The following is a 144,179-nucleotide window of genomic DNA, read 5'->3' as shown; positions in this document are numbered from 1 at the left end:
TGTCGATGTAGATGAGGTCTTCCTGGCAGAGATCCCACCCGATAGTAGCCTCCGTTTTACTATCGGGCTTGGTCTTTTACCGGACAACGCTGGATGTGATGTTCTTGGCTGCCGCAGTATAAACATAGTCCCAGGGATCTCCGCCTGATCCTCTCCTCCCGGGAGAGCCGAGCTCGCCCCACCTGCATGGGTTCAAGATCTCCCGGTGGGCTGACCGCAACCTCTGAGCGCTGACACTGAGCCTCCGGTCTGTTCGCGAGAACTGCTCTCCCCTCCGTTTGGCGGCTTGATCGAGTCGGTTGTCAACTCTGATGGTGAGATCAATCAGGCTATTGAGAGAAGTGGGGAGCTCGACGGCGCGGATCTCCTGTTGGATGCGGTCAGCCAACCCATGCAGGAAGTGATCCCACTGCGCCTCTTCGTTCCACTTACACTCCGCCGCCAGGGTGCGGAACTCAATCGAGTAATCGGATACGGACCTGTCCTCTTGACGTAGGTCCGTGAGAAGTCTAGCCGCTTCCCTCCCGGCGACGGAGCGGTCGAAGACCCGTCTCATCTCCTCCGAAAGGGCGTGGAACGAGGCACAGCAGCTGTCTTGATTCTCCCACACCGCCGTCCCCCAGAGGGCAGCCCTTCCCGTCAGTAGTGACAAGACGAATGCCACCTTCATTTCCTCGGTGTAGAACGTGCGGGGCTGCATGGCGAAGTGCAGAGAACAATGAGACAGAAATGATCGACAAAACTCTGGCTCACCCGCATATTTCTCAGGGATGGGGAGGCGTGGTTCGGGCTGGGAAATACCCCCGGAGACGATCGGCGGTGTGGGTGGCGTGGGAGGCGCAGCGGGTGGCTGTTGTTGTTGGTGTTGAGTCTGGAGAGCGAGCTCGGACACCTTCGTCACCATTGCTTGGAAGGCTCGACCCATCTCATCTATCGCCTCGTCTTGGCGATCCATACGACCCACGGCTCTCTGCAGAAATTCCTCCAGATGAGATGGGGAGCGATCGCCTGCTGCTTCCATGATGGTCAGATCCTACTGTAACGACAGGTAAAAGAGGAGGAAGCAATTGCAGGCAATCAGATGATGTTTATTAGAAAGAGAGTCCAGAATGTTGGCAATGGCAAGGAAGGTCTACGGTGGCGTGAGAAGAGCTGGATGGTGAAGTCGATGGTGCAGGTGAAGGAGGTCAATGGATGAAACCAGGAACAGACCGGAACACTGACACGAGGACGACAACACGAAACCAATCCAGCACACGAACACGGAAGACGGTAATCCAACTAGGACACGGAGACATGAGAGAGGATCTGACAACAGAGAGAGGGCGAGGTGAGTATAAGTAGCTGAGGTGTGATGAAGATCAGCTGGAGCGAGACAATCAACACCCAGGTGATGACAATCAACTAAACGAGCACATGGAGACAACGTAAGTACAAAAACAACCACAAAACATGACACGGAGGAAACACTGGATTTCCTACCGTGACAGGTATTGCCACATTTTCATTGGAAGTTGGGGTGAGTGGGGTAAATTGACCCACCCCCTGTTTCTTGGAAACTACTTTTGCTGTCGTGTGACCATTTATTTTGGAACCAACAATCATTTCTGCCAAACTGTGATTTGGAGAAACACACGGGAGGGGTGGAAGGCACCCATTAACTTTAAAAACTGTTCTTGGTTTGTCAAAGTTATAACAGATGTAATGGTTGTTACATCAAAGTAAATTTATCCAGGTCTAAAAATAGTTATGATACAAATAGGTGATTTACCAATAAAACCATGCCAGTCATTTAGCTAAATATTAGCCTGAACTGGTAAGCTACAGTACCATTTTCTTTTCTTTTTTTCAAAATGGCATCTATGGGACAAAGTAAGCCAGATGTTGTGGGGTAAATTGAGTTACTATTTTAACTTACCATAAGACACTGTAGTTAAAGGGATAGTTCTCCCAAAAATGAAAATTACTCAACCCGAGGCATCCTAGGTGTATGATGTTCTTCTTTCAGGCAAATCCAGTCGACCTTTGATTTTTCAAGCTTTATCATTGCAGCCAGTGAGTGTTACATTCATTCAGTCCAAAAGAAGTTAAATAAAGCACCCTTCCATGAAAATTCACATTTTGAATATGGATATTTTTTCTTACAAAAATGCATTGAGTCGGTACAGGAGGCCTTTGATACTTTCAATGTACCTCTGCATAATTTTCCCTTATCTCGAGAACCACATAAAGTAAAAAATGGCTAATCTTACCCCACTCTCTCCATTTTAAAAGTATTAGAAGTATTAGACATTTAATTTAATATTTTACATCATAAATCTATATTATAATAATAATAAAAAACTAATTTAGAAAAAAATTCATCTGAGTAGTGCACTTGGCCTAGCCGCTATTTCTGATATTGGCTATTTCGTCATTGGTTCGAATCCAGGGTGGTTGATGTTTGGTTTTGGGGGAAGTTGTGGCCTAGTGGTTAGAGAGTTTGACTTTTAACCCTAGGGTTGTGGGTTCGAGTCTCGGGCCGGCAACAACATGACTTAGGTGCCCTTGAGCAAGGCACCGAACCCCCATCTGTGCCCTGGGTGCCGCAGCATAAATGGCTGCCCACTGCTCCAGGTGTGTGTGTGTGTGTGTGTTCACTGCTCTGTGTGTGTGCACTTTGGATGGGTTAAATGCAGAGCATGAATTCTGAGTATGGGTCACCATACTTGGCTGAATGTCACTTCACTTTATATCATTTTTAAACGATGTATATGCCTACTATTAATATGGTTTTAATAAAATATGTTATAGATTACTTGTATTAAGACACGTGATTATAATGTGAAATATAGCCTACTTAATTACAAGAACTAAAGTGGAACAAACTACTAAATATTCTATATGATGATTTTCTTGCTGGCTTGCTGGAGCTTTGAATTAATATCTGCAATGTTGAACTGCCTTTGGCAGCCTCCCTTCGTTATTTCTCTCAAGTGTGCCAACAACAGAGGATTTTGTGTTATTAATGTTATCTGATCGGGTATAATAATTTGATTAGATATTCGAATTCTAAGAACGTTGATATTTCGTTGTAATCACTTTTTTATTACTTTACCGACAGAAATACAAAACCAAACTACCAAATGACTAATTCAGTGAATTATCCACTAATGTGAATTGTAATGTATCTATCTGATGATGAACAAGCTCCGAGAACTGTGGTCTCTACTCCAGAGAATGGCACACAGGTTGTGAGTGATGCTGCGGAACGGCAGGAAAACACGTAGTGGATTCGCGGAATCAGCAGCTCTTTAGTGTTGCGTTAACAGAATGCTTTGAGCTCAGGTGAGGGTGGGGGGTGGTAAAAGAGGGGCACCTTAGCCGATGAGGGCAAATGGGCTGTTGCTTGAGCCACAGGGCCACCCCCCTGTGCACCGCCCTGGAACTGATAACAGCATATCCTTCAGACATGTCCGACATGTGAAATGTCTGCCAACTGCAAATATGGGAACGGTCAACATCCAATATTACAGTGAAATATAAGCCTACAACCAACTGTAAATACCCACTACTTGTGTAGTTTTAGTGCGTAATCAGATCCATCTGAAATCCATCTGATTCGACACCTGCCCATGATGGGTAACTAGTAGTGTCAACTCTCTATATATTTTACCCTGAAATAATGAACTCAGGAAATCATTAATCATTGTAGGCAACGTCTGCACAGATGAAAACAAAGATAAGGACTAATCTTAATGAGTTTTAGCCATGAGATTTTTAGTTCCAGTGGCATAATATCTTAAACAAAGTGGTTTTTATGTTCCAGTCACCTCTGGCGACACATAACGTTCATTTTAACTGCACCCTATGGACAATGTCTCTTTATTGGGTTTAAAGTTTCAATAAGCAGCCAGGTCAGACGCTCCAACTGGCTGATATTACCCATTGTGATTTCTTTCAAAGAATGGAGACACAATTAAAAAGCGGGGGAAGGAATTAGATGACATTAATTAAAAGGACTGAAATGGAATCGCCACCAGTCTATTCTGTGAGCTGCCAGCAGTGGTACGGTGATTTACATGAATTGTGGACTTAAGCGTTTCTGTAAGAAGCCGGTTGAAAGGTTAATGCAGAGGTCTCTGTCTTCCACTCTCATCCTGCAGAGAGAAGCATGTCTGCCGCTCGGCAGCCTGGGATATTGTTTCTGTGGGTGAACGATAATGGATTAGGTCCAACGAAGGGCCAAGAGAGAATTTTGTGGTGAGATGAATGAGGTAACACAAAGCAGTTCAGGATGCTGGTAAAAATATTTTCTGACTCCGCGCAAGGTGGAGGAGTTGTGCGCAGATTGTTTACACTTTAAAATGGTAGGCTTGGTCATTGTTAAGATTTAATAATAATGTCTTAGTCTCCAACTTCCGTTAAGTGCATGAAAGTAAAAATCTAATGAATCCTGCATGCTCTTTGAGAGCGCTAATAATAAAAGAGCTATATGCTTTGCCTGAGTTTTTATCCCATTTGATGCCGTACTGAAACTGCTAAAATCACATGCCATGTATTGCATTATCATTTCTCACCAAGACACAGATGCTAAGAAAACCTCTTGCGGGGTACATTTTCCCAAACTTCTTCACCAGATACGCAGATGAAACTATGTTTTTGTATAAACTACATTTGTGGAATGTTGCTAAAATGCTTCTTACGAAGAAGGCCATCTTTTCTTGCTTTTGCCATAATAACATTTGATTCCGAGTCAGCACTCTGAGCACTTTAGGGGTGTTCATATCACTTAAGCTCATCTACAATATATTTTTGTGTTCAACATACAGACTCGTGTTCATATGGCTACAAACATGTTCACATCAAAACAAGTGCATGGAAATATTGGAGACAGATTTGAGTAGGAATTGCAAATGTGAACAGCAGGAGCTTGGTGTAATCCAAAATACTTTATTTATTGGAAAGGCCAGCTGGGTATTGGCACTCACACAACAAATTTTCAGCTTTTCAGCATCAACTACATTCAGTCCTCTCTCAGCGTGAGAGCTCAAAACAACAATGAAAAAAGTTAAATTACCTCTGGATGAATTGAACATCTGAAATAATGGCCCAGGACTGCATGCTTGGATCTCCACGTGGACGTGATGGATGTCCCGCTGTAAATCTTCAATCTCTTATGTCTTCACACCTTATCATTATGGTGCAATGTGTTTCACACATAACATGTGACACATCAATCACATTTCTGGCAAAGCATTTAAGCTTGGTTAAAATATGAAAACACATACACACAAACAGATGTGTATAGGTACTCTACACTAGGATGACCATATGAGCCATTTTCCCAGGACACGTCCTTGCCAGGATTTCTATATTGCCTAAAACATCCAAAGTAGTTTGACCTGTAACATGCAGGTATGGTACATAATCGACCAATTGTGGCGTGTGAGAAGGTGAGATCTACAGAGAATGATCAGAGCAATGCAAAAACAAGGACAATATTAGGTGTTTGTTCGTTCATTCAACTTGAAGCGTCGCTGCGCACCGATCATTGTATGACACCAAAGTACCAAGAGAGTGATTTTAATGCATAAGGAGCTGTCTGCTCTGCTCTCTTATGAATGTCATACAATGATCGATCTGCACAGCACAAACAGCCAAAATCTGGATATTTTAGGCAATATAAAAATCCTGGCAAGGATGCATCCTGGGAAAATGGCTCATATGGTCACCCTACTCTACAGATCTGTCGCTAGCAATGCTGTGACACTGTCACACAGGACACGTTTTAACCCGCTCAGTATATGTTAATGATTTTATGTATATTTGAGTTTTAATAGGTTTTCATGCTGTCTTAGCCATTTTATACCTCTTAATCATTTTAATGTGTGCATGTCTTTAAATGAGTCTGGGTCTGCATGTCATGTGACTGATCACATCAGGAGTTACCTTTGTGGACTTATCATTCCAGAACCTCACTTTATTGGATTCTCACCATCTTTGGATAATATATAAACTGGTGGACACTTCTCACTTTCACGTTGGGACAGCGCGCTGGAATTCTTAAGGACTGTTTAATGGTATGAGAAGGAAAGACTCTGTGCTATTAACAGCCTATAGGATTACTAGTTTTATTGTGATCATTGTAAATACATACTTGATTTCACCTTTACTATTGTTGTTTGACAACTTTTTAAACACTCAAATCCCTAACAGAGTTTAATCTGATGCCATTTTAAATTCATGTAATTCAGCCGATAAGGCTGATAATTACGGTGCAAACAGGCATGTGCTGATCCTCCTGAAAAGTGAAAATATCAATAAAACCAAACAAACAGATGGGTTGGAGTTGCAGGGGGTGATTTTTTTTTTATTTTTTTATACACTATACAATTTTATTATATTTCTTTGTTATGAAGGTCATATTAAAACTATTTTGGAAACCTTTCTGTCATTATCTGCATTATTCACTTGAATGCATTTTTTTTTATTCTTGTTCAAAGTAAATAAACTATTGAGAGCTTGAAAAGTGTGTTTTAGGAGAGTTTACTTAAAGTCATCAGGGCCTAAAATGCTCTAAGTTGAAGAAACAACTAGCAACCTAATTTTCTCCCTCACCAATATCAAAGAGGAAAAACAGTATAGCACACTATTAGCATTCTGTGCTAGAGGGCTAATGAGCAAAGTAAAGCATCAATACAACTTTTATCAGTAGAATCCGTATTGAAGTGAAGGATCTTGCTCTAATGAAACCCAGCATTTGTCCCTGGGAGGAGAATAAATCTATAAACCAATGAATTCGAAGGTCACTTCAATCATTTTTAAAAACTTTGAGAAAAGTTATCGGTCTCATTAGCTTATAGGTCTTTGAGGTTCCTCAGGTTTGTTCTAGAAGTTTCTAGGACTCATTTCTCACACTAGATCCTCTCAAGGTTGAGGCTAATTTGTTATAAGGCAATTGGCATTGTGATTTAATTACAGCCTTGTAGTCCCATCAGTGCAGGTTCAATTATCAAGCTTATTTATTACTTTCAATATAAGCTTGACACTTGACATTAAGCACAGTTCTACAATTACTCTTTTTTGTTAGAAATCAACAAGCCAGGGCATGTGTTGGTGCTTAAGCTTGTGTAATGAATGTGATCATAATGGACATGCAGCACTTTGGCGGAGAGGTTCTTTACTGCCCAAGTGACCTCTCCCTTATAGTCCACCTCTATTTTAAATGCCACTTGCAAATGCTTTCCAGGCCAACTTAAAAATCCATTTCCCACTTCACTTCCCCATTCAAAGTCCATTCGTCTTGCTGGTATTCCTGTGTTTTGTGTATCGATTTGCTGCTTTGATCTCGTCTGGCAAGCTACAGGCTGAAGGGGACCCTCAGAGGAGCGGGCCGTATTGGAAATCTCTCCACCCTGTAATGCACTTTGTTTCCAGATTTCCAAAACCACCACCATCATACAGGAAGTATCTACAACACACATTTCTATTCAAAGTTCAAAATTAAACAACAACCTACTGTTTCCTACATTTTTTTTTCTAAAATAAAATAAATATTCAACATTTTAATAAATAATAAAAAACAAATATTGTTTATTTAAAGTGTATTTAAAAATAAAAATTAGCTGTTGACTAAACTAATTAAGCATATTAACAAAATTCTTGAAAAAAAATTCTATTTAATTAATCCATTTGAGCTGGTATGGCATGTTTTTGGTGTGTTAAGAAAGCATTGCTGAAACTAGGCAAAGGATTAACATTTCCCAGCATGCTTTTCATGGAACTGGATTAGGAGAGTAAATTAAGAAATTAAGTGTTTTATACTTTTTTTAGTAAGGTGCGGACATGGGGAGTCCAGCAAAATGTTTAATGTTAACTTTCTACTACACCGAGTGTAGCAGTCACGATCTGTGTTGGAGGGAAGAAACGGAGATTGAACTTGACGTATGTGAGACCAAAGACAGACAGCACAGACTGGGACTTAAATGTATGAGGAAACGAGGACAAATACCAAGACACACCTGAACTAAATTGCATGATTAACACGAGACAGAAACTGGGTCACGCAGAGCACATGGGAAGAAAAACACACACAGACAGTCCATGGACATAATAGCTTTCTTACTGTTAACTGATAAGTATTTTGTAGCTTAGCAGTTTTCAAGGAGCTGAGCATGAATCTAGCATCCAGACATGCTGACCTATGTATTACACCTCATACTGTGAAGATATCGTTTTAAAGATGTCTGTCATATCCATAAGGAAATGCTGATGCCTTGTCACGTATAAGCTCTGAATTCTTGATTCGTTCAGATCAGATAACTGAGCTGACAAAATCTATTTCAGTGCCTCAGCAGGAGCTGAGGAAGGACCATACAGTGAACACAGAGTGAATAAGAGTGATTGGGCAAAGGGTGACATGTCAACCACATAAAGAAAGAAAGCACTCTTGACAGATGCCAGGAGCCCAGAGGATCGATATATCTATGCTCAGTTAACAAGCGGTTATATTTAGCCTCCAGACAAGTGTCAAAGCGTGGCTGTGTGGGCTTCCACCTGCGGAGAAACTACAATTTCTGTTTCTCTGTCATCTCTTTCTCACCTAGCAGGAGAAGGGATAGACCTGTCGGGTGTAGAGTGTTTGGTGGTGAGAAAATACAGGCAATGACACTTTCACTTAGTGAAACTGGCACACTCGATTTCATAGTTATTTGGCTATGTTGCAGACATGGAACATAATGACATTCCTGTTGTTTATGGGACCTACATAATTAAACCCTCTTAAAAATAAAGGTTCCAAAAAGGGAGTTTTGAAGTGGTGCAACAGAAAACAGGTTTTCGTCCCTGCTCCTGGAGAGCCAGCAGTTCCAACCTGCTCCAACAAACCTGCCTGCTATTTTCAAATCATCCTGAAGACCTTTACTGCATCTGAAATTGAATACTCCCGTGCTATATACTATTTATATAAAACACCATGCCAAAAGAGTAGAATTTATGAATTCATAGTATTTGAAAAACAGTAAGGCGAAAAATTCCTAGACGAACTTCTATTACCTCTAAGATTCTGAAATGTGCATTTGATTGTGCACTTAACTATCCCATGATGCCACAGTAAAGGGTCTGTGAATGGCAGTGAAGTGACACAACTAACTGGTAGGTCACATGACAATGACAACATGACGAATGTAGCGCGTATGAATTTCATAGCCCTGCTAGCCATATTCATACTACTGTGAATAGGCCATTCTTTTTCAGTGGTGACAAAAGTGAGTTTAAATTCAAGTACCTACTAAGTGTGTAATTTCTGACACACTGTTTAATTGACCCTTCTCATAGACCCACCCCTTCTCTATGTTGTTATATCCGACAAGCCATCCGTTCTCACACCACACATCTTTTTTTTTTTTGTTTTTTTTTTTTACGTGGTGAAAAATACATTGCATATATATTGGATGTATTGCGGAAGAGAAAACATTACCACAGTATGAAATGAAATTTCAACTCAAATTTTGAAATTTTTTAAAGAATTTGCGTATTGTGCTCATGTACATAATCTGTACTGGAGGTTCAGGTGCATTAGCCTGATTCTTGCAGTAATCATCCCATTTGCACAAAGAGAAGTGAATAATTAGACAGATATCTCTTATTCTCTCATCCGAGGGGAGGATGCTCAGCCTGCCAGTTCTTTCAAAGCATTCTTCTTTATTAGACAGGGAGAATTCAACATAATTATCCTGTTTTAAGCAGTAAAAAGATTTCAGGCTACAAGCAAAGAGGCTTTACTGACACGGTACATTAATTAAGCTGTGTGGATATTTTTTCCTGCTTCAGTTCTGGCAAAACAAGTGCAATCGGTAACAAGAGGCAGTGCACATAAAACATGGTCAGCAAGTGAGACTATTTTGTGCACAACACAAAATCCATTTATGATAAATCCTTATAACTGATAACATCCCTTCCTCAGCTGTATCAGCTGTATTGCATGTTATTGTTATTGAGTGCAACAGTCTTCCTGTCTATGGGTGTGCATGAGAGAGTGACAATGTGTGTGTGTGTGTGTTTGTGTGTGTGTGTGTGTGTGTGTTTGTGTGTGTGTGTATGAAAATAAGCGTATATAATCATTTGGTATTGCTCCAGCTCCTGTGTGCCAGAGGCAGTGCTGGCGTTGTGGTGTGTGACTAACCAGCAAAGGTACGAGGGAAAATATATGTCAGCTGGGCTGTTTTCTTTTTCCTGCTTGGCATGGAATTCGCCCGACTGAAGGTACAGTCTTAAGTCAAAGAAGATGACTTCATGATTCAGCCTAAGCAGTGTGTGTTAATATTAGTGGGATAATTTAACGAACTTAACTATTTAGTCTTTACTAGCAAATAGAGTATGCCTTTAGTTTGTTCCCCATGGCTATTAACTGTTTAGAGATGATATGAGTCATATTTCAGTGATAGAAGCTTTCCCTTATCTTTCTTTCAACTGACTGACTGATTCCTCTGAAAACTGTTAACACTCTAATGCTATCAAATTCACTCTATATGGAATTAGTCCTCCCTATTTGTCTCAGCCTTAAAGTTAAATGCAATAATATTTTATAGGCTATTATTATTTATACTCACACTGAAAAGTGTAAACATTTCACTTTTGTCTGATTAATTTCAGCCAGGGGACACAAGAAAAAATGTAGATTCTCATCTTCAAATTTAAATAGATTAACATTTCTTGTTGTTGTTGTTGTTGTTGTTGTTATTATTATTATTTCGTTCGCACTCTCCCCTGAAATATTTTTCTACTTACATTTCACTGCTGGTCATATGCTTTCCATATAACCATGTATGTGAGAAATAAAAAATCTTGAATCTTGAATCTTATAAACAAATTGCTTGAGTGAATGACTCAATGACTCACTAATAAAGAGAGTAACTTGTTTTGTTCTGTAAAAAAAAAAGAATAATTGTTTTTGAATGAATTGGTCGAATGACTCATTCCGTGACTCATTCATAAAGACAGTTGCTTTTTGCCTCCTATTGGCATAATGATATAATCTGCAAAAAGACTGAAACAGAGACAGCCTACATTGTTTCCCATAAATGTAATTCATGTGTAAATAAAATTAAAATACTTATTCATAATTATTATTAAATACTTTTTCATTTTACAAGAGTTCACCCAAAAACAAAAATTCTGTGATAATTTCCCCACCCTCATGTCATTCTAAATCCATAAGGTTTAGGTTAATCTTTGAAACACAAATTAAGATATTTTTTATGAAACTTAAGAACTTTCTGTCCCTTCACTGAAAGTCCCCAAGATACAAAAAAAAAAAAAAAAATCATAAAGTTGTCATAAAATGAATCCAAATGAGACTTGATAAGAGATTCAGTTTATTTGATGAACCGATTAAAATTTAGCCTTTATTTACATACACCAAACCCTAAACCAAACATCATGAGTGTGAGAAAATGATAACAGAATTTTCATTTTTGAAAATGAATGACCTGATCAGCATATCCCCAAGTTATATTCCCAATCTTTTAAAGTACCTTACATCGGCTAGGACACTGAGATCAGCAGATAAACTGTTACCAACAGTTCCTCACTCCAAAAGTAAGTTTCCAGGTGATAGAGCATTTATGGTTGTGGCTGCCAAATTCATATTCGGCAGGCTCCATCCTTAGAAGTATTTAAGTCTCAGTTGAAAACTCATTAAAATGTGCTTTAGAAATAAATGAAGTTGAAAGTTTAAGTTCTGAATTAACTATTCCTTTAAAAAGTCTGTATATTTGCCTCTTGATTAAATAGACAGGCAAATTTGTCCATAATATAATTGGCCAAAATCACTGCAGGGGATGCAGGAGTGTATCCTGTATGCCAGTGAGATACACAAGATTTTGAGTTCTTCCTTATAATTAAATCAGTTTAATATGCATCCTTGACCAGACTGAATGTGTGCATGATTGCATAGAAACAGCTTATATTTCTGTCTTGCTTGTGTCAGTGAGGAGACTGTATGTGAGTTTGTGTGTACACATGCAGTATGAGCGCCGTAGTGTGAATGTGTCACCGTGCTTCACTGAGAAACTATTGGAATGCCCCATGAACCTAGATGTCAGGGTATGGACCACCTCAGCTCTTCCACGGCCTTGATGATAAATAAAAAAGGAGTTTTTTTTTCACCAAATCAGCATGGGTTTAATTGCATGCGACAGAAATGGATTTCCTGTCACTCCTTGGCTTTATGAAGAGGCTCTGGGAATCCTGTCCAGGTTTTTTTTTTCTTTTTTTTTTCACATCACAACTTGTGCCCCTACACCACTATGAGTCCCTTTGGGCTGCCTGCTCAGACGCTATATGAACCTGATCAATCTCGATGGGCCTTTATAATTATCATCACTAAACAAAGCACAAAACACCCATCTAATCAGTGCAGAGTCACAGTTCCACACACACACACTTGCAGAGGAAGCAAAGTAAACTCAAAGGATGAAATTACACATTGGCAGCATTACACATAAAGTGTCCAATAAAATTTTAATAATAGTTATTCAATAATAATTCTGTTAGCTCTTGTGTGCAGATTGCATACTTGCATGGCATACATGGCCATGTCTGCCAATAGTTTGTTTCCTTTGGATAGACTGTAATGTAATAATTTGCTAAATTAACACACACCTTACCTCAGAGTGTTGATGAGCCGACAATTATTAAGACACATTAAAACATTAGTGAAGTGACCAAGCAAGGCAATGAGAACAAGCAAACATATCAATATGCAACCAATTTTATCCTAAAACCATTAAAACCAGCTACAAGTCAAGAGAAAGTCACAGTATTGTTAGGATGGCTGGTTAGTCGGTTAGGGGTAGTACTACTGACCAACAAACAGGTGGATCTCAAATTACACTAATTTTGATAAATACATTTAAGGTAACATTTCTTCCAAAAGTTATGTTCACAAACTCACAATATTTAGAGGGGTAACACAAAAACTGGCCTGAAATTATATACTGTATACGTGCATCGATTCGCTTCAGAATGCCTTTAACCCTGCGGTGCCATATGGACAACTTTTTTATTGTGGATGGATGTAGTTTATTGGACTTCTTTTGGACTATTGAACATCATTCACTATCCCTTTAAGAAATTACTTATTCACCTTCCTACTCAATAGAGTATATGCAATTTCAGATGCAACAATATAAACAATAATAATAATCCCACTCATGGCTTTTTGAATTTATCCTGACTTGCCCCATCCCCCCCCCCCCCTTCTTCTTAAAACTTAACCCTAAATATGCTCCTGTTACCTCTAGCTTCACGCTGTAACACTATGAAAAAAAAAAACATCCTTTTCAATTATATTTTTCGAACATTCTTGTTGGAAGTGTTTACTGAATCAAGTCTATATAATTAGAGTGCCTGTGATGCAGCAAGAGAATCTTGCTGTGGAATTGCACAGGTAGATGATTTCATTAGTGTGGGAATCATTAGTGGGGGGCTCTGATTGGCGTTTCAGGAAAGGGGAGGCGGTTAAGCTGGAGGAAAGGCGTGTCTGATTGAGCTTATAAACATGGTCTACTGAGTTGTCTGGTTGGTTTGATGATGCCCTGGGCCACAAAGCTGATTCATATGTGTCTATGAATGGGATACTTTGCAGAGGTTTTGATTTCTCATAAAACATCCCTTTGATTCCAGTTGCTAAGATGCTTTTAAAAACATATTGATGCATTTGTTTTGCTTTGTTTTCTACTGCTTGCTGTGAGTTTCTAAAATCACTATCCTACAACTAGCATTACACACACACACACACACACACACACATACACACATATATATATATATATATATATATATATATATATATATATATATATATATATATATATATATATATATATATATATATATGTATGTGTATATATATATATATATATATATATATATATATATATATATATATATATATATATATATATATATATATATTAGTGCTGTCAATCGATTAAAAAAAATTAACTAATTAATCGCACAATTTTTTAAAATTAATCGCGATTAATCGCGATTAATCGCAATTAAAAGACTGAAACTTTTTGGATATGTAAATGTAAAATGTAAATAATTAATGTAAACTCAAGACAAAGAAACTATTTAAATTCAAAATATGATTGTTTATTGGAATTTTTGTTTAACTTGTAACACAGATTTTCTCATGTAAACAACATACCTGCAATAAACCATCAATATCCTCCAAATTAACTGTTGGCTTGAAAGCCATATTTATTACAGAAATAAAAACACAGGCATCATTTGAATTTCAAAACAATCAATGCCAATAAAAAACAAAAATGATTTCCATGTTGAATTCTAAGTGGACTGCAAAAAAATTCCAAAGTATAGTCATTGCCAGTGCTTTAAGTGGGCCAGTACGCACAGGTACTCAGTACCGCCACTTCCAAATATAGCTCTTGAGCATACCGCCACCTCTCCGTGCGCCCAGAACGTGCTTGTAGCGTACCGGTACGCTCATTTGGACATCTGTTTTAATAGAGGTTTTAATCTTTTACCTGCACTGCCGATTTTCAGAGCGCCCTTCACAATGCAAGCTTCCTAATTCATCCCACCCAGAGCAGAAACTACATTACCCATTCACCCTTAAGTTATACAAGTGAATAGCGCATGTGTCGCTTTTCCCACTGTTAAGTGTCAACAACTCAACGTGGCCGGAGAAGGTGTGTGAAACTCGTTGTGAGTTATACTAAAGCAAAATCTTTTATTTAGTATTTATTGTCTGATAAACATTAAAAACTGTCTGCGGAGGTTGAGTCGTCCTGCAGCCCCCGCTGGCTGTTCATTGGCTGCAGCATCTTTTTTCTAAGTTCTAAAAAAATACCGTAGACGGCAAGGCACAAATTTAGATATTCATTTATCTAATTAATCTATAGCCTATGCACAAAGACAATATGATCTTTTTGTCCCCTTTTTGTTTTAAAGCTTGATGAAGAGAGAGAGCGCAAGTTGCTGCAGCTGAGGAGGACAGTGTTGCACGCGCACAGGAGTGATTGACAGTTCGCGGCACTGTGTACAAAAAATACTCCGCTACAGAATTATTTCTTTAAGCTTATTAACGTTAGCGTTACAGAAAGGTCTGATTTACGCACTGTTACAGTCATTGTGTTTTTTAAACAATGACATTTGAGTTCATGATTTTAATGTTGCTGTTTCTTGTGGCAGACTGAATGAAGAGTAATGTTTCTTGTGGCAGACCAACCTGGTCTCACAGAATTCCGTGAAATGTCCACGGGTCCTTAACTCAAAATCCGTGAAGCCATCACGGAATTGCCCCAAATTCCGTGACCCGGCCACGGATATTTCTCCAACGCAAGTCAACGACACTGACCTCCCGTGATCCACACACGGATACCCGTTTCAATGACGGAGTACAGAACTCGCTGAACGGACTTGCTTTCTCATTTGGAAACGCAACATTTGAAGTATTTGTTTATTTTCCAATATCAAATGCCATAATGACATTAACCAGACAGCTGTTGTAGTTATTGCATTGTCCTGTCATCATAAAAATTACGTTTGTTTCAGTTACAAAAGTCCCGTGATGGCACGGACCTCCACAACCTGACCTCACTCACTTGTTTAGGAACTTACAAGCTTTTCGTCGACACTGTTGCAATGGCATGTAATTAACTTGCCATTTTTTCTCGTCCTGTCATCATAAAATCCAGTTTGATGGCGTTTTACACACATTTTGGCTATAGTCAGAACTAAAATCTGTGATAGGAGCACGGAGTGAGTCTGTGCTTAGATCACGGATAACTCTAACGCAAGTCAATGACACTCATCTTCCGTGGTCCGTACACGGATCGTTTCAGTGATGCAGTACAGACCTCACTCAATGGACGTGCTATCTCATCTGGAAACGCAACATTTGAAGTATTTATTTTTTTCAACACCAAATACCATGACCAACCTGACTGTTATTGTAACTATTGCATTGTCCTGCCATCATACAGATTCACTTTGATTCTGTTAGCCTAACTAAAATCTGTGATACGAGCACGGAGTGAGTCTGTGCTTAGATCACGGATAACTCTAACGCAAGTCAATGACACTCTTCTTCCGTGGTCCACACACGGAAACCCAGTCTCACGGCAGTTCGTGATTTTGTCACGTAATTTAATCTATTTATTCGTGGCAGGCACACGTTTATTTCCTTATTTTCATGATTGCAGCACGTTTTTTTTTAAACTAATGCATTTCAACTGGAGGCATCTTTCGTGCATCAGCACAATATTTTCTGATTAATTATTATTATTTAATTTTTCACAGGACAACAGAAGAAACTCACTGAAACTTGAAAAAAAATCGGAGCTTAACTTACTGTACAAAACTGAGCAACATACTGTATTGCTGGTGACAAAAACACATTAAAACTTTTTTAGCTGTAAAATGCGCAATGGTTCTTTTTTTACTTTTTCATTGATTTTTATTTTTTTCATAGGCCTAGATTAATTTTTTTTTTTAATTACAGAATTCAATATCAAGTCCTTGACACATAACTGTAACACATTTTCATATTAAGAAACAATTTAGTTTAAATAAAAAGAACAAGAAATATCTAAAAATAAATAAATTATTTATTAGCGATAGGCCTACAGATTTTTTTTTTTTTTTTTTTAATTTTATTTTTTTTTTTACTTTAGACTCTAAAGTTAAAAGTTTTTATTAAGGCTATTGTAAAGGCTTCTTAAAAATGATGTCGCTGATGAGCCTCTGATCGCTGTCAGATTCTGTGATATGAATGTCCGCTAATGGGTTTAGAATGAGCCCCGCTCGGCCCGTGTTCTGGCTTACTGTAATATTTCACCTGTAATAAGACCGAAATAATATAATTAAAATAAAGAAATGAATGAATACATGATAACATCTAAATACATGTTGATAGATTTAGCGTTATAGTTTTAAAAATATTAATAAACAGCAAATCAACACAGAAAGACCTAAATAATAATAATACATAATTAATAAACAGCGCCGCCCCTCCCACTACGCGCATCACGCGCTGTGCGTCAACCCCAAAGCGTCAAAAACTGAAGCGTGGTCAAGCGCCTCTAGCGTCACTGACATGAGATGTTTATCGCTTTGAAATCACGTTCAAGAAGTCTCATTCAGCACACATCGCGATACTTTCCATCAGTTTGCAAGAGCCGCAGGTTGGGTGAGTTATACAGTCTATGGTGAGTAGTAGTAAATATGCTATTTTAATGCCTGTCCTAAAACGTATTCTGTCTTCTTTATTAATCAGATGAGCGCCTTATGTTTACTCTCTGTATTACATCGGTCATCCGAGGCTGTCTTTGAGTTTCATTGAGTTTAACTAAATGAACACAGCTGCTAACTGGTTAAACTCTATCGGTCACGTGACGTGACGTGCCACAGACCTGGGATCCGTTTTATATTAATTTCAGGTTCAAAGATGTAAGTTGTATTTGTAGTAAAATCATGGTAACCATGACACCTACAAAAGTAGGTAAAACCCAGTAAACAAGACATTTACCATGTTTTTTTTTTGTTTTTGTTTTTTACCACAGTAACTGTAGCTTTACTGTAGTATAGTAATGGCACATTAATCACCAAATTAACTATAGTTGTACCACTGTAATGGTAGTGTTTTAATGTGCTTTTATATGACTTATTTCACAGTAATCACATTTACTGTACCATGCTTGTAATACCTTTTTAATGTAAAAAAAAAAAAAAAAAAAAAACATTTTTCCCATCTTGCAGTTCAATTCATATTTGTTTATATCTTAAATATTTTGCTCACAGATCACTATTAACATTCTGTATATAATTCTGTTTTATTTTCTTTCCCCTTGTATTAATTTTTTAGCTGAAAAGACGTAAAGTAAGCAGTCACCCCAGTGGTGTTTGTGGAGAGGTATTCCTTCAGAAATGGAGAAGACAGAAAGCTGCAGAGGCAGGTTGGTCTGTGATAGTTTGTCCCTTTTATCAAACTATCCTGTTGTTATCATTTGCACAGCATTTTGTTGTTTCTTAAACTGTTGTACGGTCCAAATACCCACACTTGCCATCTTTGCACATTTCCTTTATTTGGCCCAAGTGAGCATGAAGATCACAATGTGTGTCGATCTTAACATGACAAAGTTCGTTTCAACTTTGTATTTTAACAAAATACTATGTATTTTAAGTCCCTAATAATACATTTTAATGCGCTTTTCTAGAACCCAAAGCGCTAAAATTAGCGCCCTATTAACCCTATTAAAGATGACAATTTATTTTGTGGTGCTTCTAATTAAGTGATAAAAAGAAGTTACAAATGATGTACAAAATAAATATACTTTTCTGTGCACCAAGAAAACATGCAACACTTTGTTTTACTACTAAATTAGTCTCAATTTCTAATTATTATAATTAATATTTCACAAACATTGGAAAGTTGCGTGACCTCTTGTTAAACCCCTGCAAAAAGTCTCACATTAATTCCAAAACATGATGCATGATGGGATACACTAAGCGTTGTATAGCGCTCCGGAGCAGTATTGGAGAGGTTTAGTGTGTGTTAAGGACACCGTGCTTTGGCATTATTAAGACCGGGGACAGTCTCATAGTCACGTACACACACTCTCAAGTGAATAAGACCTCAAGTGTGGGTAACTGGAAAGGGGAAAAGTCTTTAAAATGATCCCTAAATACAGTCGCACGTCAAAGTCTTAATAATTCACTAATTCAATTTAACACTTGTATGATATTGTACAAGCCCCTGGACAATCTAATCTGACACTATCACAATATTGGAAAATCAGTTGCCCCACACAGTCAGAAAGTTTATATTGTTCATTGGCTTCTCATTAAATTACTTCAAATAAGCCCCATCAGTTCATGTTCCCACTATACGTGATCTCCATGACTAGATATTGCTATTAATGACTTGCTTTTAATAATGGATGCATTTAACATTTAATTATACAGCATCTTTGCAGATTATGCTCTCATGGTCTAAAAAAAACACAGTAATGTTGCATTTAATTACATAATATTTCTATCCTTTCTGTCTTACAGGATTGTTTCCAGATAACACTGTAGTTCTCCGTCATGCACAAGGACTCACCTCTTTAACTCCCCCCCCCCCCCCCCCCCCCCCCACACACACACACAGAGAAATGGTTCCTGGATCAGTGACTCAAGACTTTGCAGTGGTTTGATTTCTGCAGAAGATGTAACTTTGTTTTAATTAACCTTATAATGAATACATTGTGACCTTCCAGCAACCCATATACTGTACTGTATACAGAACCAGTGATGACAACAATAGTTAAAAAATAGCATTTATAATATTGATAAAGCATTGTGTTCTCTTTGTCAAGCTTCATACAGTAAACTTTACTTCTGGTGCTTTTATCATAAAAAAGCTTCAGTTCTCATCAGGAGTTTTAGTAAAGGACATATTCATGCGCAGCAATCCCCTAGTTCCAGTCATGAAGTGAATGATGTTATTGTTAAAGTTATATTTCTGCATTTTTATGTAGCAGGTGTTTGTTTTCCTGAACACTTTATCTTTCTTCCATTGTTCGGACAATCAGTGTTTACGTGATGTTCTGCTGATTGAGTTTTATAGATGATATTGCACACTTGACATGCATGTCTTCATGATGTTATTTTGTGAGTTTGAAACATTAAGTGTTGTATCACTTTTTGGTCAATAGAATCTTTTAAGAAAATGTATAGTTTTACGGTGTTCTCTGAAAGATATATACCATATTTATAATGTTTTGTTTTTTAATAAAAGAATTTGCACACTGAAAAATGTTAACGTTTACAACATAACTGCCTTTTTTTTCTTCATAGTTTTATTCTTTAAAAACGAGCTTGGTGACAGTGCAGTAATATGCGCACTTTGTCTTTAAATGAGTTTGACATATCTATAAATACTGGATAACTCTTACAAAATTATGTATGTTCATTATGCTTTATTTCAGTTTTTATTCCTAGAGATTAATTGGTAAAGCAAGGCAAATCACAGAAACAAATTTAAATAATTTAATAACTTAATAATTTCACTCTTTACTTTTTATTAGTAAATGCTCTTGTCTTTGGTCAGGAAAAAATTTATCTTTTAAATTGAATGAAATGAATCTATTGGTTAGATAAGATACAACTGTGACTGTGCAGTTCGCATCACGTGTTGTTGTACACACACATGTACACATCGATATTGCCAAATTGTTGTCAAGCTGAATAACAATAATTTCTGTATTTGCATTATTGTTGGAAGAAGGTGTAGACGTTAATAAAACACTATCTAATAGGTGGCAAATTTAATTTATTGTTAACCAATCTATCCCTTTAGCCGAAAAACGGAAAACAGCGTTCATGAATGACAATAAATGGTTAAGGAAGTGTGATGACGCTGCTCAGCTTTGATGTCATTGGCTGTGAATGTCCCTTGTCATCGCAGGACTGTCTGTGGTTGGATTATCTTTTAACCCATATTAAACAGCGGATCATGTTACAAAAGTATGTTTTGCTGCTATTATCACATTAGTTAATATATTAAGTCAACATTGGGTGTTTCTATGTTGAGAAAAATCACCTTTTTACCGAGATCCTAACACTAACCCTAAGAATAACTTCAATGAACTACAAAAAACAGCGCCTAGTATTCCCTTTCCATAGATAGAACGATGGAGGCTTATGGGTAATGTAGTTTAAAAAGTTTTATTAACGAAATGAAATAAATAATATATTGAATGGTAAACTAGACATATAAATATGTTCACTGTGTAAACCACTATGATATATTTGAGAGGCATGGTGAAATTTAGTATTTTAGAGTATGCAATATGTAAAATGCCTTTATGCCACCTTTCCATTCATTTCTGAAAACTGTGCCCAACATTATTTTATCAGCATAGCATAAGTAGTAATCATGCTGATTTTCGCTTTGATATGTTAATTGGACTCTGATTTACAGCCTTTTGAAATGTACAGTTTTTGGCTCTTCCGGGGGGTGCTACTGGGCCCCTGGGGGTAGAAGGGCAGTAAAACCTACATATATGTATTCTCCTCATCATGGACAACAAACTGAGCTGAGTCACATTTATATCTGACAGTTTTCACAGTCCTCTGTTTTCTAATTCTTACATCATTGCTATTATACCTTTTGACAGGACATTGTGAGGCCATCTGATGAAACATGGAAAAATTATAAAGAAATGTTTTGATAATAAAAATAATAGATTATTTATTTGATTTTTGAAGTAAACATCAATAAATATAATGGATGAACCTGCAACAACATGCCATTATCTATTCCCCACTGTTAAGCAGTAATCAAGGACAATGTATACACATTGTGATACTTCACTATTACACAAGGACAAATTCATTCATATATATATATATATATTACTAATAACTAATTAGCAAAAATCAGTGTAAAAATGTCCTCTCACCCCTGTATCTTGCTGCTCAGGTACTGGACATCAGTAATGTGTGTGCTCTTGGTTTTAATGCAGTACAAGATCCACGTTGATCATTCCTGCTACATTCTCAGTTATCCCTCAAGTGTTTGTAACTATAAAGCCCATGGCACCATCTTGTAATGCAAAATAATTAATCTCGTAACTCCCTTTCTTTCACAAAACAATTGGCATTTGTTACTAAATATAAACAATAATAACTTTCTGGTGTACTGATGTCCCAGATGTCATTAATCTGATCAAATATTTTTATGTCTTAAGTAAAAAATAATCCCAATAATGATTATGTAGTTTTTCCAAGTCTAAAATAAACACATATGAGCCTACCTAGTAAAATGATGTATTTACCAAGAATCTTGAGAACACAATATTCATCATATTCATTTTATTGAAGCATAGACTATAAAGATGATAAAGTAGCATCAAGACAAATAAGATTCAAGGAAAATAATTATTCATCATCAAAAATACAGATGAGTGATGAAATGTCCTTAAAAGTCACAGTCCCATTCAGTCAACTGTGATACAGATCATGTGATACATATAAGACATTGGATACTGTTTCAGAAAATAATGATTCCCATCATCACATCTAAACTGGTTTCATCGTGATCTTCTGTCGTGTCTGGAAACAGTTTGTGGTTGATATCCAACACTGATGTGGTGTAGCTTGTTCTCAGCCAGAAGATTAGATTAGATTCAACTTTATTGTCATTATGCAGAGTACAAGTACAGAGCTAATGAAATGCAGTTAGCATCTAACCAGAAGTGCAAGAATATAGTGTTTTATATACATAAAAGTGCAGAGTAAGTAAAGCTATGATATACAGAATTTACAGTGGAGTTGCTATATACAATATTGATCAGAGTATATACAGAATATAAATATGAATTTAATGTAGGGATTGTATGTACATTATGAACAGAGCAAAGAAGAATTATATATACATTATGAATAGCAGGAACTTGAGAACAGTGGTAATAAATACAGTTGAATGAGTGTGCAAAAGTATAGTTTAACTTTTTTATTATATGCAAAATAATAGTAGTGCAATTATATTTATTGTAGAAATAGTTTACTGTACTTGTACAGTAACAGCTTTAGACAGTTTATAGTGTAATGGATTTAACCATGTGCAGTCTGTGCAAAATATGAGTAGTGCAATACATGTATGTAAAGTACTGTGACCAGTGCAGTAAAAGAGCAGGTACTAGTTCGAGAGCGTAGGCTCCTGTAACGCCTGCCGGATGGAAGGAAGGTGAAAAGTCCATGGTTAGGGTGAGAGGCATCCTTGATGATGTTTCTTGCCCTACCCAGACAGCGCTTCTGATAAATGTTCTCTATGGAGGTTAACTGGGTGCAAGTGAGATCTCCCAGTCCTAAGATCCCAGACCTGGTCAAAGTGAAACAAACAATCCAGATGAAGTTGTTTAATGGACATAGAGCTCATCTTATGAGTAACTATGACCCTTGTAGTACTGTACACTTACCATTCTTCAAGCTGTTTTAAGATCTTTTGAGAAGCTTTTTCTCTGAAGACAATTTACCACATCCTCTTCTTTCACTCCTTTCAAGAGCATCACTTGGTCAAAACCCCTCATTTGGTTGATGAGATCATCTGTACAAAGTAAAATTGTTAAAATACTGCAATAAACAATTTCATTATGCAAGAATTTAGAAAAAGTTACAGAGGCAAAGGACTTGCCCATGAGACTCCATTAGCATGTGTACTTCTCAGAGACTCTAGAATTCATCTTTTGTTGCAGTAAATGTGTTTTCTTCCTCTAGAGTCTTTCTCCAGAGCTAATGACTTCTCTCACAAATGTGTTTTAGTCTGTGCAGTGTAAGGCTTTGCTCAAACCAATCAACTATCAATTCACAATTTATAACACAACATTCACAAAACAGTGAGATAATGTCAATTGGTGTTTATATCAATTAAACCACTTTTATGACACTTGTATGCTTTTAAGAATAACAGGTGGTGTTTTTTTTTAAACTTTAGATTAAAAATGTTCCAGTCAAACTTTGCTAACATGCTATAATTATTATAGCTGTATCAAATAAAATAAAATAAATATAAAAACATTGGAAAGAATAATTACGGCTGACATGACCAGTCCTGTGAGAGATCATCATAAAGTCCTGTAACACAGCATTGCTTCAACACACACATACCAGAGGACTTCTGTTTGCTTGAGCACAAGATGACCATCTTCATTTCTCATCCTGAGCAAATCATTTCCTTGGTCTTCCTTCTCTTCTGTGAAACAAGATAATCTTACTCTGTATGCAATAAGCAATATTTCTAATTAAACATATAACTAAGTTAATTTAAAGTAAGATTCAGACCAGAGCATTTGATGAGTAAACAAATGTACCTGGGAAGAGCTGATCGTGGCAAGAGTCGCTGAGACTCAGTAATAGCTCTTTTAGTTTTTAGGAAGGTTTGTGAGGGTTGGCTCCCCAAAAACTTCTGAAAAAGAAGAACAGCATTATCTGCAAACAATCCTGTAAGACAGAAAGAAAGGAAATATTATTTCATTACATGCAACTTATACATTACTATATACTTTAACTTATACATTACTTACATACATTATTTTTTAGACCATGAAAGCATTAGTGAATTATTAAGACTTTGACGTGCGACTGTATTTAGGGATCATTTTAAAGACTTTTCCCCTTTCCAGATACCCACACTTGAGGTCTTATTCACTTGAGAGTGTGTGTACGTGACTATGAGACTGTCCCCGGTCTTAATAATGCCAAAGCACGGTGTCCTTAACACACACTAAACCTCTCCAATACTGCTCCGGAGCGCTATACAACGCTTAGTGTATCCCATCATGCATCATGTTTTGGAATTAATGTGAGACTTTTTGCAGGGGTTTAACAAGAGGTCACGCAACTTTCCAATGTTTGTGAAATATTAATTATAATAATTAGAAATTGAGACTAATTTAGTAGTAAAACAAAGTGTTGCATGTTTTCTTGGTGCACAGAAAAGTATATTTATTTTGTACATCATTTGTAACTCCTTTTTATCACTTAATTAGAAGCACCACAAAATAAATTGTCATCTTTAATAGGGTTAATAGGGCGCTAATTTTAGCGCTTTGGGTTCTAGAAAAGCGCATTAAAATGTATTATTAGGGACTTAAAATACATAGTATTTTGTTAAAATACAAAGTTGAAACGAACTTTGTCATGTTAAGATCGACACACATTGTGATCTTCATGCTCACTTGGGCCAAATAAAGGAAATGTGCAAAGATGGCGAGTGTGGGTATTTGGACCGTACAACAGTTTAAGAAACAACAAAATGCTGTGCAAATGATAACAACAGGAATGTTTGATAAAAGGGACAAACTATCACAGACCAACCTGCCTCTGCAGCTTTCTGTCTTCTCCATTTCTGAAGGAATACCTCTCCACAAACACCACTGGGGTGACTGCTTACTTTACGTCTTTTCAGCTAAAAGATTAATACAAGGGGAAAGAAAATAAAACAGAATTATATAAAGAATGTTAATAGTGATCTGTGAGCAAAATATTTAAGATATAAACAAATATGAATTGAACTGCAAGATGGGAATTTTTTTTTTTTTTTTTTTTTTTACATTAAAAAGGTATTACAAGCATGGTACAGTAAATGTGATTACTGTGAAATAAGTCATATAAAAGCACATTAAAACACTACCATTACAGTGGTACAACTATAGTTAATTTGGTGATTAATGTGCCATTACTATACTACAGTAAAGCTACAGTTACTGTGGTAAAAAAAAAAAAAAAAAAAAAAAAAAAAAAAACATGGTAAATGTCTTGTTTACTGGGTTTTACCTACTTTTGTAGGTGTCATGGTTACCATGATTTTACTACAAATACAACTTACATCTTTGAACCTGAAATTAATATAAAACGGATCCCAGGTCTGTGGCACGTCACGTCACGTGACCGATAGAGTTTAACCAGTTAGCAGCTGTGTTCATTTAGTTAAACACAATGAAACTCAAAGACAGCCTCGGATGACCGATGTAATACAGAGAGTAAACATAAGGCGCTCATCTGATTAATAAAGAAGACAGAATACGTTTTAGGACAGGCATTAAAATAGCATATTTACTACTACTCACCATAGACTGTATAACTCACCCAACCTGCGGCTCTTGCAAACTGATGGAAAGTATCGCGATGTGTGCTGAATGAGACTTCTTGAACGTGATTTCAAAGCGATAAACATCTCATGTCAGTGACGCTAGAGGCGCTTGACCACGCTTCAGTTTTTGACGCTTTGGGGTTGACGCACAGCGCGTGATGCGCGTAGTGGGAGGGGCGGCGCTGTTTATTAATTATGTATTATTATTATTTAGGTCTTTCTGTGTTGATTTGCTGTTTATTAATATTTTTAAAACTATAACGCTAAATCTATCAACATTTATTTAGATGTTATCATATTATCATGTTTCTTTATTTTAATTATATTATTTCGGTCTTATTACAGGTGAAATATTACAGTAAGCCAGAACACGGGCCGAGCGGGGCTCATTCTAAACCCATTAGCGGACATTCATATCACAGAATCTGACAGCGATCAGAGGCTCATCAGCGACATCATTTTAAGAAGCCTTTACAATAGCCTTAATAAAAACTTTTAACTTTAGAGTCTAAAGTAAAAAAATAAAAAATAAATAAAAAAAATAAATCTGTAGGCCTATCGCTAATAAATAATTTATTTATTTTTAGATATTTTTTGTTCTTTTTATTTAAACTAAATTGTTTCTTAATGTGAAAATGTGTTACAGTTATGTGTCAAGGACTTGATATTGAATTCTGTAATAAATTTTTTTTAAATCTAGGCCTATGAAAAAAATAAAAATCAATGAAAAGTAAAAAAAAGAACCATTGCGCATTTTACAGCTAAAAAAGTTTTAATGTGTTTTTGTCACCAGCAATACAGTATGTTGCTCAGTTTTGTACAGTAAGTTAAGCTCCGATTTTTTTTCAAGTTTCAGTGAGTTTCTTCTGTTGTCCTGTGAAAAATTTAATAATAATAATAATAATTAATCAGAAAATATTGTGCTGATGCACGAAAGATGCCTCCAGTTGAAATGCATTAGTTTAAAAAAACGTGCTGCAATCATGAAAATAAGGAAATAAACGTGTGCCTGCCACGAATAAATAGATTAAATTACGTGACAAAATCACGAACTGCCGTGAGACTGGGTTTCCGTGTGTGGACCACGGAAGATGAGTGTCATTGACTTGCGTTAGAGTTATCCGTGATCTCAGCACAGACTCACTCCGTGCTCGTATCACAGATTTTAGTTAGGCTAACAGAATCAAAGTGAATCTGTATGATGGCAGGACAATGCAATAGTTACAATAACAGTCAGGTTGGTCATGGTATTTGGTGTTGAAAAAAATAAATACTTCAAATGTTGCGTTTCCAGATGAGATAGCACGTCCATTGAGTGAGGTCTGTACTGCATCACTGAAACGATCCGTGTACGGACCACGGAAGATGAGTGTCATTGACTTGCGTTAGAGTTATCCGTGATCTAAGCACAGACTCACTCCGTGCTCCTATCACAGATTTTAGTTCTGACTATAGCCAAAATGTGTGTAAAACGCCATCAAACTGGATTTTATGATGACAGGACGAGAAAAAATGCCAAGTTAATTACATTCCATTGCAACAGTGTCGACGAAAAGCTTGTAAGTTCCTAAACAAGTGAGTGAGGTCAGGTTGTGGAGGTCCGTGCCATCATGGGACTTTTGTAACTGAAACAAACGTAATTTTTATGATGACAGGACAATGCAATAACTACAACAGCTGTCTGGTTAATGTCATTATGGCATTTGATATTGGAAAAGAAACAAATACTTCAAATGTTGCGTTTCCAAATGAGAAAGCACGTCCGTTCAGCGAGTTCTGTACTCCGTCATTGAAACGGGTATCCGTGTGTGGATCACGGGAGGTCAGTGTCATTGACTTGCGTTGGAGAAATATCTGTGGCCGGGTCACGGAATTTGGGGCAATTCCGTGATGGCTTCACGGATTTTGAGTTAAGGACCCGTGGACATTTCACGGAATTCTGTGAGACCAGGTTTGGCAGACTGAAGAGTAATCCGGCAGAGTTTTATACTGAAACTTTCCGTCTAAAAGTCCTTCCTTGGTCTTATCCATATTTCTTTGCACGTTGAACACACATAGGCCACAACTGGAAATAAAAAAAACTGCAACCGCGTTAATTGCGTTATTTTTTTTTAACGCGTTAAATATTTCAAATTAATCGAATGCGTTAACGCGCTAATTTTGACAGCACTAATATATATATATATATATATATATATATATATATATATATATATATATATATATATATATATATATATATATATATATATATATATATATATATATATATATATACATAACAGCCAGTTTTCAGTTGTTTTTTCTTCTGCTTCAGTCCTACTTCTCAGATCACAATCCTAAACATTTCCACATCTCACAAAATATGTAGACTGTTTTTTAAGAAATTTCATAAAACATACTTTACTATATGACCATAATTGTCTAATTTATTTTTAACATATTTTGAATAAATATCTCATAAGCATCGACCGAGCAACCTTTAAGCACTAAAATGGTCTTCTGAGTCTGTTACTAGGTTAATACTAGGTTATCTGTGTTACAAATCTAAGTGTACACTTTTCTTTTGACGTCACTCCTTTTTGTTCGCCTCCACAAAGACTCTATAAACATTAATCTTTTATCAGTTTAGAACATCTTGTGGTGAATTATGCAATGTGCAGTCCAATTCTCCCCAGTCGGCTTCACCTTGCCTGAATGGATGACATCTCAAACTGGCCCCACTTGTCATCTGAGAAGCAGAAAACAGTGTGTGTGTGTCAGTATTAACTGATCCAATTCAGTTCAGTTCAGTCCAACTGTTTATTCCACATAAAGCAATATTAATGTTAATATTAATTTTATTGTAGTATTAATAAATTAATATTTAAATATTATCGAAAAAAATAAAATGTACTATAAATTTACTCACTATAAGGCTGTTCAAGATGAATTTGTTTCTTCAACAGAAAAGAAATAGAGAAATTCAACACTACATAATTTGCTCACAACCTCTGACTGTTGACCTCATCAGGATTGATTTGAATGCATTTGTTTTCCTCACTCATAAACCCATTTAACCTGAATCAAACAAAATAAAGAGTTCCAAAGTTTTGGGTTAGTAAGATCATGTTCACCAATTATGCTGTGTGTATTTGCTCAAAAATATAAAATAGTATTACAATTTTAAATAACTTTTCTATTTTAATATATTTTAAAATTGAATAAATTCCTGTGATGACAAAGCTGAATTTTCAGCAGCCATTAATCATTCAGTGTCACATGTTCCTTCAGAAATCATTCTAATATGCTGATTTGGTGTTCAAAAAAAGCATTTCTTATTCTCAATGTTGGAATCATTTGTGCTGCTTAATATTTTTGCATAAACAGTGATACATGCATTTTTTTCTAAATATTTTTGATAAATATAAAAGGTTAACATTTTTAACATTATAAATATTAATAAAATGTAACCATTGTGATTACCATCACCTTTGATCAAATTAATGCACCCCTGCTGAATTAAAACTAAATAAAATAATTATAATTTTCTTTCAAACTGACCACAAATTTTTGAATGGTAGTAAATACAAATAAGGACCAGCAACTTCTTTGGGAAGATTAATTTTTAGAAAACTGCAACTGCAAACAATGGCTACTGTATCTATCACAAATCATTTGTGACTCTGCCTGTGAAAAACAGAAACAGATTTTGTGTGTGTGTGTGTGTGTGTGTGTGTGTGTGTGTGTGTGTGTGTGTGTGTGTGTGAATTACTGTTTTACATAAAATCATCCTTCAAGAACATTTTGTGAAAGTGTAACCTTGATATATTTAATATTGACTGAGATACAGTATACTGTAGGCCTAAAGCAACATGAGATATTTCTGGATGAACTAACCCTTTACAGTCTTTTATATTGCTTAGACCTTTAAAGCGGTACTTGAGGCCCACTCAGTGAAACCATTCATTCATATATAAAACTACAAGCACATTGTGCATTCAAAACGAACCAATCTTTTGTTTCATTTGGGAAACACTGCCATTTACTGTAAATGCCACACTCAGTAACTGATGACCTACAGTACACCCAGTGATTATACCTCATTAGTTATCAAAGCTCAGTGTTTTGAGATATACATAATGAAGTATAATGAAGTGTTTGCTTTTGCAAGATAAGTGTGACATTTTGCATGGTGTGTGTGTGTGTAGAGTCTTGAGAATTGGAGCCATATAATTTCAAATACTTTTTTAAAATAATAATAATTATATGTATACACATTCTTCCTTGATCTTTATCACAATGCCTGCTTCATTTTTCTTTGGGACTGCTGCATTAAAGAACGATGAACCTGATATCATCTATACAATTTCACTCAACTATATCTCAACCCAAATTCTCTCAGTGAACAGACACATTTTCGTTAAGAGCTTTGAGAATTGCAGACCAGCTTCTCATTAGATAAAACATTTACATCCGTAAACCAAAAGTGTAGGTCACAGTCAAATAACCTTACACAGAGACTCAAGAAATTATCAAATTCAGAAAAGCATGAAAAGTTATCTTTTTTTACTGTGTGTCTGTGAGATTGATGTGGATGTGGAAATTTGAAAGGTGCTAAAGCTTTTGTTTTGAAGCCTAAGGAATTGCACAGCAGCAAAATGGCAGTGTCCTGTGAATTAGCTTTGGCTGATTAATCCTGTTTAAGATCTGTTTTTAATTAAAGGTGTGAAAGGGTTCCGTACCAGCCTCTCACTGCATCCATCACTCACCGAACTCCAAGAACAGGAAAGAACAGGGTGAGAAAATCCCTCCTGAAGAGCTAAAGACAGAACAGATCTTTTAAAAGTCTCCTTGTTCTCACGTTCATTGAGCTGTTTAATAGGCAGATGAAACAGTACCACTCTTCTTAATGAATAAAAAGAAGAATCACTAATGAGATATTTTTTATGTTTCACCTAGATGGTAGTGAGCTAAATGGAGACTTACTTAAAGAAATATTTAAGCCAAAAGTGAAAATTCTGACATTGTTCATCTATGTTATTTTAAGCTTGTGTCTAGTAGAACACAATAGCAGAAGTGTAGCAAAAATACTGCATTCATTTATGCTACAATGGGTTAATTCATGTAAACCGAGACAGGTGCTGTTGAAAATGTCAAAGCTCCCAAAATAGGCAAAAACATTTAATAACAAAAAGTCTTAATGACTCGTTAAGCCTCATTAGGTTTTGTTTCAGTAATTATAATAATAATAATGATAATTAGTGTCAGTAAAGACTTTTTCATTATTACAAAAACAGAATATATATATATATATATATATATATATATATATATATATATATATATATATATATATACATATATATTTATGTTTATATATGTATATGTTTATATATGTATGAAATAAATTTTCCAAGGCAAAACAATCAGCAGGTTTTACAGAAAAAGATTAAAAACAAGCTCCAAATCTCCTGCTACAATCATCAAAGGCCAAAGGTACGCAGATGAGGAAAAAATCAATGAAGAAGATTAGAGATATGTAGGAGAAATGAAAGGAGATGAAGTGAACAGAGAGGAAACAATTATTAACATATAACATCAAACACTGTTCCTCCCATCAGATCTGAACGGTAGATGCGTCTACTTGCTGAATTTAGTGCCACCATATGGTTGCCGTTTCAAGTCTGCAAGTTCATCTCATCTGGATTATTTTCATATTCAAAGCTATCAGATTGTTTCATGTGGAACTGATTTGTCGAGTCTGTTGAAATTGCAGGATCTCTTTCATGTGAAATATGCTAGCTTTTGAAGTTTTCGTGTGTGTTGGGAATAGTAGATCAGCAAGATTAATAATATCCAGCCACAAAAAGGTAGTCCGGTGGGTTTAACCATGAGAACCGTCCATATGCATGGTGTGAAAGTGTTTGTTATTTTCAGCTGTGACAGCATATGGCCCGGCTGTTTGTTTATATCTGTGTGTGTGTGTGTGTGTGTAGAGAGAGAGAGAGAGAGAGAGAGAGAGAGAGAGAGAGAGCAAGGATTGTAATGACCTCCAGGCTTTCACAATCACACATGAAATGCTTACTCTGTTTCCACAGCCCTGACCTTTCTAGCCTGAGGTCAAACTGTCTGACACTCATCTGAACCAGGAGATTCTCTTCTCTCGCTCTCTTTGGAGGGAAAACAGTCAGAAAGGGATGCTGAACCAAACAGAGCAGAGCGAGCATTCAGCTGAACGACTAGCACAGCACATTTCAGCACAGGAACAGAGTTACACCCTGCCAAGCTGCATCTGACCCTTCCATTACATGCTGGAAAAGATTTTTTTTCCTCTTTAAAGATTATTTTTCTCTTCTTGTTACATCAAATCAGGGCTGCAGTTATCATTTCTTGGGCCCTGAACAAAACCCCCTAAATATAGCCTCCACCTAAATCAAGTCCTCCAGGCTGAACAAATCAGTTTGTTCAGTCTAATTGCTAAATCACTTTCTGAACCATATAAACCGGTTCAGTGAGTCAGAGTCTTGAACTTTGATTCTTGAACAAATGCATCCGTTCTAGTGAATTGCTCAATCCTGGGTTGTGAACTAGTTCAATGAGCTGGTTCTGATTCTTGAAGAAATCAGCTTGTTCAATTTAACAGTTTGATCCACTTTTTTAACCAAATCATTGCACCAAAATTTGATTCCCGAACGAATGTTGAACTACTTTGTAAACCAAATAAACTGATACACTGAGCCAGTGAGCTGAATTCTTAACAAATCAGTCAGTTCAGTTGAACTGTTCAATCAAATTCACAAATCAACCAATTTATTAGAGAGTGAACAGAACTTTAATTCTTAAACCAATCAGTACATATAACTGAATCATTCAATACAATTTGTGAACCAATTATTTCAGTTGGTAAGCTGAATTATGATTCTTGAACAAATCAGTCCGTTCAATCAAACTGTTCCATCCAACTTGTGGACCGCATCAACTGAATTCATTAAATCAGTAAGGTGAACTTTAATTCCTGAACAAATCAATCCGTTCAAATGGACTTTTCGGTCCAATTTGTAAACCAGTACTCTGTTGAACTATGATTCTTGAACAAATAAATCTGAGTAGTTTAATCCAATTCTTTAACCAGACCAAATAGTTAATTGAGTCGTTGAACTGAACTCTGAGTGAATGCTATTTTGACTTTGGTGTACTTTTATTTGTTAATGTTTTTCTTGTAGCATTACATTTTTGTTTAACTATTCTTTTACCTATTTAACAAGGTGTTTATGTGTGTGTTTGTGACTCTGACTGTACATATACGAGATGTGCATGCAAACACTCACAGGCAGAGGCAGATGGTTGCATTACTCATCTGAGACTCTAAAACTGACACATATTTTCATCCCCCTCTCCTTCTTCCTTTCTCAGCAGAAACGCAGCCCACAGAGCTGTGCGTTCACACGTCCAAACCTCCCCCGTATTCCAGCAAGACGAGATGCATAGATAGAACAGGGACTGCTGTCCTAAAGCCTCACCATCTTTGCAACAGCCATACCAGTGAAAAAAACAAACACCTTGGGTAAAAGACAAACAAACAAACAAACTAGTCAGCAAATCAACAAAAACACTTGCTTCATAAATAAGGCATGATTCAAACACTTTTTTGATAGATACTGAGCCATGCTGTACATGAAACTTTTGGTATGAACATTATGCTGATGGCAACAGATAACAGAGCATTTTGTGTTGCACTTGTATTTTATTCACATTTCTATACAGTATTTATTTATCCCACACTTCTTAATACAGTTTCTATGCACCCTAATCTGAATGCAAATGATTGTAAAACCTCTGGGTATGGCTGAGGGATTTTTACACAAGTATGCCAGCAGACGTGCCTTTAATGTCTACAAGGATTTCTAACAGGAAGGGGCTGTGAAAATTACAAGTTAGATGGTGCTAACAGAGATAAGACATCATTCAAAAGTGATGGCCTTTGTACATTCGTGACTAATCCAGGCCTTAGTTATCTCTCCGCTATAGATTATTGCAGCTCACTCGTTTCTGGTCGGTCTGCATCTGTCATTTGCCCCCTTGAGCACTACCAAAACACTGCATGCTGCCCGACTTGTTTTCAATCTGCCAAAATAGAAAATAAAAAATTCACACGCTATGCCTTTGTGGCATGAATGAGACTCAACACATTTCTGGTCTCCACTGCTGCAGTCTCTTGTTGCCTGTGAGTTGCGATTTACTGAATGTTGCTTTTCTATCTGAGAATGACCTCCCAAAAACAATCAACCGCAAACTCACTTTCAAAAGGTCTGGGCTATCCCTTCTAAGCAAACTGCTGAAAATAACAGTAAATATAATAATCTATGCTGAAGCAGCACATGTTGAGGTTTTTTGATGCTGTTATCCCACCAGGATTCTGTCGTTCAGGATTGTACGTCGTTCAGAGTGAAGAATTACATTTGAATGTATAATTAAAACAAATTGATATTCAAAGAACAGCATATGCAAGAGTTTAAAAAACATTTTGAAAAGAGTATTTAAAAACCTTGAATTAAAGGATAGATAGATAGATAGATAGATAGATAGATAGATAGATAGATAGATAGATAGATAGATAGATAGATAGATAGATAGATAGATAGATAGATAGATACCAAATCATTGAATGTCATCCAACATTAGATCCATTTACAGGCACATCTAAGGCAAACCTTTCCAAAGTGTATGTTTTTCACAGTACACTTCCATTTTTAGCTCAGACTCAATAAGGAGCCACACAATAACTGTCTGAGAAATCTGAGGTGATGCGAGGATGGAGGTTTATTGTGCACTCAAAAAAATGAAATCTGGGTGTTGTTCGATAAAAATAAATAGAGCATTTTGAAACAAATAAAATTAATCAGTTTAAGGGATGTACACAATTATTTTAAATCAGTCTGAACTAAATCCATACAACCTTAAAAGAGCTCAATTCATTTGTGTCGAAACAACAAAAAATAATGATTCGAGTCAAACTACTACTTTTGCGCATGCGCTGATGACAGGAAATCCACGTGACCTCGTCAGTTATCGCGGGCGCCATTACGTGGTGGAGTCCAGTCTATGGTGGAATGCTGTAGAATTGGTAAGTTCAAAAATCTTTTATTTTCTTTGTCTGCATTGTGCTGATAGAGAGTAAAACTATTTAAATCAGTCAGAATTCAACATTAAGCGGATATTTGACCGCTTATTGGAATATTTGAACTACTCTATTAGTCACATGTTCATACTCGATAAAAAAACATAGTAAATCGATATAAACGCCTGCATATATGTACATAATTTAACATTAATGCGGTAGTTGCAAGCGTTATTGTACTAGATTGTTTCAGTTAACTGTTAAGTGATGCTTCTGTACAAGTAAAGACGAGAACACTGCGAATTAATGTTAAAACGAAACGGCAAACAAAGATGTCAATACAATTAACGTTATATGCTTGATGTTAATCAACAAGCAGCCAGGCGGCGTGGAATACAGTATAGAGCACATGCGTACTAGGCATGTGTCATTTGACTATGATCGCACAGGATTAGGGTGCACGCGTTGTTATTTCGCACAGATGAATACTGTGACCGTAAGTGATTCCCTCACTTCTGTTACATGTTCAAATTCGTAGTTGTGATCTTAAACGTGATATTTATACTTTAATCTTATCTCTGTGTGTTGTAATTGCTACTGCACATTATTGTAATACGTTGTATTATTGTTACAGTTGCTGTAATTGAATGAGAATGATTTAAAGACAATTTGATTTTTGTTTGTATGAAATATAATGATCGAAACTTCCCTTCCGGGCAGCATTTACATTTTATATTGATTTCAGTTATAATGCATATTGCATGGGAAAATCAGCCTCGGTTTCGTCGGTAGAGCAGGATCGCCCGTTTTCTTCAGAATGGTTTTGTGTTTGTATATATAATTTTACTGTTGCTGAGCATGTAATAGGTGAAACATCTGTACAGGTAAATACAAGTGTACTGCAAATTTATGTAAACATTGTTTTATTTTACAGGTTTTTACAAGAGCTCATTAAATTGCATCCTATACTTGGGTTATAGTATACTTTTTCACATGGTAAGTTGTATTAAGTATGTTCTTAAATGGGTTTAGAAAAATGGCTCATTATTACTGTAATAAAATAAAGGAAAGTTTAAAGTGTTTTATTAGTGTGTGCTTGGAAATACCTAATGTTTTTATAACCAACATACGAATGGATAATGTAATTTTCTGATTTCATACAATTTGATAGTTATTTTACTATATTGTTTCAGTTATAAAATTAGCCATTTCATTCAGACTACTGCTGCTGAGCAATCTGTAGGAGATTTCTCTGTTCAGGTAAAGATGAGAACACTGCAAATTTATGTAAAAATTATTTTTATATTTTTATTTTACAGGTTTACAAGAGCAATAAACAGCATCCCATGCTTGGGTTTTAGTAAACTTTTTCATGTGGTAAGTTGTATTAGTGATGTTCTTAAAGGGTTAGTTCAGCCAAAAATGAAAATGATGTCATTAATTACTTACCCTCGTGTCGTCCCAAATCCGTAAGACTTTCGTTCATCTTTGGAACACAAATGAAGATCTTTTTGATGATTTCTGAAAGATTTATGTCCTTTCATAAACAGCGACACAACTGAGACTTTGACGTTTTAATAAGTTCGATGTTTGAAAGTATGATGAACAGATTTAATTTAGGCTTTCACTTGCATATAAACATTGATCAGCAAACATCAATGGAAGGTCAACTGAACCTGACTGATGCCCAAAAACAGAAGCTCAGACGTGCTGCGTAACGAGAATGAACCTCATTGGTCAAACAAACATGCTTATGCTTCCGTTCACCACAACTGATGTGCGAGTTGATGAATGTTTATATGTGAATAAAATCCAAATCTAAATCTGTTCATAATATAAAGCGAGTCTTCAGAGAAATGTGACTAAACCGCTCAATTTATATAGATTTGTTTTATGATCTCTTTATGTACTTTTTGAAGTATCAAAGTCTCAGTTGCATAGCTGTTTATGGAGGGACAGAAAACTTTCAGAATTCATAAAAAATTTTTTTATTTGTGATCCAAAGATGAACGAATGTCTTCGAGCATGACACGAGGGTGAGTAATTAATGATAGAATTTTTATTATTGGTTGTCCTGTTATACTTAGTTATCGATATGATATGGTCAAATAATCAATGTTTTTGTGCATTTTTTTTTTTTTTTACAGAACAACAGCGTAGACATGGAAAGAGAATGCATCCTCAAAGAACTGTGTATACTTAAAGGAGGACCATCTACAGCTGTTCAAGGAGTACAATGTAAGCAACTGCTTTTCTCTTCTTCACTTTTATGTTTACGTTATGTTTTGTACACTTGTTACAGTTTTCATATGTTTACTAGGGGTGCAATGGTTCTCTGTAAAAAATCTAACCGTACCATTCTCTATTTACGGTTCGGCACGCACTTGAACCGCGGTCCACCTCTAATGACGATGACTATTCTCACTGGCTGTGTTTTTAATGTTAAATCACACAAGATTTTATTTGAATCTTGATCTATTGTATTTATTTGTAATGTTGCTTGTAGTTTGATTATTTGTTCTTATTAATTGTTCTTAATTTTTATTTTACAGTAGTCCAATTTTCCCTGAATATAGCACATACTGAACCGTACTGTGATACGAACCGAACCATGAGGATTTTGAACCGTTGCACCCCAAATGTTTAATGTCATCAATAAATATTGTTGTTTTACACACTTAACACATTTTATTTGTCTTGCCCAGGATTGCGACTGGATGAATGCTAAAGAAGCAATAGAGCAGATGGAAATGGGGATCTACATCATCCAGTCAGTAGACACCAACCAGGAGATAAACCTGTGGACGTTGGTATCCTGATTGAAGGGACCGAGGTTCTCTGCTCTTTGAAGATCGTGTTGGAGTGGCCATGCTGTTTGGACTTACTTACGCCTTGAACCTCAGCTACCCACGAGAACTCAAGGCTACATTTGAGGTCATCCAGAAAGTGTTCTTTATCTTGGATGGACAAAAACTTTCACTAAAGGTACAAGCCCTCAAGAACAAGATGTTGGAGTAAGTTACCTTACGTGTGTATTCTCAAAAGACTAAATCTTGACTCAAGAAGGTATTAGCTGTGCATATACATTGAAATATAATGTTGTTCATCTTGGATGATATTTTTTTGTATTTTTTCACCTGAAAATTTGCCTTGAAATAAGAATAAAGAGAAACTTGTGACATTCACTTTGAGAACATTTTATTTGTGCAGTAAATTACATTTTGATAGACATGTCAACAATTAAACATTTGTTTGATGTAAATAAAGTTGTACAATTAACTTAACGATAGTAGTTGACACAATATTTCTGGTTTTCTAAATTAAGTGATTAAGATTAATTGGCTCAACAAGATTAAATAGTTTATAGATAAATACGATAATATGATTCAAATGAAAATGATTTGATCTTGTTGGTTCAAAATGAATTTTGCTCTTGGGTTCCATTTGCCTAAATTAAGTTGAGACAACACCATTCAAATGTGTGGAAATAGGTGTCATAATTATATTAAGTTAGACCAACGATTTATTTTTTTGAGTGTGAAGGCATGACATCAGGCATCGCTCATACAAGTGGAGTTTATTTTTCATTTTTCTACAAATCAGAATATGCATGCGAAAGAGAAAGAACCTGACATAAGACGCTGTGTTTTTTGTAAAATATTTTAGAGACAAATTTATGGCATTATGGTGAATAAATCATACCTTATAAGGGTTTACAATGCAGATGCTCTGAGCTGAAAGTGTATATACAGTAGATTTGTGTGGGTTGGGGCAGGGGATTGAAGCTTACATTACAAATGCATGTATTTATCTCTGTTTCATGTGGATATGTGAGAAAATAACTAGAAATTTTACTAATGCTCCTGCTCATATTTTTCTCCTTCAGACTCACATCAAAGCGTTTCCCAGCTGTGATGTCCAAGCCAATGGTGAAACTTAACAAAATAATAAAAGTTATCCGAACATTAAGGCGACACATTTGCACCTGACATCTGAACACATGGTGGAAAAGAATATAGCACTGGTATAGATCTATATCTGAAAGGTAAAGTAGATCAGTGCATCCCAAAGTGATAATTGGATCCAAATGGATCTGGGATTAATATAGAATTACCCACCCAAAAATGAAATTTCTATCAATATTCAACAACCTTCATGTTATTCCAAACCAATGAGACCTTTCATCTGTAAAACACAAAAATAAAAATACTCTAAACTAAGAAAACCTGATGCGTATTTGTATTTTATTACTACGTGAAAAGAATTGGAAACCTTTACTTACGTGTGATCCTCCAAGCTCTTCTTTTCACATCTCACATCAGCTGGGATGTTTGAGCCAAGGCCAAAACTCATATAAATATTAGTTATTGGAATATGAAAACATAACATGTTAATGTGGATGATTGGACAAAACTACCAGTATTGTTTCTTTGGAAACAAACTTGCAAGGTACTTTAGAGCACATGATTTAGAAAAACACACAATTCATAATTTTTATATCACATAACTTTGGTTTTATGGATTATGTTGTAAAGAGTTCACAGTTCCCCATGTTTACATGGCACAGGTTGCCCTGAATGCCAGCTGATCATTTGCGCAACAGGAAAGCTGCGTCTGGTCCCATGACGAATGTTGTTGCGTAATTTACTCTCCCCGCTTCTGTTATATTCTGATCGGTTCCATGAGGAGCAGCTTCAGCATCAGAAGCCTCCCACTCCCTGCCCTCGAGCTGGAGAACCCAGAGTCTCCAGCTCGAGCGCGTGCGGTGAGCAGGTGGCCGCCCACGAGCCAAACGCTGGATAAACCGCGAGCTGCCGAGCCGAAATTTACATGGAAATTGACGTCACATGATGCTGTGTATCACACTTCCACGCTATAATTTCATAGATATCCATACAAATTTTATTTTGTGACACTTTAGTGAGGTAGATTCCGTCTTCTTTAAAATATGTCTCATAGAACCGATGAAAATTATAATTTAATAAAATTATAATTATATTTTTTTTAATCGGCTCTGAATGGGTTAAACGACTGTCTCTGTGAGAGTTCTCTCTCTCTCTCTCTCTCTCTCTCTCTCTCTCTCTCTCTCTCTGTCAGTCTTTCTCCCTGTGCTTAATTTTTACTTTCTCATCGTTGTGTCTCCTTCATTCCGGTGTGACCCACGCACACAGTGCTGTTGCTCCACAAGGGGGGGCTGCAGGATATATGCTTTAGTGCCCAACTGCCTGCCTTCAAACACTGAATCCAGTTTGTGTGGACAGAGCGGGCGAGGAGAGGAAGATTCCCATAGCCTCGACACGCACCGAGAGAACACCCGACCCGAGCCTGGGCTACACTCACCGCACACCTCCCTGGAGCCTTCACACACCACTTAAGGACTTTGTATCCGGAAAACTGGACAACCATTACAACTTGCGGGCTGGATTAAATAATAAACATTTGGGAGGCAGAATAACATCATCAGAAGTGACAGAACAGACACACATTAACAGGATCCCCTGTGAATTTATGGATGCTTGTTGCTTTTTACGTTCCTATGAGCACTTCTTTTCCACTGGAGCACGCATACCTTCTTTTTTGCAATTTTTCCGGCAGTTATATTGCCTGTTGAAAGAATGAATCCACCGAACTTATTCTAAACAAGTTGGAGGAATAGTCGAAGGTTTTTTATGTGCAGACAAACAAATGGGACATGCCAACTTTTTGGAGGTAAACCCTCATTATGATCTATATAGAATGTGATTAGAGACTATTTTCTTCCCATTTCAGCCCCACTCGACATGGTAATTAAATATAATGCTTTTGCTTGCACGTCATAATATATTCATTCATTTAACCATAGTCGCATTTCAATTAAGCCTTGTCATAAATAATTGAGTTAAATCTCCTTCCACGCATGCACTGGTTAGATACTAGGGTCATTCTCATCAACTCTGTTGCATCTTTTGTCTGTTCTTTATAAGTGTTACATCCGAGAATGACACGACAAATCAGCATAATTCAGTTTGTAGGGGATTTTCTCAACTCATATATGCATATATCAGTGCTTTCGCTCTCCAAGGTACCAAACTGCGGTGTTGACCAGTCTAGTGTCCAGTGGACAAAACAGTTTTGACATAAGAACCTGATATCAGAACAAACATATTTGACAGTTTTTGCTTCACTGGAAGCAGGTGTGCTGTTTTTTTCTTAATTTAACATTGGTTAGCCTATGCATTATGCGCAATAGCTGCTGCTCGGATGACCCTTGTGGAATGGGAATATACCTTCCCGTCTCGAGTCTCCTTTCCTTCCCCTGTACAACATAAATGGTCGAACATGCACTAATACTGTTTCCAACATTAACCAGGAGCAAAGTTTTCCTCTATATAAGATTTCTGCGACATAATACAGTTGTTTTTGACAACTTTTGTCTCTTTTTTTAATTCGTTTTGGTCACTTAAATCGATTTACCATAGAACACGTTGCCTGTTTTGCTGTTGCATTCGGTTGTTTTGTTGCGTTTTGAGCATTTTTATGTGATGTAACATATGTGACATATAGTTCATTTTTAATATTATGAAAGAACCTGTCACTTGATATTAAGAGCAAAACATTTGTGATGTAGAGCCCGTGCAGCGTTCTGCAGCACATGGTAAGAAAGAAAAGGTACAGAGCTCGTGTTTGGTCAGTGTTGTCTCGTTTTAATAACGAGAATAAAAGGCAAACTTTCATTTTCTCTCACCCTCTTTCAATTGCAAAGTACTTGATTTGTACGTTCTTACATGCACAACCACCACTGAATACATAAAAAAATATTTAAAAAATAAAAGTAAAAATAAACAAATAATAACAAAGATGCAGCAGTCTTACTAAAATAATACTTGCAATATACAACATAAAACCATGAACAATGACTCCACTTCTGGCTCTCATTTCGACTCTCTCTTTCTCTCTCTCTCTCTCTTTTCACTGCCTTACCATATGCTGCTTGTAAAGTCTAAGCAAGTATGTGCGTCATTATAAACCGACAGTATGGAGACTTCTCGTTTGGTAATAATAGATGTGGTGTGCTGGTGTTTGGCGGAGAGGTACTGATGGTGAGTGAGTAGAAGTTCCGTGTTTGTACAGTAGGGGGGACTGTGCCAGCGCTTAATTCCCTCCGTGGGACTAGGGGAATAAACGGCGATCACGGAGCAGGAGATGCCTCACTGCGCACTTTCAGACTCACCAGAGCCTCTGACCGCAGCACACACGGCCGAACTCCACAACAACAGGTTATGATGCTGCTCGACCTCTGTGCTCTACTCAAAACTATTTTACAAAAACCTACAAAATATATTTTATCAGCATCACCAGCAAAAGGGTTAAAAATGATCACATACACAATAAAAATTAAATAATAATAATAAGTAGGGAAATTATATTAGTGAAACTCGCAGCCAAAATGTCAACATGTGCCTCTCCACAGTACACCAATGGCCCACGGTTCATTGGCCCATGTTAAAAGAGCCCACCTCAGTGTGTCCGTGATATTCTGGTGCAAAGATATGGCTGGTGAACATTGCTGTATGGTTGCTAGGGTGTTCTGTATGGTTGCTAGTGTGTGACTAGGAAGTTTTTATAGTGTGATTTTGAATTGCCTGAGTTAAAAGACCCACCTCTAAGTCTATGTTATTCTGAAGTCTATGTTATTCTGATCTGAAGTCATGTACTCCCTGAGCTCCCTTTTGAGATCTAAGTCTGGGATTCTTCTGATGCCTGATGCTTTCTTCAGTAAGCCAAATGCATCATTTGAGCTAAAATGACACGATTTAAATATAAAACAGCAGCAACAACAACAATAATAAAATAAGCCACATGAGTTGAGCTCTAAACAACATTAATGACTTTAATAAGTAAAAATGATAAAATAATCCATAAGAGTTGAGCTCTCAACAATATAAATAACTGTCATAATAAGAAAAAAATATATAAAATTAGCCATTTGAATTGAGCACTCAATAATATTGATAATTTCAATAATAAAAAACAAAACTCATGATTTAAGCTCTCATACTATGAATAATTGTAATAATAAAATTAGTACATTAATGATTATAAATATATCATATTAATAATTATAAACATTAAAATATGAATACTTTGAATAATAAGACAAATGACAGAAAACATGTCATGGTCCTGACTGATTTCGGTGAAATATGCATGTCACAATCTCGGTTTTAAATCTAAAAGGCACAGTCATATCAGTTCCGGCTGACTTCCAATTTTTAGATACATGTCTGCCGTGAATCTCTGTGGAATTTTGATCTTTAGAGGCAAACATATAACATAGCGCTTGCCCTGTGGCCACAGATATTTGGACGGCTCTGTTTTCTTCGTCTGAGAAAAGGAGTAGGGATGATACATTGAGAATAAAAATAGATCATGCCGGAGTAAGCTGACAGCGTAATACTGAATCATGAGCAGGGGTGAAATTGGGCAAGCTGGCACTGTTGAATTTTTGGAGGGCAGCCATGCATGCCTTTTAACCTAGAGGTCCCCTTTTGTTTTTCACTTTTGTTTGTACATCGTTATTCTGTCATTCACTTCCTCTTTTTTATAGGCTATCCCCTTCTTAGCCACCATTTCTCGTTAAGCCAACATGCATCAAAAGTCATGAGCACATTTTGTTAAGCACAGCCACACCACATTTGTGCATGCATAAGCTTCTCGATTTGGCTGTTTGTGACAGGTTCCTGTTCCCAACATATAGAAACATTTCACACACTCACTGCTTTGGTTTACACATCACCTCGTGTACTGAAAATAGTGTTTGTGGCTTTTCGTATAGAGAGACTTGGAAGGGAATTAATTCAGTTTAAACTAGCTTTTGACCCAATCTGTTCTTTTAATTGTCATGTCTATTTTTAACCTTATTTATTTATTTAATTTTTATCTTTAATATTTTTATTTTTGATGTAAATCACTTTGTGACATTTGCTTTTGAAAGGAAATAAACATTACTTGCTTGATGACAGTCAATAAGAAATGAAAGCATGCAGTCATTACCATCTTCTGATGTATCATTCAATAAATCCTCAATAAACTTTTTTTTAATTCTCTAATGGTCAAAAGTTGTAATTGTTTTTGAACAAGTCTCTTTATTTGACCAGAAATACAGTACAATACAGTAATACTGTAATTTTTTAATAACTTTTTTTTTTTTTTTTTTTGCAATTTAACAACTGTTTTATTTTTGAATATATTTTAACATATTAAAATTATTCCCATTATAGCTGAATTTTTAGCAGTCATTAATGCAGTCATTGTCAAATGATTCTTCAGAAATCCTTCTAATATGCTGATTTGGTGCTCTAGAAACATTTCTTATTATTATCGATGTTGTACAGTTTTGCTGCTTAGTATTTTGAGAAAACCCTGATACAGTACAATTCAAAAGTTTGGTATGAATAAGTAAGAAACATAAATTAATAAATAAACTATGCTATAATAGTATATATTACGGAGCCCCGCACATGACATGCAAGAAAAAATAAATAAATTGTGCACACGATTTACTAATTCGTTCCCTCAATCTACTAAAACGTGCACACGATTACTATTGCATTCCCTCGATTTACTATTCTGTCCCTCGATTTGCTAAATCGCGTGCACAATTTATAAATTGAGTGAACGAAATAGTAAATTGAGGTAACACAATAGTATTCGTGTGCACGTTTTAGTACATTGAGGGAACAAATTAGTAAATCGTGCACACGATTTAGACTAATATTTTTCCTGCATGTCATGTGGGGGGGCTCCGTAATATATACGTACATCAATTTGATTAAATGTGACAGCAAATACATTTCATTTATGTTGTTCATAAAACTTTAAATTCATAAAAGCCACAAAAATATTAAGCAGCAAAAACTTTCACTATTGAAAATAACAAGAACCATTCATATCTTAATAACTTAATAATTGATAATAACTGAGTACCAAATCAGCTTATTTGAATACATTTTGAAGGATCATGTGACAGAAGAGAAGACTGGAGTAATGATGCTGAAAACTAAGGAACAAATGACATTTTAAAATATATTGGAATTCAAAAACTGCATTTATTAATGTGATAATATTTCACAATATTACTGTTTTACTGTATTCTTATCAAATAAATGCAGCCTTGGTGTGCATAAGAGACCTTTTTCAAACACATACAAAAAACATAAATATTCCAAACCTTTTGCAGGAGAGATACATTTGAAATATTTGAGTTGAAAAAAATATGGAGTAAAATTGGGACACAATAGAGTCCAAACCTTAACCTGTGTTGCCCACATGAGCACCACACTCAATGCGGCCGCACCTTGGCTCTGCCCTCCTATGCTATGAGGCCAATCAAGGCTCCGTGATGCTGCATTGATCCCTTATACTATAGGTTGCTGACTATTTTGACCTCCTGTGATGAAGTTGGTATGAAGAGGGAGGCAGGTGTTGAGGGAATGAGGTCGGTATGTTTGCAAGGTGCTAACCGATTAGTGGTGTGATTGTGCACAGGAGCCTGTGGCCCCTGGCCATCCTCATTGAGCACAATGATCAGTGATGGAACATTGCACATTTGGCCATTCGTACTGTAATTAGGGTGTAAATCAGAGCTTGTGCTTCTGCCTAATGAATCTCAGACAGAGAGCTGAAAGACAGGGATAGCAGGCTTGGAATGAGGCGGCAAGAAAGACACAGTTCCCAGCATCCCATCTGAGGTCCTTGCCATGAAAGTGTATTAATGACTGGCTTTCCAAACGCTGCACAGATGGCTTTGAGACTGTCTGTGTTTGTTTCGGTGTGGGTGTGTCGCATGATGCAACTTTGGTCGCTTAAAGAGTAAAAGAGAATATCTGTGTATGTGTGTATTATGAGTGCACAGCGAATTTTGTAGATATGTTGCAAAGACAAAAGTATAATATATATACTGTATATATAAATATAACAGACAAAGAAATCAGCCTCATTGGTCAAAAAATACATGTTGTATTCTAGGCATTTACAATGATTCAAAATATTTGTATTTCAAATAAATGATTTTCACTGAATTTTCTATTTATCAATAAATATAAATAAATAAATGAATACATAAATAAATAATAATAAATGAACCACAATTAACACAAAAACTGTTTTCCGATAATAATAAGAACCATTGTTAATAATTGAACAACAATAATAAATGGAAAACATATATTTTAATTAGTAATAATATATCACAATATTACTGTTTTACTGTATTTGTATAAAAGCAAAATTTTAAATGTCACTATTTAATTAACAGATTTTTTTTAGCAAATAAGAACTGTATAAAATTAAAATGAATAATAACATTAATAATCGTAAAAAGAAATCACGCTTATTGGTAAGAAAATATATGCTTTCTAGAAAAGCAAGCAAAACACAAGGCCATGTTTTTGTGTATTTTACTTTCAATGATATAAAGATTAACAGATATATCGAAAACAATAAAATATGATACTGTATATTAGTTCAGTTTGATTTGAACAGATCACACTGTGCACATTTCCAATCTGCAACTCTTTGTACCAAAATCAGCATGCTCATTGACTCGTTCACCGGCAGTTAGCTCACATTGAGGCTTTTATGTCTTGACTGAGTGCAGAGTCAAGGAGGCTGGATGGTGTTTCTCTATGAAGCAGTGATCTCACAGATCTGAGCTCAAAATAAAACTGTGATTGCTTCAGTGAGGGAAACACCTTGTTTGAGAATGCTTTTCTCACACATGTCTGCGTGTCTGTGCATTTAGTTATTTTTTTATGCCTAAATTATGCAGTGAAACTCCAGCGGTGTTGTGAGGACCCCGGAGCTGTATAATACCTTTGTCAGCTAATTTTAGATGGCAGAGTATCACTAGAGCATCAATATGGAAAGTTTTCTTATGTAGATATTCATATTTTTAAATGTCAAATGCATGTGCACAGAGAGGATTCATTGTTTCAAAGGCATCCACAAGGACAAATTCAAACCACCCCTTCACACTGTAATTTTTATTTGTCTCCTCTTCACTCAGCAAAGCATCAAATAATGCCACTGTTCTTCTAATGCGAAGATAACGTAGCATGTGTCCTTTCAGCACATACTTAGTAAATAAGCTGTGATAACGTTCTCACTATTTATAAAGTGAAAATTAGCCTGGCAAACATTTGCAGGATTGTGCTTTGATGTGATTTTTTATTTTTTATTTTTGGATCTGATACATAATTGAATAGGAACGGCTTCCAATGCCGTGTTGTTGAGCATTCTCAGTGAAGAGTAAGATAGAGATGGTCCATTCACATATACAGTGGGCACATATACTGTAAATGTAAACAGTTAGACAAAAGGAAAAAAAAAAATTATATGAAAATATAGAAGAAAATAAGAATTATATAGTTATAATATGTAAAATACATATTGTATACATGTATCAATGCACATACCGTACTATATATATTTAAATGTATTGGCTTATTAATTTATTTAATAAAATCAAGTTCTGTACTACTTTAGGAAGCCTTTTCACTTGCATATATACTAGACAAAAGAAGACAATCGCAATTTCCATTTCATGCCGACTTTAAAAAGATAAAATGATTCAGTTAAACAAAGGTTAAAAGAGAGAAAGAACACTACAGAGACAAGGAGAAAGCTATGCTATATATCACAGATGGCAAGCGTTCTGCACCTTTGTGATTTCATTTCAAATATCCGTTTAACCCTTCATTTCAGCAACCAAGAACATTTAGAAAGAAGACAATAGAATGCAAAGCAAGTTGCTTTTATCTCTGCCTCACTTTTTATAATTCTTTTTTCCTTTACTCTTCAGTCGTTTGTTTATACAAAGGGAGTCCCTGTCTGCAGCAATGTGTGCAAGACTGAATAGCTCAAAATCATTGCATCCTGGAGTGCCTACACAATTTCGAACAAGAAATCCCTTATGAAGACTTTTCAGAGCTTTATGCCGCATCAGTTTAAGGCCATTTTGTGTACAAACTTCAATCAAAGCGGACTGTAATAGCGAATGAATGAATCTTGTCGCTCTTTTTCCGCCCTGTCTGTGTTCTCTAGTGAGAACAAAGCTGTCTTTGATGTGAAGTGCATGCATAATCCTCAGTATCTGACATTGCATCTCTCAAATCTCAGAAGGCCTGCGTCTCCAGAGCAGTGTCGTTAACTCCCTCACTGCGCCGGTGTGTCAATCTCTGCACTGTTTTAGCGCTTGAATAGCTGTCAGCCCTATGTGTTTGCTATTGTGATATACCAGACTCCATCACTATAACTCTTTGTTACCTGAAGACATATTTGTGACTTTTAGTCTCTGTGCATCAGTGTCAACGGTTGTATTGCTCTTTTGCTCCATCATCGTTTGCTTTTCAATTCTGAGTTCATAGTGGCCTTTTAACAGATTGCAGCTTTCACTTGTTGCTTTTTATGTCTATGTAGATATAAAAAGCAACAAGAACAGATGAACCCTGGTGTTCCTCATCTGTGATTCTTTTAAATGCTATAACCGAATTAAGTATTTTGAACAAAATAAATCAGCGTGTAATTAGATTAGGGTTTTTTTCTCTGTGTTTATCTTTAAAGTATTTTCTATTTTTCTTCCCTTCGATAAACAAGTGGAAGGATGAAAAAAAGTGAGAACATCTGCTCTCGGAAGTGCAGACTGTCCAATCTGACCATGTCAGCCTTCTTGTAGACTCTGTTGAAGTAGAGCGTTTATCTTTGGCAGTGAAAACTCTTCTTTCCAACCCATTAATTTCAGAATTCTGCACAACTGTGGTTTTCCTGGGGCAAACAGCCATTGCATTACTGATAAATTCATGATGTAGTGTGTATAAATGTACAGGCCCAGATTTTAAGGGGTCCTGTGTCTTTTAAAACATAAACATTACAAATATTTTAGCAATTTTAATAGTTTTCAAATTAAGCATTGACAGTTGCGGGTTTCTGAGAAATCATAGAAAAGTTATGCTTGTTGGAACGAAAAGATTGTGTACCACAAATAAATGGACATCTTTCTAGTCAAAAAAAATAAAATACAACCAGTGAAGTCGGATTTATGAACAAATGACTCTTATGAACCAATTTATTTTAGTGATTAAAAAATATAGAGAGTGACTGGTGTAACTTGATTTAAAAAAAAAAAAAGACTTATGAATTCATTCTTTTTAGTGAATCAGAAAAATTTAGTATGATCTGTGTAGCCTGATATACATACAACTCTCAGTTTTTAAAAAAATTGTTCTAGTGATGCGATTGAAAGTATTCAGATTAATGTGAAGTTCAAGTCTGGCTAAAATACACCTATTTTATACTTACATTGTGTGTGTGTGTGTGTGTGTGTGTGTGTGTGTGTGTGCGTGTGTGTGTGTGTGTGTGTGTGTGTGTGTGTGCGCGTGTGTGTGTGTGTGTGTGCGCGTGTGTGTGTGTGTGTGTGTGTGTGTGTGTGTGTGTGTGTGTGTGTGTGTGTGTGTGAGTGTGAGTGTGCGTGTGTGGCTTGCTTCCTCACTTCACTCTTTACTCATCTTGCAAATGTCAATCTGTCCACACTGTCCATACAGATTCTTATAATAGGACTATATATCTTTTCTAATGAGAGAGAACGAGAGAGATTAAGCAGGCTGTAATCTCTCTCACTCTCAGGTCCAGACAGTTTGATGGATGGAGCAGGTCATCTCTCAGGCGCTGACAGTGATAGCCTGTGTCAGCCCTCAGATAGTGACATGGCTCAACTGCTCCCGTTCCCTCTCCTTGTCATTCTCCTGCTCTTTTAGTATTAGCATTGCTATACTGAGGATAGATGGGTTGGAGTTACCTTAGAAAGAGGTTTGAATAACTCTGAATGTCTTCGCTGGCATGAAATAGTGTCTCACTGGTACTGTCAATGCGTGTAATCATCTATATCCCTCTGTGGAGTCTGCGTGACTTGGCTTCTCACTCACGGCCCTGCTGGGAAAAACAGGTCATATAGCATAAGGTGGTCAAGCTGATTTTTGGAACATGGTAAATAGTTTTTTTGCTGATCCAAGATGGTCTACCAGCCCAGCCAGGTCTTCACAAGCTGGTAGTGCAGCTGGTCAACCCCCTTAACCAGCTTGACCAACAAATGACCAGCTTGAAACCAGCTGCTCTGTTCCAAAAACACAGATACAAAGCTAGCTAGCTGGATGTGTGTTACAAAAAGAAGCAACAGAACCATCATACTTCAAATTAAGAACAAAAAATTGCATTGAAAAACATGTGATATGCAGGCAGTTAAAAAAAAAAAGTTTAGACATTATTATTTTTTTTTTTTCAAAGGTTAAACTTAAATACTGCATTTGTAGCACAAGTTTACATATAATAACAATGGAAAAGCAGTGCAGTGGAATACAAAACATGTTCTGTGTGAACAGCCCTGTAAACCTTTTTTCTTTCGGTCGTATGAATGACTTTTTAAAATACATTTGTTTTTTTTAGCAGCTTTACAAATGGCTTTAATGTGTAGATTTGACTGTTTAACATTTCTCAAACTTTTAATCTTTAATCAATCAATCGAAAAATATATGAAAACATTTTCAATTATGATTGTTATGTGATGTATACACATTTACAATGTTGAACAATGTTCACTATCAGTTTAAAATAGATTTTGCTGCTAGAAAAGAAAAGACCATCCATGCTCAGAGTTGAAGAAACACCAGTATATCATGGGACTGAATGATGATATTAATTTAACATGGCACACACACACATAAATATATATATATATATATATATATATATATATATATATATATATATATATATATATATATATATATATATATATATAAATCTTTTTTTTTGCTATTTTATGTCCAAAAAAAAAAGTATTTCAGTATTTCATTTTTTTTTTTTTTTTTTTAGTGAGGTTAAGGATACAAGTTCCTTGGGGCTCCATATGGACACGTGCGTGCCTTCGGAGACCCTTCTGTGAAGTGTTTGCACGGAAAGCTAATTGTTTACACTGGGTAATTGTGCCCTGAAGGTCTGTCGAGTTTTATTTAGTTTTGTGATGAGCAACCACGGCAGGCCTTTCAGGCTGGGAAGGGCAGAATGGAGACAAAAAGCAAAAGAGAGAGACACAGAAAGACAATGCACGGCTAATTCCTTAAACTTTTATTGCTTCGATGGCACCGTGATCAGATCATCAAGCGTTTAATGTAATTATCCAATGAGCATAATGTTAAGACACTCATCGACTTTTTGTGTTTGTAAGGCATCTGTGTGCCAGTGCCAATGACCCTGTGAAATAGCTCACTCTCTGCCTGCAATCCGCAGTTCCCTTCACAATATCCATCCGCCTGTTTAAGTATTCATTTATTCATGCCCGTGTAGTAAGATGTTAACCGCTGTTGGCCTGTAGGTAAAGCTCGTAAATTTCCTGCTATTGATTTGTAGTAGATATGGATTTCTTCTCTCTCTTTCAAGTGCTGGGGTGAAATAAGCTTTGTTTGGTGGGCCGGGTTTGTGTAAATCTGCCTGTGACATTTTGATAGCTGGAGATGTACCGGGAAAAAAAACAAATATCATTAGAGAGCGGGCCGTATTAAAAGCTGTCAATCAAACGCACCATTATCAAACCGAACGAGATTGTCACGTTCAGAACGGATGTGAGGAAGAAGCCCAGTTATCTGTACAGTTAACTAGAAGACAAAGAGAAACCGCGAGGGACGGACTCACAGGCTAGTCAGTCCGAGAGTCTTTCAGTAAACAGCGAGTCGTAAATATTTTAGCCGTCACAGCAAAGTGTCGACAGCTGTTCCCATCTGCATGTTAATGAAGGCAGAAGCGACGGACCCCAGCTCAATGGGTCCCTTCAGCTGCCACACTCTCTCTCACGCACACACACACACTCCCACACCCAAACTCACTCTCTTTCTCAAGGTCTACCACGGCTCTCTATCACTGGATGGACATTGTATGCCCAGAGCACCCTCAGTCAGTCCCACGTATCTACAAACACACATGTGCGCTTTTTTCTCTAGAGCAGCCGTGAGGTCAGTAGGCTATAGACAGAGAGAAAAAGAAAATGGAATGGATCACAGGTGTGGTTGAGTATGAGGTCAAGTCAAGGTGAGTTAAAGATACACATTATTCCTTATTACACCTACACAAAAACAAGGTTTATATATTTATATATTAATCATCAATGAATCAAAAATCTCATACATGTTTACTAATAAAATATAGTATTTTTTACAAAGCTAGCCATATTTGAACAGTTCATACATTTTTACTGAATTAATTCAATAGTTTCAATAATTTTAATTGAACAGATCTATGCTGATTCTAAGCAGTTTAAATAAATGCATTTTGAAAATATGTGTTTGTTTTTTTACAAAATCAAATACATGCAGGTAATAATAAAATCTATACATAAAGTGCAGAAATCTTACCTGTTTCTTACCTGGAAGAGCAGTTGTGATTTTAAAATATGGCCTTGAACATAGGTGGCAATAAATTTCATCCCATGACATGTATTCTTATTTGCTCTGATGTAATCAAAAAATAAACATTTGTTTGGAAAGATTTTGAGGTCGATATAGATATTGTACATAAGCAGACTTGTCCTCCTATCTTCACTTTTATAATTTATAAGTGGTTGAAGTAAAGGAACCTGGAAAAAAAATATTGAATGATAATGCAGACTCTAACTAATGCTTTATCAAAGGCTATTATCTGCAACATTTAGGCTTGATTATGTGTGACAGCTCTCTCTTTCTCCCCAAAAGAGTGGCATTTAAGTGTTGGACCTGTTATTCACGATAAACAAATAAAAGAAGCATCCTTCCAAGGCACAAAAACAGTTAAGATATCTTTTTTGTGTATCATAGAACCATGATGCAATACTCCTAGTTACGGTTGTCCTTAGGAAAATGACACCCCCTTTCATCTCCCACCGCAGATGTCCCCTAAAGTCATTGGGTGAGAACTGACTAAAGCTAACAGAGTGGGATTGTTAGCTTTGTTATGGAGCTGATTAGAGCCATACTGTGTCTGTATAAGAAGAAGCATGCATTGTCTGGCCTCAATGTCACCCCGAGGATGATGTGAGGTCATTTCGTTTCTCAGCCGATGGGGTCAAAACCTCAGTCTTGCATCCCTTATGTGCTATTAAAGAGCTTTGAACAATAATACTGACCAAGTGGATGCTTTTCATTTTTAATTACTAAGAGCTTGTCTTTTGGGGCTCTTTCCCAAATAGGAACCTCAGCCCTTGCGGTCCTCTTCTGAGGCTAAACATTGTCGCATTAGCTGTTGAGTAATAGTTTGCTGTAGAGTAACAAAGAAAATGCTGGAAAAGAAGTATGTCAACCAGAAATAATTATATAAATAAGAAAAGGAAATAAAATAGAAGAAAGGAAGTACATTAATTTAAAAATAAAGGCAAAAACAATGAAAAAAAAAACAGGAAATAAAAGAAGGATGGATGGATGGATGGATGGATGGATGGATGGATGGACGGATGGATAGATATACATATAGCAGAGTGGATAGATAGATAGATGTTAAATGATGATAGAAATACTGTTCTATATGGATGGATTAAAAAACATATACAGTACAGTAGATATACATATAGATGGTTGGAAGGATAAATAGATATTAAATGATGGATATACCTATAGATGGATGGATAAGCAAACCTATATTCATATTGATGGATGAACTGATGGACCAAAGACAGAGATAAATGATGGATGAAGGATAAATAGATGGATGGATTATCATACATAGATATGAATGGATGGATCGAAAGACAGACAGGCAGAAATATAAAGAAATCAAACCCATGAAATGTGGTTCTTGCAAAAGTGGGTTCAGTCTGACAGCATAAGGCCTCAGGGTATGATTCCTTTATCCCTGCTCTTAAAACTGGAATGTGCTGTCTGGCTCATTTGCAGTGGACGTGATATGGCTTGATTGGATTTGATATTCACTACAATTCCCTCTCATATGTATCAGATTATGTTCAAGCACAAAGCACTCATTATCTGTGGGATTTATTCTGAGGAATAGAAAAGAGGACTGTCTCAACGCCATCTGCAACAGCCCAACTGTGAGATGTGTGAATTATGAGCGCTTAGCCATTTCATCTCCCGAACTCTCCCAAACACTCTCTGCACACTGAAATGCACTCTCTCTCTCTCTCTCATACACACACACAGAGCCCAGTGTTATTTCCCAGACATGCTTGATTCATTTTGTCACCCTGCTTCCGGAAATAAAGGACCCCTTTTAAGCTAACTGAGCCCCTGATTGTAAATGTTAGTGACAAACTACCGCCGCAATGAATGTGTTTATCATTAAAAGCCCATAAAAGTGTTTGTAAAGCCACGTTTGTAATTTTCGTTGTTTGGCACCACTATAATCCGAGTTACAGATGTCGTAAATTCTGCCGGCATGAAACCCAATTAGGGTAGTATTCAGCACCGTATCCATTCCAAGCCCCTGCTTGGGTGTTGTGTACAGGAGGAGATAATTGCTTTCTTTCATGTGAGGGGATGATATCTTCTGGACGGATGGACAAAGAGCACACAGATGTGGAAGCTGGATAAGAGGACAAATTATTTAGTTAATGAACTGTTGGTTCACATATACAGTATATAATCAATCAGGGAAGGTAATGAAGGGGCTGAGATGTCAAATCTGTGCGTGTTAGCCAGAAATGAAAAGAGCTTAAAATAGATTCATTAGAGACACTGGGTTTCATTCACTAAGTCTTCTGCCTGCAGAAATGATTCTTATGCAAAATTTTCATCGGATTCACAGCACGCACTTCAGTTTGTTCTCATCTCATTCTAATGTTGATAAATCTTGACTAAACTAGGAAATCCACAGTTATAGTAATTAGCATAATACAAGCCCAGAACATCTACATAACTTTCCACACAATTACTCACAATTATGCTCTATTTGAAGGATCCTTATATGCATATATGAGTATACTTCAGTCAGAAACATACTGTACACAAGTAAACAAAGGCTAATGTCCAGTACTACACTCTATAGACAATAGACTTACTTTTGAACATTATTAATACACATAAGCTCAAATAAATTTATCAGCAAACAAGAATTTATCCCCCAGTTTCACAGACAAAGCTTAAGCCTAGTCCTAGACCAAAATATAAGTCTGTGCTGTTTCAATTGCAACTTGCACTGGCTGATCTTATGCTGCGTTCCAGGTAGGTTTTTGAGCCGGTAAATCACGACTTCTAACCTCGACTCACGACTTTGTAGCATTTCAGGCAAGTTTCTCCAAACTGCCTGAGCGCAAGGAATTGTAGCTAGATTATACATTTTGTTGCAATGTTATTGTCCTAAGGTTTATTTCTCACCGTGTACCACTTGCATAAACACTGCATCCGAAGACAATTTTATCCGTAGTGGCTGCCATTGTTGTTTTGCAGGCTATGTGACGCCAGAGCTCAGAACTAGGAGTACATTGATCTAGTACGAGTTCACGGGTGGGAAGTCATGGGTTTGACTGCCGTTCCGGTGCACTTCCACGGGTAGAAGGACGGGTTACAGGTTGCCTGGAAAGTGGCAATAGAACATGTCAGTACCTTATAGCATAATCCTGGCACATTTTGGTTTGACACATTCCATGTATTTTAAGTTCATCAGGATATTTCTTGGCATGATTTGAGTTGGTTCAGAAGTTTTTATGTAGTATATTAAAAGTATCCTAAAAAAAGTGTCAACCTTTCATCACAGGGCTGCATTTGAACTGCAACAATCATAAAGGACATTTAAGCACATTGTGTTCTTGGTTCAAGACACTGCTAAACATTTTATGTTGGCTTCCTAGGAATGGACATGTCAATATGTTTTATATTTTATCTGTCTTTGTCTCTCTTGTTGACTCCGATGTAACTCTTTAGCTTTATTTATTTCTTCAGACAGTTAGATGCCTAATTGAAATTAGCGTCAGGTAAGCACTAGTCTGTGGCAGAGATGACAGAGAAAATAAACAGTGCCGGAGCAGGCGTGCCAGGGGAAAGAGCGCATGCAGATGCAGTCGATCATCACACAAACAGATCATCACACAAACAGATGTTCAGTTTTCTCTCTACCACCTCAACATTTGTCGTTCTAACACTCTCTCCATTCCTTGCCAGTTTGTCCATCTCCTCCTCTTTGTCGAATCATGATGTAGACCTCTGTTTGTTTCTGATCAACCTCTGAGAGATTTAAGTCAATCTGAATTTGGAATTAGAAAAAAACAACAGGTTTGGTTTAGGTCAAGTAGGTCTATAATACCTGGAAAAAGAGATCTGTTAGAATTCCCATTCATCTTAATAGTTAATCTGGTGCAGGACCTCTTAGAAGTATGTCATTTCAAATCACTTAAAATCTTTGCTACCACAGAAGCTTTTGAGCCAAGCACATGTGCCAAAAATGCCATGTGACTTATCACTCCGGAGCCACAGGAAATTGTCATGACATCAATGACTGGCTGTTTGGCAATGTTACAAAGCTGTGACAAAGGCAAGCAAATGGGAAAATGTAAAAAGTAATATTTTAAACATTTAGAGACATTTTAAAATAAAATAATGCAATTAAATTCTAAATGGTGTATTCAAAGCATCTACCATCCAGAGCTATTGTACTTTTTGGTGTACTTCAGTGTATAGCTTGTCAGGTATCAATATGTAACTTAATAATACCTTATGGATGCATATTAGTATATAATGCATTCTTTAGGGGCAAGGATGGGCAGTATTTCAGACGCATGTATTTAAAATACGTATCTCAAATACAAAACACCTTTTTGTATTTTTATTGTAATTTGCATTTAAGTGCATTTTTCCACACAGTATTTTGTATTTGTATTGTAAATACATTTTAATGTATTTATGCCCATCTCTGCTTTAGTGTATATTAGTACATTTTTGAACACTGTCCCAGTGTAAAAAAAAATGCCCTAATAATAATGTATTGTGTTATTTAGTCCAATCTTCATGCTTTGGTACAGGTTAGAAATTAAAAATGCCTTCCAAAAAGAATTTAAGATAAATGGATTATATATATTAAACAGTATGAGATGAATAATTGTGGAGAAAAATAAGTACAGCAATTTCAATAAAATACTGCCTTGCAAGAGCTGTAAAATTCTGTATTTATGGCATGGTATACAAAACATTAAGGGTGTGAAGATCTCTTTCCATATCCACTCTCCTAATTTTAGATTTAAAGACCATTTTAGCTTAGTTCAGTAAATCTCCCAGGCAAGCTCTGGTCCTATACCTCACAGAGAGCTTTTAGACAGCTGAGATAATTCTTTCAAGAGCACGAATTCTGCTACCTCTGATCTGTTAACCTAGCTTAAGGTTAACCCAGGAAGCACTGAACATTGAAATTAAAGTGATAGTTCACACAAAAGTCTATTCACATAATTTGGAAACCATATGATTCTTTTTTCTTGGATGGAACAAAAAAGGAAAATTTTGCAGAATACGCTGCTCTTTTTCACACAATGAAGACATGATTTCAAAGCCAAACACCAAGAATAGGACATAAAAAACAAAAAATGTGCTTTTAAAGTCATACTGTCGGTGAGGACCAGCATTAGGTTCCAATCCAAATATGAATTTGTGTAAATTATATTCGATGCCTAAATAAACAGTGACTTTTGCAAATGTAACTTCACTTCAACATCTGCACAAGGGATAGTTCACCCAAAAGTAATAATTCAATAAGTCATAATTTACTCACCTTCATAGTATATTCCAAATCTGTATGACATTCTTCTTCTGTGGAACTCAACAGAAGTTAATGTGGTTTTATATATATATATATATATATATATATATATAAATGATGAAAGTCAGTGGGGTCCAATGTTAGAACCCCAACATTCTTCAAAACATCTTTGTTTTCTGCAGAAGAAAGTCAGTCAGACAGGTTTAGAATGATATGAGGGTGAGGTAATATCTTTTTGAGTGAACTGCCCTTGTAGGAGGACCCAAAAGGACTTTTTGAGAACAAAACCACCTCCATCTAACATTAACCATTTTCTGATGCAAGATCCCTCCTCATCCTGTACTTTGTCTGATAGGAAAAGCAACAGTTTATAAGTTAATGAAGGAAGGCCTGGCATTTAGCACGGTAAACACATTCATCACCAGGGACAGATAATTATCTCTTTAATTCCATGACCGCATGATGCCTAGCTTTTGTAGTCACAGATGCCGGAGCCCAAATAGAGGAGAACGAGGTTGGTCTTGAAAGGGGCAGCAACGTTTGTTGTCTTCTGTTTGCTCAAATAACCTTGTTCGCTGGGGTGTCATTGTAGCTCTTTAATTTGAGAGGAAGAAAAAAATAAATAAGGGGTGGAGCCCAGAAAGAGGCGGCGATGAAAGAGAGCACCCATGAGAAACGACAGCCTGTCTTCTCTCCCTTCTCCATCTCTCTATCTTTCTCTTTATCTGGCGCTCTCTTTCTCATCTATTCGTCCTCTAACTCCTGCATAGTTTTCTCCCCACCCAATGTTTTCACACAAACTAACAGCAATACTTTAAACACCATTTCCAGTGACATCCTATGATTATATCCCGCTCCTGACAGACATTAAAAAGAATAATGAAATGGCACATCAACACAAATTAACAGGTCAGAAGCTTAATTGAACAAAGGTGGTTTTCCTTTTCTGATAGACTGGAGAAATTACTTTAATGGCTTCTTTTCAATGAATGTGGAAAGTAGGCCCCATCATGGCCCTTCTAATCATGGCATAATCCTGTATTTTCTATACGTCTCTCTTTTTCGTCTTTTTTCTATCTCTTCTCTCAGAAGTCAGTGATGGTACGTGTGCCCTTTCTGCTTGAGCAATTTTTTCGACATATTCAAAATCTGAGGCTGTTCACGGTATGTGAGAAGCAGTCAATGTTTCCATAATGCCTTGACAGCACAGAACTGATCTCGACACACTTGATGCACATGTGAGAGTGGCGGATTAGGAAATGGTTTTGTTTGTGAATATCAATGACTAACAGGGATAGTTCAACCCCCCCAAAAAAAAGAAAAAAAAATGTTTTGTGATTTACTAACCCTTATCTTGGTCCAAATATGTATGGCTTTCCTTTTTCTTTTTGGTCAGGTTAAGAAAATAAAAAAATCAGTTGCTCCTATCTTGAAAGTCATTGGTGTCCAGTGTTGTTTTGCAACATTAAGTTTAATGACCTGTGAATGAGCAAATGCTCTAGCCCTTTAAAGCTAAACTAGCAATACTTATCTGTTTTCTCACCTGGCTCAAGTGCATTATTTTTCACCCAAAGTGTACATTTTTATAACTTTTCTATTCTTCCATAGTGACGTATAGTGTGCAAAGCGAGGGCTCAATTAACTGAATAGCAGTTTTCAGTGAGTCGCTGCTGCTGATCAATAAACAAGACATGTCTGTAATGAGCTGGCCACTGTGCGACACTCACAGACCATATCAAGTGCATGCTGGGATATCTAAATTTCTTTGGGCAGAATAGAATAGACAAGTGATCATCCCTCCATCAGTAAAGGTGTTTCATGAGGTTCAGCCTTGAGAATGTCCCGGTTAATGTCAAGGCTAAGTTAAGAGACAGATTAGATGATTACAACCTCCAGCTTCATTACGGATACCACTGGCTTGAAAAGCAATGTTTATTCTGTTCAAAAAACGCCCACACTTTCACTTAAAGACTTAAAGACTAAGTGTGTGTGTGTGTGTGTGTGTGTGTGTGTGTAAGGCAATGTTTGAGGTCATACTGAGATCAATTGAAGCTTTTTTTATATTATCTGCCCATAAAAAGGGAAACCACCTGTGCAGTCAGCTGCATCCATGTATTCTGGTCTGCTTTACACCCCAGGCTGTGCCACTAGGACTCCAAGATGCAGTCTGTAGCGAGAGAGGTTAAGGTTGGGTTAGTTTTGTTACTTTAGTTAATCTCATGTAAGAAATTATTGATCAAAATGTTTTTTTGTTTGTTTGTTTGTTTCTGCATCGCTGTGCCACTGTTGAATGCATGCAGTCTGATCTGAATGTGATGAGATAAAAAAAAACAATGTGCAATGTGAAATAATGTTGAGAAAAACGAAAAAAAAAACATCCGTGTTGAGTTCTCATATAGTCAGATTGAAAAACAAATTACTCCTACCACAAGTAAATTACTTGATTCTTTTAAAGAATCGATCAAAAAGATGAATCACTGTTTTAAAGATTGACTGCCTTCAAACAGTATGACAAATGTTTCACTGAATCACCTTACCGAATCAATCAGGGGTGCATTACCACTGGAGTTCAATGGAACTTGCAACCATATAGTTAGCTAACAATGCTTTTGGAAAATGCATCCCATAATGATAACTGAATCTGACTCAATTACTTAACAGCAAATTAACATTATTCATGTAATATGAAATGTTTATGAAACCGGTTTGTGAAATTTGAATGAATATTAATAATTACTGGGTTTTCATAAAACAATGTACAGTATTGTATGTTTTAATATGCATGATAACAGCATCATGCTGCAAGATAAGAACAATGCACAAAGTACGTTTTAAGAGAAGAACATTTTAAATCCAATCATTGAATGGTTGTGATTGCCCTCCCTGGGCTGCAAGAGCTGAACATGGCTAAATGAACTGCATTGCGGGTATTTTAGCTTATTCAAAACTATTTTAGTGGACTTAAATTATATGCCATTTCAGTCAAAGTAAAATGGAATAAAATTGCTTAATATAGCATGACAAAATACTGACTTCAATTACATTTCATCAAAAGACAAAATGTATGATTAAAACAAAATAGGGTGCAAAAATTAACAAAAATTGCACATTCACAAAACTGCTTTCAGTACTGTGTTTGAAATACACACATACTCATGCATCTGTTAGTTTCATTATTTTTCTAGAGAATGCACACTCTCACAGACACACACATTGATCTCACCCACACACATTCATAACAGCATTATCCTGTATCTTTGAGGAAACTCCTAATTTCCAACAATACTCTGCTATATACGCCGAGAGCTACTGCTATATTTATTAACAATACCAAGAGGAAGGAGCGTACTAAGATTGCTGAACAGATTCATTACACACATTAAAGTAGTAATGATTATTATAAATATAACATCACTTCATGTGAATGAAGCATCCCATTTTTATTAATCCATTTCCAAAATCCACCATAGGCGTATTTAGAACCTATATGACTCAGTGCACTTTTTTCCCCCTATCTGGGTTCATCTCATTTCTTACCACGAATATGAGGAACAAAGCTAATGCCTTTAGATAAGGATGATTAACCTAGAATAAAATCTGCATGGTGTCTTTGTGTATGGTATATGGCTCTCAGAGTGAGCCTGGTGCCGGGACGCTCACTTTGTAAAGTGACTAATGGGACATGGAATTGTTGCAGATACATCAGAATAGTCTCCAAGATGTCTGTCTACTGCTCTTGCACGTGACCTCACATATTTCTTATCTTTAAGTGCTGTAAAACTACGAGACACTGAACTGTCAGGAAAAATGACAATCAGGCCCATCTGAGAGATGATACAGCCGCTTTTAGCCTAATGATTCGCAGAGGGTTGAGGCTATTGATCATTTTGGCATGAAGCAAATGCACTGGAAATAATGAATGACAGCAGGTGTTCATATTTTTGTAATTGATTGCCCCATAATTGGACAAATTATTGAGCTCACTGATAAAATACAAGATTGAGGGTGACATTTTTGAAGAAAGTGACTTCCTCACAAGGAACAAAGTGTTCTTTTTGAATGTGAAGCACAGGTGCAGCACTTCTAAATCTATATAGCCCAGTGTGGTAATTTCTTAGTACTAAAGTCAGCCGTGCCGGTGTCTACACACTTTTAAAGTTATTATCGTCACTCTTATCTGGTCAATAGATAATTGCTGTTGTTCCCATCTGGCTCATACAACTTTTTTTTTTTTTGTCTTCTCTAATCCTGCAGATCTCTCTGAGGGCGTCTGGCATCATGGACAGCAAACTGGATCATTGAGCCAAACTTCTCTCTCATCCTGAGCTGTTGGTTCAGATGGTTCTGCAAACATCAGAGAATACTGGTAGTTAACAAAACGAGGCTATTGATCTTACATTAACAAGAAAAGGTGATCAATAAGAGTTATCTTCAGCCTCCCTCTTTTCTGTACACTGTTCAGCCATGATATCAAAATTCTTACGGAATTGTTCATTGCTGGTCCTGCTTTTCCCTCTTCTCCAACTGTTGTGGCTGGACATGCTCAATGCTGCCCCCTCTGGTCCGGAGTCTGACATCTGCTCCACACTTGTCCAGAGCCGTTTTTTTGGATTTTTCCTCTCGTCCTCTGTATTTCCCGGCACACCCTGCTCCTGGACCCTGCAGAACCCCGACCCACGGCGCTACACCATTTTCATCAAGGTCACAAAACCGACCAGAGACTGCATTCCCCGACAGCACCGGACCTTCCAGTTTGACTCTTTCTTGGAGACGACACGAACCTTTCTCGGGATGGAGAGCTTCGACGAGGTGGTGAAGCTATGTGATACCTCTACCCAAGTTGCCTTCCTGGAAGCTGGAAAACAATTCCTACAGATCCGGAAAGGGCTGCCCAGAGTGGGTGCTGGGTCCAGGAATGGTGATGGGGAATTTAAGGTGGAGTATCTCGTGGTTGGAAAGCGTAACCCCAGCATGGCTGCCTGTCAAATGCTGTGCCAATGGTTGGAGGACTGCCTGACCTACAGTACCTCCAGTCGGCCCTGTGGCATAATGCAGACACCATTCCAATGTTGGGACCAGCCACCATTGGACAAAGACACCAGTGGATGCTACCAGGATGGGGTCTACTTGGAGAACTGCATCCCTGTTGTGAAAGAAGGAACAGCTGACACTACTGGTAAGCTAACAGTTTTTGTCCAGTTAAAATTCAGCAGGGTTCAGTGGTTCCTGAATTTAAAAAAAATAGTGTTTTCTGTTACCACTGTGGGTTTGTTAACTTGCCGTATTAAGTAGTAAAGCAACAGAACAATCGGAGCTGAAGAAACAAGAGTTCTGAGAGAACTGACTGAGTTTAAAAAAAGAGAAGGTTTTAAGTTTCAGCTGATGTGTCCTAGCTGGGTGACCTTGGCTTCTTGGCGCCATTGTGTGATCCTGTGAGGGTTCAGATAGGGATATCGGATCGGCCCATGGGAGAGTTGATGCGGCAGACATGCTCTGGGAGTGACACGGGATAGCGGTGGTGATGCGCTTGGAGATTGATTATTAGGAAGAGAATTAGGCCGGTTACTGAGTTCAGAGCTGTGATGTGATCTCCATAAGTTGATGTGGTACAGAAACTCAACCCCTAGGAGGGGCTGCATCCATTAGACTGGAAAATTACTCACCCCATTGCACTGCGACCTTTCTGTGTACTTTTGTCTTCCTTTTCTTTTATGTCTTACTTTTTCCTTCTTGTTATGGGGGCATCTGTGGCCTAATGGTTAGATCATTTGACTTGTAACCCGAAGGTTGTGGGTTCGAGTCTCAGGTCCGGCAGGGATTGTAGGTGAGGGGAGAGAATGACTACCATGACTGAGGGGAGTCATGACAAGGCACTGAACCCTCAACTGCTCCCCAGGCACCAAAGCAATATGGCTGCTTCTCTGGTTGTGTTTGTTCACTACTGTGCATGTCCACTTGGGTGGATTAAATAATTCAGAGTATGGGTCGCCACTTCACCTTTTTTCTGAAAACAAAAGGGGGTGACGAATCCAAAACTCACAGTGTTCAGAACTATCTGTAAAAGAGCACTTAAAGTGTGTAATTAATAATATGTGTGATCGTTATACAGCTGAACCAAGTGATGAGGGGCCTTTTTAACAGAATATGTATAATTAAATAATTTTTTATATTTTGGTGATAATGTACAAATTCTTATAGAACAAGTAAGCAAAAAAGGAAATAATAGAGAAGGAAGGAATGTAGAAGGAAGCTTCTTACTAAAAAATTGTCTAATTTCTACTGGCCACAGATTTCAGAAGGATCATGTGACACTGAAGACTGCAGTAATGGCTCCAGGAAATTCAGATTTGCCATCACAGGAATAAATGACATTTTAAAATGCATTGTAAAAAAAAATCCTTATATTTAAACAATATAAGTAACAATATTTATCAATTTTACTGTGTTCTTCATAAAGTAAATGCAGCCTAGTGAGCATTCAAAAATCAATACATTCATTTATTTGTTTGGAATAACAATCTAGTTGTTTTGAATTCTTATGGACTCCAAACATTTGAATGGTGTATATTTGCTAGAAATATTTATATTTATCATTAAATTAGGTGTTAAAATTATACAGTTATAATGTCACTTCATACATTCATAGATAACATTTAAATCAAAATTATGGCATCCAATGGAAAACATGACAGACTGGTTTCTGGTTTTCAACTAAATATTCTTACTTATGCTTCCAAGATTAATCGCTAATTACATTTTTCAAATTCAACAAAACTTCATCTGTCTTAGCCAGCTTGAAAACATTATCTTGGAGACAAATCAGCACAATTTGCAATGTATACAATGTAGAATACATAACAGAAAACCAAACATTTAAGATTGCAAGGCATAAAAAATGGAGGAACAAGATCAGTTCATATAAAAAGTTCAGCAGCCAGTGGCCCATCCTCAATACCGATGTGTCTCAAGAGTCAAAGACCCCCTTCTAATTTATGTATACACAGCAAGAACTTTTCCTATGTGAATGGCCCCTAATACATGTAAGGCAGACAGAATAAATGTACAGAGGGTGTGATAAAGAGAGAACATCTCATAAATTGATCGTGAGCTTGGGAGGCAAGCCAAGATTGTCTGGCTGGGCCCATCGGATGGAGCCAAAGCAGAAAGGCAAATGAAAGATGACTTTTGAAAGACAGGATGTGCATCATTACAATGCTACTCTCCAAGACCTATCACTCTGCAGACATACCTAGCTCAGTCTAAATGGCATGCTGTCCGTTTTATGTGTGGCCAATTTGAAGATGTGCCTCCTCCCACGTCTCATGTAGGTGGAAAGGGCCTACCTCCCTCCGATTCCTAAGAGGGAAAGTGGAGAGTTAAATAGAGGGACACAGGAAGGAGGGAGAGTGCATTCCATCTTAAAATGCTAAAGGCGTGTCTATTGTGTGAATGTGACCCATTGCTCAGAGGCAAGGCATCATGGGAGATGAGTAGATTCATCTCTGGCAGCTCAGAGCAGTGACAGATTACGGTCTGGATTTGAGAGACAGAATGGAAAAGGAGTTGAGTGAGAAAAAGAGGGAAGAGAATTTAAGGTGCGAGGTGATGACAGTAGAAAATATTGTCTTCATGACTTGCACTTTCTCGCCAGGGACCAATGTTTCTCAGAGAGCATTGGTTAAGCTAGATGAAAGCATATACTTGTTATTTCTTAGCGAGGCACTTTGAATTGAGAGTGGAGCCGATAATAGCTTGGCTGTGATGTTGCTAAACTAAGGAATTTAAATTGACTGCCCTCATAGTTATCAGTTCTTCATCTTTAGGAATAATAACAAGATTTAACTTATCACTGTTTTGTTGTAGTCATGTAGTCATGTTTCTCACACACAAAGTCCCTCATGCCAGTGAGCCGTTTCATTCTGAGCCGTTTAATTGTGGTTGGCTGAAAATGGTTGTGCGGGGCAGCACTCTGTCACTGCGTGTGGGGTGTGTGTGTTATGAACATGTTTAACCACCAGGGGCATACACGTTTTTAGCGTACAGCTTATAAAACCGCTCCCACTGCTTTGAGAAGGATAAGCACAGTACTTATCTCTGCTAGACGGATGGATCTGTATCTTTTCCTCTCTCTCGCTCTCGTTCTCCTACTGTTGCCAGTGCTAGCTCATGGCCCCTCCACAGCTCTCCAGACCTCATAAAATATTCATGTTTTAATTAAGCAGTTTTACTGCGTCTATGCTTAATAATAAAAAATGCCCCAGGTTGGGTGTGCATTAGGGTGTGTATATGTGTTTTCAGAACGTATGTTAGCTGTGAGACTGTACTAGTCCATCATAAACACACAAGGGATGGGGCTGGGGGGAATTTGTCAAACATCTGCCTTGCTGTAGGGGTTCATCACTATTTCATGCACACTTTCAATCAGAGATTTTTGGTGGTGTTTGTTCCGAGAGGGTGTTATATTGTTGTTCAAGAGAATATCAGTGTTCTTTTGTTTACTTTACTTCAGCTGTTTCAGTTTTACCATGACTATTTACAATGATACCGCACATTGCTAAATCTGTAGAATTCCCCAGAGAGGTGCTTCATGCAATGCAATGCAATGCAAGAATGCTACATCTAACAAGTATTGGCTTCGGTATGATACCAGAAAGTAATACCATGGTATCAATACTAAATTCTAACAGTCAAAGTAATATTCAAAATCACATTATTATTTCTCTCTCCTTTAGATTTCAGACTCAGATAAATGTAAATCTCTCTCTCTCTCTCTCTCTCACCTGCTTCATGTTAGCGGTCGACAATGTGGGAAAAACATATTATTGATAATTAAATTAATATAGCAAAACTTTTTCATTTGAATCAATACTCCACTTTTTGTTTAATATGCTAATTTTCCAACTCTAGAGTTAAACAGCTGAGTTTTACCATTTTTAATCCATTCATCCAATCTCCAGGTCTGGTGGTAGCACTTTTAGCTTAGCTTAGCATATGTTAATATAGCAAAACTGTTCATTTGAATTAACTCGTTTCATATATTAAATGAAATGAATATTTGACTGTTTGAAATGCAAGTGCAAATATGTGACCTAAATGTCACTGGTTCTATCGCACATGTTTGAGCTTTCGTTTCTACTGCGTCATATCTTATGTACGTGCGTGGATCACTTGTGAATAAAAGGTCAAATTAAGCCTGAATTTATGAATGATGCACTTACCTGTTGATCGCTTAATTCTCGGAAAAGATTAGGATGAGCACGCGACAAATGCTTAGCAAGATTTGGTGTGTTGAATCCTGTGGTCAGTTCGTTCACCTTTATCATACTTTGTATGCAAAGTAATGCCATATTTCAGTTCTACTGTTCTCTGTATTTATTAGTTTCAGGTGCGTTAATAGAGTTCTTCAGGTTTACTGGTTTTGCAACAATTTGGGAAGCACCTACCACCTACAGGTAAACTTCTGAACCGCAGCGCATGAAATACCGAATTGAGCAAAATTATGATATCGTACCATTTTAAATAGAACAGATACCGGTATGTTTACAGTACCGGTATACCGCACATCCCTAGTTGTAACTATGGAAATAAACCATCATTTTTATCATTCTGGTCAAATGTGGAGGGGATAATCAACAGCTAGCTGAGTGTGCATTAAACAATTTAAATGCCCAACATGCAGCAGAGGGTGGTTGCCTCAAAGAGGTATATTCAAATCATTTAATGCACAGCTAGCCGTTAATTATTTATGCCATGGTCATTTGCCAGCATTATAATTTTATTTTTTGAGTGGACTATCTTCCTAATATATTAAGAACAAGAATTATCTTGGATCTAAACTGTGATATCAAAATGCTGACACAAACATACACACATCTCAGATTGGTGTCTGGACCTGGGTAAGCTTTAAAAATCCTAGGGAACTGCTTATTAGTGAACACATGCTCCTGCAGAAAGACCTGTTTTGTTTGTGAGTGGGTGTATATGTGTGTCTGTGATGGAGAGCGAAACACAACAGTGCTGTAAAGAGCTCCCCGACCATGATTACCCCCTATCACATCTCTAGAGTCACATCTAACTCACAGTCCATACAAAATAGAATCTATAAAAGATAGAAAATCTCTTCTAACATGCTGAGATTGACCCAGTGAAAGCAAGCAGAAGAGATTGAGAGGGGACCGATGAATGGTTTGATTAGGGGGATTAGAGGTTATTTGTCTGATAAAGCCTCATGCTTTTGAGAGGCACCACAGATGGGCATGAATGTCTAATGCACCTAAGGCTCTGCAACATACATGTGCCACCAAATTGGTTTCCATAGGAACATTAGATCAGAGTAAGACTCTCGGAATGAACACTGTCAATTCCCAATCTGAGGACTGTTTTAACCAAGATTAATAACCATATGAAGGCTAATTAATATTCTCTTCTTCTGTCTTACTCTTTCTCCCTTCTTCTTAAATCTGTCTAACATATGAAAATGTAAATGCTGCAGTAAAAAAAAAAAAAAAAAGAAAAAAAAAGGCTTGTTAACTAGACATTCAGTCTCTGATATTCCACAAGTTGAGCATTCGGAAGTAGCTTCAGGTGTTCATCAGTTTATATTATTCAAATTATATAATTGAATATATAAATGAAATAAAAATGAACAATTTTATAAAACTGAAAAACATTTTATATACGTAAATACAAGTAAAGAAAAATAAAAGATTATTTCAGCTTTTAAGACACAGGCTAGAAATTACGGTAGCTTGTTTTATTGCTATGGTCAAAAGTTCAATATCTAACAAATTAAATTCATAGCAAGCCATTTATGATATTTATACAATTATTTTATTTTATAGTCAGAAGCTATGCCTCATGTCAAAAATAGAAAAGAGGCATTCATCAACCAAAGGCACATTACATTAGGCAATTGCAAAGTAGACATCTCTGATTTAGTTTTGTCTTTCAGAGTAGTGGTATTCATATTCATTTTGTCAAAAGAATTTTATGATTTTAGATTGCCACCTTAAATCCCATATACCATAATGACATATATTGTGTTTAAGTTGAGATGAAATAGTAGACTTTACATTCCATTGCATAACATCTCATAACATCTGGCTTTGAATACTATCATTGTCTGCATGCATTTTTATCAGTAGACAGTTGTCAGTTTGGAGAATTCAATTAAATGATCTTGCTACAATGACAAGGCTTGTTTACTAAATATACCCACTGAAATTCACAAAGTAAATCATTCATAAATAGCATTTTTAAGTCAAACAATATCTCACAGTTGACTGGTGGAATGTTTATGCTATTATTCATTATTTGTCTTTTAACCAACCTCAATATATAGTAAATATATGCAATAAAATTTACCAAAATTACAATTTCATATACAGCTTATTTATTAGACTGGGTGCTTTCTTGCTTCTTAGCATTTAAAAATGAACTTATTTCTCTGTAATTGTCTTTGTAATTGAGTTTTGGATAGTTTGATGCCATTCAGGGTAGTTCTGCCTCAGTGTGATCATCCATTTTGGTGGTCACTGATCCAAGACCTGAAAGTGCCTGAAAGTGAGGGCGAGATTGTGTGTTCAGGTGTATGTTTGTGTGTGTTTTCACATGTGCCCCCACGTCCTTTCAGTCTTATGTGCAGATGTTTCTATGCTGAAGATTGATGTGCAAGAGGAAAATAAAAAAAGCCTGTTATTTTTCCACTCATCTGTGAGCCTGTGAAAAGTGGGAGGCCCATCTGATCCTTTTAGTGAAGGTGTTTTTGATTCGAGCTAGATTTTTCCCCTTTTGTTCCTGTCGAGGAGAGGCATCCATCTTCAGAATTGAAATGTCGACTTCTCTGACCCGCACCTGCAACAAAAGAACATTCGACCAAACCCTTATTCATATCTCTGTCGTAGTTTTGATCTGTTTATCTGCTTGCTCATCAGTACACAGTGTAGACTCTGGCTGTAATCCTGTAACGTATGCACTCTGCTGATGAGAAGTCACTGGTTTTGTCATTGTGTGACTATTGAAAGACAAAGCAGAAGTAGTGATCAGCACTAAACAGGAATCGCAATCACCAGGATGAACCAATGAGAGAGAAAAAAAACCAGGCCCAGTGATCTTCAAATGGCCAAAGAGAGAAAATGGGACAAATTTCACCAAAGAAGAAGCAAGAGAACAAACTGTTTAATTATGTTATACTTGTTTTGTGTCAGTTCCCAAATACACTAAGAGCCTTCTGATGATACAGAGGTGCTGTTTTTGTGAAATTAGTAAAAAATTATGTGTAGTACTGTATGTGTTTATTATTAAAAATTAAAACATAAATAATTGTATTTTCATTGAGATTAATAGATATATAATCACATCTGGCTCTGAAAAGTAGCGTCACAAACTTCCGCCTACATTTTTGTCAATGAATAGTTGTCAGTTTTAAGAAATCAATTAGACTGACTTTTTGCTGCAGCATTTTAATATTATTTGGTATTTGTGTCTTATCGTTTGGAAAAAAAAAATGGTCCAATCCCTGCATACTTTTGTTTTCTAGACACCACATTGTATTCAGAATATTGTTGGATAACAAAAAAAAAAAGAAAAAGAAAAAACATTTTTCATAAACATGATTATTCTAATGTAATGATAAATGCTTTAGCTATGAATGTAAGTGTATGGGGACAAAACATTATTTCACTGTATTTAAAATTAATTAAACCAGTTTTTATCATTGAAATATATGAAGTGCAAACACCCTTTCAAATTTGCTGGGATGATAACAGACTATGTTATTGTAAGATGAATGAAAAGTCCATTAAATGATTTATTATTATTATTATTATTATTATTATTATTATTATTATTATTATTATTATTATTGATATCACGCTCTCATTGGTTCATTGAGTGTTTAATGAATAATTGCATATATAGATGTATACATATATCATTATTAAAAAAAAAATTACATTGTATAATGGATAAATAATCCTGGACCCTATATCATAGAATTCATTAAAGAAAATCATATTATCCGTAAATTAAGTGTCTTGTCATTTCAGGTTTTTTTTTTGTTTTTTTTGTTGTTGTTTTTTGCCTCACTTGCTGCCTTTATTTTGAATTGTTAAAATTCATGGTTAGGAAATGTATGGTCTTTTAACAGAGTTGGTTTGTGTGGGTCTTTTTGAGTACTGCGGTGCAAGACAGGAAAGATTATGCGATGTGGCAAGGGTGCAAACCTAAGTTGTGTTTCCTGCCCCTGGAGTGAGGTTAATCAATCAGATGTGTAAACACAGCTGTTCAAATATTTATTCTAAGCAGGATACTGACAGCAGAAATGCACACAACAGTGGATTAAACCTGTGAGTTTAGCCATCAGAGGGACAGATAGAGACAGAAAAATACTGTGAGATGGATAGCTCATTTAATTTTCCAGAAATTCATTTAATTCCTACATCAATAAGAAAAGACGTTTTAAAGAACCTTTGTTTTTGTTTTTGTTTATTAGTTGTTGTTGTTTTTTACTTCCACACTCATTTGTTGCTGACATGGAAGCCAATGACTAGTAGCATCCTCTGGGTGTCAACACTTCCCATGTTTCGCATTCCTTCACTGACCCACGCTGTGTTTTAATGCACATAAGCAACCAGAAAACAAAGCATGAAGTCGAATGCAGGCTGTAATTTAGATGTACCGACTGGCCTTGGTTTCGTAGCAGATACGCAATGGGCAGTGGCGGGTGAGATTATGGTTAGATCTTGTATTGATGAGTTCAGATTACCCTTATTAGACTTTCTGCTCAACTTCGAGAGAAAGTGAAGGTCACTTTGAGGCTCTCGTAAGCCAAGACGATATTTACTAATGGGCAGAATGATGTATATCCACACACTCATCCTTTGAAAAGCAGGTGCGTGCTGCAGCTGCAATCTGAAAAACGGCCCAAAACACAGAATGATAGAAGAAGGGCTGACGAATAGAAAGAAACATCCGCGCAAAGGACGAATATGAGAGTTTAAAGATAATGCAGCGTTCTCTTCTCAAAGAGTTTCTATGTAAGGAAGCTATCACCGAACAAGAGAAGCACACTAAATAATCGAAAGCATGAAAAAATGTCCTTGGGGACAGAGAAAGAAAACACTATATTATTATGTCCCCATTTTTCTCCTTCAACCCATGATTATTGAGCCAAAAAAAAAGGTCATACTCTCCAATAGCTTCTCACAGAAAGAAAATCTTATCTCCAAAATGAATTTTTTATTATTATTTTTTGTTCTTCTTCGCTTTTCTAAAGATTGTTTTCCTTACGAATATTCTTATATTTCAGTCATTTTCACTTTTCCTTATCGCATTTGTTTTAAATAAGGCTGGAGTCACTTAAGACTGATTTCTACCACTTACAGTCCCTCCTGGAACATTTATGCCATGTGCGATTGGTTGATGAACCCATCTGATTTGAAACGTGATTGGTGGATGGGATTAATTGGGGCAGCGCGCAGAGAGCCGTCACGGTTCATTGTGCATGCGATTGTCACTTACTGTGCAAGGAGGACACTTTGATTGTTTATTCAAGGCCGAGGCAATGAAGATTAGAATCCGGTTTGTTTTATCAGGTGAATGTGTCTCACACAACATGCGGCAGAGCCAATCTCAGCACCAAGTGAACAATTTGCCATTAATCGCTCATCCTGCTCAAACAAATAGATATTGATTCTGCTTTTAAGCACTTGCTTGCCGGCAGATTTGTATTCAAAGCTGCAAAGACAAAAAAACTAAACAAGAAAAACAAACAAATGTATAAAGATATAAAATAAAAATTGTTTGAAGAACTTTTTTAGGAAATTTAATTTGGTCCTTATTCTTCAAAATGCCATGTTTAATTCAATGTGTAATTCAAACTTGATATTTCTATGTAACTATTTGTGACATTTACTAGCAATTTCTAAGTGAACTATTTCAAAGTACATCCTACACTTTTTTTCAGTGTATAAATTCAGTGAATATTCTATTAATGAATTCTACAAAGGCCATAAATTATTTCATAGTTTTGAATAATATTTTATTATAATTAGTTTAAAATAGTATAAACTTGATATTCATAATCATAAAGTCCATGGTAATTGTAATTGTGTTTAAAAAAATATGCTGATAAACTAGTGAGTATAGAAATGAATCACACCCAAAATAACCACATTTTATTGTTTTGCAACCTGATATGAAGACAATTTTTTTTTTTTTTTATCCAGCTGTATAGCAACTTATAACTTATATTCTTATATTCAGTTGTTGTATTTTTTTTTTTCTGACATGTTGGTGTTATATCTTTCACTTAGATGAACCATGACTTGGTTCTTCTTTTAAATATATTTATTTATTTATTACTGGTTTGTGCTAATTTTCACTTTTATTATCTTTCACATGTAGCTACCATTTACCCCATTACATTGACTTTATCTTTATCTTTATTGTCTGTATGGACCCTCCCAATGTAATATATGCAAAAAATCTTCTGATGGACATTTTAAATATAAGCAGTCTCTGATACTTTCTCACTTTCATTTCAGTTCTCACTTTCTGGGTAGAGCGGCACTGAGTGTAGAATTACATCCCCTCCCCCCGTACAATTGATTTGTGAGTAATTAAAAATGTCTGCAGCTGGACGTGGGCCAGCTTCATGTTCTATTCATGCAGATTAAAACATATTTGTCGGGGCCTCCGGGATCAGACAGGCAGCAATGTCTGCTATTAAACATTCATGAGGGAGCAGAACACAGGGACTCATATCCTATTGATATTTATGGGTCCATTTCTACATCTTAGTGCCATCATAATGGATTACAAAATCAGAACATTATTGCTTAGTAGGGATGGAAATTTAATTTGTGCCATGAAAATTTATAAATAAATGGCTTTTTCTTGGGAATTACACTCACACGGACTGTGCATGTGTCTATGTGTTGGTTTAATACAGGTGGCTGGAGTGGGTGGGGCAACTGGGCGGAGTGCAGCAGTGAATGTGGAGGCGGAGTCCAGACGCGAACACGCACCTGTCAGTCACCACCTGAGGATGCTTACATGTGCGAGGGTGTTCTGGATGAAGGCCGCCCCTGCAACCCTCAGCCATGCATTGGTAAGTCGTGTTCTAGGCTCATGTACATTTGCATGTGACCATTTGCACACCCACTTCTTCTCTAGCTTTCTCTCTCTATCACTGTCGGACAGTGTATTCTTTTACATTTTTCACATTTCACTATAAAAAATATGTTCTGCTTCTTGTGTGACACAATGATAATAATGATACTGATAGACTGATGATAGAATGAGCATTTTTGTGTGCCTTTCATTGGACCCATAGGCTACAGGCAGTATTCCTCTAAAGGCAAGGGTTTAAGTCCAGTGAAATACAAAGGAATGCAAGAGGCCATGCTTGGTAAGGGTGTCACTGACCAAATCAGTTTGAATGTGACTGTAGTGAGTAGATCTCCTCTCAGTTTGGATGGAGGCCATGAGTAAATAACCCACTCCATGGTCAAGGCCATCGACTGCAGATGTCTTCACCTTGATTGTCTGTGTCTCTGTTCCGCATGGTCTGCTTATTTTTTTCATCCACCATCCACTGTTCATTCCATCTTGCCCTCTTTCTGCACACTTCCTCACGTTTTGAGGTCACGCAAACCCAGAAGTGTTTAAACTCTCACAGAGTTGTGCGTTCGCTTGGAGGGTACCAAACCAAATACAGGTTCACTTCTTCTCAGCTATGTAACTTCACACAAAATCCCAAGCATGGCTGATGCTGGTCTAGATCAGGGTTATTCAAATCTTGCCCTGCAGGGTTTAGATGTTCAGGTCGCACAGAACGGCCCGATCAGAATTCGACTGTAGTTGCTAACCCCACCCCATCCTGCAGGCAGAGGCCGACTTGGCACTCATAGCCAATCCCTGCGCTCGGTGGACAGCCGTAAACGAGAGGACTCTGATAAGACCCGCAGTGGACAGCAGTCATCCCAAACAGGTAAGAAGACAGGTGGCATCAGCCTCCTCTGCAGCTTGGGGTCACACACACATATATACACTAGCAACCATTTCACTCACTAGACCACATACAGGGGAGTAGACTGAATGCGTATGTGGCTATGGCCTTATTTTTTTATAATCCTGTCAGTGTGATTTATGTTTTGTTTGTCTTTGTCATGTGTACTATGGCATGGTTCATGGAGGAACATCGAGATATCCACAAATCATGGACACCATTGCTAACAAAGAAGTTAAAAGCATGTTGAAAGGGTCGTAACCCCTTATAATGAAACAGACAAGAACAAGACACACCTTGCTTGGGGGTGGTGATGTATGATTTGCATGCTTCAATACAAAATACATATTGAAGTAATATGTAATCCCTAGTATTTTGTCTTTTCTTTGTGAGTATACTGCATGAATGTCTTTCATTTTTACAGTTAAACCGATATGAGCCTATCATTTCAAAATAAATACTATTCTATTCTATTTTATTCCAATGTGCTTCAAAACAGTAAATCCATAAATAGAGGCTGGGGCTTCATATTTAAACTGTACATCTGTGAATCAGAAAGTATATTCTAAAAACAAAAAAAAATGCTGTGCATGACTTTCACAATTTGTATTTTACTTTTGGACAAAAGACAATTTTAAGCACATTTCAAAACAAAATGGTGCACACAAAAAAACTGATTAAATAAACTAATGTATAAGTATTATTAAGTATGTTTATGCAGGGTTTTAGTATGGAAACTAAAATGTTTATTACCCCTAATGTTGTCAGATTAAGGTTAAATCATTCCCTCCTTATCACTTTTTATTTTGACATTCAATATTGTTCTATTGGACATTCTTAATTCTCCATTTCGTTCCACCTGGTGGTTATGACAGCCTAACTCTTCCCATTGGACAGCATGATATCCTATATTATCTATTAGACTGTCAAGACAACCAAGTGCTCCCTATTGGACATTTAATATGTTCCCATAGCTTTAGGATTCTAACATGATTCCTTGGCTTTCCCAATTGATCAGCTAATAAAGTCTGATCTATTGGGCAGCCTTGTGAAATCATTGTATAGAGGGCTGACTTACATATCCCAAAACTGAAAGCATGAACTTCTATTATGGGTAAATGCTGAGGATATGGATTCAGTGAAGAAATTATTTAAACTTCCCCTGTTAAATAAAGTGGCTAATCCCGCATGCTAATTAGTTTTGACCCTTTTCCTACCCTTTCCTCTGCTCCCTACCCCACCCCATCCCCCTTCCACTTCCTCCCATACCTCTCAGTGGATCCTCCGTCGGGTGGGGAGTGGTCTGCGTGGAGTGCGTGTTCGACCACGTGCGGTGAGGGCTGGCAGAGTCGCACACGCTTATGTGTCTCCGTGCCGTACAGCACGCAGTGCAGTGGGCCGCTGCGTGAACAGAGACCCTGCAATAACACTATTGTGTGTCCAGGTAAGCACAGCCCACCACAGGCCTCTCCTCACCCCCGCCTTCTTCCTTATCCACTTCCCGTCACCCATCCCACCTCCACTCAGGTCCATTAGCTTTGCCCACTCACCCTCCAGTCACTGCCCATGTTAGGCTAACTCTTCCTGGGCTTCCATGTACGGCTGTTCCCCTCTCAAGTTGAGGGGAGAGTCTCAAACCTGAATGCTGGAGAGCCGTGGTAAGATGTTAATGGGTTTATGTGCAGCATCTCAGGGGGCCAGACAAAAGTGTTATTCAAAAAAATAAAATAAAATATGTGTCTAGACCAGGGCCGTGCAGAGACCTTTGGAGGGGCAGGTGCTCAAAGTATAAAAGGGGCACATGGAACAAGGCTTTAAATAGCGCGGTTCAAAATAGCAATACAGCAATATATTGTGATGCATTCCTTGCCGATTTGCGTATTGATATGGATGATTATGTACGGATACAGCAGCAAATGCTGTGATGCAGTTTTGAAAAAGAAAAAGATTAGAAGAGACAATTTTAAGTTTAAAAGGAAAAAAAGGGGGAAAAAAATCCACCTAATAATAGCTCTGGGATGAGAAACTGAAATGTCTTAAATTGTCCCAGCCTGATGGCTTTTTCTTCTCTGTTCTACAGAATAATTAAGGACAGCTGTTATAGTAAAAACTACAGAAAACACTCTACATTTTCCTCTTTCTCACCAGCCTCTGTCTCTTTCTATCACTTGTGCGTCTACATTTGCCTCGTTTTCTCCCTCTATCTCCATCTCCTCATCTGATCTATTACTTTCCAGTCTCTGTCCATCTAGGAACAAGGCACAATCTACTATTTCATCATCAATCTATTATTTTAACCATCACTACTATTCTTGCACCTAATCAATAAGTCCACCTTAAATATTGATACAAAACAACAAACAACTGAGTCATGCTAAGAAAGCACTGTAAAACTTATATAGGCTTATGTTTTATTTATTTTTCCTTTTTATTCAAAACAATTCCAAACATGCTTAATATATCAGGAAATATCTCGATTCTCAAACGTGTAAGTAAACGCGTTTTGTACCTTAATAGATTGTTATTTGATCAATAAATGGAAAGGTAGTGTAATCTATTAACTACACATAAAACACCGACTTTTTACTTAAGTGCCATATCATGCCATAAAATATTTTTAATAAGACTGAATTTGTATTTAATGTAAATTTTAATAACAATATTGTAAGTTACTTATTTTAACACTTTCATTTTACAGAGAGTAAAGTACCATTACAATCACTGAAGCACTTTACATTACATTATGCACATCAGGATTTTGTTTTTTGTTTTTTCTCTCTCTCTCTCTCTCTCTCTCTGAAGAAAGAATTAGCTAAATAATTCAGTCAGCGAGCAAGTGAACAAAAACAGCGCGTTTCAGGATGACTCTTCTGCACGTCTCCGATTGGCCATTGTATTCGAGCAACAGAACCGTTGATTGTCATGAAGTGTTGTACGAACGTCTCTGGCTCAGCGCCAGCCAGCGAACACAGATTTGAATTTAGCAGCTGATGCTGTGCACTGAACGATCTAATCACAACAGTGTGATTATATCAAACATATAAAAAATATTATTCTGCTGTTTTTTTTTTTTTTTTTGGTCGTTTGGAAGCTGCATTTAAAATCAACTTGGCTCAGAAATCTTTGAATGGGCATGCCTCCCTACAACAGCACGCTAACGTTACTCTACACTACAGGCTACACACCGCAATATAAACAACATATCTGCATGTTCTCACATCACGTCGTTCTTGTAAAGTAATAGTTTATAGTAAATAAATATCAAAATCACTTCTTTGAGTATGAAACACCACTTACCAGCTTCCGCGTGTTGAAAATATCCTCTGACAATTTAAAAAATGCGCGTGCAGCCTGACTAATCGTCCTGGTCGGATGAGGAGGTCGTCGTCGTCAGGTCAAAGGTCATCATGTTGGTCATCTTATTGACGGCTAAATTATTATTCAAAATTTTACTAATATTTATATTGGGCATGAGCAGGTATTCACAAAAAGAAACGTTATGACAAAAAAAAAAAATTGAGGAAATTTTGCTTTGACAAAAGGGCACTTTGGGCACCAAAGGGCAAAGGGGCAGGTGCTCAAGCACCCAACTCAACAAACCCCCCCCCCCCCCCCCCTGCACGTGCTGGGTCTATCTAGACAAGCACAATGTTGTAGTAAGTGTTAATCACTTTAGGCAGAAGAAAACAATGATTTTACTTAACATTAAGAACTTACAGCCAAAATCTTTTGCACACTTTTAGCTCACTACCTGTAATTCTCTGTTTACACTGACAGCTGATTTTGGTGTATACTGTAGTTGGTAGCTAGTAGCAAAGTCTCTTGGAATGCAAGTCAATTCACATGGCGGCCGTGTTTGCAATGCACATTCTGGCATGCAAGATCTAATCGAATGGGGAAAACGTCTCGGTTACGTATGGTAACCCTCGTTCCCTGAAGGAGGGAACGGAGACGCCACGTCGGATGACCGACGAATATGGGATATCGCTTCGATAGACCAATCTACTTCGAGTGTAAACTAAACGAGCCAATGCACATTGGCATGCAATTATTGCATCCAGCTGCCGCTGATCACTGCGTGAGTATAAGAGGGCAGCAGGTGCAATGCATACCAGTTTTTCGCTGAGGAGCCGAGCCGGGAATCCGGCAGCTCAGCGGCGGTACAGCAACCATGGCGACGGGACGTGGCGTCTCCGTTCCCTCCTTCAGGGAACGAGGGTTACCATACGTAACCGAGACGTTCCCTTTCAGTCGGTCACTCTCGACGCCACGTCGGATGACCGACGAATATGGGATCCCTATCAAAGCGCCATGGGTGCTGCCCCTTCCAGTGCCCTGTGCGAGCCGCCTGCGCCCCTATTAGGTGTAGGCCGGGGCTCAGAACAAGTAGCTCCACTCACCATTGTCAAAGCACTACCTCACTGGGTGAGATTGGATAACACTGGGAAAATGTACCCGGTCCGCTTGGAGCCGGGACGCTGCGGAAGCCCCATCCTTCCCGAAGGAGGTCTCGGAGGCAAATACACATATAGCATCCGTTTAGGAGTATACGGAGAAATTTGAGGTGATTAAAACCCTCTTGGGAAGGCAGAAGTCTGCCGGGGAAACACGGGCTCTAAGGCTATACCGTGGACTATACACATACGAGTACCGCTTAGGTCTCAATATGGAGCCCAGCCTTCCATGGTTCTCACGGATTCATCATGAAGGCCTGGCGCCGGACGTTCCGCCGCGTCCAGCTGCCTAGGGTGATGGAGGAACTCAACAGGGTCTACAGTTCGGACACTCTGGAGCAGTTTTAGCAAGCCGACACTAACCGGGGCCTCTCAGTGCCACTACCCGTTTGAGGTGAGAACACAGGAGGATACCGGCTCTACACGAAGGCTATAGAACCTAGCGAACGTGTTAGGGGTCGCCCAGCCCGCAGCTCTACAAATATCTGTCAGCGAGGCGCCACGAGCCAGCGCCCAGGAGGATGCAACACTTCTAGTTGAGTGAGCTCGAAGCCTGAACGGGCAGGGCACATCCTGAGCCTGATAAGCCAGGGTTATGGCATCCACAATCCAGTGGGCCATCCTCTGCTTAGAGAGGGCATTCCCCTTCTGCCGGCCTCCGTAACAGACAAAGAGCTGGTCTGAGGTCCTGAAGCTTTGCGTCCGGTCCATGTAGCACCTTAATGCTCGAACAGGACAAAGCAAAGCCAGGGCTGGGTCTGCCTCCTCCAGGGGCAGCGCTTGCAGGTTCACCACTTGGTCTTTGAAGGGTGTAGTGGGAACCTTGGGCACGTAGCCAGGCCGGGGCCTCAGGATTACCTGGGAGTCAGCCGGCCCGAACTCTAGGCACGAATCGTTGACCGAAAATGCATGCAGGTCCCCTACCCTCTTGATGGAGGCCAGTGCAAGCAGGAGCACAGTTTTCAATGAAAGAAACTTTAGCTCAACTGAATGCAAAGGCTCGAATGGGCCCTGCTGTAGTGATTTAAGCACTAGAGACAGGTCCCAAGAGGGTATACAGGGGGGCCGGGATGGATTTAACCTCCTGGCCCCTCTAAGGAACCTGATGATGAGGTCATGCTTACCCAAAGACTTCCCATTCACAGGGTCATGGTACGCAGCAATAGCGGCAACCTGGACTTTGAGGGTGGAGGGAGACAGCCTTCGCTCCAACCCTTGCTGCAAAAAGGATAGCACGGCCGCAATCGGGCATCTTCGGGGGTCTTCTCGGCGAGAAGAACACCACTCAACGAACAGGTTCCACTTCAAGGCATAGGCGTGTCTCGTAGACGGTGCTCTTGCCGAAGTGATGGTGTTAACTACCTCTTGGGGTAGGTCACCTAGAACCTCCGCGTCCCGTCCAGGGACCAAACATGGAGTTTCCAAAGGTCTGGACGCGGGTGCCAAATGGTGCCCCGTCTCTGAGTCAGTAAATCCCTCCTCAGAGGAACCAGCCAAGGAGGGGCTGTCGAGAGGAGCACTAGTTCGGGGAACCAGGTCCGAGTAGGCCAATATGGCGCTACTAGTAAGACTTGCTCCTCGTCCTCCTGGACTTTGCACAACGTCTGTGCGAGAAGGCTCACTGGGGGAAACGCATACTTGCGTAGGTCCCGCGGCCAGCTGTGTGCCAGTGCGTCCGTGCAGAGAGTTCCCTCGGTCAGGGAGTAGAAAGCCTGGCAGTGAGAGGTCTCTGGAGCAGCAAACAGGTCTACCTGAGCGGCTCTGAACCGCCTCCAAATCAGCTGGACCGTCAGGGGTTAGAGTCGCCATTCTCCCGGGAGCATTGCTCAAGACAGCTCGTCGGCTGTACGACTGAGCAGGCCTGGAATGTGAACAGCACGAAGTGACCTCAGAACCTTCTGACTCCAAAGGAGGAGGTGGCGGGCGAGTTGCAAGATGCGACGAGAGCGCAGACCACCTTGGTGGTTGATGTACGCAACAGTCGCAGTGTTGTCCAATCGGACCAGCACAGGCTTGCCTCGTAAGAGACCTTTGAGACGGTTCAAGGCAAGGTGCGTTGCTAACAACTCTAGGCAATTGATGTGCCACTGCAGCTGCGGGCCCGTCCAAACCCCTGAGACTGCATGCCCGTTGTACGTGGCCCCCCCGGCGGTGGTGGAGGCATGCGTGTAAACCACAGCATGCCTGGAGATCTGCTCTAGGGGCACCCCTGCCCATAGGAATGCCAGATCTGACCACGGAGTGAGGGTTTGGCGACAGGCCGGTATAACTTGGACCCGGTGAGTGCCGCGCTTCCACGCCCACCTCGGGACTCGGCCATAAAGCCAGTGCCGGAGCGGTCTCATATGTGATAGGCCGAGCGGTGTAAGTGCCGCTGTGGCCACCATATGCCCCAGGAGCCTCTGAAAGGGTTTCAGTGGGACCGCCGTCCTGCTCTTGGACGTATTCAAGCAGGCTAGCACCGACCGCGCACGTTCCTCTGTGAGGCGTGCTGTCTGTTCGACCGAATCCAACTCCATACCGAGAAAAGAGATCCTCTGCAATGGTGAGAGTTTGCTCTTTTCCCAGCTGACCTGAAGGCCCAACAGGCTCAGGTGCCGGAGCACCACATCCCTGTGCTCGCACAACTGATCTCGAGACTGTGCTAGTATCAGCCAATTGAGAATGCGAACACTCTGCTCTCTGAGAGGAACGAGAGCTGCCTCCGTGACTTCCGTGAAGACACAGGGAGACTGGGACAGCCGGAAGGGCAGGACCTTGTACTGATATGCTAGTCCTTCGAACGCAAGCCGCAGAAAAGGTCTGTGGCGCGGAAGTATGGACACATGAAAGTACACGTCCTTCAGGTCGATCGCTGCAAACCAATCTTGGGGACGGACGCACCTGAAAATGCGTTTCTGTGTCAACATTTTGAACTGTAGCCGATAGAGGGCCCGATTCAAAACTCGCAGATCCAAGACCGGTCGTAACCCACTGCTTTTCTTGGGTACAATGAGGTACGGGCTGTAAAGCCCCTTCCTCATATCGGCTGGAGGGACCGGCTCTATCGCGGCCTTCGCCAGTAGGACTGCGATCTCTTTCCGCAAGACAGGGGCATCGGACGCTTCCACTGTAGTGAAGCGGACACCGCAGAGCTTGGGGGGAAGCCGGGCGATCTGAATCGCATAGCCGAGGCTGATGGTTCGCAGAAGCCAGCGAGACGGGCTGGGTAGCGCTGACCAGGCGCCTAAGAACCGTACAAGCGGGACCAGCAGAACCACAGCCGTACCCGCAGTGGGGCAGCGAGGTGGAACACAGGGGCCCAACTCGGGCGGCTTGTGAGCAGGCCGGAGTGTGGTGCGAGTGTGGGGTGCAGGGCTCACCTGGTTCCACGGGTTGGCAGAGGGTGCGTGAGTAGGGCCTTTGTTGACGCTCTCGAACCGCCCGCAGCTGCCATCTGGCGAAGGAGGAGGATGAGTGAGGTCCGGTGCTTGGCCGTCCGCAACTCTCCGTGCCCTCCTGGGACCCAGAGAGGGAGGAAACTACTCTCCTGTCGAGATTTCCAAATTCTCCGCCTGGCCCTCCTCCAGGGGAGGGAGAGGTGCCTACACCATCCCCCAGAAAGCAGCTACCTCTCTCTGGGTCACCCGTCCCAGGGCCTCTTGCTCTTCTGCTTACCGTCAGGTTTGACGGGGGCCAGGACAGGAGGGGCAGCCTGCCTGTGCCCAGCTCAACGGCACCACTTGGAGGCTGCTGCAGATGCGACGCGTGAGCAGGGGCGGATGCAGGGGGCTGCCCTCGGCGACGAGCAGGCTGGGGCACTGCAGCCGGCGGGTGGGTGGAGATAGCAGCAGCTGCCCGCCGGGGCAGGATGTGTCGGATCGCCTCAGTCTGCTTCTGGGCAGCCGAGAATTGCTGGGCCAAAATCTCGACTGCGTCGCCGAAGAGGCCAGTCTGGGACACAGGGGCATTGAGAAACCGGACCTTGTCGGTGTCCCTCATGTCTGCCAGACCCAGCCACAGATGGCGCTCCTGGACCACTAATGTGGACATCGCACGACCCAGCGAACTCGCGGTGACCTTCGTCGCTCGAAGCGCAAGGTCAGTGGCGGTTCGGAGCTCTTCCAGAAGCGCTGGATCGTGACCACCCTCGTGCAGGTCTTTCAGTGCCTTAGCCTTGTGCACCTGCAGTAACGCCATAGCGTGTAAGGCGGAAGCAGCTTCCCCGCAAGCCACATAGGCACTGCCGGTCAGACCAGACGAGTGCCTACAGGCCCGGGAAGGGAGCACCGGGTCTCCACGCCAGGAGGCGGCGGACTTAGGACACAATTGCATCGCTACCGCCCGCTCCACCGACGGGATTCCTGAATACCCCTTCGCTGCACCGCCCCGAGAAACCAATCATCCAGCCGTGAGAGCTCGGGACGCGGTGGGGGATTCCACTCGAGCCCTACCCTCTCGGCGGCCCGGGAAAGCATAGCTGCCACTTCGGGATCCGAAACAGGCTTTGTCACCATCCCAGAGGACGGTAGCGCAACCGAACCGTGATCCGACAGCTCTCCCTCCGATGCTGAGATCGACATCTGGTCGGGGGGAGTCCCACTGGATACCGCTGGTACGCTCCTTGAAGAGGGCCCAGCGCGTTCCGTGGGTTGCTCCACTGGATCGGAGGTGCTAGAGGAGTGATGGTCCCCAGAGGGTTGGTTCCCTGCGGGGTTTGCCACCACTGTGATCCTCAAACCACTCGCGCTACTGCCGGAAGTGGTTCTCGTCTGTCGGCCGCCAGAACGAGCCCCAGATCGCGGCCGCGGCAACGGGACTCCGCCCCCCTGAAGGTAGCGGAGCCTGGTTTGCAGCTCCGAGATGGTCATATTCCCGCAGTGAGAACATGACTCATCCACGAAAGCCACCTCAGCGTGCTCGACGCCCAGACACGTGAGGCAGCGATCGTGACCATCACCCGGTGCCAGGTAACGACCGCACCCAGAAACGCACGGGTGAAACGGCATCCTTATAAGGACGATCCGTCGTCTTTACAAAGACGCACCCGTGAAGCTCTTTTAGAGAGAATTTGCTCTTTTAGGAAATGCTCTTTCAGTGCTGAGGCGCACAGGGGAGATGGCCGCTTGCAACACGACAGGGGTAGTGCAACCTGAAGTGTGCAAATCCACTCGACACAGGAACGACCGCCGCTGAAGCGCCGTCTCGCCAACACACGAAGCTTCCGAGAGCGTGCTGAACCCGTAGTTCACAGCAGACACAGTTGAGCAGAGCGATACTAACGCTCGGCTCCGAAGCGAAAAGCTGGTATGCATTGCACCTGCTGCCCTCTTATACTCACGCAGTGATCAGCGTCAGCTGGATGCAATAATTGCATGCCAATGTGCATTGGCTCGTTTAGTTTACACTCGAAGTAGATTGGTCTATCGAAGCGATATCCCATATTCGTCGGTCATCCGACGTGGCGTCGAGAGTGACCGACTGAAAGGGAACCTAAAATCTCAAAAACTGCTTGAGAAACTTTTTTCAAATTATCAAAAATATTTGACATGAACTGTCTTGTGAATGTTGTTTCTTGCACTCAATTGCCATTTAAATGTATATATTTCTGTTTGGTCAATGCTAATGCACATGTGCAGTCCTAAACACAAGTCTCAGTTTTATGTAGGAAGTGTAATGTCTAACAGTATCTACAGTGCAAAATGACTAACAACACCTATTTCAAAGAATTTACTTCCATTACTAGAGCCGCTGTATTGAGCATTACAGATTTTCCAGTTCATAGCAATATGAGTGAACCATCTGAGGTATCATACAGTCTTTTCTATTAGGCGTTCCTGTGATAACATTATTGGGGGGGGTATGTAAATGGCTATAGCTTCTGAACATCTGATCACAAATATGATATATTGCTGGTAAAAATAAGATGTTCTTGTGTTTGGAAAGGGAATACGTTTCCTTGCTGCTAAAAATGGAGTGGAAAATGTTCGTAAAATTGCTGCAATACATCATATAATGAACAAGATGAACAATGATCAGTGCATACTGCTCAATGTGCTCCAATGTCTTCACTCCTATTGGTAGGCTTCCCATTACTTCATCTCTCATTAAACTTTCCTCAAATTTATCTCATCCCAAACTGTCACTTATGCCATCGGGAAATGGGTAACTCCTGTTTAAAATAAATGAATTAAAGTTGTTGCAGATCGCTGTCAGTGTGAACTGCTCTTTTGTTTTCCCCTGGTGTGTCCGTGTGTGTGTTTGTGTGTTGTTGAGGTGCGTTTTTCTCTCTATAAATCATACCCTAGCCGCTCTGATTACAGTACACGGGTCGTGGGATGAGTGGACTCCATGGAGCTTGTGTTCTTCAACGTGTGGCCGTGGGTACAGGGACCGTACCCGCTCCTGCAAGCAGCCGCAGTTCGGAGGAAACCCCTGTGACGGTCCAGAGAAACAGACCAAATTCTGCAACATTGCTGTATGCCCAGGTGATCTTTGGGTTTTCAGATACAGACTGTCTCATACAGATTTAATGACTTTCATCAAGCACCTCAATTAAAGCCTAATGTGAGGCACTGTAGAGATGGAGATTGAAAGGAACCTTTGTGAAGTTCACAGCAAATGATGGTGATTAACAGAGGCTTTAAATCACTGCGGATTGGACTGGAGTTTGACAACCCAAAGTTCCTTTCTCTTTCCCCTGCAAAATATCTTTCAATATCTTTTATCATGCTCCACTTTCAGTTCCTTAATTTTGTCATCCTAATGTTGCTTTGTACCCTCTATCCTCACATTTAGAAAATTCTTTAGTTTCTTCTTATAACTTTGTATTTAACTCTGTAGTGGATGGCGTGTGGAATGAATGGTCCAGCTGGAGTACCTGTTCCTCGTCCTGTTCAAATGGAACAATGCAGCGCACTCGGGAGTGTAACGGGCCCTCGTATGGGGGCCTGGAGTGTCAGGGCGAGTGGCGTCAGACAAGAGACTGCTTCCTCCGAGAGTGTCCTGTGGATGGCCAATGGCAACTCTGGAGCTCTTGGGATGGTTGTACCAAAACATGTGGTGGAGGAAGCCAGCAAAGACAGAGGGTGTGTTACGGTCCCTTTTTTGGGGGGGAGCAATGCCCAGGGGACAGAGAGGAAGTTAGACGTTGCAATGAGAAGAGATGTCCAGGTGAGACAATCACATGGTTGTAGCCAAAAGTCATTCTCTGCTAGGGGTGGGTGATATACTGGTAGAAACATTAAACTGGTTGAAATTTGACAACTGGTATACATTTTCAGTTACCATCTCTATTGCATTAGTGTTGCACACCAACTAAGTTTATCCTTTTCATGCGTTTTTTTTTTACGTGTTGACATAAACATTAGAGAGATTTCATACCACTATATCACTTTCACAAAATTCAAAAGAGGTCTCAGTTTGATAGATCTGACAGATGGTTTTTATTTATGAAAGATGTTTTAATTAAAACCATTTGTCAGAACAGTGTGAATGTATTTAACTCTCTTTCGCGTCTTATTGTGCCACCTGTCACAGTGTGTTATTTTTTTGCACTTTATTTAGCTTAAACGATTGAATACACACAAAGTTATGTCAAAATGCTTAAGTTAGAACATTAGATCCGTGTATTACAGTAGGTTTTAAAGTGACAGCAGCCTACTATACCAGCTTCTTGTGTTCAATAAGCAACTAAAATGTTGTCATTGTAACAACCTTATTTGCTGCAAAATAAAAAAAATTATATACACGGTTATCACCGGAAACGCAATTACTAATTTTGGTCATATAGCCCACCACTATCTCTACTATTTATAGGTTTCAGAAGAATTATGCTGTAATTCTGTACCTTACTTGTTTCTTTGATCTCATTTTGTGAGATTGTTCAGGTTTTTGTGGTTTTTACTTCTTTGCTTTTATGCAGAGCCGCACGAAATTTGTGACGAGGAGAATTTCTCTAACGTAGTGTGGAAGAAAACTCCTGCAGGGGACACTGCAGCTGTCCGCTGTCCTCCGAATGCTGTAGGTAAGACATGACTCATGCAAACACTCATCCTAAACATTCATTACCCTCAAAGCTATTTTGAGACATTTCCAGGACCATGGACAGCTCAAAATGCCTGGTTTAAAAAAAAATGCAGTATACAGTTTTTAACAAATTCTTGTTAAAAATCTGGTAACGATGACCCATTTCTGTGATGCAGGACTAATACTTCGGCGATGTTCGTTGGATGTTGAGGGCATTGCATACTGGGAGAACCCAACATACATGAAATGCATCTCAAATGACTACCGTAGTATCCAAACACTGGTAGGTGATCTCCAATCTAAGCTCTAGTTAAGTTAAAACCAAGTTGGTGTCTGCATAGCTAAGGTTGTTGTTTTTTTACCTACTCCAGACCAGAGATCACCTGTCCAAGGCTCAGCGAGGGCTTGTGGGAGACGGGGTCTCTGAAGTCATGACCAAGCTGAGGGTAACGTCAAGTGATGGAACAAGCTACAGCGGAGACCTTCTGGCTATCATAGACGTACTGAAAAACATGACAGAGATATTTAGGAGGTCCTACTACAGCCCCAGTAATGCAGACATGAGGGTTAGTGAATCGTTAGTTCTAAGTAAAAGAATGTTTTGACACTGAATGACCCTGAATGTTTCTTTGGTGTGGTTTTGTTCTCAGAATTTTGTGCAGTCTGTGAGTAACTTACTGATGGAGGAAAACAGGGAGAGGTGGGGGGAGGCACAACTGGTGAGTCAGCCTTCACTCATTCATTCTTCCACTCTCTCATTCATCATTTTCTCATTCCCTCTTTTAATGTCGGCATCTTCTCACTCTCTTTCATTAAGTAATCATGCAAGTTTCAGCTGGTTTTAAAGGTGATTAATTGGCCAATTCTCTTCTCTTCACTGCATCTTTCTTTCAGCTGTTTGTCTCCTGCTGCTTAGTTAGATCATTAGTTAGTTTACAATTTATGTCTTAATGCAAGCTTCAGTTTGCATTCTTAAGGAAGGATATCGTTAAGCTTGCGCAGCAGCAGCAGTAGCCATTATAGTTCGAAAAATATATTTATAATAACAATAACATTTAAATGCACTTACAGAATCATATACTGAAAGAAGAACTAACAAATATTTTAACATTAAGCCCTGCTTTTCTTCTGGCAGCTGGGGCCAAATGTTAAAGAGCTTTTTCGTCTAGTGGAGGACTTTGTGGACGTCATCAGTCTCCGCATGAAAGACTTCCAGGATACTTATGAGGTCACCGACAATCTGGGTCAGTTTCCACTGACTTTTAACTTGGTTTATACCCTTGTAATAATGTCAGAGGGTGATGGTCATCTTCTTAAATGGTTGAATGTTTGTGAAGGCAGTCACTATATCTTCATGGGTGATTAACTATGACCCTTTCATGTAGTTCTAAATGGCTGTCATTGTTGTCTTTTTTTGTGTTTGCACTTTTAGTTACAACACTACAAATTCACCAAAGAAATATATTCATTTATAAATTAGTAATTTATATATATATATATATATATATATATATATATATATATACATACATACATATACACACACACACACACACGTTTCCTTTTTGATTAATTGTTTAATTAAAAACACTTTTGGCTTTTGATGGTGCTGAATCAAACCAATTAAAATCACCGCCAACTCTATTACTCACTCACACCTTGAACATTTTTTTTAAGAAAGCCGTAATACACAGTATCTCTTTGAAAATATTGAACAGTCCCTGAGCTATGAATGAGTATGTCCCTGATATGCTGCTCACACAGATTTCCAAATATGTATAGCTCTAGGCATTTCTATAGCTTTGGAATCAAACTCTAAATCACACACGTGTCTCCTGCACAAAGAAGACTATGGTTTACTCAGCTTCCATGTTCATTAAAACAGCAGGAAGATGAACCTTCATGGTCATACTTTGTGGGCCGCAGCTAGCAGAGTTTAAAAGGGAGTGTGAGAGGTTCTGTTTACCTCTGAATCACTGAGCTGCCCATGAGTTCAGCCATTCAGATGTATATGTATATGTAACACCACACATTCATCAGATGGAAATACTGCACAAGAACTTGAGCGGTACTGTATATTGTTAGGAACAGATAGCAGATGCACACACATTGATCTAATTATTTAATGTCTTTGCTCCAACCTAAATTTGGATGCGATGATGTGATGTCAGGGCAATGGCCTAGTGGATAAAACAGTTAAATGGTAAAATATAACAATTTCAAAGAAATGTTTTTGAATTTAATATATTTAAAAATGTCATTTATTCCTGTAACGATGACGCTGAATTTTTAGCATCATTACTCCAGTCTTCAGTGTCACATGACCTTTCAGAAATCATTCCTAACATGCTGATTTGTATGCATTTCTGATTATCAATGTTAAAAAAAGTTGAGCTTCTTAATATTTAGTTATGTAAATTAACTTAATAAATTAATATTTAATATGTAAATTAACTTTTTGTATTTTATGATCAATAAAAAGTTAAAGAATTTAAATGGGGGAGTCGTCTGACAGCATGACACTTTCTCTAGTTGAGATGTGATCGTTGTGCAGTGAGTCAGGATATTGGTGTTGCCATGGATCTTACAGTTCCCTCTGGATTCTCCCTCCAGTACTGAGTATTCACAAGCGGCCTGTCGCAGGAAATGCAGATATCACTTTCCCCATGAAGGGGTGGAGGGGGATGGTGGACTGGGCTCGCAACTCTGAGGACAAAGTCAGAGTGGCTAAAAACATCCTGGTCACTGGGAAACCAGGTAAGAAGCATAAATTCCCACACAACTATACACATTTTAGTTTTGTTTTCATCATTTTTCTAAGTTAAATGGACATTCATTTACTCAGAAACATGTAGAACAAGCAGTAATCATGTCACAGTTAATGTACATGTCACAGTTAGAATTTGATGATTTTATACTTTATATTTATTATTTCAAAATGATGTGACCTTCCACAATACACAGTAAATTCCATTCTTATGCCTGGATTCTTCTCATTCCATTACCTTTTTTCCTCTCCGAGTTATTTAATGTCTCTTCTTTGCTGTTTTTATTTTATTTAATTTTTTCAAGGAAAACAGTAGAAAACTGTCCATAACAAATCTTTATTTGTTTGACGGATTTTATCTGCTTTGCTAGAAAGCAGATTGCTGTAGGCTGTTCAGACCTTGCCATGTCTGATGTTACAGGCCATTTAAGATGCTCCTACCCCCGCGACTAAGCTAATAGAAGAGTTGCTACTTAATCAGGAGTCGCCAGGAGCCAATCAGGCGCAATTAGGTTTAATTCCTTTCCCCATTGGGAGATCTGTTGCCAGGCCACGAGCGCTGGATTGACAGGCTGTCTAGCTTTGGACACACCTAGATGAGCTTTTATATTAAAGAAGCTTTAGAATGAGAGGAGAGAGAGAGGAATTTGACAGACTGAATCCAATGAAACATTCTTAGAGAACGAAACACTTTCATTCTTGCAAAGGATCTGCTCTTTGTTAGTCAGTGAAACAAAAAAAGTTCATTTACATTTTACTTTTTACTGAAAATGTAGGAGGACATTTTTTTTTTTTTTTTTTTTGTAAATAAATCCTACACCATTTTTTCAGTGCACTGTAAAAAGTCATTGTTGATCAATTTTAAGCTTGATATATTCAGATTTTAGGTACTCTTATCTGTTGGGCTTAGGTTCTATTATATTAAATCTTAAATGAAATTGTTAAACTTAAATTGTTTTTGTTAACTTGCTTTGTTTACAGTGTATGGACCTGAAATATTAAAGAGGAGGTGAAATGCTATTTCATGCATACTGAGTTTTTTACACTGTTAAAGAGTTGGATTCCCATGCTAAACATGGACAAAGTTTCAAAAATTAAGTTGTACGTTTGAAGGAGTATTTTTGTTCCCAAAATACTCCTTCCGGTTTGTCACAAGTTTCGGAAAGTTTTTTTTCGAGTATGGCTCTGTGTGACGTTAGATGGAGCGGAATTTCCTTATATGGGTGCTAGGACACGTCTGCCAGAAGAGCGCGCGCTCCCGTAGAGCACAGCACTGAGAGGCTGAGCACAGACATTCACTGATCAGAGCGATTCACTGAAAAAGTCACAAAAGAAGTGTGTGTTTGGTTGCCAGGGCAAGACAAACCTGCACAGATTACCAAAAAAAAACAGCATTAAGGGACCAGTGGATGGAGTTTATTTTTACAGAGCATCAACGGAGTTGTGCAAGTGTTTTTGTTTGTTCCCTGCATTTCGAAGATGCTTGTTTTACAAACAAGGCCCAGTTTGATGACGGATTTGCGTATCGTTTATTTCTTAAGGATGATGCAATCCCAACGAAAAAGGGTCACGATCGTGTGTTGGAACCGCAGGCGGTGAGTAAAACTGCTTAAAATATCTCTGCCTCCTTGTTAGTGCGTCCGCCTCCCATGCCGGAGACCAGAGTCGTTGCTGCTGCTGCTCTCATTCAGTTTCAGCCTCGGGATCTGATTCTGGATCATAAATAAACGGCTGAATCTGACTGTTAGCCATGGTTTGTTTTGGATGATGATTTTTTTTCCTCAAGGTAATGTCACAGCTTCCAAACGCTCTCAATGCAAAAGCCTACTGGCGCTCGTGATTCTTTAGCTCCGCCCACACGTCACGCCTCCAGCCGGTCGTGTTTTTCCGGGAAAAATCGGTACAGACTATCTTTCTCTTATGAATATAAAAAAACTAAAGACTTTTTGGAGTTATGAAGGATGCAGTACTACTCTATAGGTACTCAAGATTGACAGGATATTGAGTGAAAACGAGCATTTCACCCCCCCCCCCCCCCCCCCTTTTAACTATAAATGCCATTGCGGGTCTCATCTGTTCACATCATCATGGCTGTGGCATATTAGTAGGGGTGGGCAAACAGAAATCTGATTACCCTGAGGGAGCTGGAAACTGTCAAACCTTCAGCCCTGGTCCCCCTCCATCAGTCTGTGTTCTTGCCCATGGGACCTCAGCTGCAGCCCTGGAGCTGTGACCTCTGCCCACCGCCTGGCACCCCCCTACAGACTTTCACTCTTTCTCTCCCTTACACCGCATGCCAGTCTGCCACATATTTTTGGCATGATTTAGAGCGATATAGCTAGTGTGTGTATAGTTTCAGGAGGTTCTGCTGACAGTGATGTAGTGTGACTATGTCAGAGGCTGGACCGCTGCCCTTTCCCCTCACTTATACTGTAGTAACATTACAGGGCTCTAAATAAAGGGTGTGATTACGCATCAGTCAAGTCTGTATCTCTGTGACTTCTTATAGCATTACTTTTCTCCATCCCTTTGCTTTATGACTGTTTATTTAACAGAAACTGATGTGATACTGTACATCTCTTATATGCGTGTGTGTTTGTGTTATAGATAAAGATGAAGATGATACATCAGCATTTGTGACTGGCATTGTACTGTACAGAAACTTGGGCAGTATTCTCTCTCTACAGAGGTGAGACTTTTATTTGTTTGAGACTTTGTGCTTTTTGACTTTCTGTTGTTTCTCTTCCTCAGGTTTTAGCATTATTTTAGCTGAAGTAGTGACATTTGTCATACCATTTTATGTTTTACTTATCTTGACAAACATTTTTGGACCCACCCCATGAAATCAGGTAGAAGCTATACATGTGTGTCTTCATAGGTTTCTGTACCAAAATGGCCACCAAGTAAACTAATTATACTATTACAAGGAAAAGTGTGTATTTTATTTTATATTTGTGTGTTTGTATGATATGTTTTGGATATCTTTAATACCTTTTTAGGAGACAACTTTGTGCAAAATCCCTTTAAAGCAGAAGTTTACCCCAAAATGAAAATCATTTACTATCATCATTTATTCATTTTCATGTCACACTCCTTCTTTCCTTCTTCTGCAGAACACAAAAGAGGATATTTTGAAGATATATTGTTGTTGGTAACTCTCTTCAAAGCTTCCTTTATATGAACAAACAAAACACCTAAGACATTTTTCAAAATATTTTTTATGATCTATTAAAGAAAGTAAGTTGTAAAGTTTTAGAAGTACATGATGGTGAGTAAAAGATAACAAAATGTTCATTTTTGGCTGAACTGTTCTGTTAAAGGGACTTTGCAAACTGCAAGACGAAAAATAATAACAAGAATCTTTTCTCTCATTTCCCGGACTATGGTTATTTTGAAACCGATATCTGATGACACAAAAAGTGGCAAAAAAAAAGACTGCTGTGTGTGTGGATAGATGAATGTGCATATACTTAATAAGCAAATGACATGCACATATAGCAGAGCACAAAGTGAAGTGTCTCAGGAAGTACTAGTCTCTGTGTCACATGGGAACATTGCAGCTTCTTTGAAGGCCATGACCTGTTCCCCCTTCTGTTTTTTTTTTTTTTTTTTGCAGTTCTCCTCATGTTTTCTCTCATCCCTTTCTGTATTTTCACAGAAATAGCACAGTGCTGAACTCCAAGGTGATCTCTGTGACAATCAAACCCACTCCCAGCTCCCTCTTAACTCCACTAGAGATTGAGTTCTCACACCTTTACAATGTAAGTCTGCTTGCCCTATGGATATGTCACTCTGACACATTAAAATGAATTCATTTTTCAATTTTAAAATGCTTTATTAAAAAGCATTCATTCTAAATTTAAAGAATAGATTATAATATATTTCGTTTATTATTTTGAATTGTTTTATTTGTTACTTTTAATTTAAGAGTATTTAAAAATAATATTTTATAAGATTTCAGGTAGTCAATAGTGTCCCTATTTGAAGAATTACTGATATATATTTGCAAGGCAAAATCACAAGGTGACATCATTCTCTGCCTCTCACCTTCCTACTCTCTCCACAGGGTACCACAAACCAAACCTGCATTTCCTGGGATGAGAATGACAGGTGAGAAGCCGTTTATTGATTTAAATCTGTATTTGATGTCTGCTGAGTTTTTGCGGGGAATCTTTAGTCACACAGTAGGGTGTATTTTCCAAGGCGTACGGAGAGGTGTGCTGATAAAAGGTTAGAGACAACATGCTGTAGTATGTTAAAACACTGACGGAACAAGCTGCCTTGATCTTCACTTGACCCTGCACTTTGACACAGGATGATTGTTGCATGCCACATTCCACATTCACACACCACAGCAATTATGGAAAACACACTTCCAACTTAAGCAGAGAAGAGACACACAAAGAAGGCTATAATGAAAAGCAGTTAGAAAGAAATGAGAGGGAAAGAGATGAGTAGGTTGGGGTTGCAGACATGTACTCTCTGTAGAAGAATATAAATTAAGTTACAGGGATAATGTTGTAGAAGTGTTTTAGCACATTAACACAAGGGAATTACATTTTTCATAGCAATGTTGGTTTATATATTCAGTATGCAACTAGTATTGGTAAAAGCCGAATGTGCATGAATATTTACACTGATTGCTGTGATACCGGACTTGCATAATGAGATGCAATGAATCAACTGCTTTAGAGGGCCACCAGTAGTGTTGGCTCATGTATAACAAATTTGCGTAGCAGCATATTGTCCAAACAATTTATTGTTATTAAAAAAACAATTATTGTTTTGATGTATTTTGGAACAAAAACATTAAAAAATGTGTGAACACTTTAGAATCTTAACCGAACCCAAACTTTAAAATGCTAGTGTATGGTAATTTCTAGAACTTTACATGTGAAAGTGTATTTTGCATGTATTTTCTGATTGTGTTAAAGAAATAGCAGTTACACCGATGTAGAGTTAATCAAATGTTCCTATTTTAAAAATAATCTCATCTCAGGACTATAAAATATAAAGGTTTAAAGCTATGAGTAAAAGATTGGCAACTGACATTCAAATGGAAATCCCTTCTGTCATCTCAATAATCATCTCAATCATCTAAAGAAATGAATTCTTAGCCTGTTATCACAAACATGATTGTACGTTTTTACCAATGCCGAGAAGCATAACAGGTAAATCATGACAGTGTCTCGCTAAGTGCTTCAGCTGTGGAATTTACATCTGAATTATTATTGTCAAATTCCAAATACAAACTGAAGAGATGAAATAGGAGAATCATTATGTATTACCATGAGAATAAGTTTGGTTTCATTAGCAAACATGAACAGAAACGTATTTCTTCTTTTTCCTGCAGAGAGGAAAGCAAATTGAGACTGCATCTCTGAAGCCAGATTCTATTGAAAGAGACAGACAGACAATCAGACAGATGAGCACCAGAATTGTTGTACATTAAAAAAAGAACCATGGGCCTGGTCACGCTCGCACTTTCACCCCCTACACGTCCATCTGCTTGTGCACTCTTTTGTCTTTTAAAACTTCAAAAGACTAGTTTGTGCCCATAGCGCTTAATGCAGTGTGGGTGGAACATTTGCATTTAGATGGATACATATAGATATGTTACAGATATAAAGGTTTTCTGCCATTGCCTTGAGGGGGACCAGACTGAGAACAATAGAATAAAATAAATCCTGTTAAGAACTGACTGGTGTTATTATTGGCTATCAGGACATTGTTGTGCCAGTGCTAAAGTGCTTCATGTGCACTGGAAGAGTGTTTCCTGTGGTGCATGTTTTAACATTCAGCAGACAAAAAAAAAAAAAAAAATATATATATATATATATATATATATATATATATATATATATATATATATATATATATATATATATATATATATATATTATACATCCGTTTGCTTAGAAAAGTAATAATATACCGAAGCACCATTTATATCAAAAGACAATAATGCAGAGAAATTGGAAGAAAAGGAAAGAGAAGGAGAGGGGTGACACAGGGGAAGGAGTGAGATCAAGGGAGCATAAGAGAGAGACTGAGAAACAGGAAGAGGACAGTGAAATGTAATCTGCCTGCATTGAGCGAAGGGGAGCCGGGCCTGGTGTGTGTTCGCTGCAAAATTAAAATCCATCTTGGACAGCTGCTATGATTAATGAGTTCATATTTGGGAGAGAAATTGGAATGTGAGGAGGCATCCTTGTCGCTGACTGTCTGTTACTTAACAGATTTAAAGAGTGTGTGCTTTCTGTTGACTCACACTTCAATCACACGCTAGCGATTCAAGCCAGTCATTTTTTTCGGCTGCTTCTTACATGATCATTGTCATTCATGCATTTACTTAACATATATATATATATATATATATATATATATATATATATATATATATATATATATATATATATATATATATATATATATATATATATATATATATATATATATATATATATAGCATCAGCAGTTGTAGGTTGCCAGACTTTAATCATTCAAAATAAACATAATAAAATAATTCAATAAACATTAAACAATTTTCTTACTTTTTCTTTTTCACGTTCATGAACTAAAATTAACAGAATTTACTGTAAATATTACATGACATATCTGTTAACATTTATAGTAGTTTTTCACCATATAGTTATTCAATTATTATATGGGAATTATTAGCACATTTTTGTTGACTGAAATAAAGATTAAATAAAATATAAATATTATATGTAAAACTTATTTTAGGTAGTTGACAAGGCAACATTTCGAATTTCAATTTAGTATAATTTGAAGAACTAAACTTACTACCTGGAAATAAAATAAAAACTAAAACACACAAAAAAAAAAAAACTAAATATTAATATTTAAAAAATAATAATAATATACAATTTTTAAAAAGTATTTAGTAGTGATAAAACATTGTATTATTACAATATTTTGTTTTATATCATAAGATTGTATTGTAATTAATGCCAATTTCATGTTTTGTTTAATTATAGCATCACCAAACCATGAGACTAAACCCACCATTTTTGGTATTGTTGGAATCAAAGGAGATATGACTCCTGTGAAAATAAGTCAACCACATCCAAAGTTATTAACATGTGAATATTTGATTTTACCGTTAGGTGACGCTGGCTTGAAATTTCGCAGGATCTTTCAGGGCATTGTGCTGATGACCCATACAGAGTTCCGTGACATTATTAGATTAGATTAGATTAGATTCAACTTTATTGTCACTGCACATGTAAGGTACAAGGCAACAAAATGCAGTTAGCATCTAACCAAAAGTGCAGTAAACAGTAAGTACAGAATATACAAGGTCTACAATATGTACAATAACTATACAAATTAGTATTATGAACATAATTTACAGATTTTAAATACTATCAGCATGATATACAGATAGGTGTACTGTGAATATACTATACAGATGGATTATGTAAACGTGTATGTACACTATAGGCAGAACTATGAACATATGAACATAATTTACACTATTGCAATGGACAGTAAAGTGCATAGAAAATATTACAGTTTGCAAATGGATTACCCAGTGTTTCTGGATGAACAGACAGTAGTGCAAGTAATAACAAGCTTACTGTTTTTTGCTTGTTGTAAATAAATAAATAAATCGGTCAGAAGAAGAGGCGCTGGTGACCCTTCTTGAACAGGCTGGAGGTGTTTGTGGTCCAGGACAGTTCTTCCGAGATGGTGGTTCCCAGGAACTTGAAGCTGGAGACACATTTAACAAGCATCCTGTTAATGTGGATGGGGTCATGTGTGCTTCCTTTCTTCTTCCTGAAGTCCACAATGAGCTCCTTTGTCTTACTGGTGTTAAGTAGCAGGTTATTGTCAGTGCACCATGTGGCCAGGCACTGTACTCCTCCCTGTAGGCAGTCTCATCATTGTCATGAGGCTAATCACCATGGTGTCGTCTGCAAACCTAATGATGGAGTTGGATCCATGCACAGGCTTGCAGTTGTGGGCATTAAGGGAGTAAAAGAATGGGCTCAATACATAGCCCTGTGGTACGCCCAACACATTATGCTAATGTGTTCATAAAATACAGCATTTTATTACAAAATTGGATATCATTCAACTTGGAAAGCAGTATCAAATCTAATGAGACCGATTTGATCGGTTTTGGGCAAATTTTTCAAAGGTTACAAGCAAAAATAGCAATTTTTCATTCCTGACCGCTAGGTGGTGTTGTGCTGAAACTGTGTAGGTACCTTCAGGTCATGGATGTCATAACACACGCCAAGTTTGGTCTAAATATGAAAAAGTCTTGGAGAGATATAACCTCATGTCCAAATGGCAAGCTTTTAATTGAATTTGTTTATGTGCTTGACACAGCTGGACAAGCCCATGATCCAATTACACAGCCATGCTGCGCTTTATATTTGTGTGGTCAACACAAAATCTTAATCGTATCATGTTCAGTGTCTTTGCAGTGGGTGATAATATATTGAGTTTCAGGTTTATGTGGTAATGTTAACACTGAGCCCTCCCCTGAGGCTGCAAAACACTGTGCTTCCTGCACTAAACTGTTTGGCCCTCAGTGCTCCTCAAGCCCCAATGCATTATGGGTATCCTAGACTGCAGAGCTCTAACGCACAGTGGGTTTGGAATGGTGCCGGTACCCCTTGGTTTGTGTGGAAAAGCACTTGTGTGTGTGTTCATGTGAGTATATTGACTCCACGTTGCAACTGCATGAAGAGGATGAAACATGATTAATGGCTCGCGATCAGTTGTGCATGGAGTGGGTATGTTTTGATATGACTTTCATATCACTTTCATTGATGTCATTATGAGGTCTTTGTTACAATTATTTGAGCGTTTGATTAGACACTGGCGAATCATACTGTTAAGAGGATTCCTCATCAAGATAATGTGATTCAGATTTGTGTGGGTAGTGGAATCGACGAATTATTCAGTGGCTTTGGCCATCAGCACTAACTGCAACATAAATGTTTACTTGTATTTATGATTGTAATGCTTTTATTGTCATCTGCTTTGGTGCATGCAAGTTTTATGGGAAGCATTAAACAATACAATTATTGTAAAGGATAGAGAGCTGTGGATTAATTCATGAATTAATTAACTCGTGGGACATCACTTTTATATCTGACAGTCACAAATTGTAGATAGTAAATAGAAAACGTAAGACACTTTGCTGTGTCTTACTATCTACAATAGTAAATAGTAACTATTTTTAGTAGAAAAACAAAAATATTGTGCTCCTTCATGTTGTGCTCCAGGTCTCAGTGTCCCAGTGTAATATCTATCCTCTGCTCCATTGCACTTTTCCTCCACATTTTATAAACTTGCAAAGTTTTGAAAGGTAAAAGAGACTTTTCTTTACTCCACTTGGAAGGCATGCTGCAGGCTAAACACAGTGTGAAAAGGCTACCCCAAACTGTCCTTTGGGATTTTTCATTTCAAAGTGATTCTTTGTAGTTTGGCAGTATTTTGTGTTTTGCAATGCAAGAACCTCTAGTAATACTGCAAGTGGAACAACAACAATAGGCGTATAAATAATTAAACATTATCAAATTATCCAACATTTTATTATTAGTAGTAGTATAGGTATTATTTATTATTACTATTATTATAAAATGTAGCTTGGAATTCGGGTGTCAACAATAGTCATATTTCAAATTCAAGTATTGTGGAAAGGATGCCGTGTTGTTCATCCACAGACAACCAATCATATAGCTACTGAGTCAACTCTTCCCTAATTAAAAATTCAAGTTCTTTCTACAGTTCTTTTTTCTTCTTTTTCTTCATCGTTTAAAGTTGAAAATCGTGTTAAACTGTAACGCTAATGTGGTGCCGACATCGTTCTTTCAAAGAATGTTTTTCATGAATCATTTCATAAATACTGTATAATGATATGAAAGTTCACCCGGAAATCACTAAGGTAGCTTACAGTAAGAAATTCGAAATGTGGCTTCCCAAGATTAACCCAGGATAAAATATGAATAGTGTGAAACAGGAACAATATCCCTGGATTATACTTACCAAAGCAGGAGTTAGAATTTAGCATATGTTCAAGGCTGCGTCATATTTATGTATATGGTGTTACATAGTAATAATGATGATGATGATAGTAATTTTACGGAGCCCAGCACATGGCATGCAGGAAAAAAATAGGCAAAATCGTTTTAAAGCGAGATTTACTATTTCTTTCCCTCGATTTATAAATTGTCCGCCCGATTTATACTACTAATTCGTAAATTGTGCGGACGATTTAGCAAATCGAGGGAACGATTTATTTTTTCTTGCATGCCATTTGCGGGCTCCATATAATTTAATAATTTAATAATTTAATAATTTAATAATTTAATAATTTAATAATTATTTATAATTAAACACATTTATTATGAATATTTTTTTACTTAGTGTTTTTTTTATTTTTTATTTCAGGACTTGCTTATTATTATTATTATTATTATTATTTAATGTTATTTTTTACATTTTGTGTAACCGTTTTTACATCAGCTAACCTGGCCATGCAGAAAGCAGAGGTGTGCGCTGCCTCACATCGTCCATTCATCTGTATTTTCTCGCGTTCCGGCTCTGTGTGCGCTGGATTAGATAAAATAGCGGTTTTATCGCGTAGGAATTTGATCTCATTCCGCGCTCTTGTCTGTCTCCGCTCCGCAGCTCGTCGTTGCTGGGCTCCTGGTCTGCGCGAGGCTGTAGAGCCGTGCCCGTCGACTCCAGCACAACCAAATGCTTGTGTGACAGACTCTCCACCTTCGCCATTTTAGCACGCCTCAATCCCGATGTGGTAAGTCGAGCCATTTCTATTGTTTACTTTAATCGAACTACAAAAGACGCGTTTGTGTGATAATGTGTGATTTATTGCACCGCTTTTTTTTTCCTTCTTTTTTTTTTTTGGTCATAGGCGTCATTGTGTATCAACAGATCCCTCTCTCTCTCTCACTCCCCCTCTCCTCCTTTCCACAGCCTGTCAGAGCCATACAGCTGATTTAATGCAAACAATTTAAGACATGTTTCATTATTTAATGTGTATATAGACACAAATATTTGTGACAAAAAGGGACGTTTTGACAGGTTTGTTTGATGCTAGAACGCAGTACATGAAACATGACTGGCTTTCATATTGGATTTACATACATTAAATGCATGTACAGAGGAAATGAATGTGATTAATGCAATAATGATTCAAAATAGCTAACTACCTACATTTGTTAAAGATGACCGTCTCCGTTGTTTGCAATGAAATGCATTTTGTTCAAAACATACCAACACACAAATTTCTCTTTTTTTTTCTGTTGGGTTTCTGTTTGTGCTTTGACACCTCAAATTTTTCTGGTACATTCTAATGTGCATAGGGGAATTGTTGGCCTTTTCATGAGTGTGCAACATATATCTCAATGACACACCATCTGTTCATTTGGGCCTTAGAGGGTTGTCTTTGCGTAAATCTATATGTCTTGTTTTAAATCAGTATCTTCTTTAAAATGATGGGATTTGGTTTGGTTTAATGCAGGAAAGGGCCACATCTTTGTGTGGAATTTTCATTCAGTGTGATTAGTTATTATTAGACTGGAAACTGCCTCTGAAGCAGTTTATTCACCAGTTGCCGTGGAAACAGCATGGGCAGTGGAAGTTCTTAAAGCTATAGAACATGCTATAGCACTCTCTTTGTGCAGCTTGGCCCAGATATGAGCCAGAGAGCCCCTAAAAAAGGGAGGAAGAGGAAGTTTGACACCCTACTGACCAAAACAATGGCCACATCTTCTCTCATTTGCTTTGCCAAGATGTTTCAGATTGGCTGCTTCAGGGTAAAACACTGTTTTGATTTGGCAAACCAAGTAAAAATGGGACATCATAACAAAAGAGAATTGGGATCACAGTATTATATACAGGCCACTGTGTACAAAGCTGCAAAATGGGGTACAAAAAGTCTATAACAAACATAGACTGCTTTTTGTATTACATTTTACTGGCTCAATGTGATTTTATATATATTTAAAAAAAGAAAAAAAAAATCAAGTTGATGTTCAATGCAAAATAAATAAATGAATGTTGGGTACTTCAATTTGGGAATCAGTTCGATTAGAAATATGGAATTTCTGTTCCCGAAAGCCACAACAAGCACGAACTGCCTTCTGCAACACATTTTACTTACCTAAAGGTATAGTTCACACAAAAATTTGCTCAGCCTCATGTTATTTGTGGAGTTTGTGGAACCAAACAGTTGGTGGTCCCCATTGACTTCCATAGTTTTCCATTGTATATAACTGAGGCACTCAACTCTTGAGATCCACTTTCCTGCAGAGCTTAGATCCAACCTTAATCAAACTCACCTGCCTGTAACTTTCTAGCGATCTTGAAGAACTTGGTTAGCTTGTTCATGTGTGTTTAATTAGGGCTGGATCTAAATCTGCAAGAAAGTGGACCTTGAAGGCCAAAGTGGAGAACCCCTGGTATCTTTAATTTGAAATTCCAAGTTAAACAGTGTATTCAAGGCAAAAATGTTGGGTGCTACAGCTACTTCACTCTGGGAATCAATTGGATGGGAAATGTTGGCTTTAGATGGCAGAATTTGCTTAAATTACACCTAAATTCCTCCCTGGCTATTGTTTAACATTATCGAATTGCTCTCAGCCTAAGTGATGTCAGCAGAAAAGGAGAGTGGTCTCAAAGGAACAACATTTTGATTAAAGATTAAAAAGATGTAGGAAATATTTATTTAGAATGATGTGCACTGATTGATTGGTTTTTCAAAAACCAGGAAATTGAATTAAAGTAAATATGGTTATATTTCTTTCACACTGATCAAAGCTGATGGTACAGCACATCCACGTGTTTTAAGGATATATAGAGCCCCATATTGAAGCCAGTTTATATTATATAAATGTTATCAGTGTTTTACATGCCTCCTGTGTACATTTATGTGCTGCTATTTGCTCTCATGGATGTGTGTGTAAAGACCACATGACCTGCATGTCCACTTGTGGTGATCCAGAGAGTAATAGCTGTAATTGCTCGCTTATGATGGCTGCCTGTCCCACTGTACATGGTCAGATGAACATAGAATGAGGGAGTGTCGCAGTTAGCTCTTTCCATGCCTCGCGGGAAGCATATTGTGGGGATTTCATTTGTGTTGCCGTATGCCAGCAGAAGGGAGGACCGCTCCTCCCCTTGGCTCCACTCCCTCTCTGTCTCTCTCTAGCCTTCTCACTCCAGACCCCCACTGCTATGCCACTAATTATTCCTGCAGCTCCACTTGCCACCTCAAAATGGCCCATCCAATGGCCCCTCTGCTGGCAACTAGTGTCCTACAGCTTCAGAATGATAAAGAGCCAGAGAAACACTTTCCTTCCTCTCTTTCCCCCCACATTTTCAGTCTGAATATACAGTCAGCTGCAGTGTACATGGAAAGAGAGAAATAAAGGGAGATAGTATACTGCAGCTATTTTAATCACATTCCAGTCTCTCTATAGATGTTTACAGGTTTGAACCAGGCTTTGGATTACATGGGTCAGATTGTCTTTATACACAGCTTTTAAACGCTTTATGCACAGTTTGATAGGAGAAAGTTACTGTGGTTGTGCCCAGACTGAATATTTATGAGTTAAAGCTTGTAGAAATAGACAGTTATGCTACAGTTGTACTTGGATAAAGCTCGGAATACATAATTCCCAGAAAAAAAAAGAAATTATCTCTTTGCCTAAAATAAAGATAGACACAATTTTCAATGGGGTTTAGAGGGGATCTGATTAGGCCATGCAAGGACATTCTCATTTTCTCATTCATGTTGGAAGGTAAAGCTTCTTCCATTGAACACTTTCTGGCAGAGGGCAGCAGATTTTTCTCAAGAATTTGACCTTATTTTGCCCCATCCATTTTCCCTTCTGTCCTGACAAGTGCTCCAGTCTTTGCTGCAGAGAAACTCCCCATAACAGGACATTACCACCTCCATGCTTTACTGTAGGCATGATGTAATTTAGATGGTGAGCTGTTCAGGATTTCCGCCAGACAAATAATTTGGTGTCGAGGCCAATTAATTACTAAATCTGTCTGACATTGCCTTGCCACCCATAGTTGATTGTTTGCTTCAGTTGCACTACACAAGGACTGAAATACTCCAGGAAAGGTCTTTTCATGGTGAAAAAAAAGGAAATTACCACGGCTAATCACAGCTGAGTCAAATGGCTTTGTGTGCCATTGACAATTAGCTACACTTGTTGTCATTTTAAAGGGGGTTGGTCCTTTTTTCCAACTCCTTTCACTTGGATGTTATAAGTTACACTGAGTAAATACAGCTGGATAAAACGGTGTCTGTCTTCATTCCAGGCTGCAAAGCAACAAAATGTGATGATTTTAAAGGCAACAAAGCAATAACATGTTATTATTTTCTATACCCACTGTACCTTTATTTACTTTTTTATGTTTTATATTATATACTTTTTATACTATATATATATTTTTTTATTGTTATAGTCCAATGATAATTAAGTTATTATTGCATCAAAGATCTGAAATAGAACAACCATTTAAAAAAAAAATTGAGTATTGATGCCTAAACATAATAATAATAAAAAAAAAATGTTTGCAAATGTCCACTTAATTCTTAATGCTCTGACACCAATGGCAGCATATAGGCCTAAATTAAAACAAAACTGAACAAATTTGATGCAAATGAAGTATAAGTGCACCAGCTGTCCAGAAATGACTTAATTGCAACTTTCTGTCTCACAATTAACTGTCAAATGTTTAAAAATTTATGGGACTTGATACTCCATAATTTCCGTTCCCAAGTAAGTATAGGTCTCTGTCTGCACTGATGGACTAAAGAATTCCCTTGGTTCAATAGCGGTTGCTCTTGAGTACTATCCTGTCTTCCTCAACTTAGGCTAAGTCAAGTGTTTGATTGGCTAGGAGAAGACAAATGTAGTCTCAGAGGATGCATTTCTTTCTTGATTGTCAGTGGGGACCTTACTGCTGTGCAGTTTAATCAGAGGGATTTAATTAACTTGGCCCTGTGCACACATTAAACCTGAAGACAAGACAGGCTATAAACTCAACCAATTAACTTGTGTGTAAGTGTAAGTCTGGGTTTTCTTCTTAAGGTGAGAAGTCCACACCCCAGAGAATGCATATCACCCTAAACTCTGCTGTACCACATAAATGTATTTAAAGTGTTAACAGATAATATTTCTAGACGTGCATTATGGTGGCATAAGTCTTAATCAAGAATGCAGATATTCACAAACACACACAGGCATGCACTACTCACACCTATGGTACACTTAATGCTGCGTACACCACTGCAGTGGCCGCTGTTTCTCCACTACATCACCATGGCAACCAAGACAATGGTTGCGCAAGCCTGCAAATGTTTTATATTTAAGGCTTTTGATTCACAATCTCTGTATGAATAATTCACATCATCAGGCATTTAGCTTTTCCAGTTGTCTGTATGTCATTGAACCAGTCATAGGTTTCTATAATGTAGCCTTCTGCTGTGCCCTATGGATATCTCAGTCCTCAGAATCAGCTTTTTACAGAGTGACCTTCATCTCACCTTGTTCTTAAGCTGGAGCCACACGGACAGCAGCCCACTCTCCCCAGCTTTCTTCAGCACAGAGTCGCATGGAGGACTGCAGGGGGCTAGCCTGATGTAACATTAGCATATGTGAGCGCTAACTAAGTCTATTTCTTGTTTTTGACAGAACATGGATAAGTCCCAGCTTCCATCTGTGACTCTTATCGTGGGCTGCGGGGTTTCGTCCCTCACCCTGCTCCTCCTTATCATCATCTATGTGTCTGTTTGGAGGTAAGCAAGACTTTCCGCTGATGAAACCCAATCTGGCTGTTCACCAGTAAAATAAATGTGTTGGATAGGAATATGAATAGGAGCAATAGGAGTTTCAGCACCATGGACAGCGACATATATTTGTGTAAAAAATGTTTGGGATGCTTTGAAGTTTGAGATTCAAATCATTTAAATTGTTTAAAGTCATGTAATCCTAAACAAATCAGGTTGTTATTTACTATTCATGTGGTTATTATTTAAAGACTGATCAGCTTGGCCAATTAATGCAGACAGTTGCTCTCAATTGGCCCATTAACAAAAGTGTTCATTGTTTTCATACGTTAAGTTTTTTTTTTTTTTTTTTTTTACGCTAAATATATTATTACTTTTTTTCTCCATGTTATTTCTTCCTTTGCATCTTGTGCTTCAATGATCTGTAGAGATGCTTTCACTTGGTCAGTGTCACATCTTGGTCGCCACTAGACATTATACATCCGTTCAGGTTCCATGAATGTGTCCGTCTATTGAAAGCATTGTTGTCTGAATGATAGCAAGCAATAGATGTCATTTAGATGTATTGGCTCAGTGTTTCTGGGTTTTTCCTTCAGGTACATCCGCTCAGAACGCTCTGTCATCCTCATCAACTTTTGTCTGTCCATAATCTCCTCCAATGCACTCATACTCATCGGACAAACTCAGACACGGAACAAGGTATGGCCAAACAAACACAGATAAGTTGATAAAACCCTTGATCCACAACAAAATGTTGATAATATTCCTCTTCTCTCCTTGTTACATGCCATTCTTACCTAGATGGACTCGCTTTCTTACTGTTTTTTTGCTCTCAGGTTGTTTGTACTCTTGTGGCTGCATTTCTGCACTTCTTCTTCCTGTCCTCTTTCTGTTGGGTTCTCACGGAGGCATGGCAGTCTTACATGGCCGTGACTGGCCGTATTAGAAACCGCATCATACGCAAACGTTTCCTCTGCCTTGGTTGGGGTGAGGCTTGTGTTGTATCTTCTAAGCTTGCATTTCATTTATAATCTGTTTCTTCTGAAAAAAAAGTGAAGTATTTAATTACTCTCCACTTATTTCTTTCCCTTACTATAGGTTTACCTGCTCTCGTTGTAGCAATTTCTGTTGGATTCACCAAGGCAAAAGGATATGGCACTGTTAACTAGTGAGTATAATCATGATGAAGTTGATCAGCCATCCATTTTTGCTTATATAATTCCTAGTGCTTTCAATTACCAGTTTTTAATGTCCCTGCATTGCATCCTTTAAGTGGGCACTTTAAAAATTTAAAAACAACATATGACAACCACATTATCTGACAACCTCATCACTGATTTTTGTATTATCCTTTATCCTTTTCTTTCTTCTGTTTCTGTCACTCCCTCTTTCTTTTCCGCTCTTGCCTCTTGTGTTAGTTGCTGGCTGTCTCTGGAAGGCGGATTGTTGTACGCATTTGTGGGACCAGCTGCTGCTGTCGTCTTGGTACAGTTTCTCTCTCTGTTTGAATTATTCACAGAAATCTCACTGTTTAAAATTGCTAGCATCACCACACACAAATATAAGATTTTACAACAAATAAACCACCACCAAGCTCTTGTGAATGAGAATGCATAACTCCACAACATAATATCCAGCAAACATGTGTTTTAGTAGATCTGTTTAAACACAGCGCACGCTAAGTGTGCCAAGTGTGGACAAAGTAGTCATTACACTACTGCAGATTAATTAAACAAGATCTGGGCTTAGACTATGTTAACATGGATTACAGCTGTCTCTATTTTATTCAGTAACAAATTAAATTTTGTCTGACAAATTAAATGGTGAATTTTCTGTACAGTCTCATTAGACATTTTATTCTACTGCAATGTTTCTCTGCTAAACGAAAACATTTCTCAATAGCATTTTTTTAATTGTTTAGCATATTCTGTACACCTTTAACATTTTGTATTAATAATACAATTACAATTTTAAGGTGTGTATTTAGTACCATTTTAATATTTGGTGTAGGGTCAAAAATTGGTATTTCTAAATCCTGAAATATTGGTATTATCACAATCCTAGTGCAGCAGTAGATTGAACAACACCATATTCAGATTTGAATGACAGTACAGTTAAATGCAACAAATTAAATTACAACAAAACCGCAAGATAAATGAGGCTTTACAGAAACATCCTAAAACAGCTCATTGGAGAGTAAAGAACCATGTTTCTATTCTGAGACTGGGCTGGATCTTAATATGCACGTGTGTTCACCTTTCTCTTCTCTTTTTACCAGGTAAACATGGTTATCGGGATTCTGGTTTTTAACAAACTCGTGTCTAAAGATGGCATAACTGATATGAAACTCAAGGAGAGGGCCGGGTATGCCTCGAAGCACTCATTCATCTCATTGGCTGACCTCTAACCAGCTCTGAGAAAGAGATTAATTTGCCAAACCTTTCATAACATCTCTCCCGCCTTCCAGAAGGACACGAATTGGCATGAATGAATTAGGAAAAGTCATACACTCATTTTTGTTTTCCACTAAATTTGTTTGTGCTTAAAAGCAGAGGGGAAGAGATCGCAAAGGACTGGTTATTGGTCCTGCCAAAAGCAAGATGACATTTCTGCTCACTCATTGCATTTCTTTTACATTTCAGTTGGTGATTCGCCATGTGTCGCTTAATCATTTCTCCAGCTTCTCTTGATTTTTAGGTGTTGCTGTGCATCTTGATACAGCTGTTTAAATCCATGTGTGCCATGTTTCTGTGTGTGAAAAGTTTATTTGAGGGGCAGTCGCAAAGGAGCCGGCAAAGGAAATCTGACATAACTTCATGCATCTGATCGATATCACTCAGGCTGAGCAAATTTCTCATTTTATATCCATTGATTTTGACAAGTTTTCAGTCGTGTGAGTTAAATGTCACTGAAGCTGAAGTATAAACCGAGAATTGTTATTACAGACCTCATTATAATGGTCTCACAATCATACGCTGTCCATCTCTGTGCTATGGACCATCAATTACACACTGGAATTGTTAATCTTCTTCTACCAATAAGGCTTTACGGCAGAAACATGGCCTGGGATTTATTACCAAGAAGATGAAAATTAGTCATGTTATGACTCATGATTGACTCTCCATGTTTCCTTTTCTGGACTGTGCACCACTGCTTGCAGGCTGATGTGTTCCCATACTGGCATTGTTTTTGCATCCGACTGTTTTCTTTCCCTTGTCCTTATCTTTCCTTTGTGTTTTTAGATTATTATTATGATTATTTCATTTAGACTGTGTTGTGTTTGCCTCTGCTATGATCTCTCTGATCGACTGTGTTTGTTTTTGTGCTCTTTGAGACATTGTATCAGATTTACCACAGTATCCCCTCGCTCACACTCAGGGCTCTCCTCTCTGCCCGCCCACCCACCACTGATTGGCTGAGATGCAGGTCCGTCCACCCTCTAATTTAGCCTCTCCCACAATTTGCCTTATGATTTCAGGACTGTCAGTTTTCTGAATAATTCTGATTGAAGCATGCTGGTTAGATTAAATGTGATTTATATTATACAATTAGACTTAGAATAGCTTTAGATTCAGTTTTCTGGTTCTTTTCTGGATCTATAAATTAGTGTGTGTGTGTGTGTGTGTGTGTTTGAGACTGCAAAAGAATGCTTGTATGTGGATTTCATTGTCTGGACTCTTGGATCTTGTATTTTTTTTATTTTCTTTTGTGCTTAAGTAATAATGGAAAATATTTGTGCAATTCCAAAATCTCAACATGTTTGCTTGAGTATTTTCTAGCCGCATTCCGTTCATAAACCGATTAACTCAAGGCTGGCTGCTGTGGTTTGGTGCTGATAGATGGGAAGGGTGAATTAGGTTTAGAGGGAGTTTTTTTTTTTCCTCCCTCCCTCAACCTTGTTCTTAAACACAGCAGTTTTCATTAGCCTAATTAATAAGTGCTGCTGTTAATTATGCCTAGTGCGGGAGTAGCACTTTGGATAGTCTCTTAATTTTAGCATTTTCTTCAGTTTTAGAATATCAAAGTGCATTTGGACATATTGTTGTGGCTCTCATCAATAATTTTTGCATTGCTTTACTACCTGTGGAAAAAATTAATAAAAAAAATGTAAAATATGAACTGTTTAAAAAATGGGGGGTACAATAAATGAAAAAAAATTGCTTTTATATTTGGTATATGATCGTATCAGCTCAGACTTTGAAGTCCCTCCACCTCCACGAGGACTAGCATGTATTTAAAAAAATGCTGATTGCTTTTAAATATCACTGCCTTCAGTGAGGTTTTATTGGTCACATTGGCCTTTTTCTTGCAATTAGATTTCTTATATTATGTGGGGTTTAATCTACATGTCTGCCAGTAGCAGAATCAAAGTCCTATCTGTTTTGGCAGCCAAGCCAAGCTGATGGCTTAAATTTTTTAGTTTTGTTTGTTTGTTTGTTTGTTTGAAGGTGTTATTTTGTGTACAACAGTATTACATACACTAACGTTCAAAATATTGAAGGCAGCAATTTTTTTCTTTCAAAGATTTTATCCATCATATAATTTCTACAATAATATTAAGATGCACAACTGTTTTCAACTGTCAAAAAAAAAAAAAAAAAAAATCTTTCATGTGCACCAAATGAGCTCATTAAAATTATTTCTGAATTATTTCTGAACTGTAGTAATGGCTACTGAAAATTCAGCTTTGCATCACAGGAATAAATTATATTTAAAAATATATTAAAATAGAAGAAAGTAACTTTAAATTATTTCATATATTAAAATACTTTAAAGTAACGTTTTAAATGTTTATACTGTAATTTTATCAAATAAATGTATTCTTGATGAGCATAAGTGGTTCTCTTAAAAAAAAAAAGAATGTTAACCACAAACTTTCTTTGTGTTAAACAATGTACAATGTTAAACAATGCAGCTTCTCTTATTATTATTATTATTATTATTATTATTATTATTATTATTATTTTCTCAAAAAGGAATGCATATTTTGCATATTTTTTACATTTCATGAGCTACAGTAAAATATTAAAATGCATTTGAGATCCTCTGTAGAAGCATAAATATGACTGTATGCTGCAGTTTGTTAAAACAAAACAAGCCACTCATGAAGGTTGTATGTGTATGTTTTTCAGCCAGCTTTCTCGAGTTCCCATGTCTCTCTCCAGGGCCCAAAGAAAGATTCAGAGTAGGACGGATAAGCTGCTTACAGCCTAAATCAAGCAAATTCCATATGGCATACTAATGCAAAAGAAGATTTTGATGTCATTAATATGACAGAATCAAAATCTTGTCATGTAGCATTTTACATAGACTGACAGTGGAAATAAATGATGGTAATCTATACACACATGGACCTCATATAAAGTATCTTCTTTTTTTTCGATAGCTCTTTGTCCCACATGTTCAATCAGGCCTGTTTAGAAATAAAACTAACATGACGGCATCTTTTCCATCATACCCGCAGTCTTCCAAAAGCCTTGACAGAGATCTGCCCTGAGTGAGAGCTGGAAGGGGATTCTGTGCCCACTAGTTCTGTGTATCTGCGTGTATATAGGTGTATGTTTCTGTGTGTGTGCGAGAGTGTGGTTATATGCGTACATGTGTATTTCAGTGTGTTGATTTGACTTTGCAGTCAGATGACAGTGCCACTGTACAATATGACGCTCAAATGTGCCAAGTGCGGAGTTATCTCGTCGGCTGACGTTTCCACCACAGCCACCAGTAACGCCATGTTAGTCCCGCTAATTATTTACCAACTCTATGATGCTCTGCCTTCGGTTCTGTTTTCCTTTCTGCATATTTCTTACTTCACCTTTCTTTTTCCTTTTCTGGTTTTCTCCCCTATTCATATTCCTCACCCTGCTATTGCTCCTTAGCTGTTAAGTCAAAAGTGATCAGCAGAGGCAGAGCTTTTATGTTGTTGCAATGCTGAATAATGCAGATTGCTATAGGAGCTCATCCTGAAGCCCTGCTCTGTATGTTTGTGTGAGTGGGCAAGCATGTTTGACCAGATAGTTCCTTGCTAAAGATTACCATGGTAACTGTAATTTCTGTCAAAGCAGCATAGTTATAGTTATAATAAATTACTTTTAGGCAATTGGCAGATGTTTTCATCCAAACAGCTTTCAGTGTGTTCAGCATGTGTGTTCTCTGGGATTCAAACCCATGGCTATAGTGTTGCTAGCATTATGCTCTTCTAGTTATTGGATAAGTGATAGATCAATATATCATCTAGGCATCATCTATCAGCAGTAAATCAGCCAGTGTTTGTCCATGTGCTTGAGAGATGCATTGGCTCTTTTGGTTATTTTTAGCACATTTTGAGTAATATTCAGTGTAGTTAATGGTAAGTAAAACAAATGGGTTTATGTAATTGAAATAAAGCTTTTAAAGGGGTCCTATGATGTGGCTAAAAAGAACATTATTTTGTTGGTGTAATGAAATGTGTTCATGCGGTTTAAGATTCAAAAAACACATTATTTTCCACATACTGTACATTATTGTTTCTCCTCTGTGCCCCGAAATTCTGAAACCCATCAGTTTTTACAAAGCTCATCGGTCTGAAAAGTGAGGTGTGCTGTGATTGGCCAGCTATCCAGTGCGTTGTGATTGGCAGATTACCTTAAAGGGGGGGTGAAATGCTCGTTTTCACTCAATATCCTGTTAATCTTGAGTACCTATAGAGTAGTACTGCACCCTTCATAACTCCAAAAAGTCTTTATTTTTATTATATTTATAAGAGAAAGATAGTCTGTACCGATTTTTCCCGGAATAACACGAGCGCCTAGAGGCGTGACGTGTGGGCGGAGCTAAAGAATCACGAGCGCCAGTAGGCTTTTGAGTTGAGAGCATGTGGAAGCTGTGACACAGATCCAGAGACTGAAATTTATCAAGAGCAGCATCAGCAAATGCGTCTCTATGTGGTATGTACTGAAACTGTATATTTGCTTAGCGGTTTTGAAAAATGACTACAATAAAGTACAATACAATAAAGTAGTCCACTACATAAAGTTCCACTTTATGTCGTCTTTTTTTTTTTTTTTTTTTAGCTGTACATGTGGAAAGTGCAGTTTGATGACAACATCACATGTTGTTTACTTGATGTGCTCACGCGCCGATAGCTAAGTTAACAACACAGAGATATTTGAAGCAGTTTTACTCACCGCATGCGGTTCCAACACACGATTGTGACCCTTTTTCGTTGGGACTGCATTATCCTTAAGAAATAAATGATGTTCAAATCCGTCGTCAAATTGGGCCTTGTAAACAAGCATCTTCGAAATGCAGGGAACAAACAAAAACACTTGCACAACTCCGTTGATGCTCTGTAAAAATAAACCCCATCCACTGGTCCCTTAATGCTGTTTCTCTTTTGGTAATCTGTGCAGGGTTGTCTTGCCCTGGCAACCAAAAACACACTTCTTTTGTGACGTTTCGCGACGCTTTCCCTCTGATCAGTGAATCGCTCTGATCAGTGAAATGTTTGTGCTCCGCCTCGCTATACGGGAGTGCGCGCTCTTCCGGCAGAAGTGCCTCAGGACCCATATAAGGAAATTCCGCTCCATTTAACGTCACACAGAGCCATACTCGAAAAAAACTTTCCGAAACTTGTGACAAACCGGAAGAGGTTTTTTTGGAACAAAAATACTCATTCAAACGTACAACTTAATTTGTGAAACTTTGTCCATGTTTAGCATGGGAATCCTACTCTTTAACAGTGTAAAAAACTCAGTATGCATGCAATAGCATTTCACCCCCCCTTTAAGCGTGTGACAAAAATGTTATGCACCTCACCATACTGTGATGCCATCTCCCTGTATGACGAGACAAAACCACTGATTTCTAGTCGTGTCCTCTTTTGGAAGGCCAAACAAAGTAGTTTCGCTTTCACAATGAAACACAGTGTCATACACAGCAGGCTGAGTGAGCTGAGTCCGGCTTGAGAATGGCAAGGCCGGCGGATTTGAGTAGGAGCTTGCGGCAACCACATGACTACTCAGGGCTGGACTCCGCTTCATCCACGGTGAAAGCCGATCCAGCGATCAAAAGTGCAAAGTTGATGTATTTCGTCAACAGCCAGTACGGATCAGCTCTAAGCACAATGAAGCAAATATCATCCTCTTTTGGAAGGCCATACAAAGAAGTTTCGCTTTCGCAAATGAAACACAACATGGCGGTGCGGCAACAACAATAGGCTACTACAGCGATAATCAAAGTCACGCCTTCTTTCTTTGCGTAAACATTTGGGCGGCATAATGCAAATCTTTCCACATCTTGTAACACTACAAAGAGAAAAGAAAACTTGAAATCGCATCATATGACCCCTTTAAAAATGTATTTAAATATTACGTGAAAAAATTTTAAATGTTGAATTGGCAACTAACTGAAGTAAGTTGAAGTGCTAAAATTACCAAAACTGAAATAAAATAAATTACAGCTAAATCGAAGTATTTAAAAAGAAAATAATGACAAAAGCAAATAATTTTTTTTAATAAAAATTTAAAATGAAAACTTGTATGACTAAATATTATAATAGTATACTTAAAAAATAGTATAATATTTAGATAAAACCTATCTTTCAGCACATTTATATACATATCAGTCGGTATAATTCAAATGAATAGCTCATCATATACTACGTATATATACTGTATATCAAACATTTGATTTTTTTTTTAAATATTGGACAATCAGTGTACTAAAAAAAAAAAAAAAAAAACATGGAAAAACAGTTTTCTGCATCTCTCTCTGCATTTTTTTTATAGTATTTTTATTCATTTATTTGGTGATGACGGTGGCCATATAGTATGTGGTATTTTGGTGGAAACTATGGTTGCCATGAGACATTATTGTAAGGGCTTATAATAGCAGCCATGTCAAGATTGGCTTATCTGACTCTGAAACTGCAGTGAGCCATGTTTATCAGGTTTCTATCACTAGCCTGTTTACTCTACAGTGTGAGATAAAGTAGACCAGCCATAAATTAATGTACGCAAATATGTGTAGGATGTGTTTTTGTGTGTAGCAGCATCTAAGAAGCAATAAGAGAGGTTACAATATTTATTCATATTTATTTATTTATTTTGCTGGTGAATTGCAGCAATTTGAAAACATACCTAAGCAGACGAGTTGGGTTAAAGGTATATGTGTTGGTATACATATATAGATGTCTGAGGTTGACTAGATTTGCGGTTAGCAGTGCTTTTGTACAGAATGTCAGGTGAAAACTTTATAGGGCAGAGTACTTTATAAAGACAATTATGTACATGTCTTTATTGTGTCTGTTAATGAAAGGTCTATTGTAAATCCCTGATGTATATTAGATACATGAATTGTGATTATTTCCCACAACAATGTAGCCAGAAGCCACTGCAATCTCTCTTTTTTGTTTATATGACTATCCCTGGTGTGTGTGTGTATGTGTGATTGGCAGAGTGTGTGTTTGTTGGTGCATTAAAAATATACGAATGCAGTAGACTAAAGCAGATCAAGAATTAAGTATTTAAAAATGGAATAAAATCATAAAAATAGTGAGATGTAGGACTTGCTGAGCATGCTGGCCCTTTCTCCAAATCCACGATCAGGGGAGAGTTCTTCTCTAAAGACGACTGAATTGTCTACATTCCTTCATCTTTCTTCCTCTCAACGTCTTCCTCTTTTTCGTAGTCCATTGCTCATTTTTTATTGCTTCTTTTGGTTTATTTTTACCTGTTCCACCTGTTCACATTTGTTTTGAACTGTGATTGAACCTACATGTTTTCAGTACCATTATATTGATTTTATTTAGAGTATAATCAACAAAAAGGGCAACTCTAGCTCATATTGAACACAATATTGATCTGTGTATATTCATTAATGTTTTTTGGTGCAATACCACATTCATTTCTGTAAAACACTCCTCAGACATCCAAGAAATCAATAATATGCGTGATAAATATTAATTAGTTCTATAAGAAATTTCTAAATATCAACCAAAGTCACTTTATACTTTAGTTTTGCCCTCTTTGTCAGCTTGTATGGCAATGTTGATATGAACTGTCACTCAGTGTAATTCTGCTTTGGTCCTGTAGGGCGTCGCTGTGGAGCTCCTGCGTTGTACTGCCACTGCTGGCTCTCACTTGGATGTCGGCAGTCCTGGCCATTACTGACCGCCGTTCAGCCTTGTTTCAGATCCTTTTTGCCGTCTTTGACTCCCTCGAGGGCTTCGTTATCGTGATGGTGCATTGCATCCTACGCAGAGAGGTGAGGGAACCTGTCTGATGTCTGGTTTTTAATTGGCAGACTATCTACTTTTAGATTCATATGACTTACTTAGACATGGTTATTTGCAATCAATTAGGTACAAGAGGCAGTAAAGTGTCGTGTTGTTGACCGTCAAGAAGATGGAAACGGTGACTCCGGTGGATCTTTCCAGAATGGCCATGCTCAGCTGATGGTAAATTGCAACTAAATATCTGTATTTCTGTTTCACATTAAGCAAAAATATTTAATATGTGGTATAAAACTTTCATTTTAATTGTTTTCTCCAGACCGACTTTGAAAAGGATGTGGACATCGCTTGCCGGTCAGGTGAGTCACTCACAACATATGCTCCGGTCACTTAAAGTTGTTGTAAAAGAGGTTAAGACAAGATAAGTGCCATTTTACAGGCCACGTAATGCATTTTTATCAAGGAGATTAAGAATAGGATCTGATAACCAGCAAGAAGCAAAATTCTGATAAATAGACTTGTCTGTTCCCTTTGCCGTGCCTCAGATCTGCCGGCCTGTCCTAATTAAGTCCCTCATGACATTTCATTATCAGATAGCAGCTTTCTTCTCTGATATCTATCGGAAATGGGATTTTGATTATTTATCAAGACGACATATCAAGCTAGCGTCTGGAAATATAGACTTGTGATGTGATATTTTTTGCTTTTTTTGAAGTGTGAAAGACTAAACATTAAGCCTTCAATCAGCCTTCCTTCTGTTAGTTGTTCTAAAGAAATTTTAGCTTGACTTGCTAAAGCTAAATAAAGTTTATTTTTCGTTGTATTATTGTGAAAAACAAAAGCGACCCTCAAAGTTCAAACTGTTTTGCAACTTTACTTGCTCCTGTTTTCCACTGACCTTTTGTAAAATAGCCGATTATTACCTAATAGTTCCCATAATGTAAAATTACAGTAGCTTGCTGGTGCTCAAAATGAAAATAACGAGACACCTTTATGATCCCATTTTTGACCATTCTTTTTTTCTGCAACATATCAAACCAATCATTAGGACTTGTCTTTTTCATGTTAAAATATTTTATCTATTTTATTACAAATTTCACTGTCTACCCTTTCAAATTTCTAGCTCATATAATTTCAGGTGATATACTGGTGTCATCATTAGGGCCCTAAAAATTCAGAGATATGGGAAACTTGGGCGGACTTGCAGAATCCATGGATAAAAATAGAATTTACTGTATAGTGTGGAATGCCACTGAATTTGGAAAACTTTGGATTACTTAATCAAAAGTAGGGCTAAAACATTTATAAAATTCAAATTGCCATATAGACAAACATCGGTAATTATTAAACAGGAATCTGAAATATAGAATCTGTTTCTGAGAACCATATTTTTCATGTGAAATGCAGAATTTCAAAAAAGAATTAAATAATATAATATAATATAATATATATATATATATATATATATATATATATATATATATATATATATATATATATATATATATATATTTATTTATTTTTTTTTTTTTTTTTTTTTTTAATTATTATTATTATTTTTTTTTTTTTAAGGCCCTATGTAATCAATGCATTTACTTTGTTACATTATTTTCCATTTTAGACCATATATCGTGTTATGCTTATGATTCAGCAAAGTTTTATTTATATCACGTCATAATTTTGAACTGATAAAATAGTTGAAAAATTTAACACTGCTTTATCAAATCAGTATGTATTTTCTCTGCTGTGATCTCTTTTTACTTACTAAGGCTTTTTCGCTCTGATTCGCAGGCACCCTAAAGCGTTCCTCCAAACAAGGTGACGAGAAGGTAGCTTCACAGCAGATCACAGTACAGAAAGGCTCCAACTTCAACACCCTTCCGGCCAGCATGGCAAAGGTCCACCTGCAAAACGTTGCTGACTACGCCAGCCACACTCTCACCATGCGTCGCGACAAAGGCGGCATTGCCGGGGTCAGTACAGAGCTACCCGGAGCCAAATCAATTTACATCTGTGATGGCGAACTCTTCAAACAACTGGATGGAACCCCAGGAGACGGCATCGGTCCAGAAGGAGGAGGAGGAGGAGAAGGAGGGTCGGGCCAGGGTTACGTGCTCTTGCCCAACAACAACAACACCCTTAGGCCCACAAAGGGCAACAAGGAGGACCAAGCTGCAAAGTACAACATCAGCATCGAACAGCTACCCCAGACCAGGCTCATCCACCTTGCCAACCCTGCTGGCACCAATCCTGTGCCAGGCTTCGGGTTGAAGAGCCTGCCCACCGACCGAGTCAGCGTTTCCTGCTCAGAGAGGGACTCCCCGGTGCAGACAGTGCAGAACATCTCCGGCGAGACCCAGATGACAAACACATGTGAGCAAGGGGACTCTGGGAACTCCGGCCTGATGTCTAAGAGTGAGACCATCTCAACACTCTCGATGAGCTCTTTGGAGGTAAGAAACAATGATAACCGTGAGATAAAACAATGCAACCCTCTATGCTGCAAGTAAACCACTCTTTTATGTGACAAAATTTTGTGCTAGGCAACTAAACGATGTCTTAAAATATAAATAATGTTTTATTTTTCTCTAACCATTAATTCAAATTTAATTTAATTTTTTCACTTACCAAGGATTTAGTTAGAGAACCAAAAACGATGACTATAAAGATACTAATTATATAACTATACGTTTCTAACATATCATTAGAAACTAATGATAACTATATCAGTGTCCAAAGCAACACACGATAACATTGTAACAGTGTCCAGCAGTTTTGCTGTTTGCTGCTTTAAATGCTCGAGCTCTTTAAAAGCAGGATCGATTCTTATCATTATGATAATTATCGATTATATTTAGAATGATTTTAAAAACAATATATTGTCTGTTATCATTATACTTATCATCTTTGATGTGATGGACCTTAAGAATAAGTTTAGCACAGTTATATTTTTACTTGCGTCCATGAACATTCTGAGCGTTTGAGAGTTTTTCCTCTTGCCATCTTTATAGTGCACTGTTTTTATTTATATCATATAAATGGATGCGCAGCACATTCTGACGGACCATGAACTCCAGTGCGTACAGTAGGTGTTCGACCCTTGGTCGTTTTGCTGAGAGATGCACTTTTATTGTTAGAAGCATTAAATGACCAAAAATGATTTACACAGCCTAAATTAATCATAACCCCAGTGATCTAAATTAGCTTTCTAAATTATTATTTATTAACATTTATTGGCTAACAGCGCAATTGTGTGTGCGTCTTACAACTCTTTTACAACAACTGACTTACAACAACTTTTTTTCTTAGCCATGATTATTTCTAATAACTGATGGACACTTTGGTTTCTGGTCCAAAAAAAGTGCTGTAAACCAATATGCTACAAGTCTGTGAATTCACATGAATGTTTGTCATATCTGCCACAAGTGAAAAAGTATGTTTGTGGAGAGGGTCTGAGTAGAGGACTGTCATTACGTGGCTCAGAATTACATTTCAACTGACATCAGCCAATGCACATGCACTCGCTTTCAATAAAAACTGCATCGGAACACTTAAAGGAATGAAAAATCTGCCGTTTCAGAAAGGAAGAAGTTAAAGAAGGCTACATGAATTATGCCTCTTTGCATTTTCAATTATCCCTCTTAGAAAAGAAAGTCTCTGCAAAGGTCAGATTTTGCTCATGCTTTTAAAGGGAGCAGATGACAAGTGTGGATTCCTCCTCACCTCAGGCCAAACATGCTCCCAGAATGCATTGCAGGCACACAGCTGCATCCATGCACAGCGCAGGCAGAATGTCAAACTGCCTTCAGACGCTCTCCTGCAGGCTAAAGAAAGGCCATTCGGTCACAAGCTGTTTACAAGCGAGCTCATGCCAGGAGCTCGGCAGAAACATTAGTTAATTATTAAGGATTTATTAGAATTTATTAAATTTTTATTAATTTATTATCTTGACATTGTTACTAATCACAACTACAACAATAACATTGTTAACCCCCCCCCCCCACACACACACACACACACGAGACAAGATGACTCTGAAAGGACAAACAATATCATCCTTTTCTTATTTGCCCTTTTAGAGACGAAAATCACGCTATGCAGAGCTGGATTTTGAGGTCAGTGTAATGTAAATCTTTCCACAAATGACAGCGGTCTTGTGTGGTGCAGTTGCATCCATCTCTGCAGAGGTTTAAATGCAGGTTTTGTCTTGCAGAAGATTATGCATACACGGAAGCGCCACCAGGACATGTTCCAAGACTTAAACAGGAAACTGCAGCATGCAGAGAAGGACAGGGATTCACCCCCAGTGGATGGGAAGACTGGGAAGAGATGGAGCGTGTCATCAGGAGGCAGCGATAAAACCAATCTTAGTGTACGGATTTACATTAATCATTCACTCCCCCTCCTTTTCTATTTGCCATTAAAATATTAAGTATTAAGTACCAAAATCAAAAGAAAACATACAGTACCAGTCAAAAGTGTGGATTATAATTATATATATATATATATATATATATATATATATATATATATATATATATATATATATATATATATATATATATATATATATATATATATTATGTTTTAAAGAATAAGATCTATAATCACCAAATTTGCATTTATTTGATAAGTACAGTTAAAACAACAATATTACACAATTTAAAATGAGCTATTTCTATTTAAATACATTTTGAGAATACAGTTGATTACTGTGATGGCAAAGCGGAATTTTCAGCCGGCATTACTCCAGTGTTCAGTGTCTCATGATCCTTCAGAAATCATTATAATAATACATTAAAACGTTTAAAATTATTCCCGGACTTTTTACCAGTAGTGTCAATAATGCTTTACTTTGAGAAAATGGAGCATGCAGGTTTTGTGAAATTACTTTTCTGACAATTAAAACATGTATATTAATATATTATAATAAAACAAAATATAACAATAAATGAAAGTGTACTATTATTAATAATAATAATAGTAACAATAATAATAATAATAATAACTCTTTTTAATGCAGGACAAACAACATTTAATTAAATTCAGTTCAGTTTGTCCCATAATAATCTATTAATCTACAGTATATTAGATTTTTTTTAAATTGAATCAGTTTTATATCTTGGCATTGTTACTAATTGCAAGACACAACTTAATTTTTGTTTTAGTTTTTTGTATTTTCAAAATCAAAATATGACTTTATACTGACACTAGTGACATGAAAGTAATTATTTGTTTATTGCTTTTATAATAGTTGCTGTAATAGTAACAAAAATAGCTTCAGTGATAGTAATGTCTGGCCTCATGTGCAGTGCTCTGACATGTAACTCAGTGACCCAAGTTCAAATTCCAGCTCGTGGTCTTTTCCCGATCCCGATCGATTCTCTCCCACCGCTCTTTCCTGTCCTCTCTCCAGCTGCTCCAGGATGCGTCCTTGCCAGGATTTTTATATTGCCTAAAATATCCAGATTTTGGCTGTTTGTGCTGTGCAGATCGATCATTGTATGACATTCATAAGAGCTATAGAGAGCAGAGCAGACGGCTCCTTATGCATTAAAATCACTCTCTTGGTACTTTGGTGTCATACAATGATTGGTGCGCAGCGACGCTTAAAGCTGAATGAACGAACAAACACCTAACATGTATTTGCATTGCTTGAATCGTTCTCTGTAGATCTCAACTTCTCACACGCCATGATTGGTTGATTATGTAACATACCTGCATGTTATTGGTCAAACTACTTTGGATGTTTTAGGCAATATAGAAATCCTGGCAAGGACGCGTCCAGGGAAATAGGCTCAAGTGGTCACCCTAGCATAAAGGCACAAATGCCAAAAAAAAGGAGACTCTTGGGCATCTTCAGCAGGATTCTTAATTGAGAACTTTCTGTGTGTTGCTGCAGTCATCAGAAGTCTGACTAAGGCTAAGTGATACATTGCATTTTATAGGCATTCAGTTGGCAGTCCTTAAAGGTGTTTACTTTAGAAGGGAACACTTAAAGTCGACCTGAAATGGAAGTAGCGATTGTTTTTTTTTCTCTACTGTGACATCTATCCGAGAGAAACGGCGTCTGAAATGAGAGGGCGGGACTTGATTTTGTCCTTTGGGAATTAATTTGATCATTTGAATTTAGTCTGAATGCCAGTTTGCAGTTAGTTGTGGGGGGATTTCTCTCCAATGGATTCACCACCAACACTAAAATATTACATTTATTGAGGAAGACGATGACGAGGACAATCATTGGCACAAAACATAACAGCGAAAATATAACAGCAAAGAGAGAGATACTGACTGAATGACTGAGCGTGTCCTCCATCAGGTTAAAATCATATTTAAAAAAAACAAATAGTTTGCAATGTCCTTAGAGTAATGTTGTGGTAATATTCTAATATCTGTTCAATTTTTAAGGGTAGTGTAGTCCTCCATGGCATGTGTCAGATTTAGCACTGGTCAGTGCATTGATTTCTATAAAGCCTCCGTTTTTTCCCCTGTTGTTTATCCCAGCGTTTACACCCTCACGTCACTAGCTCCGCCCTTGCGCCATAGTTCATGACCGGAAGAAAAGATGAGTAATTTAGAGGGGAAGGGCAGGTTAACGTTTTTGATTAAAGATTAGGAGGGCACATAAATAAAAAATATAAAAAAAGAATGAAGTGCACGGATAAGTTATTTATAATAAACACTACAGTAATAATTTAAACAAAACATCCAAAAACAATACAAGAAATCAACCCCTGACTGTGAGCTTCAGCAAACGTATTCCCCAAAGATAACAGTGCCCAAATGGTTTAAGCAGTGCCTGGCCTCAAGAACTATATACATGTAAACATTCACATGTAGTTAACTCCCAGGAGGAAGATCAGAGACTGGCAGAAGAAACTATTTTGAATTTAATCAGTAAACAGATGCTTTCATGTTCACTTTGAATGCCCAATACAATGCCGATCACCTTAGTTTGTCATGATTTATTTTATGTCATGATATTCGGTTGTTAAGTGATGACGTAAGAAGCGCTGTTTCCGGGTCCAAGCCTCAACTCGCTTCACTTGAGAATACGACCTCAGCAGCCGTTTATGAGCACTGTTTATTCATATTAATCATTTAAGCTAAACGCTTTCAAACTTACGGTATACACTACAGTCTCCGTGCTCACAGCGTCCCAAACACAAATCATTTTTATATATTTTTTTTATATTTATATTTTCATTGTCTGGCTATCTGGGACTTCGGTAAGGTTAAGATTATAACTTTTTGCTAATATTCTATCATATTGTGAGTTTATATTAGCACCTTTTGTTGTTTTCTCATGGTAACTGATAGAGCGTTTGGACACGGAAGCGCTGCTACGTGACGTCAGACTTAACAAGCGAATAGGATCAGCAGATCTTATTGTTATTACTGTCATTATCATTATTATAAAAAATAAAAAAATATATCTATATATATATATATATATATATATATATATATATATATATAAATAATAATGATGGTCCTAACAATAATATTCATTTTCTTTATTCAAAATATTGTTCTATTTTATATGATGCTTCTTAACATTTTACAGAAATGTCACCCTAAATCATTCTTCTTGTTAATGCAGGACAAGCAGCAGACCCCCAGTAAACGGGCATGGGAGGGCATCAGGAAGACCCACTCGCCACCATCATGGGTGCGTAAGGAGCTGGAGCCTCTCCAGGCCTCTCCTCTTGAGATGCAAGCGGTGGAGTGGGAGAAGGCCAGCGCCACCATCCCTCTGGTGGGCCAAGAGATCATGGACCTGCAGACGGAGGTCTGAGAGACCCCCAGAGCATTCAGAGAAGCAGAACAAACTCTACTCGCAGGGAAAAGGGACAAAGAAAGGGAATGAGATTGGAGTGAGAGTGCGGACAAACTAAATGAAAGAAAAAGAGTGCAAGCAACATGGCTGAGCAATTTTATTTTATTTTTTTAATCCTGGAATGGCCTTTTCCTTAATGTCAAAGCGAATCATAACACTTTCGAAAATCCAGGACTGAGCCTGTTGCTATGGCAATGAGCTGGCACTACCAAGATGGGCTGAACTGGGCAAGTTGAGTGCTGACCTGGGATGTTGCCATGGGAACATTGGGAGTGGCTGACTGAAGGGAAGGACTGGAATTCAGACTAAGGGCAGTTGAGCCTTAGTGAGTGGCCTTCAATATCTTACACCTCTGGATACACACACACACACACACACATATTTGTGATCATGTCCCATGTATGGAAGAGTGAGAAGTAGCACTACAACAGAAAGCTTTCAAACTGCCTGGTAGGAATCAGGTGAGCTACACGTCATTCAAAATCAAATTCTTGAATATTATTAGTCTTATTTTCATTGTTATTGATCAGTGTGACACATGCATACTCTTGGGACACTAGAGGCGATGTGATTGCCCAAAGCCATTTGACTGTTAATCTGTCTCAAACGCCCTTCTGAGCCAGTACAGCCCACAGCTTAGCCACTGTGCTGTCGTCATGCACCGCACCGGCATGAGGATCCTTCAAAAGTCAGTCAACAATGTGAGATTCAGCGTGGAAGGGGGTCGGCTGCGACATGTTTTCGTTCGCTTGATGTTTCCATCAGAATCACTGGAGCTGAGAGACCTGAAACAAACTGCTGAGTTTTAGAATATGTGCAGAATCATGTTTGCAAGAGAAAACGGACATGAATATATATATATATATATATATATATATATATATATATATATATATATATATATATATATATATATATATATATATATTATAGTCTTATATATGAAACAGCAGAGGGGTGTTATTCTCTGGTTAGGTTGTGGTCGCATACAGAGAAAGCACAAGACACACTCCTCAGAGTCCTGTTGTACAGCATTGTAATTATTTCCAGAAGTGTTCTACAAAATTAATTTTAGCCTATAAATATCTTTCTTACTGTGCTTGGGGAATATTGTTGTCCTTATTATAGATATCATTGCCATTCTGAGATCCCCCCTCCAAATCTCATTGGGTTACTGGACTATATCAGTGTTCTGTAACATCATGTAACAGTGTATTTTGGTATCACTGACTGTCACTGCAGATGATGCGTACTTCCCTGAGTTCTCCACCATCAACCCCTACTCCTCCTCCTTCCTCCTCCACATCCTCTCCCTGCTTTACCACTCTCCCTTTTTTAAGTTCACTGGGGTTTCTTTGTTATTGTACAGTTTTCAGAGCACAAAATGAATGTGTCATATTTCTAATAAAAAGTATATATATATATATATATATATATATATATATATATATATATATATATATATATTAAAGGGTAAGATGTCATATTTATGGCACTGTGAAATGGACGGATGAATGGATGGCTAAAAATAAACAAATTTTATGAAATTAAATGAAAATGGGAAATTTTTCCTTAAAATAAGGTAATGAAAGAGTTTAAGTACAAAATAAAATACTAAAGCAAAAACTGAAATAAAATGAAAGCTAAATAGAAACATTTAAACAAAAATGAATAGAAGGAAATAACAAACTTGACAAACTTCAACTGAAATTCAAACTAAGCTAACTGAAAAAAAATAATGAAAACTATTTTATATAATAATACTAAAATAACTTTTTTGCACAGAATTTAAATCCGATGAGCCCATAAATCCACTGATAAAGATTTAACCAGTCATAAATACTGGTGATAATAAATGTGCATCATTAGTCAATTAAAAGAATACATTAGGGTTGGAGTCATGGGAATGTGGGAGGGAAAATATGGGCATGCTTCAAATGGAGGACATTAATTTGATCTTACCACAGAGCAACCCTGAACCTAATTATGTCAGCATTAGTTACTCAACACTTTTTAATACATCACTGGTTGCAATAAACTAGAAAGATTATTATTATAGAACATATATCTGTATGCATGTTAGTAGATCCACTGCTGCTATAATAACAAACAGTATTCATAAATTGTATATGAAAAAAATTGTAAATGAATAATTAAACAAAATAGAGTGACAAGAAGTAGAGACAATAATAAAACTGTTTATGAGTATTATTTGCAGTAGCAGCAGAGTGTAATAAGAAATAGCACATAAAAATATACTGTATCACATTTATGTTATAAACACTGGACAATTTTATTTCATTTAATTATTATTTGGAATTGAAGGTACAGCCTAAAATTGAATTTGTAAACATGCTCAATTATTTTTAAAAGGTCCATGTATACAGTATATATGATTTGTGTAAACAAAATTATATGACAAATACGAAGTACAAACATAAACACAGCTGAGGGGGGAAATAACAGCAGAGGAATATCAAAGTAACAATTAAATGAACATAACCCCACTGGCTTTGTCTCATTACTGTGCATTAATTTTTCATAATGGGTTCACTAATGCATGAGGACATCTGTTTTCAAAGATTCCCATATACTGAAGCGCAGTACTCAGGACTAGTTCAGACTATGGGCTGTTAGACCAATAAACAAGCCCATGGAGCCTGTGTAATGCAGCAGTTAAAGGACTGCTAAACACCCTTCAACCATTATGAGGTGTTTGCTAGGACCTCCGTAACCTGTGTGGCTAGAAAGTTTGGTGAGAAGTGCTACAAACCATCAGCTGACCGGAGAACATGATAGTCTAATTAAACACCCCGAGCTAATGCAGCTGGATGTTTATTTCATAGGGACATAAAAAAGCATGTTCTGCCGTGATAATTATGCATTGACCTGTGATTTGAACAGAATCTTATGCAATGTTTTGATTCCACCATCTAATTAAATAAGCAGTAATAAGTTGCACTTTATGTAATGAAGCTGCAGGTTCTTGAGTTGGAAGTGACTGGTGGATACTTTGATTCGTTTCAGGTTGTTGTAAATGTCAGTCATGCGAGTTAATTCGGCAACTTGCATGACTGACATTTTTTCATATACATATGCCAACAGCATTAAAAACTCGATCACTTGCATTTATGAAAACTAAACGTCTCAGGTTACGAATGTAACCATGGTTCCCTGAGAGGGAACGAGACACTGCGTCCTCTGAAGGGACACTATGGGGAACACCTCGTCGTGACCCGTGTCTGAAGCATACTTTGAAAAACGCCAATGTGTTGGCCGGCGACAGCCTCTGACGTCGCTACCGGCGCGACTATAAATACGCGCCCGTAGGACCCGTCACTTATCTTCTTCGTGAAGCTTGCGTCCGAAGCATGGCAGGGAGCTAGAGGACGCAGTGTCTCGTTCCCTCTCAGGGAACCATGGTTACATTCGTAATCTGAGACGTTCCCTGTCAAGGGAACTTCGAACTGCGTCCTCTGAAGGGACACTATGGGGAACAGTATACCCACGCCGCCATGCTGAGGGGAGTGCAGGCCAGAATCATGGCAAACACTAAGTACCAACTCTACCATTTCACCGGGAGTCGCCCCTGGGACGGTTCGACGGCTGTCCATGACATTATCCCTTATGGCCAAAGGCCTAAGCTACATACCCAACTTACCTGAAGGGCCTCGGCCCGGGGTAGAGCTGAAGGCTTGGAATCACGAAAGATTCCTTTAAAGGGATACGGCTAAGAACTTAGCACTGTTTATTACCAAGTCTTGCCTGTCACAAAGGAGGGGCTCTCGTGGCACTCTGATAGAGCAGCTCGTAGATGGAATGGCCCGGGAGCAGAGCAATTGGAGGACGGAACATACAGATGAAGCCTCGGCCACGCCTGTACCATGGCGTCCAGCCCCAATGGAGCTGGATGAGTCAGAGGAAGCCAGAGGGGATAGTGCGACGCTCTCTTGAGCCGCAAAACCGATCCACCCAGGTCTGGCCAACCTCTCTAACTCTACTTCAACACCTTGGTGCGAAGGCGCCATTCCCCGAGCCTCAGCAGGATGTCTGCTCTCACAGTGCGTCTCAAAACAGTATGTAGTACTGGAGCGCTCTGATGAAAAAACCGAGAATTCAGTCTCCCATGAGAGGAGGACTCCGAGCTCCGAGCAGCATGCTCATAGGCGACCCTTTTAGAAAAGGGGAGCGCTGCTAAACTAACGCGAGAATTGCCCACACAGCCCCCCATGTTAAGGGGCGGTGCTTGAGGTGTATTACAAATACACACTGGTTGGATGAAGCCCAAGGAACCCCGGGGCTAATCATCTTAAGAAAGGGAACGAAGCGGAGCGCGTAACCCTTACCGTACAGGATTTTAGAAAGTGCGCAGAGCCTTGCGTGCACACTTACCACTTACGTGGATTTGAGACAGTGCGCAAAGTGTTCACGTGCACACTGACCACCATGTGGTTTTGAGAAAGTACACAGGCTTAGCGTGTGTACAGAAAAAGGTTACCTGACAACCACTGTATGTGGGAGCTCACCTTCAGAGAGACCTGTGAAGCCTACTATCTGATAACCACAATATGTGGGAGTTCACCTACAGAGAGGCCTAGAGAGGCCTACTACCTGTTACCTGATAACCACCTCAGTGGAAGTTAATATGGAACTCGACTCCAGGGAGGCCTGGTGAGGCCTACTACCTGACAACCACAAACCGTGGGAGCTTGTTTTTTTTTTTTTTTTAGTGGAAACGCACAGCATGTGGGAGCTAAATCTCCAGGGAGGCCTGGTGAGGCCTACTACCTGACAACCACAGTATGTGGGAGCTCACCATCAGAGAGGCCTGGTGAAGCCTACTATCTGAAAAGACCACAATATGCGGGAGTCCACACAGCCCCTCATGTTGAGGGAAGCGATGCTTGGGGTGTATAACAAATACACACTGGTTGAATGAAGCCCAAGAAACCTCGGGGCTAATCATCTTAAGAAAGGGAACGAAGCGGGGCGCGTAACCCTTACCGTACAGGATTTTAGAAAGTGCGCAGAGCCTTGCGTGCACACTTACCACTTACGTGGATTTGAGACAGTGCGCAAAGTGTTCACGTGCACACTGACCACCATGTGGTTTTGAGACAGTACACAGGCTTAGCGTGTGTACAGAAAGGTTCCTAAGCATCGCAGAGGCGCTGGATCGCACGGGAGAGGCGAGCTCCAACCCTCAAGCGAGGGGAGCATCACCTGAGGCAGTACATACAGAAGGACTCCGTAACTACCACCTCCCCGGATGCGCCAAGCGGCCAGGCGGCCCCTCAGGGTGACCTGGCCGGATATCCATGAAATTCCCTGCAGTGCTATGCCAGTTCTGACGATCAGCCAGGCTCCTCGGGAGGGGTGTGGGACGAGCAACCGCAGAGCGCTTGCTTCCCGCACGTGGAACTCGCTCCGCGGTGGGTGTCGCGCCCTGGGGGGGGCGAACCCACGCGGCACGGCCGCCTGCCGAAAGCGTGTGATCGTGGCCAGAGCACAAGGCTGGAACTGAGCACTGTAAAAGGAAACTCACAGAGTCTGTTAGAAGACATAACCACCAGCAACATAACACCCATAAGCAGAAAGGGTTACATACTCACCCACCCTCCTGTACTGGAGTCCCGCTTTACGGGGCGTCCCCTTTTGGTCCGGACCGTCAGTAAGGAGGTCACTATGAAAATAGGACCAACCAAAAACATAACAGGTCCAGGATAGGAGACTGTTATGTGAGAAACTTTCCACCTAACCACGATCAGGTGGAGCGCTGGTGGCTACAGGGGAATTAGGCAGGGGAGAAATGAAACAGAATTTAAAAACATCCAAAAGGAAGTGACAAACTCCTAGGTATCGCTCTGATCCAGACGAGAACGCTGCCCCGTCTGAATCACATCCTTCAGACCCTGCTTACCTCTTCGTGACCCGCGATTCCTCTTGCCCCTGCCCTCAGGCGGGGGAGGAGCACGAGCCGCGACACTAGCCTTCTGCGCCCGTCTTCGATCCTCAGATCGAGATGGGCCAGGACCCCTTTGTTGTTCGGGCTCTGCTACTGCGTATGATTTACCATTTAAGCGGGATGTATCCTGGAAGGGCTTAGATGGCAAAGAGGGAGATTTTAGAGAGGATGTTCCCCCACTGAGAGACAGCAAGCCAGCATCTCTTCTACAGGGGGCATCCTCTCATAGCCGTCCTCGTGCATGCCATCGATATCAGCATAACTCGTATGCTGAAACCGATGGATGCAAGAGAAAACGGCCTCTTCCATTCCTTTTCAACTTCTGCATGTAAGTCAGGCAAGAATGGAAGGCTCACCTGGGCTGCGGGCTATGGTCAGAAAAATAACACTCATCGAGTCTACCTCGCGACGTTACCTTTCTGGCACACTTCCATGGCAAGTTTATTTATTTTTATTTTTATTTTATTTAAAAACAAAAATTTTTTTTTTTTTTTAGGCCACGGCGCGATCCATAACCTCTAACAGCTCCCCATACGCAGAGCAGGAGAAATGAGCGGCTCAGCCTCAGCTTCTTCACCACTCTCAAATATCTCCTGCTCTTTCTGGTTAGAACCCAGCAGAGCACTAACTTCAGTGTCAGAAAGGGTTAATGACAACGCATCTTCCTCTCGAAGTTCGCTCTCGTTTGCCGCCGGAGAGTGTGAGAGGAAAGTCCCTCTCTAAACTCCTCAGCGAGATCCACCTGCGATCCCCACGAGCTCATTCTCCTCCGTGCCTCGGCAACGGCGGGTCCTGAGCCGCGAGATCCAGATGACAAACGAGAGCGGAGCTTTTCCACAGAAAAACGCTCGCAGTGCGCGCAGATTGCCCCCTCAAGGACATCGCGCGCGTGCTCTTTGCCCAAACAAGAGACGCAAAGACTGTATATGTCATCAGGTGTCAAATAACGCTGACATGGATGCACACACTGTTTAAACGCCTTGCTAGTGGATGCCATGATAACCATAATAGATCGCTCTTACCATTCTGGTCGTTTCTCAGATGCACGCTTCAAACAAAACAGTCAATGAAGACGAAGAAGATAAGTGACGGGTCCTACGGGCGCGTATTTATAGTCGCGCCGGTAGCGACGTCAGAGGCTGTCGCCGGCCAACACATTGGCGTTTTTCAAAGTATGCTTCAGACACGGGTCACGACGAGGTGTTCCCCATAGTGTCCCTTCAGAGGACGCAGTTCGAAGTTCCCTTGACAGGGAACTCATTGCTTTTGTGTATGTACCACACATCGCTAACTAAGAGATTTGCCATTATTTAAAAATACTGTGGTGGTGCTCCATATCGTATTTTCTGCAGCGTTGCATTATTTGGATAATTAACTTTTAGACTAATTTATTGTAAACAGTCCTGCAGTAAGACAAAAATATACATATATGTTATATAATTGTTTTAAATCTCAAATTCTGTAGGAAATATCAGTAAAATACATTACCTTATATGTGTAATCCAACAGTTGGCATTTACTGGTGGATACTTTGATTTTTGATACTGTGTGTGTGTGTGTGTGTGTGTGTGTGTGTGTGTGTGTGTGTGTGTGTGTGTGTGTGTGTGTGTGTGTGTGTTACTGTGTGTTACTGTGTGTAAATGTGTGTAAATTACTTGGGAAGCTCTCACTGTTGTCCTTCTCATTAGTTTTCCTCTGATGCAGCTCCGTCAATAAATCTATGCAACTTTATATTGCACCTTTCATACAGTGCAATAACAGCACCAAAGGGGACTTGAAATAAACCAATAGCTAACAATATGTGTTTGTCTAATAATTAACATTTATAATTCCTTATTATTACCCTAAACTTTTGAAAAGTACTGTATAATGTGTAATATTAACTTTGATGTTGTAAAAAAGAATATATATATATATATATATATATATATATATATATATATATATATATATATATATATATATATATATATATATATATATACATACATACATACATACATACATATATATATATTACATGTACATACATACATGTTCATCCAGGACTGTGGAACCAAAAGTGACCATCATCATGCAATATTTCTAAAATAATGAAGGCAGTTAGCTGTATTAAATTATTGTAAGGTATGAATTGGTATTTGATTTGAACCTGATGAGCAGTTTCTATACAAATGCCCAACCCAAATCACGTTCTTTAATCCATTTGGATCAAAAACATTAAAAACTTCTAAATTAGATTCTTTCACTGGTAAATGATACAATAACAGTCTCAAATGCACTATTTTCAAATGTTCTGTTTATATTCAACCTAACTGTTGATTTTTTTATGGAACATTTCCAATTTATCATATTTAAAGCCTGGGATTATGTCGGGATGACTTCTAAGAGAGACGCTTAGGAGCCTGTCAGTGGTCCAAAATAGCACCCTTGGGGTGTTCTGGTTCTCAGAGACCAGTTTAGTGAAATGAGCATATCAGCCTGATCTAATTGCATTATTTAAAATAGATTTTAATATTTTTAATAGGTCCAGTCTGAATGCATCAAAATTGACTTGCCAGCTTAATATTCATCTATTTATGCAACTTTTCAGCAGTTTCTCCTGAAGTTGGTATTTTTATTAATCGACTGCCCTGAATAAAAGTATTAATATTAACTTATTTATTTCTCTTTTTAAAATCTTAACTATCCAAAAGCTTTGAATTTTGAAAAGAGTTATTTTAAATTGCAATAAAAATTTGTTAAACTGTTTCTCAATATTACTGTTTTTACTTTATTAATAATACTGTAATAGCTGCAGTCTTGGTTAGACTTCTTCCAAAACATTACTAATTCTTTATTATTCCAATCTTTTGACTGGTATTTTGAAACAACTTCACTCAGAAATTACTAGTAATTCTCACAAATACAAACAACAAATAATGGCAAGTAACACATTGAATTTGACACAGGGCCCTATTTTAACGACCTAAATGCAAAGTGTAAACTCAGGGCATGTCCAAATCCACTTGCTATTTTAACAACAGAAAAACGCCCCGGGCGCATGGTCTAAACACGTTGTCCCTATTCTGTTAATGAGTAAGGGGTGTTTTTTTGGGTGTAACATGCAATAAACCTATCAGAGTCTCATCTCCCATTACCTTTAAGAGCCAGTTGCGCTCGTACCATGCAGATTTGCAATTTTTTTGTGGAATTTGGCACGTGAAACGGAGCTTCTCGTGTGCGAGCAAATAGATAGCCTAATTCTGATACATGCAATGACTATCCATTATGACATGTAGGCACATATATAGGCGCATTGCGCCGGGTATATGATAGGGCCCAAAATGTGAAAGACTTAAATAGTATATTCTTGTAAAATGAGAGCTTTCAAAAGCAATTTTTAACAATTTCTTGCTCTGTCGCACTAAGCATTTTTGTCTGTGCTTACTGACTTCCCTTCAGCCACCTGGTCCACTCCTGTGGTAAATCTGTCTCGAATCCATCTGCTGACAACCATGGACAGACCCTGATTTAAAGCCTGTCAGTCTCTCACTCAGACACTGAGGTCTGCCAGAGATGCCCGGCCACGGTCCATCCAAACTGATCTGTGTCTGCTTCAGTCAGTGATTAATGTTACCCTATTTTTAACACCTTCCTCAGAAAACACACACACTTTCATTCATGCACGCTTATTGATACACAGACTCGCATAAGTGAAGGATTGTATATTACAAAATTAGAACCACAATAACAAACAATTTTATAAAGTACTAAAGGTTTTTTTCTACAGGGAGCAAGTATAAACATAATAAACTATATGTTACTGCCTATCAAATTTAATTGATTAAAGGAACAGTTTACCCAAAAAATGATAAAACATAATAATTCACAAGTAATCCGCGTAACTCCAGTCTATCAATAAACATCTTGTGAAGTGAAAAGTGCTTGTAATAAACAAATCCATCATTAAGACATTAAGACATTTTTAACTTTAAACCAATGCTTCTATCCATAATATTGCTTTCTCCAGTGAAAAACTCATATTAGTAATGGCAGGTTCACTGTCAAATTGGGGTTTGGGGGGCACAGGGGCTTAGTCCCCCTTCAATGATCTGAAGGACCCACCCCTGGAATGCGATTTGAAATGCGGATAGCAATCTAAACCAAACACAATTTCAACCGAGGGGTAACACTCAGATCTAATTTGTGCCACCTCAGATTAAATTTGACCCCGGAAACGCGTTGATTTTAACCATTCAATGCGGACAACAATTCAGTTTTTTCAACCACATAAAAATGGTAGGAGAAACTGTGTGCCTGTATGTAGATCCCAGTGCTGTAGTATAGAGGAGAAGAGGGGTCCAAGAACTGATCCCTGCAGAACCCCAGTGACCAAGCTGATGTGCTTTAGATACTTCCCCTCCCCAGGCCACCCTGAAAAATCTACCTGTGAGATAGGATTCAAATCAGCGAAGTGGAATCACTGTGATGTCCAGTGATGAGAGGGTATACAGGAGGATCTGTTGATTCACAGTGTCAAAAGCACCAGATAGATCCAGCAGAATGAAAACTGATGATTTGGAATCAGCTTTCGCAATCTGCAAAGCTTCAGTGACTGATAGTAATTGCAGTTTTAGTTAAATGGCCACTATGTAACGATACCTGGTTGAAAACAACTTGTTCAAGTGTTTTCGCTATGAATGGAAGAAAAGAGAGACATATCTGTAGCTATCTACATTTGAAGTATTTAATGTGCTGTAGGTTTTTTTGGGTTTACCCGAGCCTGCTTGAATGTGGTGGGCACTGCAATAGGGCTCAAACTTTTAAGCGTTATTAACGACACCGTTGTTTACAATACAACCACAGCACATGCTGCTGAGGTGAGGGGCGGGAAGTTTAGATGCACAGTAGAGATAGTTTAGCAAATCGAAAATTTTTATTTTTTTATCAAAGCATTAACACGTTAGACTGTACCGTGGACCACCCTTTTAATATAAATAAGATCTGTTAGAAAAATCATCTTCAGCATAAACTTAATGAATAAACAATAAACAATATTTCAACATGAAGTCCAATTGCACCAGCATACACCAGCAATAACTTCTAATGGATACTGTTGTTTGCATAATTGGAAAAGCTATTAAAAATAAATTAACAAGGATACTTAGTTTGCATAACATTATTATTACATCAGTCACTTTTTGAAGATATGTAGATGAGACATTAGCATCCAAAATGGAAAATGAAACTTTATAATGTTTATAGCCTACTTTACGTCAGAGGAAAAGTGTCTTGTTCTTTTAATCATTTAAGGATTGAAAGAGGTGGAAATATTCTATGCACTTTTCACTCAATAATGATAACCTGCCTTCGGAATGTGTTATGTTGTGTACGTGGAAAAATGTAATTCAATTCAGTTAAATAAATTTAACAAAGAAACTAACAATAAATTAAAACAATATTATCTCTAAATATATTGATGTATTAAGTTGCATATATTTATGTTATTTGTCTTGCCTCATGCAAAAACACAGTAGTTTAGTGTTTTGTGATCAGCTTACATCTTACATCTAGATTTTATATTACACCTTGCCATATCTGAACCTGAGTGAACCATGTGCCTCATTTAGACTCTCACAATATACAGTAAATAAACTGCATGCCCAGAACTCTATGAAAATGCAGTGTGCATTTAAACGAAACACAAGTGGCACTCTCCTTCCAATCCAACATTCTTGATCAGCTTACATTAACTCCACAAAATCAAAATAAAATGCACTGCATGAGCAGTAAATTACTGATAACGACGTCTCTACCTTCCCGAGGTGTTCGAATAATGCCGTCACTAAAACTACAAATGGACGCCCTTGTGAAGGGAGCTCTTCAGAGCGTGCAATCTGCCAGAAAAGCTTTCATGCTAATAAAGGAGAGTGGAGCAGTGGCGTTCGTTCACTCACCGTAGATATGAGTCACAGGGCTGTGGTCGAGCTAGCACAGCAAGGCTCTGGCGGTAATGAGGAGCAGCAGAGCCAGACTATTCCCCGTACATTTTGTTACTGTCAAAGCCCAATTTCTACCTGGAAAAGGGAAGCCAACTTAAAAGGGAATTCATAAAGATAAGACGATATTCCATTACCGCACCCCTTTAGTCAACAGAGCAGAGATGTGGCCAATAATCAGCTGCACATGTCTGTGAATGTCTGTTTACATGAAGAATAAAGGTCATCCTTATTGCTTTTAAAAAACGGACATGGAGGATGTTTTAAAATATGAGGTTGAAAGGTAATCTTTGAGGGTATATTTTTTCATCTTTTGTGTTCTGAGTTTTTCATTTCCTGTACAACACAATATCCTGTCCAACGGGCAATTATTCAACCACCTGAACGTCTGCTTACATTAAACACACATAGATGTAAGGAAAACTACCATTTAATGTTCCTCAGAAAAGAAGCTCAAATTTGGAAATACACACAGGAATAATTATGTATTCACACAGTATTTATATTTATATTTTGAAATATGTTTTCGGGGGTATTCTGGAGAGGGCATTTCTATCTGAACAGTATTAGCATGCAAGAAGCAGTGTTAGGTGAGTGTCTAATTGAGCTTGTTTCATTATCATTACTACTTTTTAGGAACAAGAACAGCATACACCCATTTTTAAAGCACAAGTGACAGGAAGAATATTGCATTTGCACACACTTTATGTATTTAATGCTTAATCATTTCAGACTGCAATAAATCCTAATGACTGGAATTGAAGTGCAGAGATTACAGATGATCACTAGTAGCAGGGACATTAATTTTAATAAATGCATTATGGGACTTCCCATCTCAACAACTAAGCATTGTAAATTCAGGTTGAGGAAGCTGTTGATAATGTTATGACATCTAAAAAAAAAAGGATAATAATTTCTTGATTCTTTAAAGGTGGAGCATCACCAAACAGTATTGCTATAAAATTATTGTTTTCAGACACTTCTCTTTTGGTCATACAAGCCAAATCAACATATAATTGACTTGTCTCTGGATATTAAACCCAAGGGAAAGTGTTTTAATATCTTAAAATGGCACACCATTTAATATACAAAAATGACACTTCATCAAATGTATTCTAGAAGGCTTTAACTAATTAGTTTGCATGTGTTCCTCTTTTGGGCGTGCATAAAATTACTGTTGTCACTGTACGCATTAAAGAGATTTATCCTTGCCGAGTCAGATGAAGACATTTGTCAGATCACAACAGACATTTTAATTACATTTTAAATGGTCGAAAGACATGTGAGCTATACACCGAGCAATCTTGCAAATATTGTCCGCTCTAACATGGCAAAAATTAAATAAAATGCAATTGCTGCATCCTTTTACCTACATACAGAAATTTGTATAGTGTTCTGTCAGATTCCTTGCCATCTCACATAGTTAGATAGACTTAAAAGAGCCTTTCAATGAAAATAGTAGGCTAGGAGATGCACTAACCCCTGTATTTAGGATAAATTGAGGCAATGTAGGAATGTTTTATTGTCATGGCTCACTTGTTGTTCCCTGAAAGAAATTTCATCCCTTAATCCTCTTTTTTTTTGTCTTTCATTTCACCTCAGTTTCCACAGAACCCTAAAAGAGGAGAATCTTGTAAAATCAAAAAGCTTTTTTATTTAAACTTAATAAAATAACCTAAATTGATATATAATTCATATTATGTAATTGTATTTTTATGCAGTTAAATATAATATCATTAATTATTAAAATGCTAAATTCATATATAATTTATGATACATTTGATCTTTGATCTTGTCATTCATTTGACAATTATCATTAAAAATTAACTGAATAGGTCCAATTGATAAATAATTAATATTCTATAATTTATTTTTATTTGAATTTTAGCATTATTTCTAACTCACTGTAATGCAGTTTATTTGGATAAATCAGTTTTATGCTAAATCAGATTTTATTACTTTGGCGAACTATCATTCTGGAATTTATATATATATATATATATATATATATATATATATATATATATATATATATATATATATATATATATATATATATATATATATATATATATATATATATATATATATATATATATATATATTCATAACCTCTCAGTCTCAACTCAAAGTATGCAAAACACTTCCCACAATTCATTTTACTTCTTCCTTACTCTCAGAGTTTTCTGGTGGGTTTAAAATGGTGTTTTGACAGTGGTGTTGAAAGTTAAGTATGTTTTGACACACTGTTCATCAGAGGAAGGTCTCGGGCTGACTCTGAGGGTGAATGACAGTCTGGGGGTGGAACGGATGTTCTTGCATAAAGCTGGTGTTAGTGAGTGGCATTGCAGCGAGGTGTTTTCTACAGCTCAGTCATTAAAGCTGTTTAATTGCTGTGGCACCTCCCACTCGACAGATGACTATAGTTCAGGAAATCACGTTATTTCCCAGAATAACCTCAGACTGACACCATGCATTACATTGTCTCCATTAACTTTTGTAAAGAAACTTACTAATTACCCAAGAAATCCAAATAATAGATTGTACTCTGAAGTTGTATAGATGAGGCAAAAATTATTCATTTACATAATTTGATATTATATTCAAAGCCAAACAGTAGGCCTGCTTGGCAAGAGAGGCACACTGCTGGGATATCAGTAATTCTCATCTTTACGGAGGTTTGAACCTGCAACCTTTAGCTTGGCAGCCAGAATCTTTAAAGTAATAGTTCACATAAAACTGAATCAATTAAAAAAATTTCAGTGAGTAACATTCTTCAAAATTCAACATGAGTGTTAGTAATGGAAAGAATTTAGCTAGCATAACATTAAATCAACTTCACTAGTTCACGCTTACATATAATTAGCTGAGGTATGGTATGCGTATTTGGCGTGCTGTCCGGGGAAGGGCTCCGAGCTCGGGAATTGCCCGAACCTAGAGTACCCCCCCTTCCCCGTATACTGTAAAGTGAACTTGAAGTGAGGAGATGGGGTGGAGGAGGGATGCTGATAAACCGTCAATGGATAGAGGTAAGTCAGCGATATTTATACTGTGGGATTGATTACTTGATTGTGGTCCACCTGTGATGATTAGGCTAAGTATCTGACGCGCTCCTCCCGAATCTTCATTGATAATTACATATATCGAGCCGTAATGGATTTAACTGACAGTTTAGATTCTAAATTTGCACACACATCGGAAATAAACACACACACACACACACACACACACACACACACATATATATATATATATATATATATATATATATATATATATATATATATATATATTTTTTTTTTTTTTTTTTTTTTTTTTATGTCAAAGTGAGTTTGTCTTTAAAATGAATTGTTTTGTAATTCAGGTCCTTACTACAGGAGATTCTTTTTCAGAGCTGGTGATGGGGGATTTTGCACTAGAATGGACTGAATAAATGGAATAATTATATTGACAAAGTGTTGAAGCCATGCAGAGTGAAAATGGCAGGGGGAAAGTGTTTCTAGCGCTCAATACACAGAGTCTCTCTCACAAACAAAGAGGACACATTACTGCCAGCTAAATTCTGTGTATTGGACACATAGTCAATCTTTGAAATCCGCTTACTTAGAGTAAATCTCATGAATGTCTCAGCTATCTTTTTTTATGATTTTTTTTTTTTCATGGGTGTAGATTTTATCATCCTGCACCAAGAAAGAGATCAAGAAAGATTATACATTTTCCATATCTCAATGCCTATTAAATGAATAAATAAATAATGTTAATATAATTAGCATTTTATTTTATTTTACTCAGTTTTTTTTTTTTATCTACATATATAAAATCTCATGAATTAATGTTTGTTTGTTTGTTTTTATGGTTGTATCCTGCACAAATTAAGAAATCAAAAAAGTTTATCAATTGTACATATCCTGTGTTTATGTGAATTGGTGAATATCACAAAATCTTTCAAGAACATGATTTCACTCAAAAATACTACTACTACTACTACTACTACTACTACTACTACTAATAATAATAATAATAAAAGATATTACAGTATATTTTTCTCATATAAGAGGCCCATTTTAGGACTAAGGTTAATTTGTTCAGGGCTAATTTTTTTGTAGTGCAAAATAATACTTATCATAATATATTTATTAAACGCATAATTACATAAATGTTAATATAATTTGTTTCTTATTTTTATTATTTTAGCTCCGTAAAGTCCATCAAGGAATGTCTTTTTAATCTCTTATTTAGACTCTTTAGGATAATGTATTTCTGGCCATGGTTTTCCTAGCTTTCTCCTCTCAGACATCACATAAGGTCATGGCGTTAAATGTGTTAAACGCAAATGGGTCTGTGAGTGCTATTAACCTATCAGCACTACTCACAGATTAACGTCTCCTCTTATGACATGGAATATTTCAATGGGACCTGTAGAATGGTGCCAGAAGAAAAGCATCCATTGGGAACACAGGGTCTTATTAGGCAATTATATGTGGTAGTCATCTTCTGGATTCAAATCTGGTTAAAACAACAAGTATGACAAATATGCCACAGTATTCCATGTAGCGCTGTGTGTGGCTTGAACAGAAGTCTTCATGTCAGATTGCTATGGGTTTTATTGTAAATGTATGTAGACATTAATGCAAGTGAACACAACTGACAGGCATGCAACATAATTGATCAGAGACAGTATGAGAAGTGAAAGGGAAATGCCATTGCTGAAGAAGGAAGAAAAGCTCAAAGAAGAGTTCGATCCTGTGTGAAGAGCTCCAGCCAGTCCGATGAAAAGGCGTATTGATTGCGTCAATTGTCTGCAACATCTTAGCAGGATAAATCATTTCTTATTCAGGCCACCTGAAAAAAGAGACTTTTCAGCATTGTAGAGCATCATAGGTGTGCTCACATTGGTCTATTCAAAAGGAAGGCAACTGACCTATTCCACCTCCTAAGATACCTAATTTTTAAGCCGTATTGTAAGGCAGTATCACATATATCATTAAAAATCGTAGAATGCATTCCAAAGAGCTCTGAGTAAAAAGAAATACAAGATGGCAAGAAAGTTGTAATCTAATTCAAATAATGAATGAATTAAAAAAAAAAAAACATAAACTATATTATTTAACATACATACCATATGTATTTATTCATTTAATGTTATGAGAATTATAATTGTTTTTCTGAAACTAATTGGACCTAAATTTGGCTTTGTACTGTATTTGTATGGCATTGATTTGATACATATGAATACAGAATTCCAAGTTATTGACTTATAAGGTTTCAAATCAGTTAGCATGGGTTCTTGAAAGGCAGTCACCTATTTAGGGGGTAGGCAGAGAGACATCTCACTCGGTTTTGGAACTATTTTTTTTTTTTAACTGAAACAAGCATTTCGCCATGGCATTAATGAGTTGAGTCAAAGTCAAATAACTGCCTTGAGTCTCTCTGGATCATTCTTTATTCTCAGTCGTAAGAGCTATTTTGCATAGGTTGGGTTTTCAGTAAAACGTGAGTCAGTGGCTATAAGAGATGAGGCATTCTTTAGTACCCTCAGCTTTTTCCTCTTCAGAATATTTCCATACGTGAGAGGTGTTTACATATGTGCCCCATCATCATGATGCTCAACATCTGAAATAATGTGGCCTGTGAATGCCTCTCAGGCAGGCTCTCCACACAACCCACACAGATGTCATGCCACTATTTCTTCCTTTTCTTCTGCTTCACTACTTTACACCAGGCTTAAAATGCAGGCAGTCCGTCTTATTAAGATATCTGGACATATTACAGTAGACAGTATTACAATCAACAGGCATATCTGTTTAATGGATATGTAGGTAATTTGGAGGAATTTTATGTTCTTTCTGAAATTCTTGAATGATAATAATTATATATGGAAATTATTCTTTCAGCTGATTGTGTTCGGAGCAGCCCTAATTGATATGAATTTGTACGAATGACCTACACCTAACCCCGCCCTAAATGAGGGAGGTCGTATGAATTTGTACGAATTAGCCACCTCGTAAAATATGTACGAATTGGTCGAGAGATAGCGTTGGGTTTAACAGAAGCTGAAAACTTTGGAGGCTGCAACTCTTCCAACGGTAAGCCAAATGTTTGGCCCTGTTTGCTGTGCAAGGGTTTTGCTGTTTTATTCGTGATGTGAGGCTTTGTTTCATGTGTAAATTAAATTATAGTTTAGTTTATATAACATTTAGATATAATAAGTAAACATGATTGTCATTTGTGGCATATTTAGTTTCTATTTTGAATTTGCGCATTAACATGTTGTCTTGGGCTTGGTTTTTTTAGAGTATTTATAATTATTGAAACATTATTTAGCAGTTTCTGTTGTAGAGTTTGACACAACATGAGGACGTGTACATAATGTAATTTTTAAAATTTTTTCCCTTTAATATTTTCATATCTCTTCAAATAGAAAACATGTTTATATAATAACCCCATTAAACATTTTTTTTTTCAGCCTTTTTCCTCTGCTATTTCACTTTTACATGCAGGCTGTCATCAGTTGGCATTTCTGCAGTGCTGAACGAGGAGGATAGGACATTGTAACTGCCTCTGGCTCTGTCAAATAAATCACGTTGTAGCAATTAAACTCTTCTCTTCCCCAGATACCTGTAGAGAGCAGGCTGGAGTGACAAAAATGCACTTTTAACTTAGGAAACCAAAAAAAATAATAATGATAAAAAATGAAAATAAAATTAAGACCAAGCAAAATAAAAACATTAATAAGCATACTGTAAGGATAGTTTAAACTAGCCTATGGTCAGTACAAAGACAGCAATTACATAGGACAATGGATGTCTGGAAGGCAGTGCAAATGATCTGATAAAACATTAACAAAAGTATATATATCTTTTTATATAAGTTTCTTCAGTGGCTGTGGATTTCACTCTATAGCTTTCTATAGATATCTCTCTCATTTCTCTTTGTTGAGTATTCACTGAGTTACAGTTAATTTTAATGACGCGTGTCTAAATGAAGATCAGCGCAGACAAAGGCAAAAATTAGACAAATACAAAAAGTAGACCCTTTACAGATTTGATTGATGTATTGCTCTTATCTGTACGATCAAAACTGAAAGTGTAATTTAAGTTATTTTCGGGGTCATCAGGAGAAAATGCCTCATAATGCGCATACGCGTTAATCGACTTCACAGGGTCAAAGTCACCAAACCAGTTCACAAACAGACACAAGTGTGTTGTCAGAGGCACTTTAAGAGTTTTGACACCACTGACTGGAATATGTTTAAGCAGGCTGCCACACACAGTAACACCATAGACCTCAAAGTGTACTCCAAAACTGTCACTGCCTACATCAAAAAGTGTATTGATGATGTAATGGTCACAAAGACCATAACTGTCCGGGCCAACCAGCAGCTGTAGATGACAGGGGAGGTCTACAGACTCAGAAGATGCAGAATGCTGCCTGCAGAGACAGTACTCTAGGAGGGTAGCCCATCGATTCAGCGACAGCAGAGACACTCAAAGCCTGTGGCTGGGGATACAGACCATTACATGCTACAATCCCCCACCATGGACTTGTGACAGCACTATCTCCTTGCAGAACGAGCTTAATGCCTTTTTCGCTTGCTTTGAGGCACAAAACAGCACCACTGCACAGAAGACTCCACCTCCTCTCGGCGATCAGGTGATGGCGGTGTCCGTCCAGTTCACTTACCCCTACTTTCATGAAGTGCATTGAACGGCTAGTCATGCACCACTTCAAGCCTGCAATCCCACACCCCCATGACCTCTTCCAGTTTGCATATCGGTCCAACCGCTCGACCGATGATGCCATCGCCACTACCCTCCACTCAGCACTAACACATCTAAAGAAAAACGACCCATACGACAGAATGCTGTTCATAGACTTCAGTTCAGCATTCAACACAATTATCCTTCAACAGCTCATTAACAAACTGGTCCAAATGGAACTCAACACTTCACTGTGCAACTGGCTGTTAGTCTTTCTGACTGGAAGACCTCAGGCAATACAGGTCAGCAGCAACACTTTCGGAACCATCACACTGAACACTGGGGCCCCCCAAGGATGTGTGCTGAGCCCCCTCCTCTTCAATATGCTGATTTTATCAAGACATATCAAGCAATCTCTAACAAAGCAATAGTTACACATAGTACAAATATTTTTTGCTCACGCAAGTGTACTGTGCCATTCCTGTTGGATTCAGTATAGATGGCACAGCATTGCCTTCTGCAAATCCAGTGTAGACCTGTGTCCTGTTCACAAAGATCGCAGTTAAATGAAGCAAACAAATACTCAATGTTTTACTCACATGAGCTGTAAATTCATTAAAAATAAAGTTCAGCCATGCATTCAAGGAAAGTTAGGCAGCAGCTGTGTTCGTCCACATCCATGCACTGTGCAATATTTTGCAATCTTTGACAGCATATTTATTGTTTATTGCTTGGTTGCTCTATCCAGTTTAGCGACACTTACGTTATTTCTGTCCCTGTCATGTGCAAATCAGTGGGCAGGGCAACAGAATTAGGTGTTGATTTTCTTCTGTGGAGGCTGTGTTTAAACTATCTATTACGTCATGTACCTCTTATATATCAAAAGCTATATTAAAAGTGGATTTCTCAATTCATGATCCCTTTAAC

General features: G+C 38.0%; 1 protein-coding gene and 1 long non-coding RNA gene across 10 annotated transcripts; both read left to right on the top strand.

The window, feature by feature from the left end:
* The first annotated feature begins 34,495 nt into the window (after positions 1–34,495).
* On the top strand, positions 34,496–38,284 carry LOC113059771 (uncharacterized). 2 transcript variants are annotated; one of them, XR_003278149.1, is made up of 5 exons: positions 34,496–34,757; positions 35,686–35,747; positions 36,071–36,128; positions 36,899–36,989; positions 37,457–38,284. It is a non-coding gene; the product is annotated as an uncharacterized LOC113059771 (long non-coding RNA). The 2 variants fall into 2 exon arrangements; XR_003278150.1 differs by lacking the exons at positions 34,496–34,757; positions 35,686–35,747; positions 36,071–36,128 and adding an exon at positions 36,504–36,787.
* A 1,605-nt stretch (positions 38,285–39,889) lies between these two features.
* Positions 39,890–124,464, top strand: LOC113059770 (adhesion G protein-coupled receptor B1-like). 8 transcript variants are annotated; one of them, XM_026228342.1, is made up of 31 exons: positions 39,890–40,460; positions 61,758–62,679; positions 73,456–73,614; positions 74,392–74,496; positions 75,791–75,958; positions 85,271–85,435; positions 85,791–86,120; positions 86,872–86,973; positions 87,152–87,258; positions 87,347–87,541; positions 87,626–87,694; positions 88,111–88,219; positions 89,589–89,732; positions 92,350–92,431; positions 93,401–93,503; positions 93,809–93,852; positions 100,417–100,543; positions 105,462–105,565; positions 106,153–106,255; positions 106,393–106,543; positions 106,655–106,724; positions 106,975–107,041; positions 107,835–107,920; positions 111,189–111,287; positions 115,627–115,798; positions 115,896–115,991; positions 116,086–116,125; positions 117,558–118,219; positions 119,846–119,881; positions 119,980–120,138; positions 123,370–124,464. In XM_026228342.1, exons 2-31 carry the CDS (start codon positions 61,968–61,970, stop codon positions 123,562–123,564), a joined length of 4,761 nt encoding a protein of 1,586 aa, XP_026084127.1. In that variant the 5' UTR covers positions 39,890–40,460; positions 61,758–61,967; the 3' UTR covers positions 123,565–124,464. The 8 variants fall into 8 exon arrangements, with proteins under 8 accessions (XP_026084127.1, XP_026084126.1, XP_026084129.1 ...); XM_026228341.1 differs by having other exon boundaries at positions 85,256–85,435; XM_026228344.1 differs by lacking the exon at positions 74,392–74,496 and adding an exon at positions 73,840–73,914 and having other exon boundaries at positions 85,256–85,435.
* The last annotated feature ends 19,715 nt before the right edge of the window (positions 124,465–144,179 follow it).

Source organism: Carassius auratus, chromosome 41, assembly GCF_003368295.1.
Source record: "Carassius auratus strain Wakin chromosome 41, ASM336829v1, whole genome shotgun sequence".
NCBI classification, from domain to species: Eukaryota; Metazoa; Chordata; class Actinopteri; order Cypriniformes; family Cyprinidae; genus Carassius; species Carassius auratus.
Note: the sequence above shows the minus strand (reverse complement) of the source record. Positions and strands in the feature narration are given on the sequence as shown.

Bases quoted from the DNA above. Each gene is read 5' to 3' on its own strand.
- LOC113059770 (XM_026228341.1), top strand. From the start codon at position 61,968: ATGATATCAAAATTCTTACGGAATTGTTCATTGCTGGTCCTGCTTTTC. The intron at 107,042-107,834 runs GTACAGTTTCTC...TCTTTTTACCAG, and splicing joins CAGCTGCTGCTGTCGTCTTG to GTAAACATGGTTATCGGGAT. The intron at 115,799-115,895 runs GTGAGGGAACCT...GCAATCAATTAG, and splicing joins ATTGCATCCTACGCAGAGAG to GTACAAGAGGCAGTAAAGTG.